The sequence below is a fragment of the Sander lucioperca genome, chromosome 16 (genome assembly GCF_008315115.2).
Source record: "Sander lucioperca isolate FBNREF2018 chromosome 16, SLUC_FBN_1.2, whole genome shotgun sequence".
NCBI lineage: Eukaryota > Metazoa > Chordata > Actinopteri > Perciformes > Percidae > Sander > Sander lucioperca.
Window position 1 is genome coordinate 20,642,248 of NC_050188.1, and position 123,963 is coordinate 20,766,210.

Below are 123,963 nucleotides of genomic sequence, written 5' to 3' on the forward strand. Positions count from 1 at the left end.
AAACCAACTGTCAATAAATTACTTATTAATGTGATTCATTAAAACCATTGTAATCTCTGGTAGCTAAATCGGCTGTCCAAGAGCAGTGACCATTGACATATATAAAAGGCAGTGACTGACAGCGACAACCTACTATGATCGTGGAAATTATTAATTTGCAACCTATAGTCTAATTTGATTGGATGCTGCGTTCAGGGGGTGCGGTAGCTGGATTATGTCCTGCTCACTCATTGGTTCAGACACCTGTCACTCCGTGGAGCTCGAGTCCCCTCGTCTAAGGTAGTCTGAGTGGAGAAAGTAATGAAGATGGAAGGAGCTGATGTTGATGAAATATTGAGGAGATTAACGGAGTAGCGAAGTGATAGACGTTTACTCATCTTGTCGGAACAATAGAGGACAGCGATACTAGGAAATTGACAGATAGCATGCCCGTAAGTAAACAGTAACTTCTCCAGTTTACTTGGTGTCGCGCCTTAGCCGAGTTAGCTAGCTAACTAACTGTTAGCTAATCTGTAAGCAACCGAGGTGACAGCTCGAAGTCATTCACAAGCCGAGACAGAGTGTGTGACGGCAAAAAATATTAATTTACAGTATCTGCCTTATAGCTACTGTTTAAAAAATACTATATGTTTAGATACCATATGTTTATATTTTATTATATGGCTGGGAAAGCTAATGCTTACTATTGAGCGACTAGTGAGACAGAATGTCACGTTGTTTCAACGCAAGCTGTGTGACCAATTGTCATTGTGGCAAACTAACTTGTTAGCATTGAGCATAGTTACTACTTTAATTAGATTTAACTAGATAACATGAAATAAAACAGCAGTCAAGATGGGAAGGTCCCTTAATACAGTATGTTAAGCAAACGAGCTTTTCATTGCACCAATTTTGCTACTGTAGTAGACCACGTCACATTTGTCACATAAACAGACTTTGCACCTGCTGACTTCATCCTGTTTAGTAACAGCTGTAAGTGTGTTAGGTCTCTCAGGATCTTGTTAACATACTTACTCCGTGTGTGCGCAGATCAGTTTGGCAGGAGCACAGAAACCACTGGAGACTGTTATGTTGATGATAATGATAATGCGATGTTGGGATTTTTCTAATAGCCATCATGTGATGCATCTTTCCTCTGTACCACTCAGCCAGTTATTTTTTTTTAACCTTTATTTATCCAGGTAAGTCGATTGAGAACAATTTCTCATTTGCAACGACGACCTGTCACATTCACACAGTTACACATTCATACCTGGAAGCTGCCCAGTACGACGACAGTCTGATCTGCTGGCCACTGAGCAGCTCCACTGGAGAGGTTGGGGTTAAGGGCCTTGCTCAAGGGCACCTCAGTGGTGGTAATGAGGGAGGGACAAGCGCCGCTCTTTCACTTTCCCCACCCAGATTTTTATCCCGCCGGTCTCTTTAACCTTTAGGCCACCACTGCCCCACTTCCTGTACAGAGGCTTGCAAAAGTATTCATACTTTTCCACATTTTGTCACGTTACAACTAGGGCTGGGCGATATGGAGAAAATCAGATATAGATAGATATCTTGATATTCTTGACCAAATACCTCGATATCGATATTGCAGGGTTGACAATTGGTGCTTTAATAAAATATCTTCACACTTAGATTTTAGATAAATAATCACCAGTAATGTGGACATAATGTCTAAGTGGGGAAAAGGCAAATAATAGTACAGCTAGAACAGTCTGGTAAGTTCAGAAAAGTACATCACTTTACTGTAATGCAGCCTTTAAAACCAGTAAAAGACAACACTTATGTCATATCACAATATTACGATATTCAAAATCTAAGACCATATCTAGTCTCATATCAATATCGATATACTGCCCAGTCCTAGTTACAACCACAAATGTAAATGTAATTCATTGGGATTTTATGTGATAGACCAACACAAAGCGGCGCGTAATTGTAAAGTGGAAGGAAAATGATACATGGTTTTCAAATTTTTTTACAAATAAAAAACTGAAAAGTGTGGCTTTTTACACATGCGCATGCATGTGTAAAAAGTATACTTAGGCTTGTTAATGTGGGGCATTCATGGCTGCTAGTGTCCTATGTCTCTCTAAATGCTTTTTGACAGTGAAGCCCGGCAGGTCACGGAGCAAAAAGATCGCATGGGCTCTGTTGTCATCCAGCATCACAGCTAGTCACACATGCCTGCGGTTTCATGAAATATACTGGCAATGAAAAGCATTGCAATCCATTTGATTTAATTATGCACCCAATTCTATAACAAGCACAATATAGGTGAAATACAGACGTTGATTTTCCCCAGCAAAAGAATGTTTTTGTAAGCAGAGATACCAGTAAATGTTACCAGTGTTCACACACGCTTCACACACACTGGGTGAAGCAGCCTGAAGACTGTCCGAGTAGCCATCCTCCTCCTTTCTCCCACCACCACCACTGGATCGAGGGGGCATCCCAGGACAGAGCTGGCCTTCTTAACCAGTGGTATTTAAATGTGAAATCCGAGGGCTGAGAATTAATAGATTAGGAGAGAGTTATCCAACTGTTTGCAGGAAAGCTGAGATAAATGGAGACAAAAGCGATATAAAAGAGAGCGTTAAAATTTAAAAAATCAGTGATGTTAATCATAGGACTTTTTAGGCTCACTTGCAGCAGGAAGACAGGAAATTGAAGGGGCGAGATGAGGGACGAAGATGCATCACTGGCTTAGAGGCAGCGGAGAACAGAGCGTAGGCTGCTATAAGAGGATTCCTTCTTGTCAGATCTCTGTATCTGTCTCCCTCAGCAGCAAAAATCACACACACAAGCCACAGGCTGTTGTCATGTTTACTTAGCTACCGGCAGTGCTCTGCTATATATGTGTGTGTGTGTGCAAAAGATGAGAAAAAAAAAGAAAAACAGAACCCCCCCTTCCTTTAAACTATAAGCAACCTGCTATTGAAGAAGACCAGGGGGGAGAGCAAGGTGGGAGGTGATGATGCAACAAGGGTTAACCTCAGGCCAAGATATTCCAAGTAAAGAATATAGCAACAGAGAGCATGAAAAAGATGTGATGTGAACTGAAGAGAGATATCAAACCAAAATGCTACTATCCTAGGAGTGAATAAACGGTGTAAAGAGCCTTAGCACGGTCGGTGAACACGAGGCCATGTGAAGCTGTGAGCTCTGGGCATGTTAGAGGCTCTGCTCTTTATGCCCATGGTTATATAACCCTGCCACCACATTTTATTTTGACACTCCACAGCTCCCCAAAATAGTCCATTAACAGCTTTTGCTTTCATTTAAGTTAAATCAAGCTTGGAGCCACTGGTCCGGCTTGTCGACAGTTGACCTAGTTTGTAGATTTTGGGTGGAGTTGTGTTGGTACAGTTCCTGGTTCTGACATTGTTATGGTGATTGCAGTTAAACAGTTTATTGGTGGTTAGGGTGTGTCAGTACAAGAGTTAAGGATATCCTCAGCTGATGATAGTTCAGGTTCATTTCAGCTTAGTTGATCTACTTTACAACTCTTCATCTCTCTGTGGCTTTAACTCGTTGAGGGCTTAGTAACGTCGGTGTCATTGTCATTACTAGCCTAACCAGTATAGTTTATGTGGCTTGCGCCCTGCACGACAGGAAAAAGCAGCTCGGCAGCTCTGTCGCTCTCAAAACCACCCACTTTGTCTTTCTCTCTGCTTCCTTTTTTCCCTCCATTTAAGCCTTCAGTCGTATTGGCCTCTCACTTCCTGAAAAAAGAAGGTTCCTAAGCATATGTGTAATAGGAAATGAGGTAATGAGCAGGGAGGTGTGTGTGTGTGGGGGTTGCGGGCTGGCCCCGTTATTCATTCTCACTTGGAATCACTTCGGTTCTCCGCCAGCTTTCCCAGACAGGTTTGTTCTGACTTTACCACTGAGCCCTGGAACACACACTGTGGTTTTTGTATTAATCTATGTATGAAGTGTGTATGTTTTTTGTTGTTGTTGTTTATTTTACCTTGGGTGTTTTGCCATAACTCTGTCAGGTAGTGCTGGAGCTAACGACTAATTTCATAGTCGAATAATCTATACATTATTTAAACGAATAATCTACTATTCGGATTATGAATCGCACAATTACTTAATGGATCATATTTAGCTATCGGCTTTTAAATTTAGCCTGAGGTGGTTTAAGGCATGTGCTAACTAACCATAAAGAAAAATTCTATTAGAACTGGATTATAATTGAATATTTTAAATATAACTAGGCTAAATGTTTGTAGAGCACAGAACAGCAAAGCCACCTTATAAACTCATTAATATCTCACTGGAAATAAATAATAATCCTTTTCTGAGGTTTAGAAAGAATGAAGATTCAAAAGATGTATTTGTCCTCCCTCTGCTGAGGTCGATGACATCATTGATGTGCATAATAATTAGCCATGTGGATTTCCCGCTGAAAGAGAGAAGAGGGGCTGGTTCGTCTCAAACCCCCCACCCCCACCCCCCCTGCAGCGTGATGATCAGTACTACAGTTTTTAGCCCCGGGGCCAGTTTAATACCGGGTTTCAGTACCCATCCATAGATTTATTTATCCTTATTCGATGCATTTCAGGTGTTATTTTGGGATGTTTATCGCGCATGTAACCGTACAGCTCATAAAGTGAAGTAACATGGCTTTTAACATTAAGCTAACGTTAACTAGCTAGCTAACTACCTTACGAGTCGTCCTCCAGGGAGCCAACGCGCCTCGTTTTCAGATGCTCCAGCATAGCAGATGTGCTTCCATGCCAGGAAAGGTTTAGCTTTGCAAATGTTGCAGTTCACAACCTTTTTGTTAGCGTTAAGAGTGCAGTGCTCCCATACTTTTGATGTTTTTTTGTCGTGAAGGTGTAGCCATCGCATCACGACATCGCATGTGCGCTGTTCCCTCATGTAAGCTGTGTCCTGGGCAGCGGCTGCGGTCTGAGTCACTGCCCGATGACGTCACCAACTAATTGACTAGAAAAATTCATTGGCCATTTATTTGGTCATCATTTGTTGTCGACTACATCCATTAATCGCACCCTTACTGTCAGGACATGCAAGCAAGCTTACAACAACAATTAGGAATGTAAACTCAAAGGAGACCTGTTTTTTAACTTTTGTGTTACCTTCCAAACAGCACCTTCATTATTTGTTTAAACTTCTGAGCACTCCAGACCTTTATATTCTATAGAGACCTGTTTGTGTGTGTGTGTGTGTGTGTGTGTGTGTGTGTGTGTGTGTGTGTGTGTGTGTGTGTGTGTGTGTGTGTTTAGCTAGCTCACAGGAACCAGACGTTATTTAAACACACTTGCACGTACACACTTGTGCAATGCATGACACATTCGCACTCCTTGGCAAGTACTTGGCTCCATCAGAGCTTTGCATTGATGGAAAAACTCAGTAAGCTACAGCTAGGCTGCAAAACCCATTGGTTAGATCCATTTCTTGAGCCTGTTTAGATCAAGAGGTGTGTCTTCCGTTATCTCTGTGTGTGTTTTTCTCAAAGCCTGGAGGGGTGGGGGGATTGCCTGGGACAGCACAGATTGAAACCTAATGAAGTCCTTTTTTTTTATCCTACTGTCTTACACACTTTTGAGTTATCCATCCCTTGGGTTGTCATACAGTGCATTCCTTTTATCCCTATCTCTCTAGACATCTTTTTTTAATCTCTCCCTCTATTTAGTAAGCCATTGATCTCTGCTCTATTCATGTTCCTGCACTGCCTTTCTGTCCCTCGCCTGTATCTACTTCATCACTTCATTGGTTTGTTACTCAGCAGCCACTTATCCTTAACGCTGGTTTATTTATGTGTGTTTGTGCTGGCCAGTGTGGTTGAGCTGCACAGAAGAAGCTCGCCACCTGCTGAATCATTTGTAGTGTGCTCTCTCGCTATTAATTTCTGTTATGATTCTGTGAGTCCATAATGACTTAGAGATGGCTAACATTAGTTAGCCAGACTAAGACGGAAGACAACCCTCTGCCTAATAACATGATTACTCTCTATAGTGTCCTCTCAGGGCAATTGGTTTGTTATTTTCCTCCACCAGTTGCTTGTGCCTGCTGGCTTGTCTGCAGTGTAACAATCAAGCCTAGACATCTTCAAGACAGGGCATTCTGTGCTGTTTGTACTGCTGTATCTTAAACACAGTTTGGACACAGTTTCAGATTATCATCACCATTTTCAGTGGTGAGTCAAATGCATTGTAAGGGTGATGGATGGGCGTTGTTACGCTATTTTTGTTGTTGCTGCTGCTAGGGCTAAAAAAGAAAGGATTAGTTGTTTAAAGGTGCACTATAAGTTCCTGCACGGTCACTTCTGTTGACGTTCCAAGTAAATTCCAAACAAAACAGAGCAAGCTCGCCCCTCCCCCCATGTTTCCGTAACTGTCACTAACCCCCACCCCCTCCCCCAACCATCTTGTCGGTGATTGGCTAGAGTGGTTTGTTGTATTTTGGTGCACAGCCTGTGCCTCTAGTGTTTGATTGATTGATTTGAGACAAAAATGAAATTGCGCTGAAACCATGCAGGAACTCATAGTGCACCTTTTAAGGGCAAATTAATCTGCAACAATTTTGATAATCAGTTAATCGTTTAGGTTATTTTTTTATAACGCAATATCTTGGGCTTTAGGAAATTTTGATGGGTGTTGTTACTTTTTACTACTTTGTTACATTGGATAGACCAATTAAAATAATTAGCAGAGTGAAAATAATTTTAAGTTGCTGTCCTAGTTGCTAACTCTGGCTGGCACTAAAAATGTTTATAATATTAAGCATATTTGACCTTTACCTTGTAAAGATGACATGCCCCAGATGCCAGCATGGACAGAGTTGACCTTTTTAAAAGTGACTTTATAGGAAGAGAACCCTTCCTCTTACAAGACTGACTCATCCACATTCTAATCACAGCCTTAATTCAGTGAGCCTGTCATTAAAACGCTGGCTTTGGATATCGCTGTCATCCTTGTAGTCTTCACCAGCATGAAAGAATGGAACAGCAGACCACACAAAGAACTACTTTCTCTAAATGGAGGCTATTCTGCTTTATAATCCTTCCCCATTTCATGAGTCACTGGCTCCCCTCCCCCCCTGTCATTTCTGTCATTGGTACAGTCCATAAATAGACACCTGGCTGCCATGGAGGGACCAGGCACCAGAATAATACAACATAAAGCATTTGGATGTGTGAAAGACAGATAAGGGAGTAGGGAAGACAGGGAGAGAGAAATGATACATGTTGGTGGATGACTGGAGGGACAGAGGGAGTGTGTGTGTGTGTGTGTGTGTGTGTGTGTGTGTGTGTGTGTGTGTGTGTGTGTCATCCACTAAGTGAAGTGTTGGAAGAGTTTTAAAAGGTGGATTTATGCCACCTTCAGCTCAAATCTGAGCATTTTTCTGCATGACAAGTGTGCACACAGAAGGACTTTTCCTCCCTCTTTCTTGTTCTCAGACTCTGTTACCAGACATACCAAACATGGACTTTGTTTTTGCATTCAACAACCAATTTATCCTCGTGCTTGCATTTTTAGAGCACAGACACGACAGAGCACAGACACGCATAACCCGCAGTGAAAACAGAGTGCTAGTGGGAAACAGATAATCCATCAGAGATGCATAGAGACTGTGTCCTCCTCCCAAGCAGAAAGCACAAGAGTCACAGTGCATAGTTGGTTAAGGTGACCCAAGTACATGACCAGGACTGCAACTACTGATCATTCTCTCTCTTTGTTTGTGCTACAGCCACCCAAACAAATACTGTTCTGTGTTGTCATCGTCCCCACATTGTGGTCGATATTTTGAAATCCAGTTAAAACTTCCCATCTTCATTTTGTATTTCTGATCGATTTCTGTCTCTCTGTTTCTATTATCTGCTTTCTCCCTTTGTCTGATGTGACTGCAGCATAACAGTGTCGGACAGAAACCGGCAGATACTTGCTTTATTAAAACATACAGAGATTAAAAATGACATTGAGAGCAAACAAAACCCTGTCCAGATAATAAGCAAGAGAATGTAGGGTAACATTGGATGTTCAATAGAAAAAGCTACATACATACAAGTTGACTGCTTAGACGAGGAAAGAGAGAAGTTCAGATGCCGTAAGTGCTGTGATGGATAGCAAGGCATATTAAAAAAGGTCATTTATTTCAGTTTCACCATGACTCAATGTTAGCTAAAGCCTTTTCCGTATGTCTCGTTTAAAGACATGTACATGTGGAACTGTACAGCCTGTTTAACAAGCATCAAATTCTACTGTGCCACATTTTGTTTTTCTGATCAGTGCTTCAACAGTTAAGCCTGCCAGGCTTCCCTGTGTGGGTGATTTTTCGATTTGAGAGCCCCGAGTTGAGAATAGGTTGGGTCCTTGCTGCAGAGGTGTGTGTCTGGAGAGGAATGAGAGGGAAACGGGAGAGCGAGAGGGGAGGAGCCTTTATAGGTGTAATGGGGAGGTTGAACTGGGATCCAAAGCACTGGATGACGTTCTGTATCGGGCACAGCTAGAGTTGTTCTCTGAAGCCTTGTTGGTACGTGCAATCGTGTTTTCCTTCCTTCCTGACCTGTAGAGAGAAAGTGTGTGTGTGTGTTATATTTGCTGTGTGACAATAATTATGCAGTGTGTGTTTATACAGTATTTCTTTCTCTCGTAGGTAGAGGTGACTCCACTGCAGATGAGGGAACATGTTGGCTATGGACCAAGGAGTGGTGGAGGAATGGCTGTCAGAATTTAAGGTAGTGTGTGTGTGTGTGTGAAGTACATTCTTTGCTGCTGCTTATTATTGGCAACATTCCTTCCACACACATAAACACATTCTAAAGTGCATAGGTCCATGCACCTACTCAAACATGAGCACTCACCGATATGTTACTGCTTCCAAAGACAAGGCTCTGTGATAATAACGGAGCGGAAGGGAACTTCCTGTGTGAACATATGAGGACCTACGTGTCATCCTTTCTTAAAGGAGAATTCCGGTCGATTTCAACACGTAGCTCTGTTGTTTGTAAATTTGGAGTGCTGTCAGTAGCTTAATATGTATGTCTTTTCGGTGTTGTAGTTTCTAGACGGTCCCGAAGCACTCATCTTGCCGTCTCAACACCGGAACTAAACAGAGCTGAATTAGCACGACTTTCATACATTTCTTTCACATCTACTGAAGTCAGATTCGCTGTGTTCACTCGGAAGGAATCACTTTTAATGACATTTCGAACATGTTAAGAGGCTAAAAGCATGTTTAAAATGTGCCCTGTTTCAGTCTCCTGGGTGCAAACTGTAGCAGGAAGATAACACTGTGTAGGCAGCACCGATTGTTTTTGTTTTTCTCGCTACTGACCGCACTTCAAATTTACAAACAGAGCTACGTGTTGAAAGACTGGAATTGTCCTTTTAATGAAATTGACCTCTAAACGCAAGCATATTTATGTGACTGACAGCTTTTGTAGATGCTATCACTGCCTGCCTCTGCAAGCTTTAGACGCTGTCAAAATATCGTTCAGAAATTAAACAATGTATTGCAAATTTTGACACTACATCAACAAATGTTTGGCTATCCAGAACTCACTTCTCAACTTGTCATGCTGTGTTTTTATTTTTAGAGTATTAGTAAGCCAGTTAGTGTATCAAACTGCTGTTTGTGTATATGTGTATGTGTTTCAGACCCTCCCTGACAATGCTGTGTCCACTTATGCCGCCTCACTTAAAGACAAAGGTGCTCTGGTCCCCGCACTCTACAAGGTCATGCGAGAGAACTACAGCGATGTATGGACACACACTTTAATATTTGTATTCATGTAAACATTATCTTTTGTAAAAACCTGACCACACAACCTTTTACCAACACTTTGAGCATTGTGTCATGTTTCCAGTGCCACAATTTACCTGTAATTATTATTTTTTTACGCATCCTGATTATCTTATATTCTTATGTCTTATTGTTTTTTTGGTCTGCCTGACTGTCCAACACACTGTATTTCCCAAGTACTGCTGTGCGTCTTACCGACATTGATCAACCAAATGCAAAATGTGTTACAGTTACAGTGGCAGTTGCTGTCTGCTGTTTTTTGTAGACTGATGTCAGGATGTAACCATATGCCCATGTTTTGGGCTTTCCGTCATTCCCAGTTGCTGGAGCCAGTGTGTCACCAGTTGTTTGAGTTTTACCGAAGCGGTGAGCCCCAGCTGCAGCGTTTCACGCTACAGTTCCTGCCAGAGCTCCTGTGGAGCCTCCTGTCCGTCAGCGCAGCCAGAGACCCTCACACGTCCGGCTGCATCGAGGCCCTGCTGCTGGGCATTTACAACCTGGTAGGGGAGAGGATTGTGTGTGTGTGTGTGTGTGTGTGTGTGTGTGTGTGTGTGTGTGTGTGTGTGTGTGTATACCAAAAATAGTGACATATAACACATTGAACTAAATATGGCCCTGATACAGGCTCTATCTGAACTCCTTGAACATGTATTTACATAATTAAAACATGTTAATGTCAATGTCAAATGCTTTCAATAAATGAATTGAAGGAGAAAAAAAAATAAAAAGTCTATCATAATCACGATTAAACTTCGATTAATTGCACAGCCCTAGTGCGTGTTACATTTTTAACACCACCTCCTTATGTCACAACTGATATGTTTATTTATTGCCAATAGAGGAGAGCCACTCTTGTTAATAACAATTTTTCCAGTGCGATAAATGTAAGGTAAGAAAAAACCCTACGAAAAGGACCTTGATCCTTAGCAAGTGGGTGTAATCATGCAGTTCCAGAAGCAGGGGACTAAACTGCTCAACTATTTCTAGGATCTGCGTCATGTGTTTTGAAAGATTGCTTCATGCACTTTCTGCCTTGTTAGACAGCTATTATGCATGGAAAGTGGAAATATGGGTTAGAAAAAGAGGAACTGAAACACAGTGACTTCCCCAATACACCATATGGATGGGTTGCACCTTGCAAATGCCCTTAAGCTTCCCATAGAGAGATGCCAGCACTAGTAATTATTATGAAAGAGTGTTGGCTCTCGATGTTCTACCTATCAGCAAAGTGTCCCCTCACTTCCTCTCTGAGTAGCAGAATAGGTCAGCTGTCACTCAACACACTGGCTGTCTCCAATTAGTGTGTTTGACATTAACATGCACACAGGGGACATCAAACCCCCGAGGTTTGTGCGTGCATGCTCACACAGTATACACAAATAAGCAAACACACATACACTAGCAGACCGATTTGGGAAACCGAGACCCTGTGGTCCACACACAAACACCCACACACAACAGATGAGTGTGCTTGAAGAGATAAGCACACACTCTAGAGGTTTAAGGCACACACAGAAAAAAGCTTCTGTTTTTCTCCCCCACAGAAATGTTTTCTCATTGTCTTCCTGTCTTTCTCTTTCATAGGAAATAGTTGATAAAGATGGACAAAGTAAAATATTATCTTTTACCGTCCCTTCCCTCTCCAAACCCTCAGTGTACCATGAGGTGAGAAACACACACACAAATACACACAAATCGTTAAATTGGCTTTTGCAAAAATGTTCAGTTTAAAAACTTCATCTTCAACTCTCCAACTCCAGCCTTCAGCCATCGGCTCCATTGCCCTTACAGAAGGGGCACTAGCCAATCATGGGCTGAGCAGGGTGGTGTACAGCGGACCACACCTCCAGAGAGAGACCTTTACTGCACAGAACAAGTAAGAGGCTTGACGGGCGCCCATGTTCCAAAGTCCGCAGGGAGAGTGGTGATGTGTCAGTAGGGTACCAGGCTGCCAGTCTTCCTGCTTAGAATTGGCAGCAAACACCAGACAACAACCAGATAGAAACACACATTAAGGAGGTTGAACAGTCTGACAAAGAAGCACTGAGGAGATCAGTAGCCAAATCATTTTTCACTGATAAAAATCCAGTAATCTTTCAAACACTGCCTTCTTCCCCTTCTTCAATCTTAAATTATAAGCAGTCAAATTGTTGTTAGGTGTGTGAACTTAATGCACCAGTCTATGAATACTGGGCATGAGGTTATACATATCTGTTCAGATGCTGTTTTTGATGCAGTAAGATAAGTAGTAAAATAAGTTGGGACACACAATTCACCCAAATTTTTTGACTTTCAGCTGAACTTTTAAGTGAAATGTAGTCTGACAGTGTCATTAAATATGGTGGTTTCTGTGAATCCGGTCCTCAGACTAATGTAGTGAGAGTTTAGCTGCTGCCAGAGCCAATTATTTAATGCACTAGCTTCAGAGATGGCCCATGGCAGTTGTCTTTGCTTTGTTGCATTCAAAGTTGTTATATTGCTATTAGGGTTTCTTAAATTAATGTAATGAGGCCCAACTTCAGCCAAACTCTGAAGGTTGTCTGATTTGAAGGTCCACAACTTTTTTTAGTACTGTTTTCTTAATCTGTTTCAGACTGACTGGATAGATAATAGAGATATTAAAATAGAGGAGAATTTTGATGTAACAAAACAAGTCTGGCTGCTTCTTAAGATCGTGCAGAGATACTTTGACTACATATGTGAAAACAAGCATTTCGTGCTTTTGATGCCAGGTTTTGACAAGGAAGAAGAATGCACGATATCTCTGAAAGATTACAAAAGCAGAATTGCACTCCTAGCAGAACCAATCCTCTTTTTTTTTTTGGGTGGTATTTCTATCCACGGTATCGATGGAAGTGTAACTGCCTGTGAATTTCTGATCTGAAAATGTAGTTTTGTCATGTTGTAATGTAGACATGCTATTTTAAGGTAATGTTTGTGTTGTTGAGATTTGAGGTGCTGACCTTCCTGCTGCTGTGCTACAACGCTGCTCTCAGCTACATGACCTCCACCTCCCTCCAGTCCCTCTGCCAGCTCAGCTCTAGGTAACACACACACACACACACACACACACACACACACACACACACACACACACACAGGCGCTATTTTGCAAGCACTTGCTTATCTGATCCTCTTATAGACTTTGCTGCCAGAGAGACCCAAGATATTCGCTATTTGGCAATGGTAATCTGCCAATTATAGCTGAGCATTGCTCTAATAGGCACAGAGCTAGAGAGAAGTCATCAGCTTTGATTTCCCCTTGACAGTTTGCTGTGTGTCAGCTGTGTACACTATATAGCAGCTCCTCTTGCTTCAAATGCGCAGGTGTTGCCTCAGTTTTAGCTGAATCCTCTTTGTTGCAATTTGTATTGTCCCTGTTAAAAAAAATAATGAACTATTGACAGTTTATACTCAGAAAATATAAATTATATAAATATTTTTGAATCTTGTGGGTAATGTGGTAAGCCATTAATAAATAAATGTATTAATACTAAATACAATTATGTAGCATGCTTTGTGTTTGTGAATGTGTGTGCATGTTTATATCTAGCAATTATTGTTGGGTATATCAGCTTCACTGATACAAGCTCCCCTATTGTGTTTTCATTTGTTGTCGTCCAGGGTGTGTATATGCGGTTACCCACGGCAACAGATTCGGCGCTACAAAGGCATTAGCACACGGCTGACAGTCACGTCAGAGTTCCTGGTTCAGCTCATCACAGGGATACACTACGCCGTGTGAGTGTACACACATCCATGCACAAACAGCCAGAACCAACCGGAGCAGACTCACTGATCAGCTTTATCTTTTCACGTCTTCCATTTCTCAGTGTTTTCTTCAAATCTGCTCCATGTGCCTTATCTCTATGACAGTATTTGATTTGTTCTTATTATGTTTTAACGTACCTGTTTAAAATAGGTTGGACTGTGCCAATCATTAAGCCTGCTCACTTTGCATTTTGAGTATGGTTGATTACATCCATGTTTACAAGGTTGCAGTCTTCTTCCCTGTCTCCGCTGGTGCATTGCTGCATATCTTGTTAGTACCACCTGTTGATCAGTGGAATAGTAGGACTGTGTATCACCTGTGGGCGTGCATGTGCGTCCTCATGCACGAGTTAAATAAAACCAGGGACTTACTCAGAAAAACGATCCATTGTGCTACTAGATGTCTAAAATTCCACAGGGGACCCTTTCATCTGTATCTGAGACTCATGTGTTGTGTGTATTTACATGTTTATGTGGTTGTGTCTTTGTATAGGTGTAATGGGGAGGTTGAACTGGGATCCAAAGCACTGGATGACGTTCTGTATCGGGCACAGCTAGAGTTGTTCCCTGAAGCCTTGTTGGTACGTGTAATCGTGTTTTCCTTCCTTCCTGACCTGTAGAGAGAAAGTGTGTGTGTGTGAATATTATTTTTTGGGCATTTTAAGGCCTTTACTTGAGAGGACAGTTGAAGACATGAAAGGGAAGTGAGAGGGGGGAATGATATGCAGCAAAGGGCCGCAGGTCGGAGTCGAACCCGGGCACGCTGCATCGAGGAGTAAACCTCTGTATATGGGCGCCTGCTCTACCAACTGAGCTATCCGGGCGCCCAGAGCATGTGATTTAGACGCACATGCTTGCCTGTGGTTTTGATTCATGCACAGCACACTATGCTGTATTGTGTTGGCCTCTGTGTCAGAGACTGCAAGCAGAATGTAATCCCACTAGATTAGTTACATGCTTTCCACTCTGCTCCGTTAAACTATAATCCTTAAGGCCCAGGGAGTAGAGGATTGAACCTAAGCTACAGTATTACTACCCAAGTCAAGGTGCGCTCCTCCACAACAAACAAAACACACAACCTTTGGATTCACATGAATTAAAATGGTGTTGGGTTTCAAAATATGTTGTTGTTTTTTAAATTAAAAAAAACGTAGTGTGGAAGGGTTTACATCTCAGTGTTTTGTCCACGTTGTTTATTTGAGTGCTTACTTGTTGCAGTGGGACACACCAGGTGGCTGCTGTCTTGGTGATGTGTCCCTTATGAGACTGATGTGTTGCTGCCTCACAGACAAAAGACATGTTGTATAGTGATTATTATGCCATCTACCTCATGTTACGTATTTAACTGTTACATGATCATTAGTGCAAGTGCCACTTAAGAATTTCCAGTGAGAGCAGAGGTTGTTATAGAAAGACTTGTGGAACAGTGTTATATAGAATACAAAGCCGTTTTGTTTTTCTTATATCACTCACCACTCAGTCAGTTTAAGCTAAACTCTCAGGTTTATCCCTTTGCATTAATCTGGTAAAAAAAATGTTATTGATCAGATGTTGATCAGCAGCTGTTGGTTACATGATCTGAACTTCAGTCTTACTTAACCCTTGCCTCACTTTAAAAAAGTTCATCTGCTGTCATTAGAGGACAAAATGTCCCCCTGAGGTAATATAAAATTATATGTTAATATTTTAGAGTTAAATCTTTTAACCCACATCAGTCCTGATCATAACTACCAAATATGTATTTATTTCAGAATTTTAACCCATTAAATGTCACTTTTTGACATGATGCCATTATATTTAAAAAAAAAAAAAAAAAAAAAAACACACACAAAAAATGCCATGGGGAATTTCCAGTCGAATATCACAGTCTGGGATATGTCAATGATTAGCAACAACCTAGATTTTGATGCATTATTAATTTTTGTGCTGTATTAAAGTATAATCACTTGCCATGTGAAATGCCCATTATTGCTTTATTGTATTAGTCCTGTTACCTTTCAGGGTTTTTAACCTTCTAATTATTATTTCCCTTAAAAAGTTTTTACCTTTTTAATAGCCTATTACCCCATACACCCCTACCAAGACAAGTGGACCTGTAGTAGAATGGAGAGACAAAAGTAACAGAATTACCACAGGTAACATTGAATAAAACATGTTGGGCCAGTTGCTAAGCTGTCAGTGAGCCAGTCCAGTTCCTCACTGGCCGAGGGCCACTGGACAATCCTGTCAACCTCTGGCATCATCTGATGCAGCAGTGTTTTTGTGGATCTGTGCTTCTCCTCGCCCTCAGGTGGGTAATGCCATCAAGTCGTCACTGCACGGCGCTGCGCTGAAGAGCAACAACAAGGAGGGTGCACGGAGTATCCAGGTGGAGATCACACCCACCTCTTCCAGGATCTCCCGAAATGCTGTCACCTCCCTCTCTATCAGGGGACACCGCTGGAAGAGACACGGTAAGAGTCATACACAGGGGGGAAAAGCAATCGACACTGTCGGAGTTCAAGTCACTGAAACACAAGAAGCTCTCACACACATTTTTTTGTAATCCCATTTTTTACGGGGTAATAAAAAAATACAATTGTTCGGTTGTAGAACAAATCCACACCAAAGGAGAGAGCAAGAGGTTTAGATCTCTTCACTGTTCACTCACCCTCCCATTTTATGTCATACAGTCACTGTGTACATACGTGTTGTTGTAGTCTTCATCAGCCCCTGAGCTCGTAGAGCACCCTTCCTCACCTTGCTGCTGTAGCTAGTGCTGTGTCCCTCCCTCCTTTTTAGAATCTTCTCATTCAAACCCAGGACTTTGTGTCCAAACTGTAAGTTGTCCTGTGAACCCGAATTTGACAGATAGGAGAAAACAGGATACCAGAGAGTAGGTAGTGTATTTATAGTATAATACAGATGAGTTGCAGTGTGTACACTTTATTTGAATACATTGCGTTTTGTGTAGTTTCAGCTCTGTGCCAAAGAAAATGGATCGTATTAAATGGCCATAGAACAAATGAGACAATGTGGTTTAGAATTAAGAGAGAGCTGCTGTCTTTTCCGTACAGAGTACAGAAAAGGCAGGCAAATTACAGCCTTCAGTTAGTTTAATGAGCAGTTTTCATCTTGAGCCTAACACCCCTTTTTTAGCGTCATGGATCCTGCTCATTGGTGCCCATGTCAGGGCTGCTTGTTCATGCGTAAAGCTTTTGTTATGAGCAGATGATAGAGGAAAATACTATAAAATATGAATGAATGTGTAGGGGTGAGTGGGGACTCGGTGTGACATGCGATTCCTTTGAAATTACTTGTTCATATTCATCTCCATATTGCATGTACTTAGATGTGTACCATGTGTTATGTTCTGATCACTATGATTTTTATCTTTTTATTTTTCTGCCATTACATTGATTACCTCTGTTTGTCTTGTGTTACTGTGGTCGTGTGTGCCTGGCCTGTGCACAAGGCTGTCTTTTTGTTTTTCATGTATGTGTGCATGATACGTGTCTTTCTGTCCACCTGTGTCTGTTGTATTGTTACATATTGTCCTGCTACCCTCCATGCTCCCCCATCCACCAGAGTCCCAGGAGGTGAGTGTAGACAGTGAGGCAGCAGCGGGGGGCGTGGCCATTCCCGAGATCAGTGTGACAGGCGTGAGCGGCGAGCGAATGGCCAACGGAGACTCCCTGCGGCCGCGCCCTGATGGCCGTGCTCAGCCCGACTGCGACCCGTTGGGCGCCACCTCCGAGGTCAGCCTGGATCCTCGAGGTCACGACTCCGGCACGCGGGGTCAGGAGGTCAGGAGGCAGAAGTCTGTGAGGCGAATGGTGGAGAATGAGGGTTCTGGGTCAGCCTCCACAGGGAGGAGCCAGTACTAAGGTCCTGCCCCTCCTTCCCCATGCCCCACTCCTGGGGTAACCTAGGTAACCGTGTGTGGAGGCGTGGTCTGAAAAGCTGCATGATCACTTCCCATTTTACCTTTTGCTCTGGGCTCCACCATCCTCTCTTCGCATTGATTGCACTATTCCTCTCATCTGTCCATCCAACGTCATTTACTCTCTCCTTTGTGGCTAAAGCTTCCTCATCAAGATCTCCTGCTGAGATTCCTTCAAATTAAATTAATTATTTAAGATCTAACCGAATAACCGATCAATAACCTAATAAAAAATGTATAATAATGAATGTGCTTGGCTGAATCCCGCAATTAAGATAATGTGACATTTTATAATGAGCAAAATGAGTGGATCCTAGCAGCAGAACATCAGTTAAACCTAACATATAAAACTGTTTTAAAAGTAGTTTTATGAGCATTTGTCAGTAAATATGACCCACATACTGTATACTATAAAATTGCACTTGCAACTTTTCTGCTGGCTGTATTTTGTTAAATGAAAGTCACTCTAAAGCCTGAGGTTAGGTCACTGATAACAAAAAGGCCTGATAACCTTGAATCAACGCGCAGATATTATCTCTGTTAGCTGTGCAAATACCAGGAGATTGTGCTCCTACAATGACGTTTAGGAGTCTAACTCCTGGATTTTTGTTGAAGAGATCCTTTTGGGTCTCGTTCAGCACGCCTTGACACATTACTCCTGGGTTGGATCTGGGTATAGATTACTTTGTTCTGATTGATAGCTAGCAGCTGAGGAAAGATATGCAGGTCTTGAGTTATTTGAAGCGAAAGCTGCTCAAAATCCGGACTTAAATCTGATGACTCCTGACCTGTTTTGAACAGGCTAAATGTGATCATGAAAGCTTTTACCTGCCTATCTGTCTGATTACCAGCTTTTTTCAGGTGTTCTGTTCAAAGTGATAGCATCAGATTAAAAGTGTGTATCTGTGCATATGCGGGTGGTTGGCCACTCACACGGTTGTGGATGCATGCCTTAAAGAAATCAGGACAGATGTCTTAAGAGTTTGTGAAGATGCATGCATTTAGGGTTTACTGATTAGTGCCTTGCTGTTTGCCTTCCTGTACTCTCCCTTTGTGGTCTTTCCTAGGCTTGTGCTCTTAAACTCGTCTCCTGCTTTTGGGACAAAACAGGCTCTCCTCTGCCAATAAACCACTCACTGTTGTCTCACAGCGCTGCTGGTTAAACTAACCTGTGTGCTGGGCTGGAATACTGAACTTGCATTGTCTCATGTCAGGTGGCGAAATGTGCTTGTTAGCTGAGGGAACGGTGTGAAGGCGCCACCTGCTGGACAGTGATAGAGCTCCTCTGTCATGCAGCCCTACATATTTTACCCCACATGAAAAACAATACCCCACATGAAATACAATACATTATATATTGTTTGTAAACCATCTTAATATTAACAATTTTGATTGGATCAGATGGGCTGGGTGACAGATGAGATGGTTACTTTTTTCATCTACATGCTCCTGTTTTTCATTTCTGTGCTTGTTTTGTCTCCCTCTGACTTTCTGTCTCACAGACGCAGTGGATCTGGGTTCCCCGGATGAGCTGATGGATATTTCGGAGGTGGATGAAGGGGTGTGGCCAGGTGGGGTGGGGCTTGACACAACCCCACCCACCATCACTATTAGCAACAGCGTTACCACGTTGAACCTAGGGGCTAAGGCCATGAAGAAGTGTTGGCTGGGCGGGCGCACCAGCAAGGACAAGGAGGTGGGCCCTCTAACGACGGGCCGGGCCGCCAGCGAGAATGCAGAGCTGTCTGTCAAGCGACTGACGCTCACTTCCAGCCAATCAGTGCCCAAGGCAGGAGCTCTCACCAGCCTGACGCGCACCGCCAGCGCCGTCTTCTCCCGCTCATTTGAGCAGGTGGCCAGCGGCAACGCCCCTCCCTCCAGCAACCACACCGCTTCTGAAGTTGGCCGCTATTCATGCAGCCTGCAGGAGGATGGGCAGGGGTACTTAAGTCCGGTGCCAAACCACACGCAGCGTTCTCCCAGCTTCAGCGTGCACCTTGGCTCTGACCTTTGAACCCTTTATGACTCCGGGCTACATGAACCCTCGCCTCTGATCCTGTGACCCTGTACCTGTGACCTGGAACCTAAAGCCATGCCAACTTCAACGGATCACAAACTCATGAACAAACACTCCCCTCTCCTGCTGCTTTCCTCGTCACTCCATTTTAACGTCTTTGATTGATTCTCTGTGCTGTAAAGCATCCTGCTGCACTGCTCCTCTCCTGTGGGACTGATAGATGTGGCGTGTCAGGGATATCACTTCCAGCTTCACTGATGTTTAGTAGTGCAATGTTGCCGTGAAGTCGTGCCAGGACAAAACTGCACTCCGTCGCAGAGCTGCCTGTCTGTAAATGGGTGCACTTAAAACTTATTACAAAAAAAAAACTGTGGAAAAGTATTTTATTCGGCATTTGTTGCCCTGCATGGATTTTCCATACACCCATCCTGACCTTGCCCAGGTCTGTCAGAGGGCAGATATTGAGTCAGTGTGTGACCATGCCTGAGTGTGTGTAATGTATGTGTGTATGTACAATTGTTTTTAGAATAAAGGCTGCTGATTGATACAATGAACAAGGTATGATTCTCCAAGTTGAAACAAATGTTGGTACTATTTATAAAAAAAAAAAAAAAAAAATCCCTTCTCATAGCAATACAAATCTTTCCATTCAGTGTTTTCTATCTTTTGGGACAACTGCGCAAAACCTCCTTTCATTCCCACTTCTTTTGTCAACAGTTACAGCTGTGCTCCTTTTTTAAAGAAAATCAGCATTCTTTTGTAAAACATCAGAAAAAGTACCACTAACTAATCAACCAGTATGATAAAAATAAATTGGGTCTTTTTGTTTACAATCGCACAGTATTGTCGTCATTATGGAGCAGCAATATTGTGTCCTTCCCTCTTGCTCCCTCTTGCACCTTTCTGAATTGCTGTTTATTCGATGGCAAAAAGTAAATCTCCAACTTCTGACAAATGATGATTTTGATTTTGGGGACGATGGGTGTGTATGATTTGTTAAGTATTTGGATTTTGCACTTGAAAGAGCAAACAACTTGTGTTATCAACTTTGGTATTTTCTTATAATAAGCAAGAGAGGTTGACTTCTACCACACAGACATGAGATTACCTACTAGCACAGAGGTAAAATATTCTGATACCCCTGACTAAAGATGTTAAAGTTCGACCCAAACTGTAACTTAACCTATTCCTGTGTGTTCTGCAGTGGGAAGGTGTGCGAGGACAACAAGGCTTCTTTCCTCTTTTTTGATCCACCCACTATTCCAGCTGTTTGTAGTTGTTTGGTGATGTGTTTACTGTGTCCCTCCTGTTTACATCATCATCATCACCACCACCACGTCACACGACATGGTATTCTCTTGTACCAAAAAAGGAAATTAAACCACCCATCTGCTTCATTTGATGTCCTAAATCAAGTTGCCCCACCCTCAAGCAAAAAGTGTGTTCTGTTGTCTGTGTACTAGAGCTGTCAGTGTTCATAGCTTGGTGGGACAATAACAATCATCGTGTTTCTGTATGTGGGTTTACAGAATGTCAATGGGTAAGCTCTTGTTGTACATTATACTGTTGTACTAAAGTTGTTTTTTTGGCCTTTCTATGTCTGAAGATAAATTACTGCTACAACTTCTGGGAATAAAGTGTTTCTATATTTCACTTGTGTGCTCAGTTATATTTTTTTGTCTCGCAGCTAGACAGCTGTTTGACACTATCGCTTGAGAAAGATGTTTTATAGTATAGTTAAAAGAGATGAGTGAAAAACCCTTTCTGATATTAAGTTCTAAAATGAACACCAACATATTAAGTGAAAATATGTTCTAATGTTAAAGTATCAATGTCATAGAATGCTTCTCAGTTGTGTCAACAAAAAAAACTATTACATGGATATATGTAATACAATATAATTTCGAATTCGGAGGTGAGTGTCTCTGTCTTTTGGTGACTGAGCATTAGCTTTATTAAATTGATTCAGTATGTGACCTGTAGCAGACGCCCAGTTCCATGTATGGTCCGTCCACAAGATGGCGACCTTTGACAGGTGACGATGTCGGTTAACAGCATGTATATAAGAAAACAGCCAGGAGCTCACGTCACTTCCTCTTTCTTGTCCTTGGTTGGTTGCAACATCGTCGCTGTTCGGGAGAAACACATGGCTAAACTGAGCAAAGAGACCAAACAGCGGCTGCAGCAGCTGTTCCAATGCGGCCAGTTTGTCATCCGATGGGGTTTTATCCCAACTGTGTTGTACCTCGGTCAGTATCCGAACAGGAGCAGGGGGGAATACGGCGGGCTCGGGAGATATGCCTCGCTAACGTTAGCAAATTAGCTTAGCACACTAGCATTCACCTAGGATAGGTAGCTAACGTTACCCTCTGGAGAAGTAATATAGTGTGTGTGTGTGTGTGTGTGTGTGTGTGTGTGTGTGTGTGTGTGTGTGTGTGTGTGTGTGTGTGTGTGTGTGTGTGTGTGTGTGTGTGTGTGTGTGTGTGAAGAAAAAGTCATATGAGTAGGTGGACAAACAGCAAGGGCAATGCAGGGAATCCAAACGGATATGATGAAACTGTCCATGATCTCCTCGTGAAAGTAAGCTGTGGCACCATTAACTGGTGATGATTTGATATAAAGCTTTTTTTTTTTTCTCGAAAGAATACTAGCAAGTCAGAGAGACATCTATTTCTATCTTCACTGTGATGAATTAAGGACTGTGTGTAAGCTCCCATCTGCTTGGATCTAACAATGTCTGAACTGTTGACCTTGAAGTACTCGTGCAATAAGTCCTGGGTAACGTTAGTTGGTTTAAAACAGTTCCTCTCAGAAGTCCAAGACATGCCTGTTTACAAGTATTTTGTTGTCAGGTATTCAGAAGTCCAAGGAATCCCTGTGTACAAGTATTTTGTTGTCAGGTATATGTGCAGTGTCCCAAATTCCTCATACAATGTCCTTAATTAATTGTGAACCTGCTAAATCACCTGTGCTGTTAGGGATAATAAACTAACCTGTCTCAAATAAGACCCTCATCATTTGGGACACTCAGTTTTTGGAAAATAATTTGGGACACTAAACTGCACGTACACCTTGTTGTCAAATGTTGTGGTATTTGGAGAAAGATGGGGAAGTTATGACTCACAGCCGAAGGAGTTGCCCGCTGTGAATTAATTTTCTTTGACTTCAGCATAATTGGAAACGCTAATGTCATACTTTCTCCCCTCTCGTTTTTTCCTCCCTTAAGTTCTCCTTTTCTTTCTTGATATTTTACAGAATAAACGATTCATTGATAAATCAAAAATATTACAATGAAAATAACACATGTTGACTGGCTTGGTTGGAATTGACAAAAGAGTGGTTGAACACGGGTCAGATAACCCTGGTTATTTGTGTGAAAAAAGGTATTCTATAATTATAAGTATTATCACACTTGCCCTATAATGTCTTTTTCATAAGAATCAGTTGCATCATAGTTGACTCCGCCCATGAACTAAAAAAAATACCAAGGAAATATGTATTGTGTGTGTGTGGCCTTGTCACCCTATTTCCACAAAAATGAGATCTGTAAGACCTCTTGGATGACCGAGGTCTCTGATGCAATGATGCTGTTTAATTAAACACGGCTTTATCTGCTGACCAACTGTAATGACTCCGTGAAACACTTTCTAGGTTATCCGGTGGTGAATCATTTAAAGTGCGTATGTGTGCATTTAATTGTTAAATGTTTTTTATTCCAGTGGGCCATACTGTATAGTTGACATGCCGTTTGATTTTCTGTCATTCTTGCAGCAGCTAGCCATAATATTTTTTTTTGGATGAACTAGATTGTTTTTGCTGTGTTACACTTTTCTTGGCACTATTCTAAAATGCAAACCAGTATGCTTCAATTCTTCTTTACGGCTTTGTTTTACAGGTTTCAAACGAGGAGCAGATCCAGGAATGCCTGAACCCACAGTCTTGAGGTAAGGACAGATTGGTGTGATGTGTGTGTGTTTTCAGAAGCAGCCAACTGAATGGTGTAAAATGTAATATAAGGGAGTTTTCACAGCTTTGCACCACAGGAACGGATTTCCTTTAGTCGCGGAATAGTTGGCCTAACTGTCAACTAGTCGCACAAGCAAGAAATTTTAATAACTAATCTGTGTGTTGTGTACATATTAAGATGGAAACTGAACATATTTTTTGACATGGTTTTCCGTAATTTCGGAGGGGTATTTTTTTTGTCATTTTTAGTTTACATAGAAATACAAGACATTTTATAGACATCCCCAAACTACATTCCCTCTTTACCCAAAGTCGAATGCACAATACTACATTTTAATTAAATCAAGCCAGAGAAAACACCTGATATCATACAATCCAGTCATCATCCCTCGCCAGCCAAAACCATAGGTTACTCTTGCCGACATACAACTACAGTCCGCCTGGTAATATCTACAAGTCATGAACTTGTCGTAACACAAATATTTATACAGTCACAAAGTACAGCATGAGATGTGAAAAATGAGCCCATATCTTACAAGAATCTTGTCTTCCTCCTATGTAGGTCAGGTTTTGCAGCACCTCTCTTTAATTTATTGAGGTTCATGTCTTTGAGTACTCTCCATATTGAAGGAATCGCACATTTGGCTTGTAATAAACAGATCAACTAGTTTACATTCCCTCCTTTTTTATCGACAATGATTCCTGATAACGATAGAAATAAGTTGAATTCCTCTTTCTCTAAATCCTTTGAGCTTTGGACACCTCGTAAACCCTGAGCATCCATTTCATCTAGACGTTGGCTATTTTCAGCTGCAGTAAGCATGCAATAAGGTGGATTTAATACTTTTTACAGTTAGTAACTGGAAATGAAATTACATGATGGTAACTGGAAATGACATTACATGATGATAAACCTTTCAGTGATGATACGTCGGCACTCTTGAAATGAACTGTGGAATATCGGGAGTCTAGTTGAACCTTTTTATTTTTATTTTCTGTAGTTTGCTATGGGGCTAAGGAGTGTCTCCACACAACCGGTCCTCTCACCTCATCGAGACCACGTGGCCCACCTGTCATTGGAAATCCAAGAAATGGACACTATTTTTCCCTTCTCACCATAAATCATACTATCCAATGTCTGAGAAGTATTGATATGTGTGGCCATACTGTACAGAGTGTCGGCTACGTGGATGGAGGATATTTGGATTAACAAGCGGGATTCAAGACCGCGTCCTTTTGTAGTGTTGACTGGCCTGTCTGCCGGTATTTAGTTGGGAATGTGTGACAGCGATGTTTGGATATACCATTCCATGTTTTTCCTCTTTTTATTTGTAATTTAAGAGATTCGAGAATAAATCTACAAAGAAATGTCACACTTGTCTTTATTACCAGGAGTCATGTTGATGCTTGAATCTTAGAACAACCAAAACTGGGTCTGTATTGTAAAATTGGTTGAATTAATGTAAAAGTATCAAAAGTAGTAGAAAATCCAGAATATGAACTATCATTGTATGTTTAAGTGATTTGTTGAGGTCCATGTTTTAAAGTTTAGAAATCCCACACACAATTCTGAAATAATGATTCATAGAACACTGCTGATAACACAATTTGATTGTATGATGGTCTGACAGTCATATTTTCCAGCCTCCAACGAACATGCATACATAACGTCACTGGTTTTGAAATGTGTCGCAACCCTGCAAAGATATAGAATGTGTGAAGTATTGGATTGAAGAAACGTGTTTCTTATCTAAACATGGGCATTTTATTTCTGCATGTGTATAGAATATTCCTTCCAGTCACTTATTAGTCATGCACATTCAAAACACAGCTTATTACATTGTAATTAAATCAACAGCAAATTCAGTTTAATAATAATTGTAAATAAATAATAACCACCACTGTTAGTATAAAGTCCTTCACAAAAATATGTGATGAAATTATTACTTTTCAAAAAAAAATATCGTCAGAATCTAGAAATTAATCAACACTAAAAGTCATATATAAAAAAATGCCTGTTTTAGAGCAAGAAACCAATAACCATGGATTTTCCTATGACTAATAAATAACACTTTTCGCCAAGTATAAATAGGTTAAATAAGTTGTGCAATAGTGGTGCCTTTTTGAGATTTACACAATTAGAGGTTGCGTCTGTACATACAGTTGGTGCACTCAGAGCATTTCCCCGTAAAAACAAAAAATAAACCCTCGTGAAAACACTAGCAGAGTTAGCAACACCCACTTTCCCTGCGGTATTTCTTCAATTTGTAATAGGCTACTCATCTTTTCAACATTTGGTTGAAAGTGATGGGTATCACAGTCCTCATGGCCTGACTTTGTCTGGTCTCCTTTCTACTAATCATTCTTTTGCCTTCTAAGAGGAAGTAGTGGAGCTGGCGCAGGATGCTGTGTGCAGTCATCTTTCTGTGGAAACTGGCGGAGTTATCGAGGTCCCTGAGCAGTTGCCCCTCCTGGCTGCTGGTCAGCGCTGTGACCTGTTCACGCTTTCTCATCTGTGGGGCAGAAGTAACAGTTGTAGAACATAACTAAGCAGTGCAGTTTGATAATAATAATAATCATATGAAGTAATCCAATCCATTAAAAAATCATTTACAATAAGACATAATCAAAAGTGGACACATTTGACATGTATGCAAACAAAATTAAAAGCAGGACAAATACCTTTTTAATAAATGAGCTATAACCAGTGGTGGAATGTAACTAAGTAGATTAGTACTTCACTATTTATGTTTTGTTTTACTTTCACTCAACTACATTTATTTACCAGCTGTACTTACTTTGCAGATGTCATTAGTATGCGAGATTAGCATACTAACGCACGCACAAGCGAACAAATGATCTCTTTCCAGGTTTACGTCTGGGAGAGATAATAATCCAATAATGTAATATAGAATAAAATAGCACTGACGGGGCATTCTGCTCAATAAGTAGCCTAATACGTTTTGCTGATGCACTTTTAGTGCGTTGACATTTTGAATGCAGGCCTTGGAGTATTGTTTTTACATGAGGATCTAAAAAATACTTCTTCCACCACTGGCTATAACAAAGATGAAAAGCAAATACGGTGGCAGGACTGATACAAAAGCCACCAGAGTGCATTGACACAGTTACAAATTGCAATATGAAAGACAATATGCAGAATCTCAGACCCACCTTTCCTTTGATGAGGTTGATCAGGAGGCCGCTGTAGTTCCTGAACTCTTTGCAGATTGAGTTGCCGGGGTACTCCTTCTCCACATACTTGAGAAGAACTGTGTAAATAAGCAGGCCGTGAAACATCCTGTGGAGACAAGCCTCCTGGAAACAGGAAAGAAAATCACTGTTAGAGATCAACTTAACCCCGTCACTTAGTACATTGTATCAGTAACAGGATAACAAGGGAGGAGACACACTACCTTGCTGAAGTTATAGTGAGGGCAGCATGCTGGAAGTGAGGTGAATTTGTAGCCCTCTAGGTAAATATATTTCAACCCATCATTCTTGAATTCATTTTCAAACTGATAGGGGGGAAATGATACGAAAGAAATGGTCAAGAGGTGTAGTTTACTTTACACCTGCTTAGAAAGTGAGATACCACCAGTCAGCCCACTCTAACTTTAAAAATGACTCAGTAAAACTTGATAAGAAAGAACGTCACTCACATTAGCAACTGCAAAAATACCATAGTCCAGTGAAATTCCTGCAAGATAAAGAGCCTACCTCCTCCTTGTGCTGTTTGGTTGCGTCAAGGATCAATGCCCAGAACGGGGAAGCGCTCAGTTGGTCAGAAGGCCTCTCCTCCTCCTCCTCACCTGAGTGGTCACCTGCTGGGCTGTTGGTGGGCGCGTCTTCAACTGGAGCTCCGGGGGCGCACAGCAGCAGAGCGCACAGCATCACTGCAGAGAGCAAGTACGCGTCTGTGCGGAGAGGAAAAGCGTGAACGACTGGATGAATGAAAAGAAGAAAGAAACACAGGAAAACGTGCGCGCCACCGGCTGTAAATCACTTACTTAGTGAAGAGGGCATGTCGCGCTGCTGGGAAGCACCTGTTGAGTTTCCGCTGATGCTGAGGGCTGCCAGGGCCAGAAGGAGTTGCTTTGTCTTTGCGATGGGCTGTCATTTTATATTCTTCAGACTGTAGGGATTTCCCAATACCTTCCTGCTACAGACACCCAATTAATAGTTTGCGTCAAGCATCCGGTCAGGCATGCGTCGGTGGTTGGCCGTGATTTTGATGAAGGATTGAAGAGTGTTTGCACTTTAATGTACAGTATACAGGCTGCTTTGACTCTTTTCTCGCTAGTTGAAACGAAAATGCTCTATAGTCATTTAAATAACTGACAATAATAAAGCATGTTTCACACACACTCCTCGACAGATTTGTCATACAAGGAAGTCAAAATGGAGACATCAAAGCAGCTACAGTGCAGCTCAATACAACACACATGCACACACACACACACACACACACACAGTTTGTATTGACAATATTTTGGAAGAAATAAATTCCTATGATATTTTCAGCCAAATCATTTAAAGGGGAAAATCCACTCCAAACCATACATTTGCATATCAGTATCCCAACAACTTGCAGTGGTAAAATCAGCATAGATGAAATAAATCGGTGACGAGAAGTCAAATTTCCGGTGGATTTTTAATTTCAAACACACTCTCTAGGGTAGGCCTAAGGCTTTTTTCCCCAATACTAGCAACACTTGTCTAATGTAAGATGTTCTTCCCCTTACTGCAGCTGAAATAATCAATATCCTTCACACTGTGCCATCAAATAGCTATTTTAATCATAATGTATATATAATGTATGTATAATTTGTATCTACAGTTATATATTACATGAAGTTTATGTTTTGTCTGCTGAAATCTGTTATTTTCTTGTTGTTTCTTCACAGTGATGTTCTGTGTCATGTTCCTGTTCCAATATTAGTCATGATACTAAACTTTTCAATGTGTTAGTTTGATAGTTGTTCAGGGCGTTTGAAGGAATGAAAGGATGCGGTAGTGCTTTAAGTGTAATATGCTGATCACGCAGCCTGTAAGGTCATATCATAATTGATTTGAAAATGACAACAATGATTAAATGACAATAGTCACATGTATGAATAATATTACCAGTTTGTAATATTCTACAATGTAAAAAGAAAAATCTGAGAAAACAATTTAACAATTTGACTCAAGTTTTTCCTTGAGTTCTTCTGGCTTAAATTGTATTATCACACTTGCCTTATATGTACAGGGTGACACCCAAGTGTGCTGATACACATCTGTGTGTCTGATAATACACTAGCCCATATTCATTTTTATTTTCCCCTTAAGTCAGTGGTGGGGCACTCACGTTATTATTTTTTCTTCAATTTTTTTACTTCTGTTTAAGGGGAACTACAAATTTTACATATTAAGGTCAACCTTCTGCTTAGCCTGTGACAACAGTTGTATAACATCTTCTGTGGCTCTGGAGGATCTTTGTTAAGTCTGAAAAAAATACAGTGACATTAAGCATGGGTTTAAAGGTTGATGTTTTTATTTATACTGTATTCCTATATGTAAAATGTATGCAGCCAGCCAACCATCTATCTATGATCAAAGGCTGGATATTCTTAAAAGTAATGTGCCTCAGTTACTATGTTTTGGCAGATAACCTCTCTAAAGTCCCTCTATCAAACAAGACATTTTCAGAACTGGATTTTTTTTAGCTACGCTAACCGCCAAACTGAAATATCTCTAACCAACTATCCAACTATTAGATGGATTGGAATGACATTTTGTATTTGTGATACTCTTATGATTAATTATAATGACTTTTGTGATTCCTAAACGTTTTATTTAGTGTCTCTAATTTGTTAGTTTGCCCAATACTTGGGTTTTAAAGTAGCTACGGGGAACTTTGAAATGTTTCTTAAACTGTTTCATTTTCTATGTGATGATCATAAATGACCTGTTACCGCAAACAAGACTAACAGTGAAAAGAACGGGTTTTTTTTATATAGTTTTTATTAATGCCTCTGCCTGGGTCACAAAAACATTAGGCTAGCTAGGCTACTGTAGGCAGACCGGTGTTGCACCGATCTCGATGGGTCAAAGATTTTGGTGTAACACCGGCTCTACAGTCACACATTCTGATGGGTCACAGATTTCGCTTTAACAGTGGAAAAGCCTTTGTTTGAGTATCCAGCCAGGTAAAAGGTAGCAGGAGGTTGCTTTATATAGGCCTAATTGTATTTTTATTTTATTTTAGAAGTTATCTTTTGTAGTTATGGCTGACACCGGGGCAGGGCCATCACAGAAAAAAAGGAAATTGAACCAAGAACAACTAAAAGTTAAAAGGGAGAGTGACAGACGTCGGGCGAAAACCCAAGTCAACCTCGGTCGGGCTTTCAACAGAAAAAGACAATTACGGGATTGGATTCAAAACCCACCATAAATTGTTCCTATTCCTCTTAGACAGGTATGTGATATGTCTATTTCATTCATGAAATAACTTTAAAATGCGAGACGTGGTTAGCCTACACAAAACGACGTCCCCCTTCCATTTAGCGCCCAGTTTTTATTTCTTTTCAGTCCGTGTTTATGTTAGCCTACTGTCTTCTTTTTGTCCCCCTGGACTTGTGTACAGCGTCCGTGGGTTTCATGAAAGGCCCTGTATAAATCTAAGTTATTGTTATCATCATTACGTTTGTTGCTAAAACAAACTCTTGCTAATGCATTGGCTCATCCTCATCCCTTTCCTGGAATGCTCTCCCTGCTATGATAATTGATGTAAATCTCAAAATGTCTTTTCATTCCTGTTCAAAATCCTGTTTTTACAAGTGACTCAGTCAACAGCTCACAATGGTAATGTAATGTATTCCTGTAATTGGGGCAAGTCGCCTACAGTGTATGCATTTGCTAACTTCTTTCTTATCAAGTTGTTCCATGAAAACAAATCCAGGATAGTATACAGAAGTCATCATTCTGTAAAACGTGTCTGGAAAATGACGATATGAGCTTTGTGCTTCAAATTACTCACACACACACACACACACACACACAGACACACACAGACAGACATTATTTTCTTGTAATCACTTGAAAGACAATGAAAGGGAAGAGGTGAGGCTCACTAACCAGTTCCACCTTTCTCCTTACATATAAAGGAAAGTCACCTTTCTCCACTCACTTTTAGTTATGTTTCCAAAACTTTCTTTCTTTCTTCACGTTCTCCTTTCAAAATACTACGTACTGTACTTGCTAAGTTAACTACCTTGCTTCCATTTAATTCAGTATTGCAGCATGTGTGATCATTAGTGCTTTACTACTATTTTTGGTATGTAACTTTCCCTGTGTTTATTAGGATTACTCATGGGGAATCAAACCAGAGAACTCCCAAAATGGGTTAAAAAAAGTAGTAACCTACAAACTAGTTCATGCTGTATGCTCTGTGGAGGATGTTGTAAGAGCGGGTTTGTGTCCACTTTTGATCGGGGAGTGTTTTGGTACTTTCAGTGGACAATTTGAGATGTTAGAATAGCTCAGTAGTCGCAGTTTCTGAGGTTACTGGGAAGTGCCGATGCAGCACATTCTCCTCCCCCCTGAAGAGCCCAAGACACACGTTCAGTTTGCTCTGTGGACATGCAAAGTTTTGATGAATACATCTATTCCAGTTCAGAACCTTTAATGTACTGAGGTGCATTCATGAATTTAATGTACGTGTGATTGTTGTGCTCAGTTCTCCTGTTTAGGATGAAAGTCTGGAAAACTGGAAGCAATAGCTCCGACTCTCATTTCTGCTTTTTTGTTTGTGTGACCAATTTAATATAAACTGTATTGTCTACCACAAAAGTCCACAGTACGCAAACTCCATTAACCATCACAGACAAGCCCTGTCTCTTCAATTGAACATTAACTTAATACACTCTTAAAATAAAACTTTTAAAAAATTGAATAAACACTGATAAAACAACTTTGTACTCTACTGCAAATTCTCAGTGCATGGCAAAGGGATTTGTCTCAGATGTGCACGTGTGTGTGTGTGTGTGTGTGTGTGTGTGTGTGTGTGTGTGTGTGTGTGTGTGTGTGTGTGCGCGTGTGTGTGCGCGCGTGTGTGTGTGTGTGTGTGTGTGTGTGTGTGTGTGTGTAAAGTTTGCACTGTACTTTACTTTGTGACTTTGCATTTTAAAAGGGACTTAACGGTAAGCAGCTTGGAGTACATAATGATTTACTACATGCTTTTTCTTAGAGTGGTGCTCTCGCAAACCAAAGAAATGTGTTCCAAACTTTCTTCCAAAGATGATTCAAACAAAAAAAGTAGCAAATCATGATAGTTTTTCTTTCTCTTTTTACATAATATAAATTAAAAGCTTGTTGTACCTTTAAACACATCAATACAGAAGATGACTTTCAAAGTCCACAAAGCAGTCCTTAAGGTCCCATCAATAGCTGTCCTGAGCTTTTGATCATATCAAATTCTCCGTTACAGAAAATTTTGAAGCCAACGTGGATGACGAGTCCTTAAAGTGCTCTAAGGAAATGCAGACTTCTGCTAATGAAAATAATGTGATATGATCAAAAGCTCCAGAGCAACTACTAAATGGACTTCGAGGTGAGGTTGTTTTGTCAAATACAGCTCCTGCACAGTATCTTAGCATGATCCCATGCTAAGATAAGAGGGGCAGTTTGGTATGTCAGTATCTAGCTCACCACACAACAATTTAATTATTAGTGTTAAATATTACAGACTTCCCATATCTGTGTGGCTTGTTTGGATCTCTTAGCAACTAACCCAATATATTATATAAAGTAATCTGGTCCTAAATGTATTGAAATATTTCATTGGAATAATAGCATCAACAATAACATCTGATCTGTGAAGCAGTTTGGGCAGTGTCTCTTACTGCTATGACACCAAAGGACATCCTCAACAAATAAACCTGGTGCAACTGGAATTGTCAGAGACTTTAAGAAGCTTACTCAATTTCCCTCTTCTCTCATTTTCTTCTGTTTTTTTTGGTAGAAAAATGTTGATCCCAGGATCAAAAGGCTCAAGCCCAGATTTCTGAGGCAGGCAGCTGCATGCTCCTTTCTCTATCATGCACATCCCATGCCGTTTTGTAATGTTTCTGTTCAGAATGTCTTTTATTGCTCCTCTGTATAAGTTAACTTGAAGACGAATTTTGCCTTCTTAAGTGTCTTTAAGAAATACAGTGATTTCTGAGCTTTTTTGTCACCTGGATGGAGATGTGTTAGATGACCATGTCAGCTAATCTGTGATGCTGATTCCCAGGAACCTAAAACTGTTCACTTGCTTCACCTAAGCTCCATTGATGTAAACAGGGCTGTGTCTTTGCATCCTTTTTCTAAAATCAATGACCAGCTCCTTGGTTTTGCTGACTTTGAGCAGTAGGTTGCTCTCTGTGGACCACTCTGCAAGATTGTTGATTTCCTCCAGATAAGCAGTTTCATCAGTGTTTGTGATCTGGCCGATGTGGAGCTTCACAACAGAGTTCTCTCCATGTTGGGGATTGCAGTCATGGGTGCGGGAACAGAATGGGGCTGAGCACACAGCCCTGATGGGCTCCGATGTTAAACAGTAGAGTGGAGGAGGTGTGAGTACCAATCAAAGTTGACTGGGGTCTGTTTGTAAGGAAGTCCAATATCCAGTTGCACAGTGTAGTACTCAAACCCACAGTACTAAGTTTGTCAGTGAGTTTCATGGGGATGTTGGTATTGAATGCTGAGCTGAAATTAACACAGAGCATTCTTGATGTAGGTGATGTGTGAGGGCTCAGTGGAGGGCAGTAGAGATGGCATCCTCTGTGGATCTGTTGGCTCTGTATGCAAACTGTGAGAGTCCAGACTGGCTGGGAGGATTTTGATGTGCTGGAGAATCATTTCCTCAAAGCACTTCATCAGAATGGTTGAGTGCCACAGGGCGGTAGTCGACTTAAAACATTAGAACATCATAACTCATGTCAATGAACTGCTTTAACCTTGTTCAGGTTCAATGCGTCAGAGAGAATTAATGCTGATTACATCCTTCGAAACATTATTTATTTGTACTGGTCCATCAGCTGGCATCCCTCCAGGCTTCTCTACAGTTTTTGTTTTAGTACCTCTCATGCTTCTACCAAATTAGACCAAATTAGTTACAATAGATTTTTGTTATAGTTTTAACTCTCCACCAGTGTTAATGTATCTGCATGTGCATATATCGTCAAATTTCTTCACTTGTTTATTTTATGTGCTTTCATCAGTTATATTAGAGATACTTTTTCCAATAGACATCTATTGCCTGTATCCTATATGCTTAATACAAGGTAGGATCTGTGAAACTTCCCACTTGGTCTTTCCCTTTAACCTCCAATCTCTTTAAAGACAACCCCATCTTAATTACAAAAGTGTCTAAATTAGTTAGATCCTCTTTTTGTTCTTTCATTTGCAATGAAACTCAAATTCAGGGGAATTCTGCTCACTTTTCCTGTGGGGTATCTGTAATATGAAATGATCGGTGATGAGGTGAATGTGTATGTAACAGTGGCAGTTTTCTTCCCCAAAGATTATTATCTGGGGTTCTTCTTCTTATTTTATTAGATAGTGATAGAAGATTGACAAAAGGGGTAGAGAGAGAGGGGATGACACGCTGCAAAGGGCCACAGGTCGGATTTGAACCAGAGCCAAGGACTCAGCCTACATGGGGCACACGCTCTACCAAGTGAGCGCGAGGTCAACCCTAACAGTGGCAGTTTTGTCCTCCCAGTTAAATGTATATTCATCTTACATTAATGTTACAGTGTTTGCATCCATATCCAGTTTAGTACCACCATATCCTCTGTACTCTGTGCTCTACTATATGCAGTGTTACATATATATCACGCAATATAGTATTGTATGGTATACATAATATGTACAAAAAACACGTGATACTGAGCTAACACACAATATGTCATTAAATCTCTATGAAATAATCCTCCCAAAATTTACATACAAGCATTCTATAATCATATAGAAAACCGGGCTTGGTATGAATACAGTAAAACCTACCCCAGTTTATGTTATTTTATTTAATGATATCAATATATCATGATAGTGTACAGTACATTTTCTAAGAATTTAGTTGAGAAACCATTTATAGTAATAACCAGATGGGAATGCCTGTTTTTGGCTAATGCAGTTACCCCGACAAATCAGGGTATTCACCACATTGATTCAAAACTTGTGAAATTCCAAAATTACCATGAAGCAGTTCAGCTCATTGATTTGCAACGTTGCCTTCAATGGCCACATACAAATGTTGCCTCCAAGTTCTCATTAAGTTCAGTGCAACCAGAACTCCTATGCTGGAATAATACTTAATTTGTATTAGTGTCCTCAACAAATTTGTTAATATAAAATTACCAAAATTACCAACCCAATTGATATGCAGTCAACCTGGGACTTTTAGGTCCCCTCAGGTCTGGGGTTGCCCACCTGGTTGGTCATCCAACTTTGGTCTTAACAATTGGCCAGATATTGAAATTATATTATAGATAAGATAAGATAAGCAGATAAGCCTTTATTGTCTCCTATAGGAGAAATTCGTCTTGGGCAGTCGAGAGAACTGTATAGAGGTACAGCCTTGAGAAGCAGATGTAATGGTCTGGATGTTCAGCTGATGGACTGAAGTAATTACATAGATGATCAAAGCAACAAGTTAGATTTTTCATTAATAGAAAAATTACTTTAATTCTTAACTTTTAATCAGTAATGAATTTTGTCTTTTTTGGTTCCTTCTGGTAATACATTGGTTTTGCCTTATTATGTTGGGGTTGCAGTGCAAAAATTAACTATCAACTATCAACCGGAAATGTACACCCATTTCAAATGTTATCAGCCGAGGTATGTTATCAAAATAGATCAGATCTTGACAATAAAAAAAAGAAGATCACATCAGGTGCAATGATTTAGAAATAATGCAGTGTAGTGTACAGTTGCACAAACCTTTCTGTGGTTGAACGCAGAGCTGGAGGATTGAATCCTAAAGTGTTTCCCACAGGACCAAACCAGTACTTTTTGTGTTCTGTGCTGTGCTCTATCTAGATACCTTTTCAGATAAAAGACTCTTCAGTGCAGTGTGTGAGCACTGGCTTCACTCTAAGCTCTGTACTCTGTACCCCCGAGCCCCCAGGTGTCATCTTGTGCACTACAGTGGCTGATCTTAAAAAGCCTGAATTGTTCAATGCCTGCTCCCCTAGTCACATATGCCTTTGAAATCAGAGTATTCAAGATTTGCGCTAAACAATGTGATAGCTGAAAAGGTTAAAATAAAGTCGGTGACATTGAATCTCTGTTCAGTCTGCAGTTCACCATGGTCACTGCTAGATGGCGACCATGCAGCATATATGATGAGGGGTACATTTAGTCCTCTCTGAAAAAGGTGACATCCTGAGGCATCTGTGTTTTTCTCATGCAGACGCAGTACAGCAATAATATACTAACAGAAATTTCTTGAGGGCCTCTGTAGACATGAACGTGTGTGTTTAGACTTAAGTTTGACCATATGAATACATGACTATATGTATGAATTGGCTGGCTGTGGCTCAGAGACTCCCCAGACGCTGTATGTGGCTATCCACTGCTCCTAATGCTTAGGATGGGTTAAATGCAGAAATTCAGTTTCACTACATTGTACTGCATTATAGTATGCAATGAATTAAAATCTTCTTCTACTGTGGAGTAGGCCTATGTTAAGTATTTATCATCTAATGGCTTTTTGATTGTCTCAGCAGGAATGAATCAGTATTGCTCTGAAGTCCATTAAAAGTTTCTACAAAAAAAAGTTTTGGAGTCTAATCTCATGTACTGCCCCACAGTGCAGGTTCATATCATTTTTGGCTTCATACTGTACACTAAAATGCGTATGTCAGTGTTTTACAGGCGTAAGCTGATCCCATATCCAGATTTTAATTAGTCTGCAGCCATAGCTCCTCTATGACGCTGTATGTAAAAACAGTGATGGTTTTGAGCTAAATGCTAACATCAGCGTGCTAAAATGCTCACAATGAGGATGCTAACATGCTGATGTTTAGAGGGTATAATGCTTAAAATGTTAAGTGTGTAAGCATGATAACATTTGCTAATTGGCAGGAAGCACAAAGTACAGTTGAGGCTGAAAGGAATACCATTAGTTTTGCAGATATTTGGTCATAAATCAAACTGAAATCTGCTGAATGGACAAACGGACCTGATGGTGACGCCAGATGAAAATCCAGGGCATCACCAAACTCATTGGGATTTATCGTCTGGGGACCATTTGTACAAAATTTAATTGCAATCCATTCAATAGTTGTTGACATATTTCAGTCTGGACCAAAGTGGCATGCGCTAAAGGGCACCCCCAACCAGGACCGTCAGACACCACCTACCAAGAGCCTGGGTCTGTCCGAGGCTTCTTCCTAAAAGGGAGTTTTTCCTCGCCACTGTTGCACTAAATGCTTGCTCTTGGGGGATTTACTAGAATTGTTGTATGTTGTATGTTATAGAGTGTGGTCTAGACCTACTCTATCTGTAAAGTGTCTTGAGATAACTCTTGTTATGATTTGATACTATAAATAAAATTGAATTGAATTGTGCAGTTACAGAAAAGTGCACAGAGCAGTATCAGCTCTTTCATGGTGTGAGCCTCGATTCTGTTCTTTTATAGATGACCTTAGCTGTCATATTGTGTTATAGTTCCTTGTTAATTTTAGTATGGCAATCCTCTCCTCACTTTTATTTCCCTTCAGATTCTGTTCCTCTCTTCTTGTCTGCTCTCTGTTTCTCCCTTCCTGTCTTTTCATCGCTGCCCAGCTGGTTTCTCACCGCTTTCCCATCCTATCCCACTCCTCTTCATCCTCCCTTTCCCTTTGTGCCTTTTTTCTTAGGCCACCTTGTTCTTGCCTCTTCTTCTCTCTCCCTTCCAAGGGCACTTCTTCCAATGGACGGAGAGAGCTCCATAAGAGAGGAGAGGAATTGTATCTTTGCTCCGTTTGCCACAGGCACTCTTCAATATTTAATCAAGAGTGCATTTGTTTGAAGGGAGCTCTGAAAATGTGTGTGAGTGAGTGATAAAGAGAGATGTCTGACCATGTGTGTTGATACTGTATTTGCATGCAGGAGAGAGGCAGAAGAAAGTGTGTATATTTGCGTGTGCGGTGACAGTTTGGGGATGAAAGGCTTTCTCCAGTCCTATGGTAATTGGTTTACTATCTCCCTCTCTGCTTTGGCCTTCTTGTTTTTCTCGCGCCTTCTTTCCCCATCTTCTCCTTTACTCTACTTCCCCTCCCCCTATAATCCATTCTTCTTCCTGTGCATCATCATGTAACCCTGGTGTACTGTATAGTTTCAGCGCACTATTATGTAGGGCTCATTCATTCAAATGCTGTACTATCAGGTTTATTTGATTTTGCTGTGTGTGCATATGTGACTGTGTGTGCATATCAGCGGTGGTCCCCAGAGACCGCAGAGCAGCATATTTCATCATCCTCCAGACTCGACATGAGAAAGCCCAAAGTCCCCTCCTCTTCTTTTGCTTCTTCAGCAATTCAGCAAACACTGAGTATTTTCCTTATTTCCTTCTTTCATTTTCAGGCGTCTGCTGGTGCTATAAGTATAAATACAAATTGTGCTGCTTTCTTCAGATTTACTGGAGAGCTATTGAAGTTACTAGTCATATGCTGTACTTTTAACTCCTAACTAAAGTCCTTTAAAAATTTGCTTCTGGACTTCTTTGGAGAAAAGATGCTGATTATCATACTTCTCCTGAGTCTTGACCAATGTGAAATGTGTGACACTGTACAATGCCAACTCCAAGAATTATATTAAAATGTCCAATGGCTTTGTAAGTCATCAGAGGCATCTCTGGCAGCATTTCTCCTCAAGACCGTAGTTACACAGCTTCTCCTTCAGCGCTGCCCACCAAATCTCAAAAGGCAGCTATCTGAACAATGATCTGAAAAAATAACTGATGGGCTTGCGTTCTCATTAATTGTGTTTAGCTTTCCATTAGCATTTTGGCAGGTTACTGTATGTCATACAGGAAGCCTGACATTAGGCTTTTATCTGCTGCAAAAACTTGACATGCTTGTGTATACATTGTTCCAGTAGGGTGCAGATATGTTCTCACCTTTTTCATCAGTGTTAAAAAGCCAACTTTACTTTTGATCATTGTGTTCCAGTAGCCTATCACAAAATTCAACAGTTGCCGCTGAGGTGCCTTTCTATATGTATTGTGAAAGGACTGCACAACTACAAAAACTTTGTTTAATCAAAGGTCTTAAGCCCAATAAACTACTGTTAGTCTTGGATAAACAGTAAGCATTTTGTCATGCATGCAGCCATCTGAATCTGACCACTCAGACAGAACAAAAAATAACAGCTTTGTTGCACACTACACTAAAACAAAGTAATCACAGGCAGAGTTGAAGGGTCAGTGGAGAGTAAAATTGGTGCATCATTTATACTGTATGGGCTGTCACATTTTGTTAAGAAGAAGAATCACTTTATTAGTCCTTCATTGGGAAAAATAAAAAAAAGTTTTTACACTTGTGTGTTGTTTTTATTTATTACATGCATCGGCCCAATATACACACACATGCACACACAGGACCTACATACATGCATTAGTGGAGAGATGTCAGAGCTAAGGGGCTCCGAGCAATTTGAGGTTTGGTGCTTTGCTCAAGTGTACCTCAGCAGTGCCCAAGAGGTGAACTGGCACCTCTCCAGCTACAGTCCACACTGAGCTACTGCCGCCCACTTAACTAGTGGGTCTATGGTATTATCATTAGAAAGGTGACACTGACATCCAAAGTATTGTGAGCAATGGAGATGGTGGGAAAAAAAAAAAAAAAGAGTATTTTAAAACACATCACTGTTCCTTTCCCTCATTTGAGTCTGGATTCAGCACCAAACTTGCATTTTACAAGTTAATAGATGAAATGTTACAGCTAGCTTTTGACCTAAACAAACATAAAAGTGTGTGTGTGTGTGTGTGTGTGTGTGTTATTCAGCCACTAAACAATATGTATGGTGGCCCATTACATCTGATAGCGATGGTGTTGGTATAATCTGAGTCCCTGAAAGGGGCCAATTATCCCAGATTACAAGTCCTATCAGGAAAGCAGACTCGACATCTGAACCCGCTGCACTCAAACTGAACTCTGCTCTGATTTATGTTATCTGGAGTATCAGGCTCAGATCCTCTTGGATCCACTGAATTCAAATTACTTCGCTTTCAGATCATCTTCATTTGTAATCTTTAATCAAATTGAATGCACTTTCCCCAATATCCCAAGAGAGCTGAGTTCTTTTTCAAGCCATACACTGAATTTCTTCTTGTCCCATGGCTCCTGTCTTCACACAAAGCCACGGATTGGTATAGAAACATGGTTTGATTTATGTGTTGGATGGAAAAGAGCTTCTTCTTATAACGCAAAGTGAGTGCACCCATTTTACTGTTGGGTTCAAATTAGCTCCAAACCTGGAACATAGGCTTTGCCATGTAGCACATACACCCACCCAAACACAGACATACACTCTGTGGCTGGTCTTTGTTTACTTTTGGAAATTTGAGCCAGGTAATGTGGTGACATAGCCCTACTGAGCACCTTCTGCTTCTTTTTCCCCTCCCCCCAGACTCTTAGCCTATCTTTAGGCATGTAATTAAATTTACAACACACAACATAAATAAACATTACAATTATACTAAAATGTCAACTGCACCAGTACAACAGTTAACATTTGATGGTTTGAAACCTACCTTTTTTCTTTATTCAAACTGGTCAGAAAATGAAAGGTGGAAGTGATGCAATCTTTTTATGCACCTGTGACTGTGACCCCCCCCTCCCACAAAACACACACACACACACACACACACACACACCTACCTAGGCTACTGGGGGAGTAGAGCTATTGGGTGGAGCAGCAACGTCGCGTGCTGCGCAATACATTCAGTAGCCTCGTTAACGCTGCGCGCGGTGTGGTTGCAGATGCAGGTCGCTAAAAGTATGCGCGCGATGCGGGGGGAAATGGCGAACGGGGGCGGACGGTGGTGCGCCTTGTGAGGATACAGTAGACACCTGGAGCTGTGGCAGGCGGCAGCTCGAGGAAAGACAGGAGAAGGAAAGGAACCATGGAGGACTCAGAGCCCGCAGAGGACGGTTTGCTGGCGGGCTTGCGATGGAACCGGAGCGCACGAGACCAGGCTCAGCTCAAACACAAAATCCGGGATCTGCCAGGGCTACTCAAGCACGGGCTGCACCTGCGGAAGAAGAGCGTGAGTATTTCAAACCGACCGCTGAGTGACTGTCCGTCCTTCCGTGTTTTTATGTTTGATGAACGTTAGCAACGGCTCACGGTTTTATCTTTTCAACCGTGTAGTTTTCCCGAGACCCTGCACCGAGAGGCTGTTTCGTAACCCCGTCACGACTCAGGTGTTTTCATTTTGTTACAAGCATTACTGTCGCAGAGGCGGTGTGTGTATGAGTGTGCGCGTGCTACATCCATAACTAGAATTGGTGATGTACACCATACCTTTACACTCCGGTAGTCAAGGCAACACTACCCCCCCCCAACAGTTTCACCACACACACACACACAGGCTACTAAAAAAAAACATAGCCTACTCATATGTCTAAAGGGTACAAAAGTATTTTCATTTGCTAAATCTGTCAATTGTTGTTTTCAATTACCTCTAGGCTACTGTTTTGTTTACAAAATGTGAAAACGGTGAAAATGGCCATCACAAGTTCTGAAAGCTCAAGGTGATAGCCTACCTTCAAATATCTTTTTTCCCCAACCAACCATCAGTTTGAAATTGTACAAAACGGAGAGAAAGCAAATCTTCACATTTTGAATAATAATGAAAAAAAATTATTCATTTTCTGTTGATCAACAAATTAATTGTGGCCTAGGCCTACTAATTGTTTCAGCTCTATTCTGTAGTTCTTCCAGTTCAAATTGGGCTAACTTGTAGATTATCAACAATTCATCTCATGGGTTCTCTGGTTCTGTTTTGTGATGATTGGTCTAATAAGCAGTAAATGTGTGTGTCACGGTGTGCCCTGATGTGGAACGAACACACCTGACAAGCCGAATATCTGCTCACAGTGTCAGCTCCGCTCATCTTCATCACCATTGGTGGTGGCTGGGAGAAAATGTGTTCTTGATTGCCTCTGTGGGAATCAGGGACAGAGTGCCAAATGTACTAAAATACGCAACATTCGTAGTGTAAAGCCACTTTGGACTGAGGACATGCAGTTTATGTCATGTTACATGTTGTCATTTTAAGTGATGTTTAAAGGACTTGTGATGCCGCTCATTGTTCTTGTTACGATTAAATTATCTAAGTGTGGAAACAAATCAACCATAGGTAATCCTATAATAAACTGCAAAATATGAAAGTCAAAATAAGAGTCCGGACAAAAACATTATATTGAAACCATAAATAATGGATAAATGATGGATAACTTGAGTACAGATGTGTCAGAATTATGAAGCTACAACAATCATGTCAGGAGCTGGATCAGACTCTAAATAGCGCACTGTTTTTAAATCATTAACTGCAACATGTAGCGTATCATCTTTGTGTTTTTGTTCATTGCTTGAGATGAAGTGAAGGAAAGAAGGAATGTAGATAGATGACAAAAAAAAGTAATGTTTTCCTTCTCCTGTCTTGTATGTGCATGCGTGGGTGCCATATGAGTGTGTTGATGCGAGTAAGTAGTGTAAAGGTATGGCTGTTCTGTTCTGTGCAGACTGGTTCTCTCCAGACACTGGCAGTTGGACACACACACATACACACACACACACACACACACACACACACACACACACACACACACACACACACACACACACACACACACACACACACACACACACACACACCCCCCAGACTCACTCTTGATTTTACATGCACATATAAATTCTCCAAAAAGATGTGAGAGATGAACTCCCATGTGTGATTATTTTTGCACTGCACTACAATGGCACTCAGAATTGGAAATGCTAAAAAGAAAATACATCACAGCATCTCTTCCTGAGGCAAACACCTGCACACCTTTTACCTGCTTTTGTTGATCCATGCAGAATCTTGAGCTAATTTTTGTTTTTGTTCAAATATTTAGGGCCCTGTAAAAGTGCAAAATATCTCACATAAGCAGTTTTTCACATCACCTAATGTGTGCTTCTTTGATGTCTTCCGACAGCGTATAAAGTGAATTGAAACTGTTGTGTTGCACGTAGCCATCCTTCGCCTTTGGTTCCAGCTGGCAACAGCCTCACCCTTTGGGAAGCTTGTCTTACATTATTCTCTGTTGTGACTTGCTCTGGTATTCATCTTTTATTGGCTATGATGTGACATGAGCAGAGAAATTTGCTTAAAGGAACCGACTTTTAAACTTTCCATACACTTCCCAGGGTGCTCTGCACAGTACCCACGCTGTAGACGTTTACACCAGAGAAAACCAGGCTAGTTTTTTCCCCCTCCTCCTCTAAAGAGTTGACCAAGGCTCAGTTAGGTGTCAGATTGGAGAGAACGACTTAATGGTTAACCCAGTCACTTACCACTTCATATGTGCAGTGAACTTCACAGTGGACTTATAATGTTGTCAGAGTAAAACAAACTCGCAGTAGCCTACTGGTGAGGAAATGCATGGCATAGCAAGACCCATGCCCCAAGTCAGTTTTCTGTAACCACTTACTGTGGATTGTAAGTCTTGGTTGGATTTTGTTGCTGACACCAAAACAGAGGAAGAACCAGTGTGTACGTCAGCGTGGGACCTGGAACTTTCTTAACAGATGACGCTGCCAACAGCAATCAGATAACAGCCGACTAGTATGGGTGTCTGGTCCCTACCATTGTAGTAGTTGCCATTATTATGGGTTTACATTCTTAAAGCAAGCAAATAAAATGATGCATGTTAATGATCGAGAAGGTGGAAATAGCAGTAGCACATTAAAACACAGTTGATTTGTCGTGCACTCCCATTTTAATTGTGCCATTTTGTTTGGCATTGCAGCTTCGTTTTTTTGTTGTTGCTTTCTGTAATGCATTTATGGCAGACTACACTCTAATAGGCCTGCACGATTCGGGGAAATATATGAATCACGATTTTTTAGCTTAGAATTGATATCACGATTTTCTGCCACGATTTTTTTCTCATGAAGTGTAATGTTTATTGCACACATGAACCATGACAAAACAAAACAAATTGGCAGTACCAAACATAGATGTTTTTTGGCACCTATAGCACATTGATCATCACCACAAGCCTGTAAACATAGAGGTTTCAATGAAGAGAAGGGAGAGCATTGCAGCGCTTTAAAACCTATTTTATACAGTCTATGTTTTAAACTCACAGAAGAAAGTAGTAGCGTTTGTGATGCAGTAGGCTTCGTAAAAATAAATGAGAAAGTCAAAAAAAAAAAAAAAATTGGAAGTTATTTAAAAATGAAATCGTGAATCGAGATCGCGATTTTATAACGATTAATCGTGCAGGCCTACACTCTGATGATTTTATATATATATACACATACATACATACATACATACATACATACGAGCAGGCTAACCGCAACCATTAGCTCGTAGCGTAGTAGCGCTAGCACGCTAACGCTAGCACGCTAACGCTAGCACGCTACCTCGTTCTCAATAGCAAAGCACTGCTACAACACACACAAGTTCACCATAATCTACAAAAGAACTACTTACATATGCGCCCTCATTTAGAAGTCTCCCAGCTAATCCTGCCTTGTAACTGACCGAAGTTGTAGAAACAGCCTTTCTTTTACTGTCTATGGAGCTAGCTAGCTGACATGATCTACATCTGAGCTACTGGGCATGTGCAGTGCAATCAAAGATAGTACAGAAGAAAAGAGGTCTCACTCTGTAGCTAAAACAGAGACCAGCTGAAAAGAGGATCTGCAGCAGTGAAAGAGAGCACTGCAGTACAACAAAAATATGGTGTTTTTTGAAAATAAAACCATGTAAACCTATTCTGGTACAACCTTAAAATACAATTATGAACCTGAAAATGAGCATAATATGGCTGCTTTAAAATAGCTTGTCCAATAACAGTCCAAACAAGATTCAGTTTCATATCAGATTCAGTTTTCTAATTGGCAAATATTCACAGTTGAGAAGCTGAAACTATACTGATGAATATTTTGTTGATTGATAAGTCGTGTGTGTGTGTGTGTGTGTGTGTGTGTGTGTGTGTGTTGAACTGCACTGTAGCTGCTTTGATTTCTCCATTTTGGCTTCCTTGTATGACGAATCTGTCGAGGAGTCGACAGGAGCTTTGTGTGTGTGTGTGTGTGTGTGTGTGTGTGTGGGGCTTGCCAAGCATATCGTGCTACAGCAACTTCACTGTGCTCAGCAATCTAATCTGAGAGTAATCCATTTCTTGCAGATAATGAACTTGCTCTCTGCTGCTCTCTCTCTCTCTCTCTCTCTCTGTATACACTTTGAAGTCATCACACAGATAAGTGTGTCAGCATGTGCTCTCTCTTTATAGCTCTCATTCCTCAACATTCATCTTCTCTTCTCTCCTGTCAATCTCTTTCGGCCTCTGGTCCTGACAGCAGTATACCCTGTGACGGAGGACTGTATGTTTATGAGGAAACTAAGGCACAGACAAAGAGACACACAGGAACATGGCCAGTAGATATGTCTCTCGTCGTGTGACACAGTATGAATGGAACTTCTTTAGTCATTGTGTGTCTTGAGCTCGTTTGTGAGGAGAGATGATGGTGGAGGAACAAAGACCTCTCGAGTTCTGTGTTCACGAGACCGAGAGGTGAAGAGAGGGAGAGATAAGACAACTCAACCAAGACAAAAGAGAAAGAAGGAGCAAGACAGAGATAGCGAGAGTCAGAAACAATTTATTTAGTCTGTGTGCTTGGCTGGCTGGTGTGCTCCACTTAACACTCAGTCCAAACACTGCATATCGTCACACACACAAACACAGACTTGTTAAACAAAGTTGTAATGTACTACCTGTGGAAAAACTGTGTGAAAATAATCAATTAACACATTGTTAGTCAATATTAGGGCTGCAATGGGTGATTATTTTATTTGTCGGTTAATTTACAGATTTTTAGATTAAACAATGGATTGTTTGGTCTATGTATCATGTAGGAAAATAGTAAAAACTGCCCAATACAATTTCCTGAACCCCAAGATGACGTTTTCACATTGCTTGTTTTGTCCGGCTGACGATCCAAAAAGGTGCTGGTAGGCAGATTTTGTTACCTTTGACGGAGCCAGGCTAGCTGTTTCCCCCCGTTTCCAGTCTTCATGCCAAGCTAAGCTGAATGGCTGCAGCGTTATATTTAATGTACACATATGAGAATGATTTCGATCCTCTCTCCTCTAACTCGCTACAAGAAAGCAACATTTTGTATTCCTTTTAATTAAGAGGACTTTAGGTGAGCGGTGATACAGTCACTTGCTTTGGATAAGGTTTGTGTGCAAGTGTGTCTCCTCGCTTGCTTGTGTGAGTGTGTGTGTGTGTGTGAGTGTGTGACATCCCAGACAGTATCATCGCTCTAATGAGGATCACACACACTGCTCTACATCTCTGTAATTATCTATTTCATTTTCTTGCAAATCAGAGCCATGGACATGCATTCTTTCCCTCTCTATCTTTGTCCTACTCACTTTTTTTCTCTTTCACGATTACAATTAAAATGATCTCTCACCGCCTCATCTCTCTCCCACTCCATCTGTCATGCTCATATCCCCTGTCATATATTCATAGACTGTTGTGATTTGTTCAACCTCCCTCGCTTCTTTCTCTTCTTGCGCGCTAACTCATTTATATTTCCTCATCTACATCCATCTTCCACAGTTGCTTAGGTGCTTTTCATTTGTTCCATCATTTGAGCTCTCGGTATCTCCCTATTCATCATCAGGCAGGGGTAGCAGCGATTTCTAGCACAGGGTTAGTTTCCTGTGGAGGTTTCCAGTAGAGCGCGACCGATACTGGTTTTTCAAGGCCGTTAATGAAACCAATAACCGATATTTGGAACCAATATACATATACAGTGAAAATGAAAATCTTTTAAGTCAAAGATTTTGGAATGTTACAAAATCCAACACAAAACTTTGTTTAAATGCTTTAAGCAATGATTTAATAAATTAGAACTTTTCAACATAATACCCAGTAAAAGAGAGTCAGATAGAGTTGTGGGCGGGACATTAAGTCAGACTCAGTGGTGAGTGAAACCGAAGCAGAGGGACAGACACAGAGCTGTAGTGGAGCCAAAGTAGCGCACTTTTTAATGAATTAACTTTATCGGTTATCAGGCAAATAAAACACAGATACAGATAATCTGCAAACTGCCAAAAAACGGCCTGAAAATCGGCCAGGGCCGATAAATGGTCTATCCCTAGTTTCCAGAGGGAATCAAACCCACAACTCTATCAGTGATCCCACTTCACTGACTGAGCTCACAGAACAGTTGCACTCCTGTTGCAGGAGGTTGTCATCTGTCTGTCTTTTAAAACATTGACAACGTGATTGTCATCCTAATTAGTTTTTTTTTTTATCAGCGATGCACTACCATAATGTTTTCAAAGCAGATGCCCGTATCTGATATTTTCTCACACCCTATCCACTGATAATGATGCTGTATTGTTCTAAGACAATTCAAACGCAAAATAAATTCAAATCTACAACGTATTGTCACTTTATTTTAATTTTGAAACCCTTGCCTTGGCTTTGTTAGCTTGCTGAAAAATAAAGCCTTCTCCCAATTTAGCGTTCTCTTGCAAACAGCAGGAAGTTCTTCTCCAGGATTATTCTGTATTTTGCTGCATTCATTTTACCCACTATCTTCAAAGCGTTCCAAGGCCTGCTGCAGAAAAGCATGCCCTCTGCATGACACTGCCATGACCAAGCATTTTAGTAAGCTGTTGAAAAAGATTGATTTTGGTCTCATCAGACCATTCTCTCTTGCTGCCGGTTTTTCATGGACACTCAGTTATTGAGGATGGCTGTACCACATCTTTTTCCATTCCTCCTGTTCACTGCTTTGAAAATTCTCTGGTATCCTTCCACTGATTGGTACTTTTCAACAACTCTTTCACATATTTGTTTGAAATGGGCAAAGACACTATGAATAGACAGTTTGACATGTCACAGCAGGAAGAACACAGATGTACTGTATATATTAAAATTAACGATGGCTGAATTCCATTTAGCTGCTTCAGTTTCAGGGTCCGGCTATTTTGCATGCTGAGTCACTGTCACATTGTAACGGCTCACTGTCTGGTACGCTTGAATGTAACAGAGCCATCGTTAATGGTATTAGTAACACCTGTGCCTTTTTCTACTACTGACAAGTGAAAATGTCTACTGTGAAAAAGGCCAAATTTCCTCTGTCTTGGTTATGTACTCTTAGCCAAGAAATTGACTAGCCAGCTGTTAAAAACTGCAGATACAGGTTTATTTAACCTAAAATCACACCTTGATTACACAAAGGTGATCTCCATTCAACCAGTGACAACATCGGCGTGTTAGTGTAAAGGTGGTAAATAAATGCAAATTGTTATTCTCTGCTTTACAGTATGTTTATTTAATTTAAATACATTTGTAGAGTTGTTTCGCTTTGACATCAAAGAGTCTTTGTCTGTTGATCAGTGTCATAAAGCCTCTTTAAACCACAGTGATTCAGTGTTGTAAAACAAAACACCGTGTAAACGTTTTCCGAGAGTTGGGTATTTTATAGACACTGTAAAGGTTTCCCTGCGTGAGTTGTAAGCTAGCAGATAGATATGTCTATCTTTAAAGTGGCAATCCGTAAGATTTCACTTTACAGCCCCACTGACGCATGCTGTCACCATGACAACTAACTACAATCGCCATTTTGTTAAGTAGTAGTCAAATCTAAAACCGAAGCCACGACTCAATGGCCTTTCTATCCATTTTTATTTCTATGGTCTGGAGTCTTGTTGTTAACACACAAGCTTCAAGTTTTCAGAATCGTGTGCATACTGTAGTTCTATTTTTTGTGTGTATACAATGGATTATGATTGATCCTATGGCCCACTGATTATCTCCCGGAATAAAATGCTGTATTACAATCATAATAATAATTGTGTTACCCCCCCTTAGTGATTGATAGTGATTTACAAGACATTTATTTAAAAGAAAATCTTCAAGATTACAGCTTTAAGTATCGTGATTAAATGTTTTTACAAAATGGATAATAAATATTGGCTCTATATTAGTAGTAATATTATTATAGTAATATAGTAGTACTATATTAGTAGTAAAAAAAATAAATAAATAAAAAATAAATATATATATGTATGTGTATATATATGTATGTATGTATGTATATATATGTATATGTATATGTATATATATGTATATGTATATGTGTATATATATATATATGTGTGTGTGTATATATATATGTATGTGTATATATATATATATGTATATATATATATATATATATGATATAGTATATATATATATATATATATAGTATATATATATATATATATATATATATGTATGTATATATATATGTATATGATATGTATATATATATGTATATATATATATGTATATATGTGTGTGTGTGTGTGTTATATATATATATAGTATGTGTATATATATATGTATATGTATATATGTATATATATGTATATATATGTATATATATTTATATATATATATATGTGTGTATATATATATATATATATATATTTATTTATGTGTGTGTAAAATTATTTTTTTAAGATGGTACAACTTTATTTTAAATCGGGGACTGTGAAACATTTGAAGCAAGCTTTTAATCCAGCAGCAGAGCAACCAAGACGAGGTGTTTCATCATAATGTATTAACCTGCAGTGAAATACAAATGTCTACATGTAGTGCTGTTTCCGCTCTATTTCATCTAACACTTACTATCGTTTTTAATCTGTTTTATGACTATTGTGTCACCACAGTGTTAACACCGCCATCTAGCCCCTCTGGCACCATAATAATACATAAAGATTAAACATTTATTTCCTGACAGGGGACGTAGAGGTGGAGTGGATATGCCCAAAGCACAGCCTACAACATGATGGCATGATGGTAGAAGAGTTTTATTATCAGGTCACTTTTATATTGTGACAGTTGGACTGACTTTTACACTGACTTGTATTTCATTGTCAAGGAATTGAACTCATGAATGTGTTTTTATTACTGTTTACTTTTGTACTGTACTTGTACTTTATACTTGAGTGTGTGTCACTGTTGAGCCATTTAGGTCAGATAATCAACTTTTATAAGTAATAATGAATGGCTGTGTTCTTTCAGTTTGGCAAAGTATGTTGCAGTAATGTATGAATGAATGAACTATGGTAGTTACTGCTGTTGGTTTAAACAAAACCTGAACCTTTTTGGAATAGTAAAACTGGTCTTTCTCATCTGTTTAGTCAGTGTATTTACTGTGTGCGTCATTGTGTGTTGGCTCTGAATGCTTGTGTGCATTGTGTTTCAACAGCAATCACCTGACACTATCCCCGGACCGAGCGCTGGACCTACAGTACACAGGGTAAGGAGACACACACACACACACACACACACACACACACACAGGTGATGATGTCATTGCCTTTAGTTTTAGCAAAAGTGTATTTGTTTAGACCCAATACAGGTGACATCTGTGGTGATATTACCATGGGCATTTTCCAAGCTAGTTTCACCAACTACACACACACACACACACACACACACACACACACACACACACACACACACACACACACACACACACACACACACACACACAAACCTCTCTCTCTCTCTCTCTCTCTCTCTCTCTCTCTCTCTCTCTCTCTCTCTCTCTCTCTCTCTCTCTCTCTCTCTCTCTTAGGGAGTCTTGATTTGTCATGCATCACTTTAATGCGGTTTAGCAAATATTTCAGCACTGCACTCTGAAAAGGCCTTAGGGCTTAAATACCACACTTGAGTATTTTTTTCTTTGAAAATTGAAATCATTAGCTAAAGAAATAAAAAGTTTTTGTTTTTTAAAATAAGAAATCAACATCTGAAGCTTTAATGCTGCTTATATATGCATCTTGCTGTTACCCCTGCGCTTAGCTGTTTGTCCCTCAGCACTGTTGTATTTTTTTATTGGTTGTATTTCAGTAGATTCTCTTTTATATCTTGCCTCAATGGAAATGGCTATATCCAAACATTGATTTAGTACCTAAAGCAGTATGACGCTGGTAAAAACTCCTTACCCATGAGCACCTAAACAGCAAGATGCTTGCAAAAAAGAGCTTTAAATTTGATCTTTGCTAAACCAGTTTTAATCTCCTGCCCTCAGTTTGTTACAGGATATTAGTCTGGAAAATATTGACTAAGAATTGATTCAACCTGGTCACTGAAAGATGGACTAATTAATAAACTATGGATGTTAGTTTGGATGATGGTGACAATGGGTGGTGCTTTATTTCCACCTCTTTATTCTCAAACTGGGATCAACTGCTTCGAAATCAAACATGATTATGCAACTGCGTGGCCTATTTGTCACCTCAGATTAGAAAACCCATTTTGGTAGATACTAGTACATGTCACATTTGACAGTTTGTAGAACAGCTTGGAAATCTAAAGCAAAACATGTTTAAGCAAAGGTGTGTTCATTTGTCATTGTTTATCCAAACTTGATCCAATTGCCTGCCACGTAATTTTGTTGTATTGGCAACACCCATAACTGAAGAGAAGGCTGATCAAGGCTCAGCAGACCACAGTGTGTGTGAAGAGAAATTTGAGGTCTGGCTGTGTAAGGCTGATTGAACCCTGGTTCTTTGTTTGAAGTGCACCTTGTTGCCACAGTGATGATCAGTAATTCTGCTTTGAGGTCAGAAACCTCCTTTGAGCCCAAGACACACAGGTGAAATTTAATACTGCACTTGGAACATTATGTTACAAACTGTAGATCAGGAAAAATTCAAAACCATCTGCAAAAATATGTATGGTGTCAGCCTTGTGTCCTTTTGCATGTGCATGAGATTTAACAAAATGGGGACCCTCTCTTAAGCCCCTTTCACACAGCCTGTTAAGGAGGGACTGATGCGCCTTAAGCCGTCTCGCTGTCTGTGTGAAAGTTAGGAGATAGAATGGGGGGGACAGAGTTGTTGCTCCTTTAAGCCCGCATGTTATGGGAAATCACACACTGGGGTGGCATGATGCCACTAGGGCTGTGCTCGATTAAAGAAATTCTTAGTCGACTAACACTCATTCAATTACGACTAATCGATTAGTTGATTTAATCGACAGAGCTGTAAATCTGAGTTTCTCTGCAAAGAGTCATGCAAAAGCACCACTTTAATTCTTGTGTTTACCAGAGATGTGCTCATACATTTCTTGGAAATAAGTCATTCAGCATGAAAAAAGCATAAAACATGACTAATCGACTAAAGAAATCTTAGTTGACTAAGACCAAAACGACCGATTAGTCGACTAATCGACTAAGAGGGAGCAGCCCTAGATGCCACCTTTGCTTGGTTCTGTGTGAATAAAGAAAGTGTGGCACTATTCAGGATCTCTGTGTGAAAGGGGCTTTAGAAACATTGCTCCATAGCGCCACTGGCAAAGTGTTTTCCTGCATAGAGGGATTTGTGGTGCCCCCCCCCACCCTAAAGAGTTTTTAGCCAACCCCACACCCCTTTCCTCAAACTCACTCCCCTCCCCCTTTCCAATGTTGTAATAAAATATATTTTTTAACCAGTTTTGTTGATTGGGGTTTCATTTACTCAAGCATAATAGACATTTTGTTTATGGTTAGAAATAACAGGAAAATGCATAGATTTCTGTCAAATAAGATAACACAAACTCATTGCAGAACCAATCATGCTTACTTTCGTGCGTAGTCACCCCCCCAAAGGCCCATTCTGAGCCAGGAAAAACCCACAGGGTACCCTTAATGTTGCAATACATGGGACCATTTATCTAACACATGCTCTACAACCATCCTACTATAAAAGTTAAGACTTGAAGTGCAGTCATTTGCTTAATCTGCTTCCATGAGGGAGTCTCTCATGTTTTAACATAATGTGAATGAAGCCCCTATTAAGCGGGCTCTGCTGTTTCACATGTAAACGTGAATATGAATGAAACAGAACAAACAGCCCCTGTAAACTGCTTAATTGAAATACGGTCTTATTTACCATAACGTCAATAGCCAGATTATTGCAGAGCGTGTAGACACAGTCAATATGTCATTCCTCAGGGGGAAAGTTATCGAGCTGTCCTTGTGAGCACGTCAATGACAGCATGTTGCCACATTACATGTAGCTCTCTGCAGTCTAATGTCCATTTCCAAAACAATGTTGGGATAAGATTTTTGTCATCAGTCACATTTATTAGTTTTGAGTGTTTGGATTTTAAAATAACAGTTCAAAAATACATTTTGTTCAGTCTTGTTCCCAGAGTTTTCCATGTGCTGGTCGGGCTGTGAGGAATGCCTTCCTCTCTCATGGACCATACCCAGCTAAAGACAAGATACACCTGGCCAGAATCATACGGTACACTTGTCTTTGTTTGTGTGTCTGTCTGTGTGCAGGGATGAATCGATGTGTCTGGTGAAGCATGTACACTGACTCACCATTCACTGTTGAGGCCTGTCCTGATTGGCCAGTCAAGTTGTTTATGCAGTAAGATGAGCAAAGTGTGACGTAGACATTATATAGCAGAGCACAAGATGGTCTGGGAATACATGCACGCTCATGCAATATACTGTACATATAGATGCATGCAAAGACCATGTGAACATCTGGACTCAAATAAAAAATAGGTAATCTTTACTGTCATCACATATACACATACACAAGGAGTTTATCCTGAGGGAAAGCAGACGGAAAGTATTCAGTGTATTCAGAGGAAAAAGGCTTACAGAGAACTAATGAATAATCAATGGATATTGATTAAATTAAAAAGACAAGCTTTGTGTCGAGGGAAGAAGTGTGTGCATGCATATCATGACAGTGTGGCTGTACTAAAAAATATGTTTGTATTTTAACAGACGTAGCTACGTGGGCGTGGAGCTGGTGCAGTGGCTGTGTGAGCAGTGTCTGTACGTGCGCTGTCGGACTACTGCTGTGCGTGTCTGGCAGGTGCTGCTGGAGCTGGGAGTCTTGCTGTCTGGTAAAAACACAACCACACACACATTCACACACACACACACACACACACACACACACAATTAGAATCCCTGGAGGTTTGTGTGTGCTTTAAAGTGTATAGTTAACTTCCAGTGACTTCAGCAACAATCCACACATCTGTGAAAGAACCAGGTTCACCAGGTAATTTTCAACAGAATAGAGGTGAATTCACTGCTTCATTCACCTGCTTAACTTTCCACAAGGTAGAATGACACTGTGGCTTTGTGTACCCAAGCCCCCCATTAATAATCCCAAACATCCTATTTCATTATTTACCAAAGACCATGTTAACAACTAACGTTTTACCACCAATATTCTAAGAAACTGTGAATCTATCACCATGGATGTGATTGCTGTATTCAATAGAGCTGATACAGAAGAAAAGAAATGGTATTATTTATATTGCTTTTACTGTATGATGTGTTGAAACTACACTCAGTATACTATGGCTGACACATTGTAAAGAGTGTAAAATATTCAAAGGCAATTCATGTTTCTTTAAAGAATGAGCAAACCTGTTCCTCTTGAGACTACCTGCAGTTCAATGTTCAATGATAAAGAGTTTATCCAGGTTTTCATTGTTGTCACCATGTTTTTACTCTTTCTCTAGAACTAAAAAGTGTGTGCTATAAACGAACCAATGTACATATTACATTGTTTCTTTTTATCAGAACAACTTAAAGACCTATAAGTTGCTAACCTCACAAGTTAAATAGCTTGTTTGATTTGAGTGTGAATGATGAATACTCAATTCTTGATTATGTAAATCTGTGTATATTTGTACAAACGATAACAAGCATGCATCACTTGCCTTCCTTTGTATAGCATAGACTGCCACTTATTGATAATGATGCAGGATAGGTGAGCTAACATGTAGGGTTGGGTACCGAAACTGGGTGCTAATATGGCATTGGTGTCTAAACGATACTATCTACCGGACCCAATAGCAACGCGGATTTCGGCGCCTCATTTCTGTGCCACTTAAATGCCTGCACTTCTCTCTGATGCTCGGAAACATACATTAGAGGCAACAGAAGCATCACTGTATGTGACGCTAGTTAACAGTACACTTTGCAGCAGGAAACGTTAACCTACCGTTAGCTAGTAGCTAGATTAAACACTGTTACAATGCTGACAGCTAGGCGGTGTAAAGTGTGAATGTTTTTCACTGTAGAGGATTCAAACACCGAGACGTAGGCCTACAACAGTCTGCAGCTGCCGTTGTCTAAAAATCAACACAAAGCGTTTACTTGAAACTGGTAAGCCTTCAAAGTTATTGTAAAATACCCTTTTCCCATCTAGTGGTTGTTTTTGTCGTTTAATAATAAAATAAGTTATTGTTATTACATATTTAATTAATACATTTTGAACATATGGCCTTAGCAATAAACAAGCCATTCTTTAATGTCGCCGGCTGTCATTTTGTGCTCTTCCTTATTTATTTATTTATTTTTAAAGTATCGGTTCAGGCACCGTTTAGGCACCGGCACCGTTTTGAAAGTATCCTTTTAGCACCGGTATTGGAAAAACCCAAACGATACCCAACCCTACTTACATGGTGGCCCCTGAAAAGTAGGGCGTCCAACTCTTTGATTACACTGTGATGACCTTTATAAACAGTGTACAGTACCTTCAACAGGTATTATTGTTTTATTATTGTTATTGTCCACACACCTGATGAGGACCAAGTTTGTTAAAGTAGTCACACACTGAAAATGATAAAGGGAAAATAGGAAAATCTCTGAATGGCTGTTTTGCAAGTCAAATGAGGTGTGATGGAATTTCTGACACACAACAGGAGAGGAAGCTGCTACTTACATGTTCTTTTGGTGTTTGTGTGCCTATTCTTTCCTCAGTGGACCAGCGGGTGATGTTTTCAGACTCAAACTCTTACTACCAGTTCAGCTTTGAGGAGTGTGACTCTGCCTCCTGTGACTTTCGCTCCAATGAGGGGGAATGGCCAGAGGCAGTTAGGCTCCTCCTACAACTCGCCCCGTACATCCAGTTTCGCTCTGGAGGCGGGGCCAACAGCCCGTAAGTGTCCATTAAAATCTGATTAGAAGTTACGCTGCAATGGATGGATGGTCGGGCGTTCACTTAAGAAAAAAAAAAGTTTGAACAAATGAAAATGAACACTTAATTAGTGTATATTAGGGCTGTCAATCAATTACAAATGTTTAATTGATTGTCCATAGTTAACTTGCGATAAATTGCAAATTAATTGCACATTTTTTATCTGTTCTACATGTATTTTAAAGAGAATGTTTTCAAGTTTTTAATGCTCTTATCAACATGGGTGCGGACAAATTATGCAGATGTTTATTATGCAGATGTTTATTATTATTCCAAAACAATGACAAATACTGTCTAGAATATTCTCCACAATAACCTCAAAGGTACTGTATGCCCAAAAAATATTCCCAACCATAATATGGCAAACTCAAGCCCATAAATCAACAACAGATGGGCATATTGACCTGAATGTAACATTACTTGGTAATTCTAACACAATGTAGTGTCCTACTTAACACTTGTAAAGGTTAAATAAGAGGGGGAGGGAGGTTATCTGTGTCAGCCGTATGCTTGGCCAGCAAGTGGTATTTGAGACTCAACGTACTCCGGGGGTAACTCAATTCACATCGACAGGACATGCAAATAACTTGAGTCTTGTTGAGAGAATCATCTGGAAGGGCTTTGAAACTGAACTTGTCATTCAAAAGACCCTTTTCTTTTTTCCATTTCTGCTCAAGGAGGTTTGTTTCTGCTAGCCGTCCACAACGTTACTGCTGCATCAACCAAGGCCCAAATCACAGAACGTGCGTTAATCGTGCAGCAAAAAAGAGTGTTAACTCGTTATTATCTCATTAATTGTGACAGCCCTAGTTTAAATAAAAGCTGCCTCACCTTGATGTTGATTTCAAAATGTGTTTCATGGTTAGGGCTAAAATATGCCTCGTTACGCTACACTCAGCCGAACACGCACAGGGATTAGAGGTTTGTGTGGCTGGTTTTTATAAGACCAGCAAGTACAGCTTGTGTAACATATTATATTTGTATACTATTATTTACTCCATTTTGTGTTAACAAAAAGAAAAGTGCAGTTTATGAATGCCCCCTGCTGGACTGCAAAGCATAGCCTGTTGCGTTTATACTGTACACTGAATTTGGAGTTCAGAAAAACCATTATATATTTAATATATAAATTGTTAATATATAAGTTTGAATGGTTGTTAGAATTTTTAAAATTTAAAAAGTTACAGGTCTAATGGATAAACATACAGACGGACATTATCGGTCATATTTATCTGTTATAAGGACAAGTTAAGGGTTTCCACTGTCACTGGGTCACTGTCATTAGAGCCCGCATGTTAAACAATTTTCAGAATGTTGAGCATAGTTGGTGAACGTGACTAAGGGGTAATGTATCGGATGATCTCCATTGACCTGAAGTGGAAGCCCGTTGCTCTGGTAAAATATCAAAGTCAAAGTGACAGTGATCCTATTTAGATTTATGGTTAAGGTCATTTGTCTGTCTGATCTGGCACTGTGTTTGATTTGGTGGAAATGTGGACATGCACGTTTGGAAGTACTGTTTTGCAACATAATATATACTCACACATACACATATCTTCCTCAAATCCCAGCTAGAAACCTAATCTCTATTCAGTGTTTTAAATCCTCAATGTGCTTGTGTGAGAGACACATTGATGTGCTGCACACACACACCTTCACATCCTCAAACACTCATAAGATGGGCTCTGACACACGCGCACACACACACACACACACACACACACACACACACACACACACACACACACACATGCAGAATGGTTTCAGCCAGAGTTTCCTACTTTGTTGCTCCTGTGTGTGGGATTCCTGCTGAGCCTGCTACTGAACTCAATCTGTCACTCAGAGAAAGAGAGAGAGTGAGACGGGTAACCGGAAAAAGAGTATATATGGAGAGCGAGGGAACAAGAGCACACGTCAACACATTCATCTGTGTGTCAACTTCAAACGGTGTATTTGCAGACACCGGAGAGCGAGCATGACAGTGAGGGGAATTGAATGTCATACTTACTAATACAAATCTCATGTAACATACTGTATGTACTGTATGTTACACTGGCTGCTTCCAAGAGAGTTGACGATGTATTGGTTAATACACTAATTCATTGGTTAATGCTGATTCTTGATTTTTGTAAAAAGCAGACAGAATTACCAACGGGCTAATAAAATGAAGTAATTCAAATAATATCCCGGCGATGTGCACTGTCTGAACCTGAAGACATACAAACGTGTTAAACCACCTGTTAAAGCCCTGTTCAGCAATGCTTATGAGGAGCTTGAGCTTGAGGATTTCCTTGTGTCACTGAGCTACTTGATAAGGCAACATTAGCTGACTGTTAGGCGTCCTGCTAGTGATTTTTACACTTTAGTGAAGCCCAAGAACAACATGCTACTAATTAAATGGGCTATCTCCTTTGCATCATGTGTAGAAGATGTTTTTGTGTGTGTCATCATTCAGTTTGTGTGAACCATAGTATTTGCCACCAGGCACAATGTGGTCATTAAAGTTGATTAGTTTATTGTTCATTGTACACTGCACTGCTTGCTAGATATAAATATTCTTTTGTGGAATAAAACCACAAGAATTTCATGGTCTTCTGAATCTTAAAAGTGTACTATTATTTTAACTGAGAGTATATTTTTTATATATATAAACTTAGCACAAAAAGTAAGGAAATTTGTGTTTGATAGATTATTTCTCTGTGGTAACAATGCTTTTTGGCAATAAATCTTATACCGTTGGAAAGCCTGTTTAGTTCCCTTTCAAATGGTGCCCCATTTGTAAGGAACATGCATTTGTGGGAGGAGCAGCAGCGCTGAGTATGTGGGTTGTGCTCATGAAAAATTTGCCAAATCTTCTCCGCCAATGCCAAACAGCTTATTCTGCCATTGACAGATTGAAATTTGAAGAAACAAGACATATTGGCAATTTAACAATTTATTCATTTCACAAACCGGAGCCTCAGTAGCGTGTGGAAGAACCATACACAGCCACAACAGCCTGGCACCTCCTCCTCATGCTGGTCACCAGCCTGGTCACACACTGCTGTGGGATGGCATCCCATTCTTCAACCAGCATTTGTTGCTAGTCAGCCAACGTGGTTGTGTTGGTCACTCTGGCACGAACAGCACGCCCAAGCTGATCCCACAAGTGTTCAATGGGGTTGAGGTCAGGACTGCTGGCAGGTCATTCCATCCTCTCCACTCCCACATTCTGGAGGTAGTCTCTGATAAACCCCGCCCTGTGGGGGGCGAGCGTTGTCATCTTGGAGGATAGAGTTCGGTCCCAGACTGTGGAGATATGGGATTGCCACTGGTTGCAGAATCTCATCTCTAAATCAGGCACCTGATTGGCAGCACCTGGGAGTACCAGAAGCTCAAAACAAGTGTCAATAGCAACAGCAAAATAACCTGTTAACCTGGCAATAGCAGAGAAGATTTGGCAAATTTTTCATGGGCACAACCCACATACTCAGCGCTATACTATATATACAGTGAGGAAAATAAGTATTTGAACACCCTGCTATTTTGCAAGTTCTCCCACTTAGAAATCATGGAGGGGTCTGAAATTGTCATCGTAGGTGCATGTCCACTGTGAGAGACATAATCTAAAAAAAAAAATCCAGAAATCACAATGTATGATTTTTTAACTATTTATTTGTATGATACAGCTGCAAATAAGTATTTGAACACCTGAGAAAATCAATGTTAATATTTGGTACAGTAGCCTTTGTTTGCAATTACAGAGGTCAAACGTTTCCTGTAGTTTTTCACCAGGTTTGCACACACTGCAGGAGGGATTTTGGCCCACTCCTCCACACAGATCTTCTCTAGATCAGTCAGGTTTCTGGGCTGTCGCTGAGAAACACGGAGTTTGAGCTCCCTCCAAAGATTCTCTATTGGGTTTAGGTCTGGAGACTGGCTAGGCCACGCCAGAACCTTGATATGCTTCTTACAGAGCCACTCCTTGGTTATCCTGGCTGTGTGCTTCGGGTCATTGTCATGTTGGAAGACCCAGCCTCGACCCATCTTCAATGCTCTAACTGAGGGAAGGAGGTTGTTCCCCAAAATCTCGCAATACATGGCCCCGGTCTTCCTCTCCTTAATACAGTGCAGTCGCCCTGTCCCATGTGCAGAAAAACACCCCCAAAGCATGATGCTACCACCCCCATGCTTCACAGTAGGGATGGTGTTCTTGGGATGGTACTCATCATTCTTCTTCCTCCAAACACAGTTAGTGGAATTATGACCAAAAAGTTCTATTTTGGTCTCATCTGACCACATGACTTTCTCCCATGACTCCTCTGGATCATCCAAATGGTCATTGGCGAACTTAAGACGGGCCTTGACATGTGCTGGTTTAAGCAGGGGAACCTTCCGTGCCATGCATGATTTCAAACCATGACGTCTTAGTGTATTACCAACAGTAACCTTGGAAACGGTGGTCCCAGCTCTTTTCAGGTCATTGACCAGCTCCTCCCGTGTAGTTCTGGGCTGATTTCTCACCTTTCTTAGGATCATTGAGACCCCACGAGGTGAGATCTTGCATGGAGCCCCAGTCCGAGGGAGATTGACAGTCATGTTTAGCTTCTTCCATTTTCTAATGATTGCTCCAACAGTGGACCTTTTTTCACCAAGCTGCTTGGCAATTTCCCCGTAGCCCTTTCCAGCCTTGTGGAGGTGTACAATTTTGTCTCTAGTGTCTTTGGACAGCTCTTTGGTCTTGGCCATGTTAGTGGTTGGATTCTTACTGATTGTATGGGGTGGACAGGTGTTTTTATGCAGCTAACGACCTCAAACAGGGCATCTAATTTAGGATAATAAATGGAGTGGAGGTGGACATTTTAAAGGCAGACTAACAGGTCTTTGAGGGTCAGAATTCTAGCTGATAGACAGGTGTTCAAATACTTATTTGCAGCTGTATCATACAAATAAATAGTTAAAAAAATCATATATTGTGATTTCTGGATTTTTTTTTTTTTTAGATTATGTCTCTCACAGTGGACATGCACCTACGATGACAATTTCAGACCCCTCCATGATTTCTAAGTGGGAGAACTTGCAAAATAGCAGGGTGTTCAAATACTTATTTTCCTCACTGTATATATATATATATATATATATATATATATATATATAAAAATAGACTATATATCTGAATTCAATTCTGAATATGTTTTATTGGCATGAAAGTCTCTCTGTCTCATTTTCTCTCTTCCTATGTGGTTCACATTACAGTACGGGCAAAACCTGCAAATATAGTGCTTTTTTTGAAGAGCTGTCTAAGGAGACAGCATTAAAGTTAAAGTTGCAGCACCACATTTGTTCATTTAAAATTTAGTCCATGTCAAGTTTAGAATGTCAGAGAGGGGACTGATCATGGAGTTAATGTTTAGATGTGAACACCACCCTGTCTAGCACACTAAACTATACAGTGTGCACTGATTTCAGTCCTTTTTCTGTACAGTCTATAAGTTGTATGCAACTTCCATATCTAACACAGTAATGTGAACACCTGGACAGTATAATGTCATCGAATACAATAGCCCTGCAACCAATACATTTTAAGGCTATGTTTAGATTATGTTGAGAATGTGTAATATGTTGTCAACCTGTATACAAACAATGACTAAATATTAAATATTACTTGAACTACAGAGTCAGCTTCACAAATGCACATTTTCTGGTAGGGCTATTACTGAATATTTAATGCACAAATCTTTGTACTCTTTGTTCCCACATTATACTGTATATAATATACAGTACATTATCTATATACATACTTAATTGTTTGGTGTAGTAAGAGGTGGTGTTTCCTGCCTTTGTGTTCTCTGCATATCATTGTGCATGAGGTGCAGAATTGCCAGGAGCTAAAATATGACACCTTAGCTTGGGAGGAGAAAACACACTTGCTTGCTTTGCATGGTGCTCTAGTTCAAAAAGGAAAAAAAAACGAATTTGCAGAATGCTGAGGAACATTTTAGCTAAAGAGGAGGGCAACCAAAGGATCACTGGTTTTGACATTACGCTACGTTACGTCCTCCTCCACAAATAACTCCATCTGCAATGTGGCACAAACTTTTAGTTCTGTGTAAGATTGGTAGCATTTAGATCACAACCATATGTGTATATGCAGTAGGTAGATTGAAGCCAAAGATTTACTTATATTTCTCTTACTTAACATACTCTGTATCAAAAATAGGGTTGGTGACACATTGTTCACATGGGATCTGTTCTGGTAAATCACAAAACATGACTACAACTTGCGGCATGTGCCTTGGATGTGGAATGAAAAGGGAGCTGTTGACAGCACCAATCATGTTAATCCTCTATCAATACTGTTCTGTGCTGCTTAATGATTGGTAACACACCTCCCACTGTGTCTCTTCTAGCTCTGGTACATCCAGGCTCATGGTGAGTCACCAAATTGCCAAATGAACGCTGGCTAAAAAAACGTAATGACCCTTATGAGAATAAATTTAGCATGATGACTGAGAATAGACTTTATACATCTCATGATCCACTAATGGACAACAAAAGGTAAAAATCCCCAGCATTAAATTGCATTGACAACTTGATAATTTGTCCTTGTTCATTTCACTCTGTGAGATGTTTGAACATCAGTTATCTTATTTTAAAGGAGAGTGGAGGCAAGTCATTTTGACCGTAGATACTGAAAGGAAAGCACAAGCAGCAAACTGCTTTTATTGCGACGGTAACAATATGGTATTTTCACTCCTTTAAGGCACCTGTTGGTCTACCTGCCTCTTTCCTGTGTCCGAGCCGATAGCTGATGTGTCAGGCTGTAGGCTGCGTGTTATCACCATCTCCTCCGCTTCTGCATCTCCTCCGCTTCTGCATCTATCATTCCCTTATCAGATTAGTGTACACAGACACAATTACACAGTGCTTCATCTTCGTTCCTTCACAATTATTACTAGTGCCACTGGGATCTGTTGATAAAATCCAAATTGTATGCAAATTGGTCTGTGTAAATGTGTGTGTGCATGCTTGAGAAAGAGTGTGCATGTGTGTGGAAGACCAATCCAAACAGTGGTTTTGTATGAATATATTAGATGATGGGCCCTCAGGGGCAGTCTGCTGCTGTTGAAGACGAACTCCACAACCTTGTATTATTGTGGTGGGAATAATGCAGCGTTTACCCCAAAACAACACACACACACACACACACACACACACACACACACACACACACACACACACACACACACACAATCACACAGTCATATACAAATTTGTATTCACAGAAAAATCCTCAACATGAGTTACACATGTATATACATACTGAACACGTACACACAGCCGCCGCAGTAGCGCGCGCGCGCACACACACACACACACACACACACACACACACACACACACACACACACACACACACACACACACACACACACACACAAAGCCTCACTAACATCAATAGAAGGGTGTCTCTGGGATATTTTTCAATGAAACCACATTAAAGCAAGAAGGGGGGTGCAGAGAAAGATGCTCCATACAAAGATATGTGAGCAGTAAAGAACTACAAAGACAGATGGGAGTGAAAATAAAACAGGCATACAACTCTGCCGAATATCTCATTTGTTGACGTATGCTTTATCATGTTTAGAGCTACAATGATAGATCTGTTGATTATATTTTCAACTAATCCTTTACTCTATGCTATACTCTCATGTTGACTTGATAAATGATATAAACAGTTCATTTAAGTTTGATGAATTGATTAATGTTTAATTATGTTTCATTACATTAAAGAGGTTTGAGTACAGGATTTCAACAAATGTCAGGTCTTATCGATATCTTTCTAATCTTCTGTCAATTCATTTTGTGATCAGATTTACTACTGGTTTGGTCTCTGAGAAACCAGTGATCCACCATTAGGAAGCCACTGTTAGATCTCTTTTGTTTGGATATAATGCGAAGGTTTCTTCATACAAAGGGTGAAAATAGAACAGGGGCTTCTGTCCACTTAAATCAATTTGAATACAGACGTTTTGACTTTTTTTTTTTTTTTGACTGTACACAATGTAGATGTTTGTAGGCTGTAGTTCTTCTCTAGGTTTACCAGGGGGCAGCATAGAGAGGGCAAAAGCCCTACAGGAAACTTATATCTCTTAAGAGTGTTTGGTCAGAATAATGCACATGTCAGTTGTAAGTAAAGTTGTGTGTGTGTGTGTCTGTGTGTCCAAGGTCAGAGGAGGACTCTGAAGGCAACAGAGATATCTGCAGTGAGATTCTCCAGATGAAAGCTCTTGAGAGGCTCACGTCTACGGTCAGTGTTTGCATGTGTGTCTGAAGATTGGTAAATGCAGTATCATATTGCCGTTTCATTACAGAGAGTTTTAATTGATTATTTAAGAGTTTTTATATTTTTCCGTATGGTTTTGTTTTGACACCTTTTCTCAAACAGGTACAAAGTGAGTTGGCGGCTGCTCTCGCCCGAAAGACTCGCAAAGCTTGTAAGTATAAATTTAGCTTGACTGTATGTGCTTTCCTGAGAAGTTCACCTAGTGTCACGCAGTGACAAAGACAATGTTACATAATGAGTGTGAAGATATGTCATAAATAACCTGATTCTGCTTGTTGTTGGTTGCAGTATCAGAGCAGGACTCTGAGACGACAGAGACGAGCCAACAGGAGCCTTGCACACCCAGCGAGGAGAGCAGCCCGGTAATATACACACACACACACACACACACACACACACACACACACACGTAGAAACACACTCCTACTTATACCAAATAATATCCCTTTCATGTTATTTTATTTTGCCTCAAATCTTGATCCTTCAGGTAATTTTCAATCCAATCCAATATTTATATTTTCTGGGTAATTTGGACAGTGCATAATCATCTTAAAGTAGGCCTACAATAGACTTAGTAAAGCCAATCCAAATTAGCATAAAAATATTCCTGATATCTTTTGGTAAAATAAAGTATTAAATAAATCTTATAGTTTGTTATAATCCCAGTGGAGATAATAATGTTACGATTGTTGGAACTGTTAGGACAGGAATAGTTGGACAACCTCTCCTCATACGCAGCACAAACAAAAACATAAAGAGGTGTGGTATAAAATGTTGCTGAAATACATACAAAGCAGCTTTTGGTTCAACGTGTGCCAGTAACACATGCCGTCGTTGTGAATATCATAATTTGATATTCATATTATCAGTTTTCCTGCTTGTTATAGGATTGTGCATTTGGAAGATGTTTCAGTGTTTTAAAAGGGTACAGTAAAGCTTTTTGAGAGCCGTCGTAACCGGATTGCTATTACCAAAAGACTAGAAATGGCTCCATACATCCACAATACTGGCCAATTGAAATATAACTTCTCCAACACAGATCAGCTGGGGACATCCATAATATCAGATCATAATTGGCTTGTTCTGACTACCTTGCTCTCTTTTAAAGGTCACTGTGTGGGCATGTGTGTGTACCTCTGTGAGGTGGCTGAACGTAGAAAATTGGGTCAGAACAAAGTGCAAGGAAGACCTGTTTGCTCTCTTGTCCCATCCCTTTACAGTGGAAACCCCGTCATTTATTCAGTCACTGATTACACCAAAGATGAGGAGAACAGGAAAAAGAGAATCTTTTAAAACACAATTACATATACAGTACCAAAGATCAGTGGTTCACGTTTTTGGCTTGTCGCCCCTTAACACAAAGAAATGGCTTCCACCTTGTCAGAGGTCACATACTGTATGTCTGCCTGATTTCCACTGCAAGTTACGGCTCGACTCCCTTTTTGACTCACTGCTGGAAACCTTTCACCCCTTAAGACAAGACGTTTTGCTCACAAAAGTGGACATCCTGCAGTCCTTCTCAGGGGTTTGGGAACCACTGCAGATTGTAGTGGTAACATGAGCATTAGTTTAATTTATTTGACATAATTAGAAGGAGGGCAATAAACCACACACTATAACTACTACTTTAGTTTGTCATACTGTAACACAAAGACCAAAGAAAAATTCAAAATACAATGGGAGAGTAAAGGAGATAGACGGAGACAGCCACACAATACAAACACACACAGACAGCTTTATCTCGGTGTGCTCTGTGTATCGGACAGGAAGCTTAAAACAGGTTAACAGGAAGGAGCAAGGGACAGGGGTCTGTGGCTCGTGTGTATGTGTGTGTGTGTGTGTGTGTGTGTGTGTACGTATACGTGTGTGTGTGTGTGTGTGTGTGTGTACGTATACGTGTGTGTGTGTGTGTGTGTGTGTACGTGGCTATTCCAGCAGATAAGAGTTGTCACTGAGGGGAGTTTTCCTTGTAAACAAAATAAAGCGTGGGAGTATGCTATCATGTTCTGCGTGTGTGTGTTACCCTTTGCTAGAGCATGGCACCGTGGGATTGTTGAGCTCACAGGAAGGGTTAACCAACTCTGAGCCAAATGAAATACCCCTCTTCCTTTTCCAAGGAAAATAAACAGACTAGGCTGCCCGCCACTGGTGATAACCATCATATTAGCAGGGAACACACACACACACACACACACACACACACACACACACACACACACACAGTTATGTTTTTTGTCGTCAAGTCTATCTGAGGACAAAGCCATTAGTTTATCTGTGTCCTGCAGGCCTTAAAATGAAATCCATTTTCTGTCTCTTTCGGTTTCTTTTTCTGCCTTTCTTTCTCTGTCTCTTCATGTCTTAAGGGGTGTTACTGTCTGCAGTGTTTCTCTTTCTGGATGGATAACACATTTTTCAAGTCCCAACTATAGAGGGGAGGAGACATTCAGACCCCCCCCCAACCACACACTCTTCCCAAACAGACACACACTCCCGCCCACTTATACAACTAATCATACACACTCACTCTTTCTCCGCCAGATTCTTTGACATAGAGCAGTCAGACTGAGACAAAGAGAGAAGTGCAACAGATAAAGAAAATTACAGACTGTAATAGATAAAAAGAATAAGAGACAAAGAAGAATCAGAGCGAGAGAACAAGACAAACCCAGGATTACCATTTCATCTTATTCTCCTCACATGAACATTAAGGGGCAACTAAAAACTTGTCATTGCATGTTTCTGGATTATGCCCAAACTGCTTTCATCCTCCCGTGGACAAAAACACTGAACTTTCTTGAACTCCATCCCACAAACCCTTTTTGACTGTCGCCACCATGTCTTGGGACTGCGGGTTGAGATATGTGTTCATGCCACCTGTGTTGCAGCTGGGCGGGGTGTGTGCACTGCGGGATGGTGGAGGCAGCAACAGTGGAGGAATGGGGACCGTTTGCGCCCGTGAGGAGCTGACCAGCCGGCTGGGGTTGGAGGCCGTTCAGCGGCTGGCCAAGGACGGCTGCCGACTGCTGCAGAACCACAACTACCGGCTGCCCGACAGGAACCAGGCGGTGAGTAGAGTGTTATAATGGCGCTTATAGTGTGAAGTGTCATTAATATCATACTATATATCTCCAAAGGACTGATGTTTTTCTGTGAAGTTGTTTGTCCTCACCATGTAATCTGCAGAGGGAGTTGTGGCTATATGGTTAGTATGAGCAGAGAGTAACGGACGTCATCATGTGGTAAATGTTGTCATTATTGTCGTCACTTTTAAGCACACACACACACACACACACACACACACACACACACACACACACTCTTCAGATCTGAGTTACTCTTGTGAGTAAATCCTCATCAGGACCATACTGATTTGTGTTGCTGTCAATCTAATGGACACACATCATGTACACATGTTTACAGCATGCCTGCCCACTTTTGTACATCATCTTAATACATGAGGACACATCTGTGCACTGACATGCTCCCACACACATGCAAACTAAAGTTATAATTGCATATGCACACACACAGATTCGCTTCATTCACATCACTTTAGATTAAATAACCACTGGTTCTCTAGCTTGTCTAATGCGGGTGTTAATAATGGCTTAGTGCAATGTGATCTCATACCCTTTTAACAGTCTTTAAAGTACTCTGTGTGTGTGTGTGTGTGTTCGTGCACTGCTGGTGCTGTGGCAGGCTGAGTCAGTGTGTGCACGTAATGACTGGGATGTTAGTGAAGCGTTGGACTGTATAATCCCACTCTACAGTGCACCTCAGGGCAGGAAACGAAGCAAATGCAGCCTGATTTCACCCTACATCACAATGCGTGTTTGTAAAATCTACTACATATCTCATCAGCTTGGTGAGATTGACCGAAGCCCAGCCTTGGGGATTTTCCAGAGAGCATATGATTTCACTCGCATTTTTTTAACCAGATAGTCAATTGAAAACTAATTCAGAATCACATTACAGTATATATAACAACAGAGATCTATGTTCTATCTTCTAGAGAAGCAAATTCAAAAGCAGGTGCAGTGATCAGATTATTACTGCTATACTATTGATGTGTGTGTGTGTATGTGTGTATATATATATATATATATATATATATATATATATATATATATATATATATATATATAAGAGGAGTTTAATGATCCTTCAGTCCGCACACACATGCCCATTCTTTTGCTTGAATAAAGTAAACATGAGAAAATGTGCTTTTTTTTCAGGTCAGACAAAATAGGAACTACAGTAACATCAAATCAAGCTTCTTATATTTTTAATTACAAGCAGCATCAGCAGCTTATGTAGGAGTCATCAGTTTGTCTTCAAATTATCATTTCCATTTAAGGCTTTGTCAGGATCCAGAAATTATCTTAAAAAGATGATTCTCTTAAAAAGATGATTATATGTGCACATCCATATAGTAGTATAAACAGTGACATGTAAGACTTATTGTATCATGATATTATTAAAAGGAAGGGGAGGCAAAAAAATGTCTGGATTATAGTTTATTTGCAAATATCAATAAAATGAAAAGTTTGGAATAACATCACCAGGTGCTGAGTGGTCATGACTGTGATGGCTCTGTGTGTCACGGCTTTGTAAGAAATGAAACATATGAATCATAGGTCATGTTGCATCAAGCACCACTTTAATCAACAGGTGGTGCCAGTGGTTACAATAAAAGTGCAAAAGGAAATGAACAAAATTATTCTTGCAGGTTTATGGGCTCAATAAGAGGCTCTTAGTCTTCTCTGTGTAGGACGCACATGTTGATCTACAACCATTTAGCCGGCTCAGTGTCCAGCTCAGGCTGCACAATGTGGAAGAAACCAAAACCAATCAACTAGCTCGATTCACCACAAAGACCACTCTCCATTTACTGGGTTGTCATGGTGATTTCTTTTCTTTTTTTTCCCATGACAGACAAGCTCTGACAAACCGGTGTGGGCTGTTTCCATAGTGAAATAACTTCTGTGTCAGTACAGTGTATTACGTGCATCTTTGCCTTCTAGTCACCTCAGACTTGAATTCGTACTCATTTGATACAGCCATCAGCTGCACAAGGGACTATACAAGGTCACAGCATGCATGACACACACACACGCACGCGCACACGCACACGCACACGCACAAACACAAACAAACACACACAGGAGGATCACAAAGGGAACAGAGAATGCTTAGTGTATTTATTTGGTATAAGTAGGAATGTGTGAGCAAAACATAAACATGTAACCCCACTAGTTTAAACCCAGTATAGGGTGTGTTACATAATTGTCCATTTCTGGTATTTTTTTTTTTCTTTATGTCAAAGCCAAAATAACTTTTTCTGTCTCTTTCACACTGACTCTATTTCTCACTTTTACCCACACTCCTTGTCTCTCACTTTCCGTCTCCTGCCTTTCATCTTGCTTTCTTTTCTTGTTCTCTCTCTCTTTCTGTGTTGCATAACTTTGTGACCCTTCCTCTTCACAGTGTTCAACTGTGTTCTTTGTGTATTTTTCCTTTTTCATGGCTTGCATTCTTTCTCAGGCTAAATTAATGTTCTCAGGAGCTGCTGTTTGCAATTAACTCTTTACAGATTGTTTGTGTGTGTGTGTGTGTGTGTGTGTGTGTGTGTGTGTGTGTGTGAATGCCTGTGTATGTATGCACATATAGTTACATTTGAACAATGTTGTAAGTTTTTACTTTTGTTTTGCTTTTATTTTCTGAAAGCCTTTTGATTTTGAGCGTGTGTATGTGTGTTATAATGCTGCCTTCCTCCATTCTTGGCTCAGAGTTGTTTTTCTTGGCATCTGTGTAAAGAGAGTGAGTGTGTTATCAGAAAGAGAAACAAGTTTGAAACTGTATCAGGAACACAACACATTTTCTTCTTTGCTTTTATAGTAGTTATAATTAGTGGGAATGCTGTTCAGCAGCATTCCAACTATTGTTATTCTGTTCTTTCTTTATTCTTATTCCCTCTTCCGTACGTTTTTTGGCTCTCTGTAACTTCTGCATACATTCAGCTATTAAAACCATTCAACTTTTAAAATGTTCAGCTCTTTCAGCTAATGATGGGACTTCTTCAACTTTTTTTCTACTATTTATACTTTTTAAAATATTCAGCTTTTTATGACTTTTTTTTAACATTGAAGTCAATGAGAACATGCTTCAAATCCTTAAAATCTTCTTCCGCTCCCAAAATTTTCAGCTCCTTCATACTTTCACCTACAGACGCCAAACAAACTTTAAAATGTTCACAAAATATTCAGTTATCCGGCTCTATCTTTTCAGTTTGATATCTTTTACAGTTTTTGTAAAAAAGCTGTTTAAGTTTAGTGATCATTTCAGGATTTTTCTGTGTTTCTAGTGAGTGTGTATTGCGTCTGGCAGAGTGGATGATGTCATCGTTAGAGTGTAGCAGCTTAGGAAAAAAATCTTTGTCCCCTCTCTATAAATTGCTCTCACGCCCACAATATCTACTTGTCATACACAATTTATACATCAAAACGTAGGTATTTTTGTCTAGTTTCAGCCAATGTGCTCAGTTTTGCAATATGCCTTATACTGTTGGCTCGATGAGCTTCCAAATGACAAGAGTTCCACATCTCTGTCCATCCACTGCCCTGTTTAACATTCTTCACATTTCTGAGCGAAACGCAGAGCGAACCACTTTTTTAAATCGCTGATATGCCCACATTTTTAAGTTTATCAACATAAATTTTACATGAATACGTTCACAAAGGTCTTGTGGTGGTCACGATTACATCATTTCACCGATAGCCCTTATCATTTTAGCAGTCTGAGGCTTTATTTGAGAGCTTGCTCTGTGTCTTTGAATAGCTCCAGTTGGGCACAGCTGACAGTTTCAGCAGGTGACACGGTCGTTAACCTGATTAAAGATCAAAGAGATCTCATCACAGACTTCAAAGGGTGTTTATCAACATGGTCACAGGTCATTAGTAGCCATGACAACCCTTTCACAGACAGTCAACTTGAATACTACAGGCAGTAATATGAACATTAGTCTATATCTTGTGCGTTCCACTTCTGTCTGACTGTCTCTGTCTCTCTGTCTCTCTTTTTTTTAATTTTATTCCCTCTTCCATACGTTTTTTGGCTCTCTGTAACTTCTGCATACGTTGAGCTATTAAAACCATTCAACTTTTAAAATGTTCAGCTCTTTCAGCTAATGATGGGACTTCTTCAACTTTTTTTCTATTATTTATACTTTTTAAAATATTAAGCTTTTTAACACTTTTTTTAAACATTGAAGTCAATGAGATCATGCTTCAAATCCTTCAAATTTTCTTCCGCTCCCAACATTTTCAGCCCCTCCATACTTTCACCTACAGTTCTAAATAAAGAAACTACTGTTCTCTCACACTGTCTCTCACTCATTAGCATTAGCTGGTGTGGTGATCAATGATCAAAGACAGGCTTTATAAGTGCTAAAGGAACATTTTCAACTATACAGATGATAGTGTAGTGGATATTGTGTATGTCTTTGGTGTGGGAGATCAAGGTTTGAATCCAGCTGTGATACATCAGTCAATATGTCCCTGATTGAGATGTTATTTCAGTTTTTTTCAATTATTCTCACTACTTCAACTTATTCTTACGGATTTAAGCTATTCAACCAGTTTAGCTTTAGCAATTCAGCTATTCATGTTTTATTTTGGCTCTCTCTTTTTCCTCTCTTTCTCTCCTCTCTTCTCTCCTTCTCTCTGTCCTCTCTTTCCTTTTGTTCAGTCCCATTCTTTTTACCTAATATATTTCACATCTCATATCAGCTAGATTGATGCTTTTTCGTTCTATGCAGTGTCTGATAATAATACAAAGTATTTCTTCTTTCAGCCGTTTTAGGTAATTCATTTCAACTTTCATCTTTGACAGTATTACAGTTCAGCTTCCAGCTTTTTTAACAATGTATTTTAGCTCTTCACTTGGGTAATGCAGTTCAGCTTCCAACTCTAACAATTTTCCTGATTTTTTAGCAGTGTAGTGCATTTGAGCTTTAAGATTTTTCGTACTATTGTTTCATATTTCTGCATTTGTGAGTGATTATCGGTTAGAAAATATACTCAGACCTCACAATGTTCTACGTCTTTTGTCATTATTCAACTTTTGAAGCCAACAGTTCAGTTTAGCATAAGCTTTTAACTTTTTAATGAAATTCATACGTATTAAAACGATTTCCACTTTTTCAACTATTCTCACTACTTCAACTTCTTCTTACTGATTTAAGCTATTCAACCAGTTTAGCTTTAGCAATTCAGCTATTCAGCATTCCCACGCATTTTCCGCAGGAAATGCATTTTCTAGTTAGTTACATAATCTCTCTCTTTTTTTCTTTTTTCACAGTATTTCTGGAGCAATTTTCTTTATCAGATAGTTGATGGTGTAGAGAGACAGGAAAGGTCAGAAAAGGGAGAGACTTGTGACAAAAGATCCTGGTTCATATTTGAACCCTTGATGATGTGATCTAATGACATGCCCCCTTTAGACCACTTAGCCACAAAAGCTTTGTTATCTTGAAATCACATCTGGGTTGTTGGGTGCGGTCTCGGTGCCAGCCCAAATTATAATTAATGACATTCAGTGTCAGATCTCTTCACATCAGTGGTCACCTCCTTATTTATCAGCTGTATGCATCTCTGTGTTGCTAATCCTTGAGTACATTTATTTTCAGCATGTTGCATTGTGAAATGGCATAAAGACATTTACAAATTGCAGTTTAAGTTACTTTAAGTTAGTTTAAGTTATATGCAACTAAAAACTTTTTCAACCTGTAAACTACCTGAATTAATCATTATAGGTGTCAAAATATATAAATAATCTGTTGCAGTTGCAAGTGTTATATATCATCATTATCATTTAGCTGTAATGTAAAGACTTATGACGTCGGTTTTATTTATGTAGCCCAAAAACCACAAATTTGCCTCAAATGGCTGAACAACTTGCCAAACAAAGTGCCAAAGTACTTCATTTTAAATACTGTAGGTATGGAATTTGTTAAATAAAAAGTGTATGAGCCCAAGAGGTTGGGCAGAAAAAAATGCAACTTTTAAATCATATTGTATTTAAAGGTGCTGTAGGTAGGATTCCGAAGATCCAGGACTTAGCCTTAAAGGTTCCATGGCATGAAAAGTTCACTTTATGAGGTTTTTTTAACATTAATATGCGTTCCCCCAGCCTGCCTATGGTCCCCCAGTGGCTAGAAATGGCGCTAGGTGTAAACCGAGCCCTGGGTATCCTGCTCTGCCTTTGAGAAAATGAAAGCTCAGATGGGCCGATCTGGAATCTTGCTCCTTATGAGGTCATAAGGAGGAAGGTTACCTCCCCTTTCTCTGCTTTGCCCACCCATGAGAGAGAGAGACATCATGGCTTACAAACGATCAAAGTGGCAGTTGGTCAAGGCCACACCCCCACCCTCTACCTTGCCCCCCCCCCTCTCTCCTCCTCAATAGCTACAGACACAGAAATGGCACATACTAAGGAAAGCTCATTGTGGGACTGGCTCTAGTGGCTGTAATTCTGCATCAAGGCTGAATTTCGGGAAATAGACTTCAGATACAGTATTAGGGGACCACTAAGGCCTATATAAAAGCATCCAAAGAGTACCATGTCATGGGACCTTTAAAATTTGAACAATAACAACTTCTCAGTCCCTCCCGCCTTTCTGCTAAAGCCCAAAACGGTCTCCTAAGCCCCTCCCCCCACAAGGGAGAATGAATGTGTGTGCATGAGCAGTGATTGACACGCCGTTAGACACCCCCCCTGGCCCTGATTGGTGCATCTGAACAGGGAGCTGTGGGTTTTTGCAAATTGCACTACAGGCTGTAGGTGGTGCCAGAGGAGGCAGATTTTTTTTTTATTACCTGCTTCATGTAGTTCTACTCGAACATAGGGTCAGTTTCAGCAAATATGACAGAAAGTTAGTTTTATGAGTCTTACCTACTGCACCTTTTAATTAGCCTGACAAGCCGGACTCACGTCAAGATGTTGGGTCTGGGAACTCACCCTTGGCAGGGCTCAATCCGAGGGGCGGGATAAACGGTTGCCTTTTAAATTCCCTCTCCACTCATAGCCAACCAGAGCAACGCTAGTTGATAGATTAAACTTTTGCTGTATCCGGTCGGCAAAACTCCGAACACATCTTCATTTTTTAAGAATGACTTCTGTGCTTAACTCCAAGTCTTCCAGAGTCGCGGCTAAAGCCGATTCGAAAGACCGCTGTTCGCCAGCAGCAGCAGCCATCTTCTTTGTTTTCAAGTAGCAGGGAATTCACGGGGAACCGTCGCAACTTTGCCGTCCTTATGTTAAGCCCGCCCACCAACTCTGTACACAATGTGATTGGCCTGACCAGAATTTGTTTTTTTCAGCTCGCAAGCCAACGGAGAGTTGCTAGACTGACCCTGGCTGCAAATTACATTTGCTGCCGCTAGGGTGCGTCTAGATTTCTAGGCTAGTATTTAATATCAACACCCACACACCTGAGGGAGAGGATTCAGTCACCTCGGTGCATTGAACATCTGTATTATAGCATGAGTCATTGGGCATGTTGTCCACACACACACACGCACACACACACAAATTAGGCAAATTGTTTTTCAGACCTCACCAGCCGTCTCACGATCAGACAACCCCTTCATCAGACGATCACAGAAATAGTGTGCATTTTTGTATGTGTGAGTTTGCTTTGTCATGTTGGCCTGTCTATTGAGTTGTTTTTTGTGGGTTACAGAGGTATCAGTGACTGCATTAGTAGAGATCTCTGTTAGGGCTCCATAATGTCTAAAATCACAGTTATTGATATTGATATTGATACCATAATGTTGGCACTTTTTATGAAGCTTAAGACTTTTTTTTTTTTTTTTTTTCCTTTTTTTTATACAAGCTATCATCACTGTGATATCATGTAATTGTGGCATCTAAATGTTGATATACGACTAAACACAACTGTGTGCAGTCCTACATAATGTTTCTGTGTGTGTTAAAGGCAGAAACAGTGAAACAGAGTCAGCTCTGCATAGAAAGCTCTCTGTGTCAGTTTTGATTGCTGCTCAATCTCTCTAGCTGCGACAGAGACTGCAGTGAGCAGCTGGGGGAGAGATGTTGCTTCTTTGTCTCTCCTCCTGCTCCTGTCCTCTGCCTTTGATCTTCCTCTCTCCTCTCCTTTTTCTCTCCTCAGGCTGTTTCTTATTGTGCTCCTTTGTCCACCTGGAGCTCTGTTCCACTGTCACTGCAGGTGTGTGTGTGTGTGTGTGTGTGTGTGTGTGTGTGTGTGTGTGTGTGTGTGAGTCACAGTTGCTGTTAATGTTTGGAGCGGCAGATCATTTCAAGTGTCAGCCTATATTCCTAGTTGTCCCGATTTGTTATTTATTACACAATAGTTTTCTTCTGAAGCCCGTAAATGCAATACCTCCTTGTAATGGTGCTAACAAAATCTGTGTCTGCATGTGTAGACTGGTGAGCGAGTGTGTGTGTGCTGCATATGCGTATGTGTAAGAGAAACATTTTATTCTTAGGTGAAAAAGGGACACTGTAGCCTAATTGATACTAGATCTTTGAGGCCCACGACAATATCAATATTTATTCGGTACGATGTATCGGATTATAATTGTTTTTGAACAAATACGTTACAAAGAAAACTTTTTTTTATTATGAACCCTTTAAACTTGGTCAGTAAAAAGTACATATAGTATATAGATTGTATGTGTTGAGTGAGACATTTTACAGATTAAAATTAAACTTGATAATGCTCTCTGGTGGACAGAAAATGAAATGGCTACACAGTGTGTAAACAACCTCAAACATATCTTTGGCATTTCGGACATCATATACACAGAATCCAATACATCTTGTAACAAGCTAAAAATAGGCCTATAATATTGGCCCGGCTAATGTGTCGGTTGGCCGATACTGGACACAGGTATTTTGTTCTCTTCCTTGGTATGTAAAGGTTAGATGAGGGCTGACTGGGTTTTCAGTGATCCGAGTCTGCTCACTCTGGACACAGTGAGTCTACAAATAATGTAGACAGATGCATCACATTCATTTTATTGTCTGTCAAGGCTGAAAGTGTCTACTGTTGGAAATAAACAGCCTGTGTCGTTACTCCCTTAAATCGCCTTCCAACAGTTTTGTCCTTGCCTCACTCTGTGACATGTCTCTCTCTGTCTTTCTCTCTCAGGAGGCATTGGGGAGGGTTTGTCTGAAGGAGAGAGGACGGGATGTGTTGGTGTTGCGGAGAGTGACATCATCAGTGACGTCGCCATCAGACCGGCCCTCACCCACATCGTCAGGGGGTGGGTCCAGAGAGGACGATTGCGACAAAAGGTTAGTCCCTCCTACTGTACATAATAAGAGCCCTCTAAACCAACAGTAGCAACAAAAACATAATTATAGTACTCCTCCCTTCCGTTTTCAGTTTTTTACTTTGTGATCTCAAGTTGCAACCACACACTCTTGCACATACAGTACATGCAACATACCAGTAGTGCTGTCAACACTGTGTGTGTGTGTGTGTGTGTGTGTGTGTGTGTTTAAAGGGCTGTTTAAGGGTTAAGACTTGGTTGTAGGATTAGGGATAAAATTAGGTTATGGTTAGGGTAAGGGTTATGGTTAGGCATTTAGTTGTGATGGTTAAGGTTAGGGTAAGGGGCTAGGGAATGCATTATGTCAATGACGGGTCCCCACAAAGATAGTGCCACAAGTGTGTGTGTGTGTGTGTGTGTGTGTGTGTATAAGATAATGTATGCTTTAGCTCCTGTCTCAGAACTGGAAGAAGAGAATGGCTTTTTGTTTTCAGCTGACAGGGAAACAGATGACACTAAGACTGGTTTACTTCCTTGTACAAATCAGTGTATGTGTTTTAGGAGTGTGGGGGTGTGTGTATAGAATTGCTTTTCCTCAAAGTCAATTTCTTTGTGCAGTGTCTGTCTGTGTGTTTTTAGGCCAGTGTTTGCCAAGACCTAAGGCACAACACAGGGAGTGTCAGTGACAGACAGGTTAAGTGTGTGTGTGTGTGTATGTCTTTAGGCATCTTTAGTAGCAATCAGTTACCCCGAGTGCTACTGTAGAAGCTGTCGGAGAAATTGTTTTAATCTCGGGAGCTGCTACAGGGGCAGACGGCAAAGCAGTTCACCCCACAGGAGAGCACCCTTCCTGGGTATGCAAAGCTTGGATGAGGGCTGATCTTCCTGTAGTGTTTGGATATGAGGATGACCACCGAGCTAGCTACGCTTGCAGAGGCAGAGGAGGACATAGATGATGAAGATGAGCAGGATGATGAGTATAGCAATCTTGATGAAGATGGTAGCAGTTCAGAAATCTGTACATTTGATGTACCCCATCTTCGCTACATCGATGACGACAATGTGGAGGAGAATAAGGATGAAGAGAGGGAGAGAGGATGGAGGAATGGAAGTGGTCGTACCTGGTGCTCTAGTGAGGAAGATTTTTGCGACTCTTCGTCTTACAGGTATGTGGTGGTGTCGGGGACACCGCTCAAGATCTTGGAGCATCTGCTGAGTGACCTGCGGTTGGACGACCAAAGAGGGGCGCCAGAGATCAGGGAGAGCGGTAGGTTTGACATCAACTACACATACAACAGGGCTGTATGTCCATAAAAAGATAGAAAAATTTAGATAGAAAGAATTTTTAGTAAAACAAAAGTCAGTGGGAAATTAGACAGTTTGTCATATAAATAAAGACGCTGTGATGTTTGTCTCTGCTGTTTGACCAAAGCTATGTTTAAAACAAAGCAACTCCCCACCCTCTCATTCTGAGGAATTTCATTTTCAGTGCCACACAAGTCACAACACAGCCCAACTTAGACTTTTCTCTCTCTTTCATTTTCCACACAGTGGGTTCAAACCCGGGAGGTATGCACTTCCCCACAAATATGCTGTGCGTGTGTGCGTGTGTGTGCGTGTGTGTGTGTGCGTGTGTGTGGTGGGCTGCATTCATTCAGCCAAGTCATTGCCTGTAAACCTGTAAACATGAGGAACATTCAATAGGTTAAATGCTCTAATAGGTTAAATGCTCTAATATGTGAAATGATTCCCTCAGGGTGATTTATTGCTGTATTTCTGCTGCAAACAATTTCAGTGGGCTCTTAATTGTCATATTACTGTCTCTTTTTCACATTCCTCAAGTCTAACTTTTATACTCTTATTCTTATAGTTACTTGGTTCTTTGACAGTGCAGAAGTGATAGTACTACTATACTATTTTACCACAGGAAACATTTTGTCATTTGTCTTATAGCAGCGAGTTAGCACATAGACCACATTGAAAGTAGGGCTGCAACTAATCATTTTCATTTTGATTAACTTTGACTATTTTTGCACATAATCCGTTTGTTCATTTAGTATGTTAAATATTAGTAATATTGTATATTTTGTCAAATCCAAATAGTTCCAAAAAAGTTTTTTTCATTTTATTTCAGTTTACTAGTTGAATAATAAACTAATGGTTTTGGAATAATTTGAAAGTAATTTTGATGTGAGTTGGTTTAGGTTTTTTTCCTTTTCATGCTGTTAAAGTAAGGTAATCGTTCCTGCATACAGTTAAACAGAAAAGAAAAACGGATGAAAATAAATTAAATTCAGTATCAATATGGAGCCCAGGTCCAGTAAAGTAATACTTTTATCACACAGAGACATCTGGCTACCAATCTGTATTTTATAAAAAACCCAGTTCTTGCGTGTTCACGCCGTTTTAAGACAAGGCGTCTTTATGTATCAATTCCTTAGCACCACCAGTTCCCAGCAGTCCACACGCAGCCATCTCACTGAAATGCAGGAAGCAAACAAAACAAGAGGGAGAGAGCGATGAATGTAGGAGAGAGAGAGAACTAAGATAGTCTTTGTGTAGGAGGACCGCCTGATATTTATTCACTGAAGAAAGAAAAGACTTTTTTTTTTTTCCTTAGGAGGCAGAAGCAGGGATGCAGATCAAGAGTGCATGTGCATGTTTGGCTGTCTTTGTCTCTGTATCTGTATGTCTATCTTTCGGTCTATGTGCGCTGAATAAGCGTGCGTGTGTGTGTGTGTGTGTGTGTGTGTGTGTGTGTGTGTGTGTGTGTAGGGCCTCTGGGGTGGTGTTAAGCATCAGTGGGCCGTTTTAGAGGGCTTAGCTGTGCAGCATGTTGAACAGGCTGGAACACGCTTCCACAGAGAGAGAGCGATTGGCCCAACCACCCCTCCCCACGTACACATAGAAAAAACATGCACAACAAAAAAACAGCAGCAGATTATTGCGATTAGTTCAACACACACACACATTTTCTCTCTTTTTCCTTTCTCACAAGAGATAAAGTCCCCAAGGTCAGAACTGAATGAGTTATTCATTAGGGGGCTGTGTGTGCGTGTGTACTGCTGCGTCTATGATTGTGTGTGTTTGACTTTGTGCGTGCCAGTGGGCAAACACAGAGGGCATATGTTGAAGATGAAAATGGATATTTATCATCACAGAGAGCTGAGAGAGGGCGAGCGTAGGAGGGAAGTAGTAGCGGGAGGAAATGAAAAATGGGGGTGTAGGGAAGGGGGGCGGATGAGGAGAGTTTGGGATGAAGAGAGTAAGAAAGAGGGAAATAAAAGGAAGGAAAAAAATGGATAGCTAGTCAGGAAGGAGCTCTGCAGAAAGTAAGTCAACAGGGTTTTCAAAAAAGTGAGAAGCCCAGTCAGATCTGCCTAAAAATATTTCTTGAGAAAAGTTGTATTTTTATTTCTAAAGCGAAGACAGTTGATCAAATATTGATGCTGCAGTCTTTACTCAGTCTTCTATAATTGATTTCTTTGCTCTTGGCCCGACAGAGCCATATTTGGGTCACAAATTCTCCCAGGGAAAGAGTTTGACACCACACACACATGCACACGCATCAAATCTCCCTCATACCACCAACAATGGCTCATTACCCATCTGCCACGAGGGCTGTTTATATTCAGTTCTTACCCATTGAACACCTGCTGAGTCTCTTACACACACACACACACACACACACACACACACACACACACACACATACACACACGGACACGGACTCTTGCCATCTCACTTGCACATTAGCTTGCTCTGCTCTAATGAATTTCTTTAGTTTTTGAAGTAGTTTTGAATACGAACCAAGAGAAAGAAATGTTTTCTTAGCTTTTTCTTAAAGCCAGGTTTCAAATTTCTTGACAAAATAAGCAACAATCAAAGCTAAAATTTGGGGAGAAAGCCTCTTTAGGCATAATTTATTAGAACTTAAACACTAAAAGACTCAGATGAACTGTGTGGTTGTAGTTGGAAAATATTTGATTAACAGTTGCAAGCACCCTTTAAATATCTCGACAAGACTAAAGTTATTTGCATGTCCTGTCGATGTAAATGGAGTTACCACCGGAGGACCCTCCTCCTCCTCACCAAAGGCAGGCTACGCTGGATAGTTTGCAATGGAGTTAACCTTTACAGGTGTAAAGTGGGACACTACATTGTGTTAATATTACCAAGTAATGTTCAGGTCAATATGCCCATCTGTTGTTGCTTAATGAGCTTGAGTTTGCCATACTATGCTACACAGAGCAACGTTAGCATTCATTATTAGTAGTGTTTCTGGCCACCTGATGGATCTAAGTCCAATATCTGTCTCTTTAGCTGCTAAATGCTCCGCTATGTTCACCAGCTAGACGCTAACACTGTCCATTGGCAGTCCCTTACAAATAGTTATTTGTTCCATTGTTGAGATAAAATGATTTATTTTAATGCTAAGCAAATAAAAGGGGAAAGGATCATTCTTGAATTCAAGGGGTTAAAGTCTTTTTCTAAAGTGGCTGACACAGAGGACACAATTCATTAGTATAATGTAGACTGAGGGAATCGGAGGTGAAGGGAGGGACAAAGGGAGAAACTAAAAGAACTTTCATGTCACTTTTCACATCTTAATTCCTGAAATAAAAGTTAAAAACTTCACTTGGACCATTTTGCCCGGTGATGGCCTTGAAAGTGACTAATTATGTGTTTCCTGTCTTCCAGAAATGCTGCTGGATGACTTCCTGGTGACCTACCAGGTGTTCATGTCCACCAATGACCTCTGTCAGGCTCTGCTGGGACAATATCCTTACTAGCAAAGACACTCACATAATCACTCACACACACACCAAAATCCTTTCAGCCTCCACACTGTTCTTTTTTGTCTCCTTGACCCGCTCTTTTACCTATAGCAGTGCCCGCTGCAGAGTCCAGGAGGAGGGCAAAGACGCCCTCTTCAGGAAGCGTAAGGTACTGCAGCTGGTCTCCCATTGGAGCAGGCTTTACAAGGACTTCCTGAAGGAAGAGGAGCACATCAGGAGCTTCATGAAGGTACGACACGACTCGCCTTCATCACCGCCATTTGTTTTGTTTCTTTTTTCTCAATCTGTCTTTTATTTGAAAGATTTAATGAGTTTGATCCTCTGGTGTCCTTTAACATGTCACTAAAGAACATTAAGAAGCTTCATTCATGTTCAGTTGTCTCTCTGTCTTGTTCTAAAATGGATGACAGGACATCAAACATTTTGTGGAGAGAGACAAAGAGCTAAAAAGAGTGCGTGTGTCTGATTTTCTTTTTTTGCTGCATCTCCTGTTAAACTGAGCTGTTCCAGCTATCTCCCACATGGGAACCTTGTTGATGTTTTTATCTCATCCCTCTGACAAAGCAAGCTAATGGTTTTCATTTCATGGTGTATCATATGATGAATGAGGGGTATACGCATAATAAGTGGCTGTATGTTTTTCTTTTATAGACTAACACTTATCAAATGTATTTGATGTTATCAAATGTATTTGATAACACGTAACAAATACAATTAGCATAAATTTAATTATTCCAACATGTGTGTACAACATACAATATCTACACAGTACATCATGGACTTTGAAGAGACACACAGATTCTTAGTGTCACATTTCTCTTGACAAATGCTGCTTGTATCCACTGTGTTCCTGCTATATTTTCACATGGTCCTTTGAATTGGTTTTGAATCCCCGTGACTCTGAAAGAGAAACAAATACACAACACGATCAAACATGCACTCGTCCACACGCTCACCCACAAAAAGTGCACATGCACACCAATCACTTGTCCCTCCGTAACCTGGCGGCTCCATTGCTCTGTGCCGGGTTGTCATGGAATCCAAAGTGCGAGGGTTGGCATGGGTATAATCTCATATGGAGTGCGTAACCCAGGTGATAGTTGCCTAGTAACAGAGGAATGAGCGGGGAATTGGGATGGGAGGCTACGGTGGGTCAATGACACCGATAAGCAGGTGTTTGGAGACGTGTGTGTGTGTGTGTGTGTGTGTGTGTGTGTGTGTGTGTGTGTGTGTGTATCCTTGCAAGTTGTTACTGTTACTGCCTCTGGAGCTTTCATGCTACTTACTCATTCTCTGCCATGAACACACACAGGCACTGAGCGTGCCTAGTCACCCATTAAAGTACAAGGTACAAAATTTGTCTGATGTTTCTTTATTGTAATCTACCTACGCAGCATAATTTACTCTTGATGGTTCTAAGTAAATGAGCTGCACAGATTGTAATGTTAATGTCATGTTATTTTGTTGGATTAAATCATCCTTATTAACCTCAGTTGTATGTCATAACCTAAATGTTTATGGGAAGTAGTATTTTTTTACCACTGTATGAAATTGATCTTTTTGGCTTACTTTCCATAGCCTGGTTAAAAGGTTGCCAAATCTAAATTACAAAAAACAAAAACACATTTTTCCCCATTCACCTCCATCATCAATACACATTTTGTGCCGTGCAATTTTGAGATTTATTCATCCACCCCACTACTAAGAATTAAGATCAAAGAAATTTCATTTACGATGCTCAAAGCATTGAAAAATTAATTGAGTGACCTAACCCTTTAAATGTCCCATGACATGGTGCTCTTTGAATGCTCTTATATAGACCTTAGTGGTCCCCTAATACTGTATCTGAAGTCTCTTTCCCGAAATTCAGCCTTGATGCAGAATTACGGCCACTAGAGCCAGTCCCACAATGAGCTTTCCTAAGGATGTGCCATTTCTGTGTCTGTAGCTATTGAGGAGGAGAGAGGTGGGGCAAGGTAGAGGGTGAGGGTGTGGCCATGACCAACTGCCACTTTGCTCGTTTGAAAGCCATGATGTCTCTCTCTTTCTCATGGGTAGGCCAAATTCTCTGGCTGGGCAAAACAGAGAAAGGGGAGGTAACCTTCCTCCTTATGACGTCATAAGGAGCAAGATTCCAGATCGGCCCATCTGAGCTTTCATTTTCTCAAAGGCAGAGCAGGATACCCAGGGCTCGGTTTACACCTATCGCCATTTCTAGCCACTGTGGGACCATAGGCAGGCTGGGGGAACGCATATTAATGTTAAAAAAACTCATAAAGTGAAATTTTCATGCCATGGGACCTTTAAATAATTGACATTCCCTCTTTTTAGCCGTAATAATTCTGATATGTTAATATTTATATGCTATCCATAACAGACAGCTAGTCAGATATCTGTTTGATATGGAGCCAGTGTACAATGATGCTTAGAGACTGAGCCTGGTGCACAGCGGAGCCAAAGTCTGAGAACATTCAAAGTGTTAACATGATTGTTTTCCGCTCTCTGTTAGACTCTGTACAGGTGTGTTTTAGAAGATTTGTATGAGTTCCCCACGCTGGAGAAAGACCTAAAGGAGTTCCAGAAACTTCTGCGTCGCAGACAGTAAGTGTGTTTGTCTCTGCACAAGAACTTTGTTCTTTGTGTTAAATATGACTACCCATCACTCACATGTTTTTTCCCATGCCTACCTGAATCCCTCCTCACTGTTGTGGTTGTTTCATTCCTGTAGCACTGTGGATGACTGCCCTCCAAACCAAAAGGTAAGCCAGAGAGGGGCGGGGAGGTGGATGACAATCTGAGCTGTATGGGTGTTAATTCAGATGTTGTCAGTGCATCACTATGATCAGTAAAGTATAAATACAGTATAATAGATGTTTCTTCTGCTCTCTCTCTCTGTCAGAGTAAACAAATGCATCAGCAGTTGAGTTTAAAGGAAAACTGTTTGCCACTACGAAGTCCACCGACTGATACTAGAGACAGTGAGTAACAGACACAAACACATGCACATACATAAAACACAACACACTACCCAGCGACTGTACACAATTATGCATAATGAAAGTCTGTGAGTTTTAATTTCAAAGTGCACATGCAAATTGCTTATATAGCGTGTTTATATTTTACAAAAATTATACTTGAGATTTTTTCTGCAACTGCTTTATTATGATTTTAAAGTATTTCAGTATTTTTGTTTTAGCCGTTTACCATGTTACAAAAGCACATTCACAATATATTTACGTTTACTGTTCTATGAACACTTTCTATATATCTTCCAGTTATTTGTTGCGTGTACGTGAGCACTGACTCCTACCTGAGTGTCCACACACATCCCTCACTGGAGGCCCATGAGCTGCTAAGGATTGTGGGTCTGAAGATGGACAAAGCAGAAGAGGACATGGTGCTCGCTGTGGCGTCGCAAACTGGAGGTACACACAAACACACAAAGAAATGCATGACCATGTTTAGTGCGGTTTGGTGGCAGGAACTGGATCTTTTCAACCATTAATGGATTAATTTTAAAGGTGCAATATGTAATACTGACAGCTAGTTTTTAAAATAGTTACTGCAGTACAAATTCAAAATACTGGAGAGTGTCGTCTCCCCCGCCCCCTCCTCCCCAGACTCGAAGTTCACGGAGGTTGCCAGGCTGAGACCGCAGCATCCATAGTCTCGCTTTGCCAGACCATCCTCCAAAGCGCGCTGAAGGAGCATCCACAACAATGTTGCTAGATGCTTGTCTCACATAGCCAGACATTACTCCTCCTACTAGCTAACGTTAGATGCTGGCTATATTGACAGTCATAAAAGCCCGTGCTCACGCAGAGCTCTGTACCCTACTGACAGACACACTTTTTCAGCAACAACCTCGCCGCCCTTGCTGCCCTCTCCACCCTCTCCACCCTCTGCACCCGACGGACAGACACACTTCCTAGGCTTAGAATTACGGTATGAACTGCTAAAAATAACACTACCTTGCCGCCGGGCAAGGTCAGGTAGAATCTATCTCTGTTGATGCCGTTTGACGTTCGTTTGTTTGTTGCTTTCATGGCTGTACTAACGTTACAGCTGTAGCGCGCTGGGTTTGTGTTTTTTATGGGTATATCTGGCAACCCGGCCTGGCTGTCAAACTAGGCAGTTGATAACAACACACAGGCCAAAACACAAACAGAAATTCCGTCACGGAACGGAAATTTCAAAAGGAGAAAATACTAGCATTAGCATTGTTGTCAGAAAAGATAGTATTTCAACTTAGCATGTTTCCTTAATATCTGAGAACGCATTGGGGTCATTTTCTGGATTTATTACAGTAAATATATTACATATTGGACCTTTAACTATTTTAACCATTTATCTCATTTATCCCATTACCTCGAGCTATTACAACCATTTGTAATTTACCTTCACCTATTTTAACCATTACAATAAGCTATCTATATTAATATTATTTTTAATATATATAATATTTATCCAGTACTTGTAGTACTATTTATACTAAAAGTGTTTATTCATTACTTTTAGTTAACGTTAACTATTTCAACCGTTTATTCGTTACTTTTAGCCATCTATATTAATCATTTATCTATTACTTAGCTTTTTTTTATGTAGTTGAGCTACTCCACAATCCTTTCACGTACCCCTCGGCAACTGCAAAAGTACACACTGGGGTACAAGTACCCCTGTTTGGGAATCATTGTTCTACACTCTTGGCTCTAAATTGTTTTCATTATCTCTCTCTCCCTCTCTTTCCTTTCTGTATGTATTTGTCTCTGCAGAGCGGAGGGTGTTACAGCCCAGTGACTGTGTGTATTCAGAGTCTATGACCCCACAAGGAAAGCTTGTAGTCTGTCGCAGGGACCTCACTGAGATTCTGGTATGTAAATACTGTTCTGTTTGTGCTTCTGTCCTTCTGTAACTTTAATTCAATCAGGAGAGACTCCGTTGCAGATATGCAAACATTTATTAATAAGCTATAACCAAGTAAGTACAAACATTTTTTTTGGAGATTAGACTCCATTGTAAAGGGGTATCTATACAATTCTAATGTTTAGGAAAACCAAACATATCCCCCAATGGAATCTAGACACTGGTGGTGGTGAGAAAAATCCGTAGACGTAAAACGAGCCGTCAGCCGGGAGAAGACCGAGAACACCGTTGAAAATGCCTGGAGGTAGAAGGGGAGGAGGCGGGTCGCACTCTCGTCTGAAAATACAACTGACAGAAGCAGGAGAGAGAACAGATTTAAAACATGGTAGTCATGCTGTGATTGGTTAGAACATATGTGCCCGATTCTAATTGGTATACAGAACCGTAACACCCACTGCCCAGCTGATCAGTTAAAGAGAAGAGAGATAACGTAATTGAAGTCTCCCTGACAGAATTTACGCTGAGCTACATATCTCAATTTTATAAGGATTTATCAAGGCTTAAGATGCAATATGCAGGTTAAAGCAAACCACAACCTCTATATATATATAAATATGTGATTATGTGGGCATTCTGATATCCTCTGTTATTATTCATTGCCTCTATATCATCTTCTGGCTAAATCAGGCATGGAAATACATATTCTAAATCCCCAACTGATATCTTTATAGTGTTACAAAGAGTCAAGAATTACAAACAAGCCGGAAAGACTTAGGCCAGGTTATTGTTATTAACTCTGACTCAATAGGAGAGAAAAGGTGCGAGTCGCAATTATTTTGTTGTTGCCCAACCATGACAGCAGGATTGGAAAGTGCTGTATCAGGGCAAAGGGTTGTCCTGTAATGCCATGTTTTTCATAGTGGATCTTCAGTTGTGAATTCTTAAATAAGTTCACAAACTGCAGTTCTAGGGATTTTGGTTTCTTGTTGGAAAGGTATATTAAGCAGCCTGTCGTTAAAAAATCAGTAGATCCTCTAAATTAGGGCGTTTTCACACCTACCTAATTTGGTCCGGACTTTTGGACTTTTCAGTTTGGTCCGAACCAAAATTGAAAGGTGCCTCAGACCACGGTCCGGATCAAAAGACCAAATTTTGGTCCGATCAAAAGAGGTGGTCTCGGTCCGGACCGAAAACACTTTTTGGATGGTTCGGACTTTCGGACCAATTACAGGAAGCTCTGGCAGGCTATCTTGGTGTTATAAGACCGGGGAAGCTCCTTTAAGGAACAGCTCAGTGCTTAGTTTGTAGCCTACGTGAGAGAGTGTGTGCAGACAGCTGTCGGCTATCAGAGCAGAATATAAATCAGCAGTTTACTTGTTAAGTGGTAGGCCTCGTAAATGTACAGTGTAGGTTTCCGTTTGTCTCTAAATAAATGCTCCACAAAGAAAGTTCCTGTGTCTTGCTTTTCAACATCACAACAAAACAAAAAGAGCCGCGGCAGTAGGGGAGAGCAGAAGTCAGCTGAAAAAAACTCCGACACAGAGAGAGGATACGAGAGGACGGGGAAGCCCGTCTACAAACCAATCAATTATAAGTATCTGGAGACGCAGCTCACGTATGTGATGACCGCAGGACGTTGTTTTGTCACGCATAGATCTTTAGTGTGCTTGCATAACTGCAATGTGAAACCAAGACTTACTGGATCAAATGTATACAATGTAACAAAAACATGAACCTTGGTCCAGACCTTGGTCTGGACTTTTAGGTGTGAAAACGCCCGTAGACAAATTTAATGTAATCTACTGTCCTCCTAGTATGCTGGTAGGCATGTAATATTTAGATTTATTTAGGAAATTGTCTGCTAAATTAATGTCAATTGTCAGGCTCCTGTAACCAGAGCTGGATAGAACAATTGTTTTGTAGGAATCACCACTCCCCTCTCAGCTTTCAGTTCTGCTTGTAAGTAGGCAGGAGATCAAATGGCTCTGTGCTATATTGTTTCTTTTGAATGTTGTGTTTGAATCCCCCCCACAGCCTCATTGTTCTGTACATTACTTATTATGAAGGTGAGATATTGTTGCTATTGTTGTGCTTGTTTAGAGATAGCCCTCTTCCTGTAGATAGGCAGCACCTGTGTGTACGTACAGGGTGTACAGTATTTTTGTGTATACATCGTCTTTTCTACGTCTTTCTTACCTTCTTAACTTTCCTTTGTGTGTGCAGCCTCCTTTAACGGACAGTGCTGAGCTAAGCAGGAGGCCGGTGCGACTCTTAGGTATTAACACCTGGGATGTGGCAGCTGCTCTCACACACCTGGACTGGAGCCTCTTCAAATCCATCCACGAGGTATACATGCACACACACACACACACACACACACACACACACACACACACACACACACACACACTCAAATGTATGTATGCATGTGGTGTGTGCACATAGTTTATAATAAATTCATATTCATGACAGAGATTGCTGGTACATAAGCATTAAGGATGCAAATGTTCTATAAGACTTGCTGGATCATGAGAACAGAAAGTCTTCTTACAGCTGAGTGGCTATCAGGAAGAGCTGCATATTTGTTGTGGATATGCTGAAGCATAGCACAGATGAAGACGCAGCACCTTACAGTTATGTGGACGTCAGTGTATCTTTAGGAAATCTATATATATATTTTTCCATTCTCAAATGTGAGCATTTGCTGCTTAGCTCTGTTTTATATGATTATGAATCATATAAAATCCAAGATGTCACAGTGGGCTCTTAAAAATGGGACTGCGTAATTTGGGGCATTTTTCTAAAAAGCTTGATGTCTTTCACTTACACTCTCCCTTCCTCCACATGCAGCAGGAGCTGGTGTACTACACCCTCAGCCGTGCTCCTGGTACGGGCCACACGGCAGCGCTCTCTGTCCTGCTCCAGCGCTGTAACGAGGTCCAGCAGTGGGTCATGTCTGAGGTGCTCATGTGTGTATCGCTCAACAAGAGAGTACAGCTGCTCAAGAAGTTCATCAAGATCGCAGCTCAGTAAGAACACACAGTGCATGTATCAAGAACATCAAGATTCCTATGCACCATGATATATATTTTTTACTTACTTACTATTTATGTGTATTTGTAGTTGTAAAGCCCAAAGGAATTTGAACTCTGCATTTGCCATCATCATGGGTCTTAACACGGCTGCTGTCAGCCGACTCAACCAAACCTGGGAGGTAAGTGTGTGTGTGTGTGTGTGTGTGTGTGTGTGTGTGTGTGTGTGTGTGTGTGTGTGTGTTGCATTTATTTATATATATATATATATATATATATATATATATATATATATATATAAATGCAACACACACACACACACACACACATGACTTTGTATTTTAAATCAAATTATGACCAAACCCGTTCCTTTCAGAAATGTCCAGGGAAGTTCAAGAAGCTTTTCTCAGAGTTGGAGCTCATTACGGTGAGACTTACTCAGCAGAGATAGAGATAGATGCAGAGCTTGAACTATGTTCCTCTTTTGATTTGATAATCAAATCTTAAACTATCTTCTCCTTTTCCAATGCTGTACGTTCACTCCGTTTTATCGCTTTCTTCATCTTCCCTCCATCTTTCTTCAGGATCCATCTCTCAACCACAAAGCCTATAGGGAAGCCTTTAAGAAGATGAAGCCTCCCAAGATCCCTTTCATGCCTCTCCTCCTAAAAGGTATCATCTCTAACCCCTCCACATGCACGCGCGCGCGCACACACACACACACACACACACACACACACACACACACACACACACACACACACACACTATTGTTTTTGGTGAATGATATAATAATACACTTGTCCTCTGCTCTGCTGCTTAGATATCACCTTCATCCACGAGGGAAATAAGACCTTCCATGACAACCTGGTCAACTTTGAGAAGCTGGTGAGTTGAGTTATTTTTGTCCTTCAGTGTTTGAGTTTGGGTTTTAAAATGACAGACAGCAAAGGCCACATATTAAATGGGTGAGGTGATTGTTTAAATTGTCGTCTAGTAACTACATTTATAACAAGACGAGATGCATCAACAGGTGGTTAATTGATCACATAACTAGTAAATGCAGTCCTTTATATATAGTGCTCTTTTAGAATTTGCCTCTCATTCACCCAACCACAACACGGATGGCAGTGAGCTACCATGCAAGATGCAGTCCTAACCAACAGGTGTATTATGTAGCCAGTCACCTGGTAAAGTAATCAGTGTTATTTGTGTTAATGAAAAACCACGTAACGCTGCAGAGAGCATTTAACAGCAGCCACCTTGCTCAAATTCCTTGTTGCCTTTATTAAAACTATATCAGAGATAATTCAACCTGTTTCAATAGCGTTACTTTGAATGCATCACTACCAAATTTAACTAGAATCACTTGTGAGTGGTAGGAGAAATACACTGAAACAAAATGACTGCTTATATCTAATCTGCCCTGGCCATTAAAAAGCATAAGTCACATTAATTGGGGTGAATTTGTCAGGTCCAACAGTAGAAAACTGCTGCAGCAGGCATTGACCAATGATGGAGGAGTCTGCATGCTGTTACAGATCAACAAGTTGACTGACTGTTGGATTGATTGAAAACCTTTATTTATATAGGTGAAATTCACTGAGACCAATGTTTACAGTTATATTCCAGAATAGATAAGGTCCAGGTTCAGTTGGTGACAGCTGAAGTAGTAGCTCTGTCTCATTTTAATAAAAAAAACTACTGAGATGTTATTTATGTTGATAGTTGAAAAATCTGCCCCTAAATATTAGATCTTGACCGTTTGGTATTGCACTAATGCAACATGTCTTCTCCTAAACCAACAGCATATGATCGCAGACACAGTGAGAATGATTCGCCACTGCCAAAGCGACCAGCCAGGTGAGTCCTTTCATCTCTGAGTGAATCCTGTTGATGCAATGATCCTAACATCACAAATTATAAGTAGTATTGTAGTATTGATGCATCAATTAATTGTGAGGAACCTACTGCCATCTGCTGCTGAGTTAGTGGATTGCACCTGTACCATTCACTTATCTCTTGCAGTTTCTAAGCAACCATTTACAGACACTCTTTTTACTCTCTTTATATAGCCATAAAGTAGTCTGTCTGTACCAAATGTGTATAAATGTGTGTTCTCTCTTCTTCTCTTCTGTGCTTCTAAAGTGCATAATTTGTGTCTGTCTGATAGGCAACGAGGTAATCGGGGTCGACAGTGCGGAGGTGAGGGCAAGTGCTCACTACCTGCACATTATCGACAATCAACAGACTCTTTTCGAGCTGTCACACAAGCTGGAGCCACGTGCTTAAACACACACACACACACACACACACACACGTACCCTAATAGACGCACACACAAACACACTTGACACAGCGCAGTGGAAATTAGGATGATGTGACATGGAAGATGCTTAGTACAGCAAAATGCCACACACTCGCGCATACAGTGCAACCAAATCACACTACCAGCAGTGGTGCCAAGTGGACAATAAGGTGCCATGTGTTCTGAGAAAACCAATGAAGACACAGAGCTGCACTCTGCCTGTTTTTTTAGGGCTTTATAACACTGAACATGTGTTTATAAAGGATTTATGGTTAAACTATTTAAGTCCATACACACTCTGTGAACTGTCTACAGGAAGAGATTCTGCGCATCAAAACTGAAATTTGCCAAACTGAGACCGAGAGAAGAGGAGGCTGTAATTAGTTTGTACAGTATCTATTGGACTGAATATGCCTTTGTTTTTGTTCTTGTGGTTAGCTTTTGGTTATTTATTTATTAGCAGGTGGAATGTTCCTTTGTTTCCGTCTTTCAAGTCTTGTCCACCCTCTGGAAGGACTTGATAGCGTCTTCATCGTTTCAGTTACAACCACAAAACTATCTGTAGCGGAGTTAGATGTGTTTATAAGATGATGGTCAGAATCTGCCTCATCAATGGTCTCATATGATTTCATCTGCATATCACACACCTGCCTGGTTGTGCATCTATATCCAGGATACATATGCATACATACTTATTTAGGTGTATGATGTGGAGCTGTTTTCGGTTATTGTTTGGTAGATTATTATGTAATGCAAGCAGCGACCAGGGCTGAAGCAGTAAACCACTTAAAGGTGCTCTAAGTGATGTCACGCGTTTTTTAGGCATCTCCTCACTATCTGCGAGCTGCCTGTCCCCTGAACACACTGTAAAAATACGCGGTCTCTGTAGACAGCCCAGGCTCCACAAACGGCAACCAAAACAAACTGCGCCAACCTGCACCACGAAACATAACAAACGGAAAGGAGGGGGAGGGGACGGGATGAGGAGGAGGGAGGGGCGAGCTATCCTCCGTTTTGTTTGACAATACTTCGAACGTCAACAAGAAGTAATGTCACCCAACATCACTTAGAGCACCTTTAAACATACGTACACCTTTTACCTTTTTTATCACGAGGCTCTGTCTTTAACTTAAATGTGCAGACCCAGTGAGTAACAAATGGTTCAACGTTAACAGTGTCTGGCATGTGAAGGAAGCATTGTGAGAGGTTTTTATTGACTGACTTTAATGTTCGAAACGCTAAAGCTGTCCTAAACGTGCAAGAGTTTAAAAAAAAAAAAAAAAACACGTTGATAAATAGTGAACAGTTCTCCTTGTTTCCATTTTAGAGTCCTGGTTGACTTTTAGCCAAACACTCCTCATGCACACTTCTCTATGATGTTTTTTGTGTGAATAGACAAAATAATTTTACATTGTATATAATATGGACCTATAGATTTATCAGTGCCAAATGTCACATTGAGTCCTGCAGCATAGATGAGCTGTAGAGCTCTTGGTTTGTTTAGGAATGAGTGTCTTTTACCACAGACATTATTTCCTTGAATGAGCCCTTGAATGACGTCTGGTCCTTGATCATGTAACGCAGATCAGAAGAGATGCTTTCTAACATTATGTTGACTGATTTCAAGGTCTGTGATGGTATACCACACAGCCCCATCATAGCACAACTATCTTTCTTTTCTTTTTTAACTTTATCCAACACAATCATGTTCTTTAAGAGATTTTGACATTCATTTTTACTGACTGAAAATATCACTTAATTCAGAAGTAGGCTTGTGTAAACTGTGAAAACCAACACAGGGTGTGGACAGAATAATGGAAGCACAAGTGCACAGGCCATAATACTGTCTGGTCGGAGTTTTATAGTGTTGGTTCACCCATTAATTACAGTTAATCACTCTTTACATCGGTTCTCCTTATGACCCTACAAATACATATTGGCTGGAAAAAAATATTCTTTCTGAACCAAGCACATCACTCAAAAAATTCCTGTTGACATAGCCATGAAACATATATTTGTCATTCAAATCACTAAGGGACCAGCCTGTCGTGTTGTTAATTTCAGTCTATAGTTACCAGGAAAGAAATGCAGTACGGGATGATGGGAATCATTTAGAAATTCTATGAGTGATGATAATACACACACATTATGACAAGAAACAACCTGTAGAACCACAAGATCAAATCTGGCAGACCTTATTACTGTTTACGTTATTTTGTCCTTGCCCTGAATCTGTTCAGCTAAGCATTCCAGTGAAACATTTCTGAAAATAGTGAGAATTTCTGCTGAGTACGAGGAAACATCCAAAGGCAAGATTCCTAAATGTTATGTAGCGATGCATGTCTTGCAGTGTAACTTATAAAAATATGGGGGTGTTAAAGTGCAATACAGTAGAACATGTTGTTGCCACAAATGTTCATCATCATCTTAACACAAGCCTTTCAGAGCACAGAGCTGCTTCTTCTGCAGATCATAAATCAAATGGACAAGAAAGGACTGGGATTTCCCAAAAAGTTTTAGTGCCCAAAACATATTTGGTTTATTACAAGAAAAATATCAAAGACGATCTCTGGGTGAAGACTCAATTGTAAACATATGTATAACATATAATGTGTTATGAGCATTTTAGTCACAGTCTGTTCATTAAACACTCTTTTAAAGGCACTAACCTGTCAGACAAACAGCATAGATGCTCTGACACTGAATGTAGAGCCAGTTTTGTGGAAACTGTTATCACCCAAATTGATTGATTCAAATGTAAATTTTACTTGAGCTATTTATGTATTTGATATTATGTGGACGTAAAATCAAAACAAATACTAAAGAAGACTATTTTCAAGGAATTGTTACACTAAGTCTTTAGATTGTTCTTCTCTGGGAGTTATATATATATATATATCCAAAACTATGTCATAACCCATTAGAGATTATAGGAATAACATTCAACAATTCAGAGTTTTAATTGAGCAACAAATTTTTTTTTTTTTTCATTGGGTTCAGCTTTTTGTAATAATCTTCAAAGTTACATGGTCTCATTTTAAAGATGCTTTTAGTGAAACCAAGTCAGTGATTCTTGGACTGCTAGAGCTGAGAAATCAGAGGTATGGTCTGTTCATATGCAGTGTCATAGAAAGGCCTCGTGGTGGTCATTTTTACTATTAACCTGTACATGACGCACACACACAACACACCTCTGCTCATTGTGTTCAAAGAGAAGAATATTTGTGCTGTATTACTTATTTATTGTAAAATATTTATTTATGCATTATTGAGGTGACAAAAGTTCATGTGCCATGTTCAGAGGTTCATCAATGCAGAAGTGCATTCTTGAGAAGAAAACATGTTTTTGGTCTGAAGCTGCAATGCTAGAATGTAAAAGTACTAGTTGTAATGTTTTGTGGCCACTTGAGAGCAGCAGAAGAGCAAGTCAGGGTGATGACGCTCCTCTCTTTCTTCTGGTGTCAGATGTAATGAGAAGGAAACCAACAAGAAGGTGTAGTTAGTGTTTTATAGGCCGTTGTCATGACTCATGACTATGTAAAGTTTTTTTTTTTTTTAAAGCAATTTTGTTTAAAACCATGTATGTGCATGCATGTAAAAACAAAACAAAAAAAGTTCACAATGCAAGAGAGGACACATTGAAGGTTTTGTACTATTGTAATATTGTTGATGTGTAAATATATGCCCATGTTTGGTATGTTGTAATTATTTATCAGTTGTAAAAAAGTCAACCACAAAGCAATACGTATCCCCTCGTGTCCACTCAACCTTCTGACAGCTGGAGCCACATGTCTTTTCTAAAGGGGTGTTTTACTATGTCAACATTTGACTGAAATTAATAAATTATAGGTTTTATGTGACTCCAAGTGAGCTTGTGGTCTTTCTTAGCTCATGTTCAGATACTGTGTAGTTGTGTACAACTCAAAGTGTTTGCCAAGTGCATCTGACCAATGATATCCCCTCAAAAGTGCAGACACCCTATCTGGGGAAAAAAAAAGAAAGAAAGTGGCCTTTCAACCATCTCTGCAAGATTCTTGACAGCATCAAACAGTACAGATCAGATACTCCAAAGACTTAGAGACTCTGACACCAACATGCTCTCGTTCCTCTTTTTGTTTGGTCTGGCTCTGGGTGCTGTGTCTCCATCAGACCGCCATCAGCGTGGCAGCTGTCCCATGTCCAGGTACAGCTTCAACTGCCGCTTTTAAATTATAGTACATAATTATAGTAATTAATTATATATAATTATAGTTCATAATTTGTCCTGAGTTTAAGTTCAGTGACTTTCCACCTGTTGCTCTAGTAATGCATCAAATGTAAAATGTAAATGGGCTGTATTTATATAAATATTTAGTGTCTTGCCCAAGGGCGCTTCAACATGGGACTGCAGGTGTAGGGATTGAACCACCAACCTTCTGATTGGTATGTGACAGCTCTTACCCCCTGAGCCACAGCCACCCTATCAATCCTTCATAAAGATACAAATTTGTGAGTGTGTGTACTTTTTCATATATAACTACTCCTAAATAAAATAGATTGTTTAATTTTGGTAAAGATTCAAGTTCAAAAATACTTTCCACTAAAAGATTTTGTTCCTCACAACAAGCCCGCCACTTTAAACGTAGTGTATCTTAGAAAAGTTAACACAGGATATGGTTCTTCTTGGACCTATCAAGATTTTAATAATTCATTCCACAATTAAAAAAGGTTTTATTTCACATTTTCAGAATAGCTAACAGAGCTGTAATGTTGAACCATCATAATGTTTATGGTGAAGTTCTTTGGGAAGAATTAATTTGGGCCTCATATTCTCTTCTTTGTAATTAATTCAAAGAGGTACAATATAGGATACTGTATTTCATAGACAAACTGACAGCTGAATCTGAGTTCTGGTTCATGTATCAACACCTAGATCAGTACAATTTAAAAGCACAGTATTTGTTAAGCTCCGCACTATCTTAAAAAGCAGCGAAGAGTCACATAAATATTTTGTTTAAAAGACAATATGTACTATTTAACTGGGTACATTACAAACATACTACTGTAACACAGTGGTTTCAAAAATCTTTATGGTTTTTCCAAAGAAAAACTCAGCAATAAAAATAAATGAAATGACAGCGATCTCACTTGCCCAGTGATCGAAGTGACTTTTTACGGAAGACACATCAGAAGTGGATTTGCCTGTATCATATGTTTCTTTCTTTCTCTCTTTCTTTTCTTGTTTAAACTGATATAGTTAATCCAGGGCCGGTGTACGGTTAACGGCATACAATCATCAGAGTTCTTGTTCTAGAGATCCATCCGTCAGCCAGACCATATATACCTGCTGATTTTTGGGCTAGCCTTTGAACTGCTAGCCGAAGCCATTAGAAGTCACAGGAATCCAAATAAGATCTATTCTGTGTAAAACTGAACTGTATGCAGAAAATATGTTATTGTTTATTACTAAGCTCATGAATCCAGCCTCAAAGTCAATCATACAGTTCTGTGATCCCTTGTCTCCTGACAATTTACATACAATTTATTTTGATCATAACTGGCTATGATAATTGGATATGGTGAAAATATACCAAACTTGCCTGACTCCCTTTTTCTTGTTCTACCTCTGGCATTTTACTATGTCAACATTTGACTGAAATTAATAAATTATTAGGTGTTATGTGACTCTTTCGTGGCTCATGTTCAGATACTGTGTAGTTGTGTACAACTGAAAGTGTTTGTCTGTGTGTGTAAGCTATCTGCTCGTACTCCAGGAAAGTAAAGAAAAAGTTTGGTTGGTATCCAGCAATTATGAAACATTGAAAGCAGCAAAAACTGAACCGCAGTCGAAGCCGCTGCTGTACATAGCGTTGTACAGAACATGCTGCGTGTGGCGTCTACGTGACGTCTTTTGCACTGCAGTTTTTTATTTTGTCGTCAATTCTTTCCTCAACCTGTATTATGCAGTTGTTTTGTTTTATTCACAGTTTATTAACATCCAATATCCAATGCTGTCCAAACTGCTCCAAATTCAAAACCCCAAGTTCATTGGATACCCAGGAAACCAAGTGTGAAGTAGAGTGGATGAAGGTTCATGAGATATTTTAAAGACAGATGCACAAACACACATACAGAGGTTCTCCGAGTTATTAAAGTGTTTTTCCATGTCTGTTCCAGTATCTGTGTATTAGATAAATATGGGAACAGCACAGGTGTAACACCTGCTGTAATCACAAGTACACTGTCCAGCATGTTATTATCTAATTAAATAGGCCTACACATTACTCAACATTTACTACACACTCACTTATAGTATAGATAGTTAAATCAAACTGTTGTGAGTTAGAGCAGCATAAAGTTTGTATTAAGTGTTCCAGTAACTGTGTATTAGATATATATGGCAACAGCAGAGGTGTAACACCTGCTGTAATCACAAGTACACTATCGAGCATGTGGATATCTAAAACTCAACGTTTACTACACACTCAGTTATGATAGTTAAATCACACTGTTGTGAGTTAGAGCAGCATAAAGTTCACATTAAGTGTATGTAACTGAGGCAGCAGGCAGGACTGGAGCAGTAAACACTCAAACAAACATACACTTCTTAAATATTGTCTCACTGAGGCTCTGTGGAGGTAAAAGGCAATGAAGTAGAAATGTTTATCCCACAATATATTCACCATCAATTCAACACTAAGCTAAGATCATGATGAATCAAATGGACAGGGGGTGAGATTTTAGGGTTAGAGAGATATGTTCAGATACTGTGTGTGGATGTGTACAACTAAAGGTGTTTGCCAAGTTTAGTTGACCAATGATATCACGCCAACAGTGCAGACACCCTGTCTGAAGCAATTAAAAGAAAGCAGCCTGTCACCTGTCTCCTTCATGGACTCGATCCCATCCAACGGTGCAGATCAACTTCAACCAACACAACAACGTCTCATCCTGCTACTGTGACAGAGAGAAGCCAACATGCTCTCGTTCCTCTTCTTGTTTGGGCTGGCTCTGAGTGCTGTGTCTCCTTCAGACGACCATCAAGTGAAGCTACAGCGTGGCAACTGTCCCATGTTCTGGTACAGTTTCAATAACCGCTGCTACAAGTATGTCGCGTCACATATGACCTGGGCTGATGCAGAACTTCACTGTGTGTCAGAAGGAGCCAACCTGGTGTCTATCCATAGTCTGGATGAACAGAATTTTGTCAAATCCCTGATTAGGAACTTTGATCCTGCTGAGGGATATACCTGGTTCGGACTCAGCGACATTCACAAAGAAGGAAGCTGGATGTGGTCTGACGGTTGCGCAGTCAACTTTGTCTTTTGGTACTCAGGACAGCCAGCCGGTGCTGGAAGTCAAAACTGTGGTCAGAATAACTTTTATCCAGAATGGAATGACTGGGAATGTTCCTACTTGTCTCCCTTTGTCTGTGCATCTCGTATAATCTGTCCATAGCAACCTGTTGCTCTGTTGACATGCATTATGACTCCAGAATAAAGACACAGATGTACACTCATATGTGTGTATAGAAGTCATTTCTTGACATTCGCACGAGTAACTCCAGTGGTTGATCAAATGACATATTTTCAAATTTTTTTGATAATCTCAAAATTAACAATAATAATAAATATAATAATAAAATTAAATCATGTACAATAAACATAACATTTCAATCCGCAGATTTTTATGCCATGCGGGTTTGTATTTACATTTTGTTGTTGTTGTTGTTGTTGCATGTCTTCTCCAGCTGTCCATCATCCACTGTGTGTGTGTGTGTGTGTGTGTATATGTTAAATTGGGGTACAACGCAGGTTTAATGATTTGACATTATCATGACACTACTTATCCAGTAGGATGTTTATCTATTCGTGGACCTGTATGCACATTTACAAATGTTTGAAACAGTACTCATTTCTGATAAACCTCTGCTGTGACTTAGAGCAGCATAAATACGTACAGTCTCTTTTCAACACAAGAGGAAATGCTTCAAAATATCTCAAGTAAATTCAACGTTATTAACATGTTGACATGAACACAAATGATAATGTAACTTTTTGAACATACAGTATTACATCACATGCAACCGCCTCAACTGGCATTTCTATGAGAAAAAATGTCAGACATTATACGATAGTGAAATGACCACAGTTTCAGCAGAAGTGACAAGTGGCAAAGGGAGAAACCACACCACTGAATGCATCTGTAGTCCTCAATCCGAACACCACACAATACTCTGATAAGATGATGTAGTAAAATGTAGTAAAAAAAGAAATAGATTTGTCAAATACAGTCTGGGTGATATAGTTATGGAGAGAAATGGCTAGAGGGTCAAATGGAAGGAGGGCTGAAGGAAAGAGAAATAGAAAGGATTGAGCATATACTGTAGAGTGCATTCAGACATATGATCATGGAGTGAAAGAGTAGTAAAGTAAGCATAAAACTAGCCTGGTTCCAGACCTATGCATTACCACCCACGTCTTTATTCAGAAATTCATAGAAAATGAATGATTATCAGGCCAGCATGTAGCTGGTGGACGGTGGACCAGTGGTGTAGTCTACGTGATACGCAGGTAAATGCAGTATACCCACTAAGAAAGCTCCAGGATTTCCATATACCCACTTAAAAATGCCCAATGATACGCAACAACATACTTTCCATTATATTTTTGATATATTTTGAATTGTCATCTGTGTTTTTCTTCTTAGCATAAGCTAAATAAAGGTATTTCCACTGTAAATTGGTGAATAAAAGTTATCTGAATGCAGGAAATGAAGTCTTTGATGCTCAAAATAACTCTGGGGGAGGACAGCCAGACCCCCCCACTATGATATGCCCCCCTCCTCCAAAGGCAGATTCTGGCCCATATATATAGGCCAATATATTTATATACAGTACAGTCTACCCACTACAATACATTAGACTACACCACTGCGGTGGACCGAACATAACTTTACAAATTAAATAAATAATCAAAACATGGATGATTTACAGTGAAAAGTGAAAAACTACTTAGGTACACCTTTCCAGTTTTATTTAATTGAAGAGTTATTGGTAATGAACTCATTCTATGATTAAAGCAAACTGCAAAAACTCCTTCCCTGTAATGTTGACTAATGCAGATGATCATCACACTCTGGACAACAGAATTACAAAGTGTAAATTATTTATCCCTGAACTGACCCAAAACAAGAGTATCAGCTTCAATTATGGGACCAAATGCCCTTCCATTTGACATGTTATTGTGAGAGAGGGACAGAACAAGAGAGGAGCAGTAAATTAGAAAAAAAGATGATCCGTTGCAATTTGAAAGACTAGTTGTGGAGAGTTTGTGGTGGCAGTGGAGGGGAAGGCAAAATCATTTTGCAATGTGTAAACAGCTGCCTCTGTCTCATCTCCGCTGATTTAAGCTGGCATGAACTGTGATGAGAAATGGAAAGCACTCCCTGCCATAGTGGGGCGTTCTGGTCAGTGGTGGTTTAGACATGCTTTGCAGCAATATGGTTTCCTGACACTGCTAACCCCTATTATTTTGCAGTCATACTCACGGGTATTTTACCCAGCAGGCTTCTGACAACTAAACAACAGTGGAGGGTTGAATTAGTAATGAGGAGGCTGAGACAAACAGCATAGCTAGGCTTGGTGTGATGCAGGTGCTGTGTTAATTGTCAATCTGGCAGCGTGCCCTTGGAAAATGATACAACAGACATTAAGTAGCGGGGCCACACTTTTGGAAATACTCAGGTCATAACCCAAGCCCCCTCTCCCCTAGTTTTAGCAATGTATATTTGTATTTCCTAATATGAAGGTCAAAAGCTCTCAAAGCCCTCTGCACACTGCCAGGAATACAATTAGCCTATGTTAGGGACATCCTTAATAGGCCTAAATCCTATTGAGGTACTCCACCTCATAATTAAACATATTAAAGCAAAAGTTTGACATTTTGGGAAATACCTTCTATCTTATTCGCCAAGGGTTAGATGAGAAGATTGATAGCACTTTAAAATTTGTCCATTAAGTATGAAGCTACAACCAGCAGTCTGTTAGCTTAGCTTAGCAAGCAGGGTGAAACAGCTAGCCTGGCTCTGTCTGTCCATCCAGCCATCAATCCATCCATCTTCATCCACTTATCCGTGGTTGGGTTGTGGGAGCAATAGGGGACCACAAACTTCCCTTTTCCGAGCCAACCAGCTCTGACTGGGGGATCCCAAGGCCTGGGAACGCCTCGGGGTCCCCCAGTCAGAGCTGGCTAATGTAGATCAGGAAACAGAAGTTTGGGGTCCCCTGCTGGAGCTGCTGCCCCCCGCGACCCGACCCAGGATAAGCGGTTGGATACATAAGTGGATGGATATATAATGTCGCTGTTGCTGATGCATCATTGTGTACCCATATCAGGTCACCATGGTATATGGTCACCTCTGAGAAATTGTGATATGCAATTTTCTTTCTTTCTTTTCAAACTTTTTTTTGGCATTTCATAGACTAAATTATTACTGGGGAAATTGATTACTCTCTACTTTAAATACTGGGTAGATCAACACATCATGTGTTATGAACTGATCATATGTAATCTTAATCTGCAAAGTAAATAATAACTATACATCATAAATAGCTTACATATAGTGTAGTAAAAAGTAGGCTATACAACTGAATGTAGTGGAGTAGCCTAGATAAGGAGCATATATCAAAATTTCACAAAGATAAAAGTACAGTGTAATTTGATACTATGATTACAAAAGAACTCAAAGAGAAGAAGAATGGCTGTAGGGGCAGGTTCTCCTGGAGTGCCACGCCCATATGCAGTTTTCGCGCGAAAGGACGGACTGCACCACTGTGAGTGCGGGGGAGACGTAGAAGAAAGACTACTCCTAAAGATAAAGAGAGATAGGCTACATCTTTAATTACAATTGAGCAAATACTCTTTCAAATCACACAGCCATTAGATGAGTTTTAAAATTACAATTATTGGACTTAACTACAAACTAATGTATAAGCACAGCAACAACAAAACCCCTACTTTTGCAATGACCGGACTTCTCTAGTGGTTCATTTTTAAACATACCTCTACTCATTGGTTTTCATTTTACAAGACAAAACTTTCTGCTGGACGGGAATTTGCAGCAAAACAGAGAAAAAAATGACGCTCACGTCAAAGGTAAGCGGCAGAGCAGTACGTGTAAATGTAGTTCTTCTTTCCACGTTGTCTTTTGTGGTGAAGAAAAGTCATAATCATTCAAAATGAAGACCATTGTTAACAGCGTCCGTTAACTTAACGTTAACGTTGTTGGCCTGGGCCTGAGTCTGCTTCATTGTAAAGATGCATTTATATCTTTCTCCGAATAAGGTGATTTTTTTGGCTGTAACGTTAGCTAGTTCAGTTCTGTAACCCAGACATACTGCCTGTCTTGAACGCAATTTACAAAACTTGTCTTAAGTCTTTGTTTTGACCTGGTAACTAGCTAGCTAGCTTACACGTGAGCTGCTTCACACCAATGGGCAGGTGACCTTTTATATATTGGCTAAATGCCTGAACCGTAAGATGATCTAAGTTAAGGAGTGCATGTTTTTACATGTACATTCGTCTCCCTTCTCTTGGAAGGTCAGAGGTCAACATCCCTGTGTCTAGAAGGGATGGATCAGCAGAGTGGGACCTGGGAAATCAACTGCATTGACTCTGTTTTACACAATACAAATGACAGTCTTGCATGCACATATTTGTCAAAGACTCTGGTCAAGTACACGGTTGTCATAAGTCAACACTTACCGTTAACCATATATTGTGTTTGTGATCTTCGGGACCCTGTGCCCTCTTTAACAGCTCAAAAAAACCATACCATACTTAACATTGTTTCATCAGCTTTATATGTCACAACCTTACCTTATTTTACGAGATTTTCAGAATCAGAAATTTGCCTTAAACATTAATATAAAATAAACAATAAATACAGAAACAAATATGTTCAATATAACTGTTTAACATTAAGAAAAAATAGCTTTAGATGATTGCAAACTGATGACCTGTTTATAAAGCCTGCTACAAATTATACAATTATAAATTACTTCTTTTTTATGTCTCTTTTTCCATGCTGTAAAAATCAGGTTAAATACAATGGGTTTTTATATAGTCTGTATCTGTGATGATGTGGGCAGTACTTTTAAGCGGACAGCAAAATTCCACCCAAATCCCACATATATTCGTGCATAGCTCATATAACAGATATTTCCTTATTTGTGAAATAGCTGCTGTGATGTCATTTCTGTATTTATTACCTTCATGAAATGGTCACGCCCAAATAGTGGAGGTTACACTTCAGACTTTTCTACATATTTGGTTTTAAATTAGAAAAAAAAAATACGTGAAGGGAAAAAAAATGATTGAATTCATATTTATTTATTACACATGCAGCATTGGGAGCTGTTCGACCCCAAACAATGAGGAAGTGAAGTCAATTCCTTTTCCACTTAACTTTGTCATTGGTCTTAAATCTCCCTCCCTGCCGTGGCTGAGAAGTTGCACAGGCCTGTAGTGATAAGGATGTCCTTGGGTTTAGTTTTGTAACTGCCAACATCAATTCAAGAAGATACGTTTACTTCAATAACAGCCAGTCTCTGCTCTGGTTATCCTGTCAAGCTGCACAGTGACAGCTGAACTAAATTCATTGTTCTCACAGCATTCTCACATTCACCTAGTGACCAAGGATGTCCGCGGGTGGAATGGTGCTCCCTCTGGTGTAAAGTGTAAAAACTTGATCTAAGAACCTGTCCTGTGGAGTAGGGCTGCACAATTAATCGCAATTTTATCGAAATTGCAATATGGACTAGTGCAGTATCCAATTCGCAGGGGGGCACAATATTTGTTAATGTCAAAATGTGTCAAACCATTCTGAATGAAGTATTGTGGTGCTGCAGAGATGTCCCGGCCTACAAATCCTATCCTACAGACTACAGAAAAAAATCTTTGTTTGGTACAGATCCTCTAAAAAAAATCACACTATAATCATTTTAATTTCTTTCAATGTTAATAATTTTCAATGAATATGAGAATAATGATACAAAAACGATCATTCCCTCCAATATCACGAATCATATCGCAATATCAGTCAAAATAATCGCAATTAGATATTTTCGTCATATCTTGCAGCCCTACTGTGGAGATTTTCTGTAAACAAAAGTTCTGGTTGCATTTCCTTCCTCATAAAACCTCTGCAAAGCTGATTTTTTTTTTTAAATCCATTATTGTTTCACCCATGTTTACTAGCTTGTAGTCTTTTGTGGCCCCTTTTTACCAAATCTTTCCTTGTTACTGCCACCTGTTGATTAGTGAAATAGCGTGACACCTGTTAAGACTGTGTGTATGGCGTGCTTGCTTGTATGTGCACAAGATAAACAAAATGGCTCATTGACAAAAACCTAGTTCAATATGACGCTTGATATGTCTGCCAACAGGCTCCATGTTTCAAATCTAAGTTCATCACTGCTGAGCTGGCTCGTCTGTTCAGCCAGTCGGACAGTGAGGAGGAGTTTGAAGGTTTCAGCGAAGAGGAGGAAGAAGAGGACAGACGATCTTTTAACAAACGGCTAAAGACCAAGGTATGAAAACGTTTATTGTAGGCTGTAATGTTTGATGAAAATGTGTGCAATACCGCAGCTAGAGCACCAGACTAAAAGCTTTTCTCTGTTTAATTCTCCAGATGGTGGATTCAGAGGACAGCGATGTGGACACAGGCTTCTACTCTGATGGCGAGGATGCCGCTCCACAAAAGAGGAAGAGTCTTTTAGTTGCCCTGAGGTGTGTGTGTGGGTGTGGGTGTGGGTGTGTGTGTGTGAGAGAGAATTGGTAAATAAGCAAACAGATAGTTGCTGCACCTTTTTAGTTAACCTAAAGATGATCACTGTATCGCAGTATGTTGAAACCCCTAGATTCCTGTCGAAGTTTGCTGTTTGTTTATGTCTAAATATTGTTTAGTGCTTTAACAAACAAAGAATCTGATATATTTGATGTGGTGGGGATGTGTCTTGTTTACAGGACTGTAGTATATACACGGGTTTACAAAGCATTTAAATGCAACATAAACCCACATGATGTATCTTGAAGAGACAAAGGGTTTGAGTTAATGAAGCCTCTTATTGCCAGTACCAATGTAACTACTCATGAGGTTAATTATTTGCGTCACATTTGACAGCTTGAATCCTGACCATCTGACAGAAATATTAAGACACTCATTTTAGTGGTATGGCCCAATAAAAGTGAGTTGTGCATAGATTCATCTTACTGCTTTTATCCACTGTATTCATCCTATTGCCCGCCCAACTATACAAAGGACTGTCGGAGACACAGACCTGTTTCATGACTATTGTGTTGATTCTCCATTGATGGAAAAAGGATCTGATCTAATGTTGCTCCTCAGGTTTCCCGTCAAAAGACTGTCTACCCCCAAACAGAAACTGCAAGAGAAAAATGTCAAAAAGCCAGTCAAAGAAACTCCTCCTTCTCAAAGAGTCCGAGGAAGGCAGAGGATGAAGCAGCAGCAGCAGCAGCAGCAGCAGCAGCAGGAGGAGGAGGAGGAGGAGGAGGAGGAAGACAAAGAGGAGGTCTTGACTCAGAGCCTACGGAAACGAGACAAGAACATCCAGGAAAACAAGGCCATGGTAATGAACCCTTAGAGCCTTTTGTGTTTTCTCCATATTCTGACACACTGTGGGATCTGTATTTAATACTAAAAGTCCCCTCTTTGTGTCATGTCCTTTGACTCTGGTCTTCTCTGTTGTTGTCTTTCAGCTGGCTAAGCTGTTTGCTGATCTGAGCACCATAGCTGACCTCACTCCGCCCACCACCCCTCAAGTGAGTATACGCACTAGCACCAAAAAAAATACACAAAACTCTTGAAATACATCCAGAACAACGCAAGACGCAAACAATGCTACAATAAAATAAATGTGTTATTTTGTGTTGTTTATTTTTGTTGTGTTTACTTCGGTGATGGTGCCATCCATCTCGTGTCACTTATATGCTTTCTTATTTTTACTCCGACATAAAAAATTGAATGAAAAAACTCTACAATTATGTTCACGTATGTTTGTGATCAAGTAGAACTAATTGCATGGCTGTAATTGCTAGAAGTTGCCAATATTGACAAATTTGTTCATTAATATTCTAGTAACTTTTATTTACCTTTTCATAGCAAAGTTGACACATGTCAGACGCATGTTAAACAGTAGTTGAAAGGAGAGCTGTGGATGCAGGTCTGATGATGATGATAATGTTAATGATGCATGTTACAAACTACACTTACATAATCAAAGGTAAGATGTTTTTGTAAAAACGGCGTGCTGTTTTTGTGTTTTATAAAGACGGATTTTTTTACTGTTCTGATTTGTTCACGGTTTGTTTTATGTCTACAGAAGAAAAAGCGTGCGCCAGAGAAAGCGACGCCACGGAAACGCAAGTTTGAACCAGAGATGGGGTCAAAAAGGAGGAACCCGTCGCGTAAGGCTCGTCCTCCTGAGAACTTTGCAGTGGAGGAAAAGAGCGAGCCACTAACCCACAGAAGCCCCAGGACTGTAGACATCAGGAGACTGGTGGAGGTAGAAAAAGTACTTCATTAATATGGAAGGTTTTTTTTATTGAGAATTTCTTTATTATCTGTCATCTATTCTGTAAATGCACTGTATACTGTAATAGCAAGGATGTGCTCTGATCATACATAAATATGCTGGAAATCAGATACTTACATTTTGTGTTGATGTTATGTTTCTATCAGTTTTTTTTTTTTTTGTTTTTTTATTAAACAGACTGACACAGTCAAATACACAATTACAGTCACCAGTTAGGTATCTAGTCAACGTTAATCTCTTTCTACAAATGTCTCAAAAAATATAGAAGAGTGCAATTATTAATTATTATTTTTCTGTCTGTTGTGATTGGGCAGGTGGACGAAGAAGTCGGGGAGAAAAAGAAAAGGAGGAAGAGCCACAGCTCCAGGAGGAGCCAGTATGACGTGAGGTCAGTTGACGAGATCACCAAAGAAGACCTGGACAACGTAGCGTACCGCAACAAAGACAAGATCTGGGACAAGGAGAACGTGAGTCACATCAGGCCTTTACCTATTTAGTGCTCTTGTTACTGTACTATACTGTCAGGCAGTGTTGTAGTACTCGAGACCTCTCTTACTCTTAAGAACACTTTTTGAAGGTCTCGGAATCCACCACATTTGTACTCTGTCTTGTCTCGGTCTTGGATAAAGAGGACTCAGGATTTTATTTCAAGACCACAACTGCAGGGTAATCACTAAATTGCCTGTGTATCGTCTGATTCATGTGTTAAAGTGATGGTTCGGAGTAATTTCACCCTAGGCTGCTTTGCACCTTGACCTCGAGCCAAACAACCCCTCATAAGCTTTTTTCCCTTGTTATAACGTTGGTTGAGTTAGCGTTATCAGCTGGTTAGCTTAGTGCAGGCGCTAATGGATCCACGTTTGTATCTCGTAAATTACCCCACTAATAGTGCCTGGAATGATACCAAACTTCTCCAGAAGTACAAATAGTTTCTTTACTTATAAAACGAGGCATTAGAAAGCTTGTAACTACACCAGAAGTACATTTAAATAACACTCGCCTGATGGAAACTCCTCTCGGCTGCTACCGCGCGAGATCACGCACAGAGCACGACATCAATTGCCAGAAGAGACTACTGGTAAAGAAGAATCAAGAAGCGAGTGAACAGCAGAAGCAGCTACTGCAGCGTGAGGTGATAGGACAAGATGCCACACAGTTGTATATATCCCGGCTGCGGTTTAAAAGCAGTAGATGTTGTGCTCTGTGCGTGATCTCGCGCGATGGCGCTGTAGCAGCCGAGAGGAGTTTCCATCAGGCAAGTGTTATGTAAATATACTTCTGGTGTAGTTACAAACTTTCTAATGACTCATTTTATAAGTACACAAACTATTTGTACTACTGTAGAAGTTTGGTATCATTCCGCGCATTATTAGTGGGGTAATTTACGAGATACAAACGTGGATCCATTAGCGCCTACACTAAGCTAACCAGCTGATAACGCTAACTCAACCAACGTTATAACAAGGGAAAAAAAAGCTTATGGGGGACTGTTTGGCTCGAGGTCAAGGTGCAAAGCAGCCTAGGGTGAAATTACTCCGAACCATCACTTTAACATCATTACTGTAAATAGTAGTAGTAGTAGTAGTAGTAGTAGTAAATGTAGGTGATAGGAGAAGAAGCTCTGGCTGTCTAGGAGATGTCAGCCAAATCGTCGGTAATAACATTTTATTTTTTGCATTTTATTTATTATAATTTTTTTAAGAGTTTATTTGCAAAACAACATCTAAAAGAAAACACACAGTGGTGTGTAAATTCTGCAATGTAACACTAACTGACACAGCTGGGACCACCTACATTTTTTTATCTGCACTAAGTAAGGAAGCATTAAGGAAGGTAAGTGTGAGTGACCCTAGCTAGCTAAAGTTATTGATCTGCCTCTATAACAAAACTCTCCAGAAATCTCTTCACCCCTCACCCAAAGGGATTCAGCAAATCTTAGCTATACATATTAGCTAGTTGTGTATATTCTGTATGTTTCAGTTGTTTGGTCTGGTCTTGTCTCGGTCTCGATGCTCTCTGGTCTTGGTAATGACTTTGTCTCGGTTTAGGTGGTCTTGACTACAACACTGCTGTCAGGTGGACTGGCTTAGTGTGGTTCTTTACTGTGCATGTGTGTGTGTTTGTTATTCTTCCAGGGCAGCTCATGTCACCAGTGCAGACAGAAGACTCTGGACACCAAGACAGTGTGTCGCAGTGGTTTCTGTGTAGGGGCCAAAGGTCAGTTCTGTGGGCCGTGCCTAAAGAACCGCTACGGAGAGGACGTACGCGATGTGCTGCTCGACCCGGTCAGTGCTAACACATGCAAATGTTTAATTCTCCATTTCTCTCACTTTCGATTTGGTAAATGTGGGTTCGTCCGAGACTGAACTTAACTGTCTTTTATTTATTTATGTATTTATTCATTCATTTGTTTTTGGATCTTGTCACTTTATATAAAAAAACAAATCCTACTGAAGGGACAATTAAAAGCAAATAATATGTAACAGGAAAAGTAAAAGTACTATCATTCACAACTGGGGTAATGAAGTGGTCAGGAACAACATTGATAAGCTTAAATAAGCTGTCATGGAATGTATACAATGATGTTTTGATGTTACTTTTCTCTTTTTACCCTGCTTTGTTATGCTGTCTTGTTGTGTCTGTTGTTTTAATGATTTCCCCTCTAAAAATAAATATTTACCTTGATTTTACATAGGAAAATAATACTCTATTATGTTTGCATGTTATGCTGATTGATATCTAGTTATTGAAACGTAAAAGCTGAACTGAGTTGTCAACAGAAGAGGTGGAAACCAACATAGCGGAACAAAGCAAAGAGCACCACCCACAGAAACTTCAACTTAATTACTGGAAAATTCAAGAAAAATAGAAGGTATAAGGTGAATTGGTGACACTAATATTGACACTGTTGTGATTGTATAGATCTCCTGTGCTGCCGGGTTGAACGTGTGTGTGAAACATCCACATTTTAGAATTAGTTTCTTTTCAGCAACATCCATATTTGAAGCATTGTCTACTGTCATGGCTACAACTTTGTGCTCTGTTAGAATCCGCTTTATTGGCCAAGCAACACATACATGGACTTTGACTCCGTTTTTATTGATTTGGAGCCTGAAGGACTGATATGATTCAACCCTCTTCACTTTCTCTCCCTGGATGAAAACCAGGACAGCGGGCCTCCTGTTCTTCTGGTATTATACCACAAGCCCATTGGTTTTGCTGATAGAGCTTCAGGTGATTGTTGTTGCACCATGTGACGAAGCTCTCTATCAGTCCTCTGTACTCCTCTGTAAAAATAGTCGCTAAGGGAAGACAGCATGTCTCTCACTGTATATGATTCGCTGGAATACATGTCAATATAGTGATAACTTCCATTTTGCCAAAATATACACTAAATCCCTTTTTTCCCTATTTTTTAAATTAGTTGTAGTTGGGGCTGCTGAAGCTAACGTAATACATTACAGAACATATTAGATATACGGTATTATGGTTTGTTTGTATGCACCTGTTTAAGTTGTGTCCTTGTTTTTGCAGTTGGGAGCTGCTGTCTTTGAGTCAAAGTACTAGTGTCACTTTGGGACATTTATCACAGAATGCAGTGAAAGCACTGACCACTTGCCAACAAAGATCCTGCCTAAAGAAGAAATCTGTCAGATACAATGAAGATTTGTCAGTGTATTCACTTGTTATGAATGCATGCCTTTTTGTACAAATTTTAGTACAACAAAATCATGCGTATATGTCGAGTACTTATTCCCAGAGGTAGCAAAGGCAGGTGATTTGAAAATGTTTAAGACTTGAGGTTGGAAGGAACATAAAACCTCAACATGGTTTCACTTGTGTAGCAGAGTAACAACACGGTTGGTCACCCACATTAAATCTGGACCTTTTTCTTTGTAGACGTGGTCGTGTCCCATCTGCAGAGACATGTGTAACTGCAGTCTGTGTCGTAAGAAGGAGGGCCGCTGTGCGACTGGCTGCCTGGTGGGATTGGCCCGGTACAACGGCCACGACAATGTCCACGAGTATCTGGAGAGGTACATCACCGCATTCTCACTGTACAGTTTAATGTTACAGACCTGGATGGGATCTCCCTAAAACTGTGACATCAATGTCCATGACGTGAACATGTCAGTGTAAAACCACTGTTGGAAAATGTCTGTGCTTCTGCTATGAGCATTGAATTAAGAGAATCTACTGGAATTTATGCTTTTTTTCTTTTTTATATTATTGAAAATTGAATATCTTTTGGGTTTTGGACAGCATGTTGGACAAAACAAGCTATTTGAATACATGAACTTGAATTGCAACGTGTATTTTTTATTGTTTTCTGATGTTTTAGACTGACGTGTTCATTGATTAGTTGGAAAAATTACTGACAAATCAAGAATGACAATAATAACCAGTTGTAGCCCAACTGAGACGGCAGATAAAGCTCGTGTTGTTTTGTCTCCATTGCAGCATTCAGAAGGATCTGCAGTAAAGTCCGGAGAGGAGAACCTGCTCGTACAGCTAGAACCCGGAGCAGGCTCTTGTGCTTCACAGTACCGTAGAACTCATTTTAATGCACATTTTTAGGTTAGCTTTTATCCAACTAGAGAAGCAAAAGCAAAACATGTTTTTATGTCACCTTATAAGGCACATACACTGTTTAATATGTTTTATATATCCTGATCCAAGCCTGCATAAGATGCAGGGATGTTTTTGTTGTTTTAAAGTCTGTTCTCAGTTTTGAGTTGAATACATTCATTTGAATATTTCTACTCCTGATGTTCACTAGGGTTAACAAATGTAATGGTTATTTTCTGTGTTAAGGAAGCAAAAGGAGCCTTTTTATAAACCAACTACTTTTCTAAAAGTGAGTAACTTTACAGCATTGATGTCAGTTCACTGTAAATTCTAATAAAGAATGGCATTTTCTGAATAATTTGCCACGTTTTTTAATATGTATATTTATACAGGCAATGTTGGATGTGCCACACACTAGACCACTGTGTCTTTTAAGGAGACAAATCAAGCTTAACTATTTTAAACTAAAGTTGTGTGTGCTGGTGTCATTTCCCCAGGTGAGTGGGGTCAGGTCCAGGTCAACTGTTTGCTCTTGAGCCAGTCAGCTGATCTCATGTAATGACCAGGCAGGTACCATTGCTGCAGGGCAGGGGTCAACCTGGGGACACTGGATCTTCATGAGGCATGCAATGTGAGTGAGAAATAGAAAGGTCTATTAGAACTTTTATCTAATCTCCAATGTCTTACAGCGCACACTCAAGATTAATGTGAGTGTATGTTCACACTATGGCAATACAGATCTGCAGACAGGTCCTGGAAAATGTTTCGGCCCAGAGTTTGTATTTTGGGTTGATTTTCTTGATCAAACTCAAACCCAATGGACCAATTTACATCCAAAGTGGTAAAAAAACATCGGTCCTTGTTCTGATATTTTGAGAGTTCCTTACATAAAACCTCCAAACCATACCCTCCAAACTCCACAAAACACCCAAGGGTGCAGAAAGAAGTTGTAGATTTAGGTGTTTTTGAAGTGCTTCAAAGGAGTGACATGTCAAAGGTATGCGTAAGCTGCCTACTACGTGATTCTTTTTGAAAACTGGCAGTCAGAGTGACCTGGTGGTGAACTCTTAGAAGTCACGCTTTGATCGTAGAGTTGGGATGTTGGATAAATCATTTTTTCTGAAGTAGAAAGTTTATTGGCTCATCATCCGTCCACACAAACAAAAATAACTATCAAAGCAGCTGTGTGTTGGGGTCCACTGTTTTTCTTTGGGACTGCTTTTTCTAATGGTTTCCATCTGATTGATGCACACAAACATCAGAGTGGAATAAAGACTTGTTTTAATCACTTTATTGTCAAGTGTTATGCAGGCAAAGCATCTTTTCTGCTTGAAGTTGTCCTTTTTTCTTTCTTTCTTTTTTATTGACATAACACGTTTGTACAAACCAGTTTTAAAAATATCAATAAACTGGGGCCTTTGAGGCTAACCTGGCAAAAAACCCATTATCAAATGTCATGGAGACGAACAAACATCTTTTAGAAAAAGATTTACAAATGAGATGTCACTACAAAATATCAAAGAAAAAAAGTTGGTAGTCACTCAAAATATTACCAAAAACATCTAAATTTGTTTGGTATCAACCTTTTCAACTTTAAACAATAGTAACTTTTTTGCTTTCTTCTTCTTTTATTTATTTTTCTCCATAAAACACGGTATGGCGAAAAGAGAAGAAATGAACAGCAGTGGTCAGACGTAGAAAAAGAAAACAGAAGCACAAAGAGTAAAGAAGAGAGAAGCAGCACTACGGCAAAAAACTCAAACATGCTGTACACAACCTCAGAATCAACGCACACAAATACAAGTCCAGCAAAAGGCAAATAGTACAACTCAAGGATAAATAATAAATTAGCCATACACAGTGGGGCCATGTGTGTTAACATACTGGGAGGGGATTTTTTTTTAAACAATTGATAAATTCTATAAAATAAAGTATCTTTTAATTTAAAAAAAAGAACGTACGCACTGAACTAACACAGAGCAACACCACCAGAAAACATCTCATAATATCCACATAGCTAAGTAGCCCAACCCCCTCCCACCCACAACTCTTATCACTCTGTCTCACTTTACCTTCCTGTGCTGTGATGTGCTCTCCATGTCACCCCCTAATAATGCAGGAGAGCTCCCTCTAGCTATCTCTGAGGTTCCCTCTGTACAACAGCTTGTGTTAAGGCAATTGTGGTACATCGGTCACGTTGCAGGGATAGAAGTGGAGAAGGGATGTCACCAGAGCACAGAAAGCATAAAGCAACATCGTAACTGTGCTGCTGTCCAACGAAACTGTCACTGCAGCTACCAGTACCATCTGATGGCGATCGATCATATAAAAACTGGCACTGGATAGACTGCAGCTGTGATGTTAAAGCCACCCTTTGGTATCTGCACAGTAACAGGCTTTGTTCAGACGACAGCGCTGCTTTCAGATGTTATCACTAATCTAAGAGTGAACTGGCTTGTTTTATTAACAGAGAAAACGTCCCCTGACAATGTAAACATGGTTTCACTAGGATTGTCATTATAGTATTGCTTTCACTACACAAACAAAGTTGTAGAAAGCTAGATTGTTTTTCTCTATAGAAACCTTTTTTTCTAATGGCCACTGCGCCTTAATAGGAATGCATTATTTATAAATCTTTTTATATGTGCTTTTTTCTACTCTTTTTTTTTTGTATTATTATTTTTAGAATTATCCCCTCTTCTTTAATAACAGTTTATCCGTTGACTGGTCTCGAAAGAATCAACACCTGAATCTGATCTGAGGACTAAACCTGAACCATGAATAAAACTCAAATTAGGTAGATCCTCTCTGTGGCAGCATGGGAATACAAACTCATTCATACAGGTCACATATACACTCACACACACACACACAACATCCCAAGACTGCCCTGCTCTGTCACTGCTCTGCAACAGTCCTGTACCATGATTGACCCTCACCACTTTCTGACAGGTATGAAACAGGAACACAACTTGGTGCATAGAGTTAGATTCTGTTGCGATTAAGAAAATGTCTCTCGATGTTGGATGGTTTTAGATTTAGCAGGTCCCCCTGTCTTGTGCTAAGCTAGACACTACTTACATTCCTTTCCCCACTGCGAATGGAATTATTATAAATTCATTTTAGAAATGCCAAACTCATCTTTCATATGTTTAGGCAAATTTTTTTGTTATAATATGTTAGTTATTTTTAGATTGTTATGTTTATATTTTTGTGTTTCTGTTCATCGCATGATCTCATCTCTTTTGAGTCCCTTTTCATGAGAGAACAGTTTTAAAATGATGTAAAATTAAAAAGTTAAAAAAAGAAAAGCAAAAGCAGCCACCCCTACAGTCCCTGCAAAGGCTCCCAAAAAAACAGGAAGTCTGCCTTCAGTGAAGAAATGGGAGTCGGTTGCCTATTGAAACTCCTCCACTTCCTCCTCCTCTTCCTCTTCCTCCAGGTGATTAGAGGTGGTGGGTGTAGTGGGGTCAGAGTCACGCGAGAGGGTTGCCACAGCGACAATCTGAGTGGAGGCATCCAGGCCTTCAGGGGCATCTTCCTCCATGTCATCAGTGGTGATGATGGCCACTGCAGCTCCGACTTTCTTGTTCTGGTGGGTCTTGATGTGCTTGGAAAGATGGTCGCTGCGCATGAAGCGCTTGGAGCATTCCGGACACTCAAAACGCTTTTCTCCTAAAGAGGAGAAGACAGAATTTGTGGGGGGAAAACAACAAGTTTTCTACAGATAATTACCAGTTGTTACAAACAAACTTGCTTTGGTTGGGGCCTTCTTGTTCTTGAGCTCTGTTAGAGAACTGCCTCACTAATTCTTACAAATAAATACATGTGTAGCTGTTGGGGAAGAAATAGAATTATAGTAGTTAAATTGTTTTAATTTGGGATTTGAAAGAGTTTGGATTAGAGCTGAAACTCGACATAAAAATAATCGGCAACGATTTTGATAATCATTTACATCATTCTTCAAGCAAAAAAGAAGATGACTTGCTGCTTTTCTTTGGGTTTTCAACTGTTGGTCGAACAAAACATTTAAAGATGCCATCTTGGGCTCTGGGAAGTTGCCTTTTTCACAATTGTTTTTTTTTTTAACATTTCGTACACTAAGACCTGACCAGGGTGACCCACGTCACCAGTCTACATCCCTGTATGTCTTTTTCCTACCTGTGTGTGTTCTCCGGTGTCTTTGCAGCTCGTCGCTCCTGGTGAACCTCTTGCCACAGAAGATCCAGTTACAGACGAACGGCCTCTCGCCTGTGTGCCAGCGCAGGTGGGCCCTCAGGTGGGACGTCTTTCCGTACACCTTTCCACAGCCCTCCATGTGGCAAATGTGCTGCTTCTTCTTTGTGGGGTCCCCGCTGTTCCTACAGCACGCACTTGAGTTAGGAGTGAGCTCGGGTGGTGTGTGTTTCATAAAAGCTTTTAGGACTTGGAACAAATGGAATCACAGCTGGGCTTCACTGTGCCTAGTTTTTTGTTTTTGTTCATGCAGAAGTAATTTGGTCATTTTGCTCAATGCTAAAATAAATGTACAGTAAACAAGCTCTGTTTTACGTATAAAGTTAATGTCTCTGAGTGAATTAATCAGACTTTTAACAACTTGATTAAATGATTATTCTAGCAAAGCTGAATACATTTGACCAGTCTTGGCAAGTGTTGGGTGGTGAGAGGTCGGATCTCTCACTTTAGGATACAAGCTACGCTGTGCTCTGACCATCTGTCAAACCAGTTGTCCCACCATGACATGACAATCATCAGTCATTTTGGAATAATCATAAAAATGTAAATCATGAACTTGGGCACGCATAGCTGCAGATTTCTGACGAGCAAACAATCAAATTTAGGTCACTGTGTTTTGTAACTTTAGGGGCTCAGTGAGAACTATAGGTGGGATGAAAACATGAAGAATTTGATGCCTAAAAGCCAGTTTCCTTATGAATAACTGTATAATGCACTATATTTGTATTTTTGCATGATCCTTGTTTGTCAGATTTTTAAAAAGAGACAAAACCACTAATTTCCCATATGACTACATGTTTAACAGCAGTTTTTCATATCGCACCAATGCATGGTGCTCTGTGTTTCTAATGTGTTCGTACCTTGCCTCTCCATCCCTGCAGTTTGGACAAGAGCAGGCGACACGACGAAGCCTCTTGCTGGGCGGCCCCTCATGGTCTGAAGAACTTTGTACGGAGCCCAGCTGGTCTGGACTCATCGATGTGCCTGATGCCACGCTGCCAACAGTGACCGTCACTGGAGACGACTGAACTTTGACCCCATCCTGACCCTGTGGTTGACCTGAAAGGTAATTGGAAATGACAAAATGTGTGAACATAGTCTGAAGAAAATATGAGAAGAGAGAAAGCTGAAAAAGCAAGATCCTAAACAGTCTTCAGTACAGTTTCAGACACACAATTTCACTGGGCCAGCAGGACACATGGTAAATGTATGAAGTATGGTGTGTGGCATTGGTTTATTCTACATACTTAAGCATATACAAATAAACATTAAAGAAAAGTAGTGTACAACACAACTAAAGATTGGAAGGTTGAAACGGGAAAGTCATTAGAGCTTCATATTTTCTCAAAAACTAATGCCTAATCAACCACATTGCTTTTTACCACATTTTGTTTATGGTAATAGTTTAGTGATGGATTAGTCACAACACATTTACATAGTCACTCTTAGTGCGGCCTTACCCTGTAGACCAGTAATGGTGAGGGGAACACCCTGCAACTGAACCCCAGCGCTACCCAGCCCTGCGATGCTGACCGTCTGTACCCCAGACCCCGGGTTGATCTGGGCTGCGCTCAGCGTCAGGGGAGCTCCACTCAGGGAGACCAGCCCTCCACTCCCCACTGTCGTCCCACTGGCCACCGGGGCCAGTGTCAGCTGCTGTGGAACGGCCGTCCCCAGGCCACCCTGCAGAGAGACTCCACCGGGCAGCTGCAGTGTCTGCCAGGTGATCTGCCCAGAGGGGGACAGAGTCGGGGTACGGATGAGGACCTGGGCTGGGTTCTGGAAGGCCTGGATGGGCTGCAGGGTTTGTCCTGGGGCCAGCTGGAGGGTCTGAATGTGCTGAGGTTGCTGCTGCCCCTGTGCCTGACCCTGACTCTGAGGCTGCAGCTGGATCTGCTGCACAAATTGGTGCCCCACCTGGCCCACAATCACCTGCTGAATTCCCGCTGTATCTGTCTGGTTCTGCAGCCCATTGGCCTGGTTCTGGCTTTGAGAGTCTGCCTCACTGCTCTGCACTTGGGTGTCAGCTGGTCCACCCTCTGATCCAGCAGAAACCACTTGTGTCACATCAGACACGTTGTCACCTTCAGCTACTACCGTCGAGCCAGTTGATGCTGTCGCAGGAGCGGTCCCAGACACTGCTGTTGTCACCAGCTGGTTGCCATTGGCAACAGAGAATGTGCCATCTGCTGATTGGATAAGCTGCACAGCCCCACCCCCTCCAACATTATTTATCACAGGCAAAGCCAGGGTCATGCCACCGAGGTTTATTGGTACTGTGGTCATAACAGGAGTCTGGGAGCCCTGCAGAGTCTGCAGCTGTAGTGGGAAAGACTGTGCAGGGCGGATCTGCAGTGGGACCGTCTGATTGGCTGTACTTGTCAGGATGGCTTGCTGGTTGGCTGGCTGCAGGATAGCCTGGGTATGGCCTGGACTCTGGGTCTGGATGAACTGGACCTGCTCTTGTAGAGCCCCGATGGAGGCTGTCTGAGCTGGGCTGATATGGATCTGCTGCCCATCTGAAGTCTGCAGGTGAGGGATGACCTGATACTGGACCCCGCCCCCGGCATTCGGCAGGTTCTGAACCTGGATGATCTGGAACTGCTGCTGTTGCTGACTGGCTGCAACACTGTTGGCCCCACCTACTGACTTTACCTGCCCAATAGGAAATGAACAGTGATACAGTTAAGAGCACAAACATTGGCAGACAAAAAAAAAACATTTGCTCAAACCCACTGATTCCCCCACTTCCTTCACCTTGCGTCCGCCCGTAGAGCTGTCATTAGCCAAGGTGGTGGCCACCGTCACAGCAACAGGCTGATTGGTGTTCTCTTTGGCCATAGTAGGTGCTGCTGTAATGATCTGCCAGCCGTTCCCCGTGAACTGAGCTGGGACCAGTTCCAGCTGCTGGGGCACCAGGGCCTGACCTCCACCTGTGTCCACCACTATCTGACCCTGGAGCTGACCTGACTGCAGCTGGATCTGACCAGCCTGGACCTGGAACTGCTGGGCTCCCACCTGGGCCTGGATGCCCTCCGCTCCCCCCTGCCCTCCGATCTTACTGCAGGTGGCCGCTAGCAGAGCCAACGGAGAGGGCTGTGAGGAATCCTGGAGGAGACAGGGTAGGAGGAGGAATGGATGGGAGGGGCAGAGAGAGGGAGACGGTTAAACAAAAGTGCAAGGGAAGGAGGAGAAGCCAGTCGGGGTTAGAGAGCGATGGAAACACACAGAAGGCTCACATACATACACAAACAACAAAGTACAAAATGTAAGTAAAAAAGCCAAAGGGAAAGGATGGGCAGGTATCATTATGCACTCACACAATTTGAAACAAAGATGAGAAAGATGAGAAAGAGTAAAAGAGCGAGGGGTGGGGAAAACATGGTGCAGAAAAAAGAAACAAAAATCTGAGAGAAAGAGAGAGAGCTGTCAGTGGAAGTGGGCGGTATTACAGGAAGCGAGTGGGTGGGCGTGTGAGAACCACATCTCTCTTTTCTCAGAACACTGGAAGAAAATGCCGCCTGCTCTCTCTCTCCTCCCTTTCAAAGGAACTAGGTCGCAGACAAATTTTAAGGCTATACACTTCTGAAACAGCCTAGATTCTGAAACAAATGCAACAGCGTGAAGTAACATAGCAACAATGCTTGTCATACATGTTTAACAACAAAGATGCATTTAAGAATAACTGCCGATACAACCTATAAAAAGGCAGATAAAAATAGAAGTTCCACATTTGTAGAGCCACATACCAACGCTGCAGGGTTTTAAAATAAATCCACATGCAGAATTAAATAATTTTGACCCTAATTCAAACAGACAATTCAAAAGTACAGTGGCTGAAGTGTGACAGCCGTATAAGCCTATTCAAGAGGTCTGGCTCTCAGCAGGGCTACACAGAAGCAGGAAGTGGAATTCACCAGAGAAACGCCCCCAGAGGTGTCTGGCTGGCTGGCTGGCTGGGAGGGAGGGAGTACATTTTTGGCCTACAGGCATGGCAAAAGTAATGAAGTATGATAGTAAAACTTAAACTTCTATTTTTTTTTATTTTTACCTGCGATCCAGAACTTTTCCCCTTTTTAGATGCTTTCCCTCCTTCAGTTCCAGATGATTCCTTCTTCGAGTCTGTCAAAAGAGAGTTAAAATGTGAGAATATCTCCAGTTACAATATCATCGCATGACTATTTCTGAGTAGTACAAAGTCCCAGGATAAGGCACAGTCATGTAGACACTAAGTTAAACAAAATCTGATCATAATGCAGATATAGCACAACAAAGGTGATCAGTAAAGGTGAAGGAGAAGTACAGTAACCTCATCATCAATATCAAAGGGACTGGGAGCCTCCTATCTGTCAGACACAGTGAAAGAGGGGTGGAGACGGAGAGGGGGGAGGGTACCTACCACTCATAACGCATTCATATACCGGGAGAGGGTGTAGTTCACGGTAGAAGGCCGGCCGGGTACAGAGGCGGAGGACGGCCTATATGTTAGGCGCTGGGCCGTGGCGGATCTGCCCGTTTGACGAAACCACCCACCGGCCAGGAAGGGCGGTGCCAAGCGCAGGCACAATCAAGCAGCCACCAAATAACGGAGAACACAGTGACCGTCACCGGCCAGTCGGCCCCCTCGCAGCCCCGTCGTATCTTCTCTTTTACCGGATACCCAGTCCATAAACGAGTAAATTAGCGCTTGTCAAAATGATATCCACAGAGAAGTTGGCAGTGTGTGACCGTAGAGGCCCACCCACTTCCATTTAAGCATCAAGACAACACCCTCTTCGCTGCTCCTGCCTGTCGCCGCCGTTTCTCTCACCGCACGACGCGTGGACGCCTCGTCGCCGTCCGTTGTGCACCGAAAACAAACCGTCACCAGTGTTTGTATTTTACGCGTATTCCCTATTTTTCGTGCACAATTGATTTTTTAAGGGTGAGATACAGTGAGATAGCTGTGGCTTTTGTGGGCGGACGCGCTCCTCCCACATATTCAGATTGGACGACGGGGCTCGGCGGGCGAGGGTCGAGATGGGAGTTGTATTTTGGTGAGGCCTCGCCTTCTCGAGCTCAATTGGGCGGCCGGGACTATAACTCCCATGATGCTCCGGCGCGTCGCTCGTGTTGGAGGAGGAGAGACGGTGTTGGTAGTCACGTTGGTGTGAGAGCGAGAGGGAGGGCGGTGACTTCTCTGTTGTGGGGGGTTGGGTGAACGGGAAAGGGAGGCGTGTGGGTTGGTGTGTGTGTTTGTTTCCACTCTGTACACTGGTGTCACAAGATGACAGGAGAAGGAGAAGATAAACTAGTGGAACTAAAGTGTCATATCGTTTTAATTACTATGGAAAGCAATTTGTAAATAGTAAATAATGATATGTTGCCTCTTTGCTGAATTACTGCCTTTTCCATCATCAGTCCCATATCTTTAGTCAACTTTTAAGCATATGGGAGAAAACAGTAGGCCTACTAGTAGCACATGCCTACTTTACAGTTAATACTTTGCCTGGTTTAGGGTTGAAACAATTGGCCAATTAATTGTCATTAGTCGTTTACACAATATACACATGGTTTTATGGATAGCCCTGAGCTATCCTGAGCCCTGAGCTCTACAACTGTCTCTCCCTTCCTACAGCTGGCATCCACCCTGGATCATTGTCTTTTGGTTTGGCACATTCATCTTCTCCACAGCACACATGACATATATACTGCTTTTATTCCTGACATTGCTGATCTACCCACTCCATTGTTGGTTTTGTGTTGACCTTAGTTTAATATGTTAAGGCAGGGGTCTTTAATGTTTTTTTAAGCCAAGGACCCCTTAACTGAAAGAGAGATGGAGCAGGGACCCCATACATATATTGTATAAAATGAAGTTGCATATTAAACTGGGCCTACATTAACATGCAGGGCAGCCTAAAGCCTTTATGCATACCATTTTTGCATGCAATACTAAGCTATTAAAATAGCCTTATAATTGTTGCCATGATTTTATAAATCACGTTTTCATTTTAAAACATACATGTGGCACAGTGAATCTTTAGGATTAACTGTATCTTTGGATGGCTACCTTAGTGACTACCTTACTTATAGGCCAGTAAGCCTATCTTCAGTGGGGATTTATTTTTGATAATAATATGTTGGATTCTTTGAAAAAATTAACAATAATTTGGAGGCCCCCCTGCATTGACTCTGAGGACCCCCTAGGGGTCCCAGCCCCCTGTTGAAGATCCCTGTGTTAAAGTAAAGAAATCCTTCCCTGAATCAAATTCCCTGAGCCAGTGGGGTGGTAAATGGGGGCTTAACTATATATATATATATATTTTTTATAATAATAGATTCATAATGTAAGTTATTTATCAAGCACAAAGGCAAAACTTCTCCAGCCTCTCAAATGTGAGGATGTGCTGCTTTTTCCTCAGTTAAATATTATAATTTGAATATATAAAATGTAGCCTTCCCCTAATAATATTTGGCTTTAAAAATGACTTTGCTACAATATGTTTAACAAATGCATTTGGAGAGAGTTGAGTCATGGGTATTTAGCCAGAGAAGAGCAGCAGAGAACATATCTGCTATTTATTGCAGTTGCAGCAATCCCACAGAAGTTTCTTGTTTGTGTACAAGTCTGTAACAGAAGTAATCTCTCCCACCCACGCGCCAAAACCTCTTTCAATCTCCCGAAGGGAAATTTATCTGTTAAAGCTACATGTTGACGTAGTAGGCCTAAATGGTCCCAGGCAGGGGTTTCTGTTTGCCCTCTCCCTCAGAGAAACCTTCCCTGAGAAAGGAGTGACTTTAGCCAAGTGGAGTCACAGCCTTGGTTCACCGAGCAGAAAACATCATTAGCGCGCAGCCAACTGAGGATATGCCCCTGGCACACAAGGGAAATATTTAGGCTCATAGGCTGTCAGCCAGAGCAATACTCTATCTCTCTAAAATGCACCGAGTCACATTAAAACACAAAGTCAGGATAATACTGATAGCTGTTCATTCATAGATTTGGAGATTTTTTAGTGATACCTCAAAATATGTGAATATGTGAAATCTGAGTTCCAAAATTTAGGATTTTACCATATCGAGGCTTTAATATCCAACATGGAACTTGATGCAAAAATCATAGGATATCATCATGTTAAAATCTGTTAAAATCTAACTTTTCCTCATCAGAGGCCTAAAGAGAAATAACTGTATTGAACATAGCTGCTGCTACAGCCCTGATAATACGTCCGTGCTTTCATTTTGGTCATGAGACTGACACACACACACACACACACACACACACACACACACCTAGGGTGGCCCAGAAACATTCATACAGACACATGCACTGTAATTACTGCGGAAGCAAAGTGCCTTGTTCCCGCCCCCTGGGCCACTCGGCAGGGCGTTGCTAAGCAACGAGGTCTGGTCTGCAGAAGGGTTGTTGCCTGTGTGATTGTATGGTGGTGGTGATGGAAGGGGGCGAGATAAGAGAGAAGGCCATCGTCTGTTATAGATAACTATTCCACACATAGGAAAGACCATTTCCAATATTTAGTGCTGTAATGCTGTATGTTGTAAATGAGGAACTTATTTACAAAAGCATTAATCTTCAATAAATGTATCTTTTAGTGATCATACTGATAACAAAAGTCCTTAAGGGGCTCTACAAATTTAAAATAAAATTAGGATTAGCACAAGCTGAATTATAAATGGCAAATAAATGGATATTCCTCCAGTGCAAAGAAAGTGAAAGTGGTTGTAATACTTGGATTCCAGCTGCTGCCACTAGATGACGCCATATACCAGCTGGGGCTTCATAGTTATTAACATAAGATAAGATAAATCTTTATCGATCCCCAGAGAAGAAAATCGGTTGGCGCAGCAACACAAAGACAGCAATAGTACAGATAAGAGAAAGTAAAATAAATAGATAATATTATATCATAATATATTCATATAATATGCATATATTATTATATATTATATACATATTATTATATATACATTTATATATAAAAAATTCAAATAAGAATACAATTAAAAACAGAAAAGTAGACTGTATACTTAACACCTCTCTTTCTCCGTGATCTAAGAAGAATTCACATCTTTGATTATGTAAAAAATGAAATGGAAATACCACAATGTAAAAATACTTTTACAAATAAAGTATGAGCAAAGCAAGTTTCAAAGTTAAAGTACTCTTTTATATTGTATTTTATATTATTGCATTATTGTTACTAATTAATATGTAAG

The 123,963-nt window shown here is 40.5% G+C and overlaps 7 protein-coding genes across 11 annotated transcripts; 5 read left to right on the forward strand and 2 right to left on the reverse strand.

Annotated features, from left to right (window-relative positions):
- Positions 1–229: 229 nt before the first annotated feature.
- On the forward strand, positions 230–21,137 carry fam126a (family with sequence similarity 126 member A). Of its 4 annotated transcripts, none has more exons than XM_031323010.2 (12): positions 230–431; positions 8,626–8,707; positions 9,630–9,731; positions 10,095–10,274; positions 11,359–11,439; positions 11,535–11,650; positions 12,723–12,818; positions 13,399–13,515; positions 14,039–14,126; positions 15,836–15,998; positions 17,113–17,456; positions 18,970–19,062. In XM_031323010.2, the coding sequence occupies exons 2-11, from the start codon at positions 8,657–8,659 to the stop codon at positions 17,409–17,411; spliced, it is 1,293 nt and encodes a 430-aa protein (XP_031178870.1). In that variant the 5' UTR covers positions 230–431; positions 8,626–8,656; the 3' UTR covers positions 17,412–17,456; positions 18,970–19,062. The 4 variants fall into 4 exon arrangements, with proteins under 4 accessions (XP_031178870.1, XP_035848822.1, XP_031178866.1 ...); XM_035992929.1 differs by having other exon boundaries at positions 17,113–17,330; XM_031323006.2 differs by lacking the exon at positions 17,113–17,456 and having other exon boundaries at positions 18,970–21,137.
- Positions 21,138–21,488: 351 nt separating this feature from the next.
- tomm7 (translocase of outer mitochondrial membrane 7 homolog (yeast)) lies at positions 21,489–24,823 on the forward strand. The gene is made up of 3 exons (XM_031323011.2): positions 21,489–21,733; positions 23,380–23,428; positions 24,452–24,823. Exons 1-3 carry the CDS (start codon positions 21,526–21,528, stop codon positions 24,465–24,467), a joined length of 273 nt encoding a protein of 90 aa, XP_031178871.2. The 5' UTR covers positions 21,489–21,525; the 3' UTR covers positions 24,468–24,823.
- Positions 24,824–25,296: 473 nt separating this feature from the next.
- Positions 25,297–28,558, reverse strand: il6 (interleukin 6 (interferon, beta 2)). The gene is made up of 5 exons (XM_031323012.1): positions 27,461–28,558; positions 27,171–27,367; positions 26,867–26,968; positions 26,625–26,768; positions 25,297–25,963 (listed from the first exon to the last, which is right to left on the reverse strand). Exons 1-5 carry the CDS (start codon positions 27,474–27,476, stop codon positions 25,730–25,732), a joined length of 693 nt encoding a protein of 230 aa, XP_031178872.1. The 5' UTR covers positions 27,477–28,558; the 3' UTR covers positions 25,297–25,729.
- Positions 28,559–40,335: 11,777 nt separating this feature from the next.
- On the forward strand, positions 40,336–92,163 carry rapgef5a (Rap guanine nucleotide exchange factor (GEF) 5a). The gene is made up of 26 exons (XM_031323333.2): positions 40,336–40,731; positions 49,965–50,015; positions 52,886–52,992; positions 53,490–53,611; positions 55,485–55,662; positions 63,910–63,991; positions 64,130–64,178; positions 64,316–64,389; positions 66,913–67,092; positions 76,218–76,363; positions 77,508–77,608; positions 81,043–81,121; positions 81,225–81,369; positions 83,650–83,741; positions 83,869–83,899; positions 84,040–84,118; positions 84,416–84,565; positions 85,913–86,010; positions 88,227–88,349; positions 88,854–89,032; positions 89,127–89,217; positions 89,412–89,462; positions 89,620–89,707; positions 89,859–89,923; positions 90,844–90,898; positions 91,209–92,163. The coding sequence occupies exons 1-26, from the start codon at positions 40,588–40,590 to the stop codon at positions 91,325–91,327; spliced, it is 2,679 nt and encodes an 892-aa protein (XP_031179193.1). The 5' UTR covers positions 40,336–40,587; the 3' UTR covers positions 91,328–92,163.
- A 6,036-nt stretch (positions 92,164–98,199) lies between these two features.
- LOC116067047 (lactose-binding lectin l-2-like) lies at positions 98,200–98,841 on the forward strand. The gene has a single exon (XM_031323338.2). The coding sequence runs from the start codon at positions 98,301–98,303 to the stop codon at positions 98,778–98,780; it is 480 nt and encodes a 159-aa protein (XP_031179198.1). The 5' UTR covers positions 98,200–98,300; the 3' UTR covers positions 98,781–98,841.
- A 3,317-nt stretch (positions 98,842–102,158) lies between these two features.
- On the forward strand, positions 102,159–111,862 carry cdca7b (cell division cycle associated 7b). The gene is made up of 10 exons (XM_031323337.2): positions 102,159–102,478; positions 104,770–104,913; positions 105,015–105,112; positions 105,732–105,972; positions 106,103–106,165; positions 106,726–106,908; positions 107,253–107,405; positions 109,074–109,223; positions 110,839–110,975; positions 111,400–111,862. The coding sequence occupies exons 1-10, from the start codon at positions 102,461–102,463 to the stop codon at positions 111,419–111,421; spliced, it is 1,209 nt and encodes a 402-aa protein (XP_031179197.1). The 5' UTR covers positions 102,159–102,460; the 3' UTR covers positions 111,422–111,862.
- Positions 111,863–112,771: 909 nt separating this feature from the next.
- Positions 112,772–120,759, reverse strand: sp4 (sp4 transcription factor). Of its 2 annotated transcripts, XM_031323336.2 has the most exons (7): positions 120,143–120,759; positions 119,795–119,865; positions 118,501–118,851; positions 117,204–118,398; positions 116,604–116,802; positions 115,669–115,868; positions 112,772–115,182 (listed from the first exon to the last, which is right to left on the reverse strand). In XM_031323336.2, exons 1-7 carry the CDS (start codon positions 120,147–120,149, stop codon positions 114,905–114,907), a joined length of 2,301 nt encoding a protein of 766 aa, XP_031179196.1. In that variant the 5' UTR covers positions 120,150–120,759; the 3' UTR covers positions 112,772–114,904. The 2 variants fall into 2 exon arrangements, with proteins under 2 accessions (XP_031179196.1, XP_035848668.1); XM_035992775.1 differs by lacking the exons at positions 119,795–119,865; positions 120,143–120,759 and adding an exon at positions 119,493–119,700.
- Between the last annotated feature and the right edge of the window lie 3,204 nt (positions 120,760–123,963).

Bases quoted from the DNA above. Each gene is read 5' to 3' on its own strand.
- rapgef5a (XM_031323333.2), top strand. From the start codon at position 40,588: ATGGAGGACTCAGAGCCCGCAGAGGACGGTTTGCTGGCGGGCTTGCGA. The intron at 50,016-52,885 runs GTAAGGAGACAC...CATTTTGTTCAG, and splicing joins CTGGACCTACAGTACACAGG to TCTTGTTCCCAGAGTTTTCC. The intron at 83,900-84,039 runs GTAAGCCAGAGA...TCTCTCTGTCAG, and splicing joins ACTGCCCTCCAAACCAAAAG to AGTAAACAAATGCATCAGCA.
- tomm7 (XM_031323011.2), top strand. From the start codon at position 21,526: ATGTCGGTTAACAGCATGTATATAAGAAAACAGCCAGGAGCTCACGTC. The intron at 21,734-23,379 runs GTCAGTATCCGA...TTTGTTTTACAG, and splicing joins CCCAACTGTGTTGTACCTCG to GTTTCAAACGAGGAGCAGAT.
- sp4 (XM_031323336.2), bottom strand. The intron at 118,399-118,500 runs GTGAAGGAAGTG...CCTATTGGGCAG, and splicing joins GCTCTACGGGCGGACGCAAG to GTAAAGTCAGTAGGTGGGGC. The intron at 116,803-117,203 runs GTAAGGCCGCAC...ATTACCTTTCAG, and splicing joins CACCATTACTGGTCTACAGG to GTCAACCACAGGGTCAGGAT.
- LOC116067047 (XM_031323338.2), top strand. From the start codon at position 98,301: ATGCTCTCGTTCCTCTTCTTGTTTGGGCTGGCTCTGAGTGCTGTGTCT.
- fam126a (XM_031323006.2), top strand. From the start codon at position 8,657: ATGTTGGCTATGGACCAAGGAGTGGTGGAGGAATGGCTGTCAGAATTT. The intron at 12,819-13,398 runs GTAACACACACA...GTTGTCGTCCAG, and splicing joins CTCTGCCAGCTCAGCTCTAG to GGTGTGTATATGCGGTTACC. The intron at 13,516-14,038 runs GTGAGTGTACAC...GTCTTTGTATAG, and splicing joins ACAGGGATACACTACGCCGT to GTGTAATGGGGAGGTTGAAC.
- cdca7b (XM_031323337.2), top strand. The intron at 105,973-106,102 runs GTAATGAACCCT...GTTGTCTTTCAG, and splicing joins TCCAGGAAAACAAGGCCATG to CTGGCTAAGCTGTTTGCTGA. The intron at 110,976-111,399 runs GTACATCACCGC...TCTCCATTGCAG, and splicing joins GTCCACGAGTATCTGGAGAG to CATTCAGAAGGATCTGCAGT.
- il6 (XM_031323012.1), bottom strand. The intron at 26,969-27,170 runs GTAGGCTCTTTA...CCCCCCTATCAG, and splicing joins CCAAACAGCACAAGGAGGAG to TTTGAAAATGAATTCAAGAA. The intron at 26,769-26,866 runs GTAGTGTGTCTC...TCCTGTTTCCAG, and splicing joins CTCACTATAACTTCAGCAAG to GAGGCTTGTCTCCACAGGAT.